Raw genomic sequence first — 126157 nt, 5'->3', positions numbered from 1 at the left:
CTTTAAAACCGTGAAGATTCCATACATTTACAGCATGCAACAGCATACAATTTTCAGGAGACCACATGAAACCAGGATAATTTGCTGAAACACTAAGCTTAGAGCACTAGATAACAATAATAAAAATAAATAGTAAAAAAGCAGGGATCAGAGTTTTGGGGCCAAGACTTGACAAGCTCCCCCATTTCACAACAATAACTATGAACAGCCTTTGTAGGAAAAAAAAAAAAAAAAAACAGAGCAGGATGAAGACAGAATTCAGAACCTCTCCAGACCATTTGTTCCAAGGAAAAACCACACCGATCAGTGAAAACCAAGACCACAATTCCAATTAGTGCGATTAAAGATTCCTGGAAGCTGAGTCTTCCATGGCACCCCCTAAAACTGCGGATGTGCAGCAAGGTCTCCAAGAACTTGGAGCGGGATAAAACAAACTCATTATACCTGCAGATGCCCCAAAAGGAGAGAATCTGCACCCCGGCCTCCACAAAAAGCCAAGTTCAGACCCCCTGGACCAAATGTGGCTACGGAGAGCCCAGGAGCAGAGTGTCCACGTGGCCCAGGCTCCCTGCACCTCTTTGCTTGCTCCCAAATCCCTGTGTTACACCTGTGTGATTCTTACATCACCTCCAGGACAGGCTGGAATCTGCTATCAGGAACCGGGACGGGACCCGGCACGGCTCAGAGCCCGGCTCTAGCTCAGGAGGGAAAAGCTGTAACAGGCAACGGCTTCCAGATAGAGAAGAGTTACTAAAATAATAACTGTATACATTGTGCAAAAGCAAGAAGTCAGAACTCTACTTTGGCTATTAAATTATCAAATTAAGAACCAACTTATCAATACACTAATAATTCAGTTGTCTTAACACTAAGTCCCCTCCCAGTTGGGGTTTATTTTCGGCACATTCATGGCTCACCAAGAAGGCTCATGTTGGGAACTAGATGAAGCACAGAAGGTTTTGGCAGGGCTGGATGGAGGGAGAGCTGGTCTGTTTTGGAGAAAAGCTTAAGCACTTTAAAGGTGGAGTTTTCCAAATGATTAATGACGGCTTCTTGATAAAACCAACTTCCCGCACTGCTAAATGACCTAATATTAGTTATCACTTGAAGGAAGCAGATCTTGAGAAATTTGTGTAAGCCAAAGTCAACAGCGAATGCTTAGGGGAGAGCTAATCCCCAAAGCAAACACGTAATTAAGTTGGTCATTAACCACATTACTGCAACAACCACGATAGGACCCAGCTAGGAGAGCTCCAGCAGAACGTGGCCCCTCCATCCCTTCCCAAGGTCCCCATCCATCCCCTGGCCCTCCCTCCCGTTTCCCTGTCGGGCCTCCCCTCCCTGCACCTTCCTCCTCTTGTGCAACAACTCCTTTGCAATTCCCTGGCACTGGAAAAATAAAGTTCCACCAACAATGCAGCTCAGGGGCTTGGCAGATTCGGGTTCCCAGTTGCATAAGCCCTGCAGATCTCCCCTCATCATCGCCTCTAAGAAAAGGGGGATGCCAGTGTTTAATTGTCCTTAAATGCTTTAACCAGACCTCAAAAATTCCCTGGAAGTCAGAACTAAAACGTCTCTTCCCAGAGAGCTTGCATTCTATTTGCCAGACGGATATATATGGAAAAACTAGGGATGCCTCTGATTTTTGAATATCTGAATACAAGCATAAAGAAGAAAAATAGATATATCTCTACATACTACATATTTAGAGTTATGGATTCATCTCCCTAGGTTTCTGCTCCTGTTCTGCACTTGCTCAGAGCGAAACACGAGCAAGAGCAGCGCATCCACCACAAACACCTTCATCAGAGGGCTGCAGAATCGATCCCTGAAGTCTGAAAGGGAATTCCACAATACAAAACCAGCCAACCTTCCTCACACGGCACCATGGCTCCAAAGGTATTAAGTAAAAGATGCAACCAGAGCGGAGCAAGCACATGTTGCAAACAGCAAATGAGAATGCTGAGCTGAGAGCAGCGCTCTAGTTTCCCACCGCAGCCCTGTGCAAGCAAAGGGTTTAAAAATCCCTTCATTTAAAAATCCCTTTGGGAAGCAGAGTCCCGTCGCTGGCTCATAAGCAGAGCAGGGATCTGAAGGCCTTTGCCATCAAGCAGCCCTTATCCAAAGGGACATCCCAGCCACGGGGTAAGCAGGAGCGCGGTGCCTGCTGCACGGCCTGCACCATCCTCTGCCTACGCGCAACAACTAAACCAATTTCTCAGTTCCTGCTTCTACTTCCCTAAGGGTTGACAAAGCATCTAGAGAAAAAAAAAAAACAATAAAAAGAAATGACCTAAGCGGGCAGAGGGGGAAGCTGCTTCTATTAATGCAGTGAAAAGTGAATGTTGAGTTAAACTCCTTCACCTGCCTCCCTAGCTTTTCGCTTTTCTGCTCCTCCCATTTCCATTAGCTACAGAAACAGGAGACACCCTTGTGGAGGTAGCGCTGCTCTTTCCCAGGAAAGATTTTAAACTTGGTCGTAGTTAACTTCTCACCATTCACCCATATCAAATAATTCACCTGGAAAAAGCAAGGAGCAGCATCTTATAGGCGCGCAGGACAGCAAAGCAGCCAGCCTGCTTACCCAAAGCCCAAGTCATCGCCCCCACTTAAAGACTTACTCAGAACCAGTTCCTAAATTCAAGAACCCAAACACATCCTTTTAGTCACTGGGAAAAGGGGAACAAGCCACGTCTGTCCCCATCCCGGCACTGACTCGGTTACTGTTCTCGTCTAACAAAAGAATTGCACTTTTGTTCCCTGAAACAGAGGCTGCGCCACCAAAAGTAACGAGTTCTGAACTCAAAACAGCAAATTATTCCTCGCACTCGCACTCCTCTGCCCGTCACCACGGAGTTTCACCCCCCACCCAGCCTTTCCGCATTTAAAACTCGAGTTGCACTCTGCAGATACCACCTTTTGCTGGATATTCATGTGGTTTTGAAGTCTATGGGATTAAGCGACTTGAAGACAGAAATAAATTATAGCTCCATCTGGCTAATGAGTCACCCTGAGCTTAGCCCCAGCACGTTAGCAGCACAGCTTCTATAAATGCCTAGATCAAGACGCGTGTAATCCCCCCGGATCTGTGCCTCTCAAAAGCAACAGCAAAGGGGGAAAAATACATATAGCAAGGCGATTTGGGGTTCTTATTTTCCTCTATCCAAAGCCATTTAGGAGCAAGGATTTTAGCTCCTTTAGTGAGGGTGTTTTCCCTGGATTTCTCTTACCCATCGGCACGAAGCTGAGCAGCGCAGCAAGGGATTTATCCCAGGAAAGGGCTCCGGCCTCCACGCAGGGTCCTCGTGCTGCGCCACGAGTCGCTTGAGCAGCAAAGCGACCCAACAGCCCTGGCATGTGACCGTCACTGGGAAGGCAGCAAAACGCCTCGGAGGAGCGTCCGGATCGAGCAAATTCCTCAAAAAGATAACACTTCTATGAATCTGTGCGCAATTAGCAACACCCTCCCTATTAGCCAGCTGCAAAGGCAACCTTGAAAACGGCTTCGCTCCCAAACTTATCTTCCCGTGTAGCTCCTCGGGGAGGGAACGTCCAGCGATTTGGGCTGTGGGAGAGGGGATAACCCGCAACAGCCGCAGGTGCAAAGCGGAATTCAGCCAGTGAAAATTTCACAAAGTGAAATTCACACCGGCTCATCATCCGGGTAGGGGGAACGAGCAGCGCCGAGGGCAGCTCGGCCGCCAGCGTCGACCCCGCGGCCATGCAGGGAAGAGGGAAAAGGAAGGAGGGCTGCAGGAACACCTAGAGACAGCTCCTCTAAAGTCAGTCCTGCTGCATTATTAGGGGAAAAAACTGCAAAATTGGAATAACTTAGGCTTTTTTATTCTAATGCAGTCTTATAGCCTTGCCAAGAACAAGGGGTGTCCTTCGAGCAGAGCTAAGTCATCCTGCCCATCTCCACTCCAATGGCAAAGTATAGCCTGCTTTTACCCCTATACTCTTTAAACTTGACTTTTAGAGCAAAGTTTACATGCTCTGTTTATACAAGTCCTTTTCAGAAGCGCGAATTGAAGGGAAGCAAAATAAAGGGCAGCTCAAATCCCGAGTTTTCCACTTAAACACCTGTGCCGACAGCACGATTTACACAGTAACAGCAGAAAGCCTTCAACACTCCAAATACAGACCCATCTGCTCCTATATTAAAGCTGTTGTTATCTGCCAAGGAGACGTGCTCAGGTCGAGCCCAGCAGCACTCGCAGCCCCTATGAGCCCTCACTGGCCACAGGAAAAGGCGGCTCATCCCAAACCCCCGCGCTCCATCACACCGGCACGACCGAGCCGCCGGCCTTCGCGTGCCCCTAGGTAAATATTTCCCATTCCAAGCATGCCGCTGCTCCCACCATCTGCCAGGCTCCGTCTCCTCTCGGTTGCTCTACGGTAGTTAACGCAGACGGGCTATTTCTTAAATTCCAGTAAACGAGCAGCTCAGCAAAGCCTCTACTCGCTTTAATAGATAATTTTGGAGCTGACACGCAACAGAAAGGCGATAGCACCATCAACACCCTCCTCAAGGCCTCTTGTTTTTGCGGGGGACGAGTAAGCAGGTGCACTAGTTTCTGGGGGCAGGTTTAAGCGTGCAGCTTTTTTGGTGATTGTCCTCCCTTTCCTGTTCCCTTTGCAAGCACAGGCTAAATCCAACCTCTGCTCTTCATTCAGCACCATTTCCGTACAGACGCTCCTGGAAAACCGCACTTCTCAAAATACGAGGGTAAAAAACGTGCAGGGACTCAGATTTCCAAACTGCCACAGAGGAACGGGCAGCAGCAAAGTTTGAAGAGGTTCAATACAGACGCTGCTGTTCTCAGCTCGAGGTTCTGCTCCCACCCCAAACCAAGGTCACTAAGATAGCAGGAAAGGCCATAGTATCCCCAGCCCCATGCCGAGCGCGACTTGCCCGCAGGAGGCCCCAGGACGGACGCGGGAGCGTCAGCAGCGCCGCTGAGGCGAGGGCGGAGCGGCTCCGCGCGCCCCATGAGGCGGCAAACCCAGCACGGCGGGCGCCTCTGGGCCACCCTTTGGAAGAGAATCGAGTTTACGTTTCTCATAGTCTCAACACGCCCATCTGATTCAAAATAAACGGCGCTGTTCTCAGGCCAGCACTGCCCGAGCTCCGCAGGAGACCTGCGGTCTTGTCCAGGACACGACGCTGCGTCGCAGTCAACCGAACACGGGGCTGCTCCCTCGTTGGGGCTTCGCAGCTCGCACTGAAGCTGCTCTTGGCTTCTCTGTCCCACCAGCACATGGCACAGGGGCACGGCAGAGCCCAAAGGGATGCAATGGGTTTTGCAGGTATCCCGGGCTCTCCTCCCTCAGCCCAGGGACCAAGGGGAGATCCAGGGCATGCGCGTCTTGTTGTTCTGATGAGCTGTCTGGAAAGCTCAGAGAGGTTTGCACAAGCCAAACTGATGCGACAGTCCGGAGCAGGGTGGGTTCGCTCTGCACAAAAGCCATGTGCACAAGTTCAAAGCCACGATTCGCCGCAACAAAGGCCGCCGCGCACCCGCCGTGGCCCGTGTGTAAGCACAGATCCGCGGGGTAACGTTCCCTCAGAAAGCCGCCGAGGGCAGCGCTCTCGCCCGTTGCTCTTGGGGACACGATGGCTACAGAGCCCACATCACGGCTGGCTCGACCACGGCTTCTTGTACCAAGGGGGACACCTTGGGGACACACTTTTTAGCCATCCCAGGCCAAGTGCTCGCACGTCCTTTGGAAGAGGGTCACAGAGGAGCTCGGCACCCATCTTGTCCCCTTCTCAACTCGCTCATCCCCAGGCATCATCACTCCCCCGACTCGGCTCTGCCAAAACGAGCCGGCTCAGCAGTCACAACTGTAACGGTATCGGGCTCTCCTCCTCCGAGGCAGCTTAATCCTTTCCTGACACAGGAATAAGTTGTACCAGCATAAATCTGTTTATTCTGGGACATCTGCACTAGCCTGGCTGGGCTCTGCTCCTTTAACTCGATTAAACCAAGCGCTGCAAAACCCACAGCAATTAGGCTGTTGAATATCCCCTGGTCATGAACCAGGCAGAGCCTCAAATTCCTAGCAAAAAAAGATATATATATACATATATACACATATATATAAAGCTCATCTCTTGAGAAGTTTTGAGCCTGCTATATCCCTTTCATCTCCTTGCATTCAACTCGCTCCCTGGGAGATGGAGAGGAGAGCAAAGCAGGTACGGGCTGACTCTTTTCAGCACTCAAATTCCACTCATGCTTCCAAAGCAATCCACAGAGGGGGAAAAAATCTGGAATGAAACCCCTTTCCAGTGTGTACAGTAAACAAACATTGCATGTGTGTCTAAATACATGCTCCTGTGTTATGTATTTCTATTCACATATTAAAATTAAAGTAGGAGAGAAAAGCAAGAGGAAAAGGACTACAGTGCCGGGCTGGGAGGGCAGGTTTTTTTTACTTTCCAGATTGCTGTGAAAGCATGAATGGAATTTGAGCACAGAGAAGCTAATGCTCATTTACAAAGAAAGGGGAAAACAGAAACTACTCAGCCCAGGTTTTTACGTACAAAAGCTGCAGAGGGACAAGGAGAAGACCCACATGTGTTATCTACCTTTCTATCCCAGCAAGTTAACTCCATCCCATGACAGGAGCTGTTCCTTCCCGCATACTCCCACGTCACATGGGTCGCATGCTCCAGGCTCGCACAAATCAAGCCTAAGGACAACGGTTACAGGGAAGAAACCACAGGAAAATCCATCCGGTGGCTAGCAAGGACACCAGGGATAATATTTGGTTCCAGGGGCCCTATTTCTGAAGATACCACAGGCCTACGAGGCGTACCACCAGCTTTGCATTTACTGCTTGATTCTCAACGAATACCACAAGAGTGACTTTACCCAGATTTATTTTTAAACGCGGGCTTGGCGGGGAGAACAGAATTCGTCTTCTGCCAATAAAATTGGGTTTTAACCAAAGAGACCCTCTTTAGCACTAGACTTCTCAGGGACACGGCGGTTTTACTCCAGCGCGGCCCAGCCGGCCCTGCTGCAAGAGGAACAAAGGAAAAGGAAATGACTAATCAAAGCAACGCACAGCAACAGATTTCTGGGGACGTGGAAAAGGAAAAGTGCAGCGTATTTTTAACATTCCCACCAGGGGAAGGCACTTTCATTCGTACACCAACCACCACGTAGTGCCGGTTCTAGAGAGAGTTGGGAAAAGGGATGGGGGAAATAAAGCGGAGGGGACTTTCCTGGAAACCCTGCTGCCGGCCAGAGCAGGAGTTTCCACAGTTTCCAGAGAGAAGACCCAGGATGAATATGGAAAGAGAAGGATTTTCCCAGGAGAAGGACCCAGTGAGCCATAGCCCATGTATCAGCTATGCCCCACATATGTTCTTCCTCTGGACACCCTTTCCATGTGAAAAGGAGGCAGCTGGCTGGAAAACACCCCTCTTCCAAACCTCTCACCGCTGGTCCTCAGCCACAACACCTGCACCAGCCACACAAATAGACCCCCTTGTGTCTCAGTGCCACCAGCATTAGCAGGTCCTTGGCATCCAGCACTCTTGGGGGCCAGCACGGGTGCAGATTTGCTCAACACAACAGAGCAGAAACCTGTTGCAATAAGCCCAGAACTGCAACTTCCAAAGTCAAACTTAAAAATATATATCAAAAAAAGAGGTCAAAACCCATCGCCCTTGCCAGGGGATCCAAAACCAGCCTCACCATGTGCAGCTAGATGCCTGCAGCTGAGGCAGGTCTTTGGTCCAGAGCTGCAGTCCCGGTCCTCATGGTGAGATTTTCCTATTAGCTGTTCAGTCTGCTGCTCTGCACAGCTACACAAAGGGACTGCACCCCTGACAAAAGAAGTGCTTCGTTAACCTCCCCGCGATGCGACGCAGCCGTCCCATTGTGGGGAGGGCGCACAACGGGACACACCGACGGCACACGGATGCTCTCATCCCTCCAGCTCCTAGGGGAAAATCCCACCTACCTACCTAGGAACCGGGCGGCGACTGAAAGGGGAGCTGTTAACAACTCACACAGGGAAATCACAACTCTTAGGTGATGGTGCATCTATCGGAAGATCCTTTCCTGGGTCTTCTCTACCTTCCTGAAGGTGCAATCTGTGCAGCAAAATCTATCTTAAGTCCAAATAGCTGAGAGGTTTCAGGTGTATTTAAAGGGAAAGAAAGTGATTTTTGTATCAAAATTACCGTAAATGTGACACAGCCCTGCTGAATTAGAGCATCAGAAAGGAGCCCTTGAAACAGGGCTGCCATATCCCATTACCAGTCTGTACTTCTCGTAAGTCTTCTGCTCAAAAGGCAAATGAAGTCAACGGGTAAAATCTCACACACATCCCACATACAGCAGAGCAAGGGCAAGAAGGAGATGGGAAAAGTTGCCACCATTTAAACAATCCAATTTTTCACAGCAGTAATAAATTTTAGAATATGCCACAAACTTAAAACTCACCAGGGATACACGGCAGTTTCCCAAACCCAACCTTTTTTTAAAGAACAGCTTCAGTTCAGGCTAGACCACAGGAGGCCTGCAGACAAAACTCCTTTAAGATGACAGCAGCATCATAAATAGATATAACATCAACACGCATTGCACAGCTACCAAACTAGCAACGCAGAGCTAGGAGTACTGCAGCTTTCCCGGCTTCTGGAATCGGCCTCTTCTCCTGCAGCAGCTCCTGCTGATGACGGTGCATTGCCTGCAATGCTGCTGCTTCGACCGTCTGACCCAGCATGAATCTGCAGCAGCTGAAGGCTGGGCAGGTTCCCATCTCTAAGACATGCACAGCTGACACAAGTTAGAGTCTGACTAATCTGTAGCAAAATCATCCTTTAAAATTTATCCTACAGTCTGTATTTTGCACATACGAGGTCGTACTTCCATGCCCAAGCTAGCTGCCTTATACTATAGAACAAGGTACGGTTAATGCTCTTCAAAATATTAGTTAAAAGTTTCGGAAAAGCTGGGAAAACACATTTTTCTTTAAAAGCAGTCCCTATATACACAAAGCTGGCAGCGTATGCATCCCAAAGTGTAAAACGTATCATAAGCTGGAGCATTAAAGCACGACACGAGGGAATTGCTGAGCTGCGGCAACCCTTTCCCTGCTGGAAGGGCGGCTCTCCGTGCCCCACGGGACGTGTCCTGCAGCCCGGTCACCAAGGACAGCGTTAGGGGCTCACAGCAGCCCCGGCCAACACCAAGAGCACCACTGCAGGGACCTGGCTGCCCTCGGGGTGCTCCAAAGCAGGGGCAGCTCCACGCCTGCCCGTGACGTTTCCTTGCACCGAGTTCAGCTCTGTGCTTCATTTTCCAATCTGTGAAAGGCTCTTGTATGTAACAGAGATAAACTGACTGCAGAGCCAGCAGTGCAGGGACCCTTCAGGTTGGGACAGGACCTTTAAGGAGGTGCTGGGCGCTCAACAAGGGGGTTCTGCCAACCCCAAGGGCATAGTCACGTCTCAACCACCCAGGGCAGCAGGCTAAGGTCCCCTCCAGCACCAGGGAAGGGACTGCAGCTCCTCCAGAGCTGCGGATAATGCACTTGAGCCATGATGTGAAGGAGCTGTCGGTGACCGCTTCTCCCCAGGCGAAGGATGCTGAGGTTCGCTGATGGAGCGGCAGCCCTGCATCCACAGCCTGTACCTGGGTGGGTTCATCTCCCTGCCCAGCCCCAAACGCAGGACAACTCACGAAGGGGAGGGAAGGAGGAGACCCACAACATGTTGGCCTCAGAATCTCCAGAAAGTGCATCTCTAAGGACGTGCTGGATTTTTCCACCTGTGACCATAAGGACCAACCTTCTAGGCCGTTCTTAAAGGACCTAAGACATACAGTTCACTTATTAAAAATTTAACTTGGGTTCAAATCAATATCCCAACACCCGAGAGTTCTTCCTTGCCCCTCAAAAATTATTCCTGTCTAATAAAGACATACACATCTCCAACAAAAGTCAGCCTTACCAAACAGCACCTTCAACTTGGAGTTTCAGCATTCTTTAAGATCTGAACTTAAGAACATGCCAGGTTATTAAAACAAAACAAAAAAAGGGCCTAAAAAATGCTTGGCAATAGAACCTCAAAGTAATTTAGGTCATTTCTTTCATGCTTCCCTGAGTTTTCACTCACTTTGCTTTATTGTCCCACAATCTGCTCCTCCTTCAGCATGCAAAAATTTAACAAGCATTTTGTTACAACTACACAGATCCAAACTTACTTGCCCTCGATGCCAGTTATACATTTAACTATTTCTCCAGCAGTCTGCAGTGGAAATGGGGGTGGTTAAGAAATTACCCTAGAAATATGCACATCATACCTGAAACCAGGAAAATCCTTCTGTTGGCATGGAAAAAAAGCTTTAATAGCACAGACAAAAGGAAGAAACGGGAATAGGGAAAAGCAGGCTCATAATGGAAACATCTTACCCAGGATTTTTGCAAGTTTAGGTGCTTAAGTTAAGCAACACAACCCGCCAGCTAACACTTTTCATAGGGCTGAAACTGCAGACCACATTATATAAGTTGTAATTGTACCTCTGCCGCCCTCCCACTTGCAGCATTTCACATCTTACCGAATCCACATGCTGACATGCAATATAAATGTACCTATGCAGCCCTTAACTGGCCTGGGATACTACCAGCCGTTGTGCATTTTGCACGAGGCTCTAGCCCATTAAAAGCAACTTTTAAAAACCTGTTTTCACATGCACACTAAGCTGTAAAGAGGGTTACTAAATTTAGCACGCAATCCAATCCCGGCAGTGGCACATCCCAGGCTATGGATATGGAAGTGACCTTATGCGGAGGTGGTGGGTGAGGGCTGTAGGTGCTTCCCCATTCCACCCCCTGCACCCAGCGAAACCCTGCCGTGCCCTCCACAAATCCTGGCCCAGACGTGGTAGCTCCAACGATTCGGAGATGAGGGATGTTTCCCTGCTTGAAAGTGCTTCTTCCCAGAGAAGAAGGGAGTTTAGAGGGGCAGGAAAGCCCCCTACAGCCCCCCAGCACGGCTGAACTCGCTTTCTCCAATCTACAAGCGCCACTGCAAGGAGGGGAGGAAGATTCCCTGCTTTCGGGGGGAGCCTGGAAGCGACGCAAGCACCGGAGAGCCGCGGTCCCCGGATGAGCGGCTTCCCGGGCGGCATTCCCCCGCGGCCAGGCGGTGAACGGAGCCGCGCGAGGCAGCGGCGCCGCCGACCTTTTGCATCGTACGTCAGCAGCGCCTGCCCCGGCTTCTCCTCCCGCCGCACGGCGAGATAAGAACCGCCGTCCTTCACACTCGCCCGGGCAGGAGGCAGCTCCCTGCTGCAGGAAACGCAGAGGCCCTGGGAAGCGGCGAAAGCGGCACGGGCTGCGCCAGGGCAGCTGAGTCAGTGGCTTTAAATACCTCTGCCAGGGAGCGCGCGGCACCAGGGCCATGGGAAGCGCTCGCTTCCTCCGGCCGGCTTCTTTCTTTCTGTTTTCTCATTGCACATGGATTTTTCAACTGAAAACCCTGCAGCACAGGTTGAGGATACAGCAGCCATAAACGGTGGTCAGAGATTAATCCGGCGATAATAAAAGTAGCAGCTGACTGACCTCACAGGCTGCCTTATCAGTCCCTCCCAAGGCAGCAGCTCCAATGCCAGGGCTCTCCCTGCAGACCTGTACCTTGTGCAAGGGCTTAGTCATGGTCTTGCTCGAGGGCTACGCGCTTGCAAAGAGACTACGAATTCGCTCGGAATCCGCTCGGATTCTCCCATGAGCAGCCTGAGCCTCCCACTGCACCACAGCAATGAATGCAAGCAGGGCTAGCTGTGGGGAAGCACAAAAAGGGGTTAGAAGCAGCACTGCTGTTGTCTGCTGCCCTCAAAAACTTCCTTTGTGCCTGCAGACACCCAAAGACACCTTTCTGTATCACACCCAGGGACAAGATGTCCTAAAATGTCACACCCCTAAAATAAAATATCCTACTTACCGCTTTAAATCCACACGGGCAAAAGTAAATCCGAGCAGTGTAGAATGAAACCAGCATTTTTGGGGGGAAAAAAGGCTAGGGAAGGTAGGGAGGAGGGAGAAAGTCTGGGAAGCAGGAGGATAAGGAGGCCAAAATGACACCCCGTGCAGAGGCTCTATTTCCGCTGCCCTAGCGGGTGACACCGCTGAGCAAGACGCTGCGAACGCAGCCGAGGCCCTTCCCCTCTGCGGGCTACGAGAACCAACTCGGTTTTGGAAGCACCATGAATCACAGGCACAAATATAGGGGGCCTGAAAAGCCTCCAACAGCCGTTTAATTCCCAAGGCAAGCGTTATTTCCCCTGGGTCATGCAACAAGCACTCCATGAGCTGGACACCAGACAGAGGGGCTGACGGGGTTGACTGTTCGATTCATACATATAATCCCCGCCCCTCAAAAAAGGAAAAAATAACTTATTTTCAGCATAACATTAAAACTTTCTCTGACACCAGGGGGGAAAAGTGGTGAACTTTGTAGCTGCGCCTTGGCGAGGCAACGGGCTCCACTTCCCTCCCAGCGGGAATGCACCGGCTTCCCGGCACTGGGAAATGACTGCACTCGCCTGGATCTCTCCAAAGAGATTCCCAAACCCCTTACATGTTTTCACTATTTCCCCCCTGCATAGGAGAGACACACTTGTTTTACATCAGCAAACCCTCTGCAGACCTGACCGCAAGTATTCCCCGCTAGGAAAAAAATAAAATAAGGAAAATGGATCCAGACCCCCTGCTTCTCCCAACAAGATCCAAGGGGAAAGGGTGAAAACCCGCAAGCAGCAGCACCGCCTTGTTTCCCAAACCATAGTAAAGGACCCATGAAAATCCAGCCACTCGCCAATGCCACCAGGAGATGGCCCTTAGGGCCAGCGGGGGACAGTGCTACTCAACGGGACTATTCCTGCAAGGGAAATGAGAGGTTCAGCAGCACTACGGACTGCCAGGGAGTTTCTCTGGGTTGCACTGCACCTCAGTGACCTACAAACAAAGCTGAGATTTGGCTGGAAGGAAAAAAAAAAAAAAAAAGAAAAGAAATAAATATGATTCTCATAGAAAAAAATCTCCTCGGGGAGGAGAGGGGAAGCAGCGTCATCTGCTTCTGTTCAGCAAAAGAATTTAGAGCTGTCCCCTCTGATAAACAGGGTAGAGACAAAGAATTAAAAAGAAGAAAAAAAGTACAGAGTTTTACAGAAAAGAATTTGTCTGTGTTCAGTTTTATCATTTGATTTCTGCTGAGCACAGGCGCTGCACAGCTCTGCTTCTCCTCTCCTTTCCATGCCCCGCACACTGTGCAGCAAAATTAAAGGCTGAAGCTCCTAATCCACTTCTCCACACCCTGCAGCTGCAGAAACAGGAGACCATAGTCTTCACGTGTGCTAGAAATAAACCTAAGCAGCAACTTTCCAGAGCCTTCATGTGCATAGATACAACTGAAACCATTCCCTTCTCCGTTTGCTGGAATATCCAGGAGACGTATTAAAAATTTCACCTTTAGTTACATGGGAAGCATTAAAAAGGATCACGAGATTTGCATGCTTTAGCACCTCAGATTACTACGGTTTCCATGCACGTTGTTCCTTCTCCCAACGTCCAAGGTGCAATTAAGGAGCACATTGGAGCTGGCTCTGGGTACCCCCTGCACAACGGAGCTGCTGGAGCGCCCAGGGCGGCCACGCAGCCGAACGGCTGCGTTCACAGGAGACCTCCCTTCAGCCGTGTCACAGCACCCACTAATTAGTGCCTAATTCCTATATTTAGGGCCGCGCTGACCTGCGAGTGCCCCCATAAGCTCATTTATTAAGATTCACTTATTCATTCTCATATAATCTAATTAGACAGCAGCACACGGGCGGCAGCGGCGACCACGAGAGCCGCAGTTCGAGCCCGGCGAGGCTGGCACGGAGGCGCCGCCGGCTCCGTTTGGGAAAGCTCGGAGGAGCCGCAGGAATTGCGGATGCCTCCAGGACATTGGATGCGAGACAGCCACTGTCCCCTACCAGCTAAAGGCCAGTGCTTAAATCCACACGTATTCCAATATATTGCAACATCCACTCCCCACTATTGGGGAATTAAAGCCCCAGCTAGTGTAGTGTAGTAGCTAAGCACACGGTGGGAAAAGAGCCCTCGGATGAGATCCAGACACGTTCCCAAATAGGAGCCTGCTTTTTCCAGGTTGGCGCTTGTGGTCTTGACCCCATTTTATGGATTCACTTACAGAGGCTTCATTCTGGCAGTTTTCAAAGCTAAATAGCACCCTCCTTCCTCCATCCAGCTTTCCTTCAGACATGCTAACAGGAAGAAGTTTGCAACATCTGAAATATAAATAAATACTAGTTTTTTTTTTTAAAGGCATTACATGTTTATTTCTTTTGGACATCTTGTATAACAATGTGAGAAGAAACGGATTCCTGAGGCCCGTGATCCAGTAATTCTCCTATCTGTCATCTCCATAGTTTATGGACAGTCATTACCAAAAAGCGATATATCTGCTCCAGGTGACATTTAGCCCAGCAAATTCGTGGTCTAAAACAGCCACCTCAAAAATGTTGAAAAGATCAAGAGCTCTGAGGTAGCAAAAGAACAAAAAGAACAAAATGGTTGAGATATCAAAGATTGAGAATCAAAAAATATTCATTTAAATTAAAATAAAACCAGTCCAATCCCACTATTTTGCCAAGATAACTAAGTCGGGAGCTTAAGAGCAAAATGCAGGTGCATAAAATACCCTTTATATTACAAAGCTTTGGACAGAGAGATGTTGCAGGGTTTTCCCCAGAAGAAGACAATGACAATGTTGATAAGAGAACAAAAGGAGAAGACTTGAGCACTTGGACTTGTTTAACCTACCAAAACAAGAGGTAATAGGGGCATGTCGGTTCCCTAATTACATCAGGGAGGGAAAATACCTCTTCAAACCAAATCGCCAATGAAATGGCCACAAATGACCCAAGGGTGGAAATTTGGGACTGATCTGCAAATCCAAACCCCTCCAGCGGCTTTTCCACAGGGACAGCAGTGAGGAGAAAATGATCCAGAACCAAACTCCATGAGGGGCTCCCTTCTGGCCTCAGATTCTCATAAAATAGACTCATAGGAAGGTAGCTTTTCCCTCCTCATCTCTGTCCCCCAGAATGCGACAAGCAGCCGGATATCTCTTCCAAGACAGCCCAGGGGATGGAATTTGCAGCATATACTAAAGACACGTAATTGAGTATGATCAGAGAACCCAATCTGGGAGCTGGAGCACGCAGTCAATGGAGAGGCTGGCAGCACAGGAGGGCAGGATTAAGAGCAACGAAGCCGGATGCTTAAAATAAAACACACGTCCTCTCTCCCCGCCACATCCTTACACTTAATAGGCTTGGCCAAAAACTTGCTTAATCTCTACCCACAGCCTCTCGGATTCCACGAGGAGGTCCAGTTCCCGAGGAACTTTGCTAACCTGGATTTATGGCACTGAGGCTTGAGCGATGATTAGACACTTTTGAGCCATAATCATCTCGTCTCAAGCAGAAAGAGCAGATGATGCAGACGAAAAGCTGTTATGTTGCTTACCAAGCAATACCCCAACTTTACACAGGCTTGAACAGGCTCTTCCCTTTCCTTCAAGGGGTTTCAACTGCAGAGCAGCTGGAAGGCCGAGTCATCCGGAATGGTTTTTAATCCAGGCCTTTTCCCTCCACCATCACAAAACCTCTATCCACACATTTCACATTCCTTGACAACTGTCCGTGCTGGGAACTGAGAGTACCTTCTTGACACCGACTAGATCAGTAACATCAGTTATCTGGGTAATAACTCCAGCCAAACATTTGCATCTCTATCCAAGTCCAGCCTTTCCCTGCTGTAGTTACGAGTTATTTTAATCACAGCGTGTGGAAAGCGGCATCAGCATATGAGGCAAGAGGGGGGGAAAAAATGCAGCAAAGCGAGTTGCAGGGCCTGTTCACGGGCAGGAGGTACCGTGAGGCCATGGGAAAGAGGTCCACAAGGCAGAGATTCCCTTCTGGCCCAAACCAAACTCCGGGATGTCAGGGATCCACTTCGGGGGACCACAACCCACCGCTGAGCTCCTCTGCGCACTGCTTGGCAGAGGCAGCTATAGGAAATTCTCTTAGAAAACTTAAATCTGGAGCAGAAAACCACTGTACCAGCAGCAAGGGTATCGGCCAACAGTCATTTTCCACAAAGCCAGAAATACTTCAATGAAAGTTTTTCTGTTAGTGATCTCAAAATAAACGGCACAGCTTTTGCAGAAGGAAAGAGCTCTCCATTGACAAGCCTAACACACAGATGCAGACGCCCACTGCTAGAAAGCAGCACCTGGCATTGCTTAATATAAAGATATTCTGCCATTCTTAATAGCTCCCTACTTTATTAAAATAGATATCTGCCATTCTTAATGACGGCTCCCATCTAACACCACATAGGGAGGGTTTTATTCTGCAACTTGGCTGCAGTGGATGGGATAGATTTAAGTTTTTCAAGTCACACCAGGGCGACCACCCCTAAAGCAGCTCGGCCCCTAAAAGCTCCCTCATCCGTCGCTCGAAGAGGCGACGTTGCAACCTCAGCTCTTTTTCCCTGCTCGTCAGTGCTCCCGTTTTCCTCGCTGCCATCCCGGGGGATAACGGGGAGCGACGGGAAGGCACCCCCGGATGCGCTGCACGAGGGAGGCCGGGAGCGAGCGGAGCAGGAGCAGGAGGCACCGGGTTAGCGGCAGCGGAAACGCCGCCGCGTGTCACCCACACAGGTGCTGCATCAGGGGGCGTGGAGAGCCTCACAAATAGAAATATATATATATATATATATATATAAAATACGCACACTCATAAAACATACAGATAGCCCGGCGCACGCGAAGAGGCAGCTCGTGGCGCCGCTCGCGCTGGACGAACACAAAGCGAGCGGCGCCTTCCACCTGGGCGCAGCCGGCGGCCCCGCGGGCAGCGGCGCAGGGAGCGGCTCCCGGGCGGGCCGGAGCTTTCCCACTCATTCATTCCGGGTTATTTTCCCGGCTGAAGCCGCCCGGCCGGAGGGCACCGCGGCTCCCCGCCGGGACCCTCCTTCCCGCAGGGCCCCCGAGGGGCGGGCGCCGCTTCCCCCGCTCCCGAGGCGGCCGCGGGGAGGAGGACGCGGCCCGGCCGGGCGCCCGGCCTCGCCCCGCACCTGCGGGCGCCGCCGCGGCCTAGGCCCCGCCGCCGCCCCCGGCCCCGCCGGGCCGCCCCTGTCCCCGTCCCCCCGCGGTGGCCGCGCGCGGGCTGCACTCACCGGGCGGGCGCGGGGCGGCGCGGGGCCCAGGGCGAGCGGCGGAGCGGCGAGCGGGGCCGCTGGCTGCGCGGCGCCGCCTGGCAGGAAGGAGGGCAGGAGGCGGCGGGGCGGAGCGCGGCGGCGGGGGCGGCACCGGCACCCGCACGTCCGCGGCGGCGCCCGGCCCCTGCGCGGAGGGCCGCGAGCGGGGGCCGGGCCTGGGCGGCCCGCGGGGAAGCGCCCACGCGCGGGACCCGCCGCGCGGGGAGCCCCGGGCCCGTGTCCCGCCCACCCGGACACCCCCCTCACGGGCCCGTTGTCCCCCTGGCATGGAGATCGCCCCCCCCGGCAATACCCACGCGTGGGGACACCCTGCCCGGCCCCAGCTCCACACGGGGATCTCCCCCCACCAAGGATCGCCTCATGCCCGTAGGACGTTTCTTCCCTCACGCTGTGGCCTTAAACGGATTGTTACCCCACCCCCCCACACTCCCAAAAAATAAAAAGAAATGGGGAGGAAAAAAATGCCCTAGGATGGACCCGAGCACCACGCCATGGGCTCCCGCTTCCCCCCAGGGCCCTTGGCCCCATGGAGCCATCTGCTTTCACCCCCAGAAAACAGGGACCTCCTTCCACAGGGAACAGATTGCAGAGATTTGCACGGGCCTTTTTGGAAAGAAACACCCTTCAGGCCTTGCTTTTCCCCTCCTCTCCCCAGGGGTGTTCCCAAAGGGTCTCCCATAGGGACTTCGCAGGAAAGAAACTTCTGTCACTTCCATGGCCCTCAGGAAAAAAGCGCCTGCTGCCATTCCCAGCCCTGGGGCTCCGAGCCAAGGCTTTATCTGCTCCCACCAGAGGCATCGCTGAGAAATGGATGAGAAGTCACTGAGAAATCTGCTCCACCGCTTTAGGCCTTGAGGATGGATGGGGAGCCGTGCCCGTCTGTGCCTCGCGAGGAGGCATCCTCAGAGCCCTCTGCCCTTCCCAGCCCATTGCAGCAGGATCTGGATGACGTGGGCTGAGCCCCCGGCTGGAAAAGCCCCATGTAGAAGCTCCCGAGCTGCCCGCGAGTCTCACAACACCCCATATCTCCGGCTGCAGGGAGGAAATAACGCGAGCGGCCCCCGAACGCCTGGCCACGTGAGCCTGCCCCTCCCGGGAAAGGGTTTAAGTTGCTGCAGGAGCCCTAAGTCGTCGCCTTAGTCTGGATTTTGCATTCTCGGATCACAGGGAAAATGTCTTCAGACCTGTGGATCCAGAGAAGGCCTAAGAGGAAGGCAAGCTCTGTGCTTAGCCTGGCTGCAAGTCAGGGAAGCTGATTATTAATTTAGCATTTTATATCTGAATGTATGAAATCCTTCTGAACGCCAGAACGACCGTCCTGCAAGTTTCAACACCTCCCTGACTCAGCCTCTTCATGCCTACAAAAAGAAAAGGAAGAACAAATGCTGGGTTTTCTCCTTTGCCTCCTTTTATTTGAATCCAATTTTTTTACACTATCTATAAGCAGGAATTCCTACAGCGGGTAGAAAGTGAATATCAGCTAATAGATTATGCAAATATGCGCACACGCACAAAAAATTAATTGCTAAAGAAGGTCACAAAAATGACTGCAATTTGTTCTCAGGCTGGTAAAGTAGGAGTAACTGCAGTAAAAAAAGTTCAGTTACAGAGGAAGAGACATTTGATTCAAACCAACTGTAAGGGAATAAAAATACATCTGTCCAAAGCAGCATTTGTCAGAAGAAATTACTTTTGGAAGCTCTCATAAGAGGAATAAAAGTTAATAATAAAAACCAACTGAACTAAAGTAAGATATGGTGGGTGACCCATATAGAAATCCATCAGGCCACACAATCCACATACTACCACCATGCATATATATTCTTAATTAAGCTGAACTGATCAAGGCTACATTTTGCACTACTGAAAAAAATCCAGCTAATGAAGGGGGGAAAAAATAAAGAAGTAAAAAAGTGATTCTGCGTATTTATGAACCACGTTCGTTTTCCATCTCAGAGCCCCGGTATGGAAAACCAGCAAGCCTGCCCAGCTCGTGCTCCCTGGCATGGGGTATCCTCTGGGGGCTTCCTTGGTCACCCTGAATGTTCCATACGCTTGCAAGCGGATTAAAGCAAGCATTTGAACCTGGCCAGACCCCCGTGCACCTTCTGTGTTTGCTGAGCAACCTTGCTGATGTTGCAGGTCACTAACTCTCCTTGGGTCTGCACTGCATGGATTTACTCTACGTTTTCCTTCCGAAGAGCGCAGTTTGGGCTCAAGTGCAACAGCTTTAGCTGGAAGAGCTCACCATAAAGGAAAGCACATTTTCTAGGACTCTAGCAGCTCATGGAGTCTGATCTGGTGATTTAAAACCTTTGGTATCAGACGACAGTCTGGGGATCCCAGGAAAGGAGGATGGCAAAGCAGATGTCCACGCAACACCGTGTTAACCATGCCCAAACCTCAGCAACACTACGAGCACTGCTTTAAAATATCCCTCCTCTTTCTGCCTCTTCTGTAGCAGCATCACTGCAGAAGATGAGTTTGCAAGAGCTGGGTATCATTAGGAAAAGCAAATGCAGAAATACCACAGAAAGTATCGTGTCCCATAAAACACTTCTTGTGTTTTACAGGATACACGTGACTATCACAGTGGCACTTCAAATATTTCTTCCATTCATTGCTTGTAATATCAAATTGTTATTTATGCTGCTCTAAATTGGTCTACTGCGGCTTTTAAATTAATAGTCTCCTTCATCAGTACCTAAGGAATGAAATTACTTTTCTTTGCAAAAGACATGTTTTGACCACAAAATAATTCGGCAACACCCTGGCAAAGCACAGAACTGTAACTCACCCAAAAGGTAACAACAGAGATAGCAAAGACAAACAATATATAATGGAAGGAAGGAGGGGAAATACCTACATATTTTATTAATTATATATATATAGTAGTATTATATATGAATATATTTTAAAATATATTTTATAGAGAGACAAGTCAGGCAGACGTGCTCCAAGAAGCCTTCCAGGTCTGCAGGGCTGGCTCAGTGCGTTTCTCTCCTGCAGCCAAAGGACGGTGGCTGAGCTCTGCAAGGCTATTTCAGTTCCTCATACATAAAATGAGGATAATGTATCTTCTCTTAGCCTCTATACCTTATCTATTTAAATAGCAAAGTCTCTCCCTAGTGAGCTTACCAGCCACCCATGCTGCATCTAGACTTGTTAGACCTCTAAGTGTTTCCGTCATAGGATTAGTAAGTCCTAGGGGAAAGAAAGGGTTAAGAATCAACTTGGATTCTGTAGGGAAAGCAGAAAGGCACAAGAAAAGAAGGCAATTCAACTGATTTTATCCAAAGGGACAAAAGAAGGTTTAGGAGGTCTTCTATGGCATGTCAAGGCATTATTACAGTCCTACAGCGAGAAACATACCCATTAACAAATTAGGTGAGACCTAAGATGTCTGGAATAGTTGGACTCCTGAACACCTTGAAACGGGCTGTCTTTATCCAATTCATTTATTTTGGATAACTGTGAGCAATAGAGACTTGGACAAATACCTGGGGATAAATGGGAGGACTTTTTAATGTGAATACATAAAAGCTATTGGATCCGAGTGACATGATTTTGTTGCAGAAAAAAGCCCCTCCAATATAGACCCATCTGGGTTCCTAATTTTCTTGAAAGCAGTGCTCAGTACCCCAGGGCACCTTTACCTGAGCCCTGCTGAACTCTCACATCGAGGAGCTGGGTGAACGCCCACGGAAGGGAGGCCAAAATAATCAGACTACAGACAACAGGGCTTCAAAAGAAAAAAAAAAAAAAAGGCAAAACCAGTATCTTCATAATATCAGCAAGTCAGCTGCTTCGACAGCATGCAACCACTCTCCTCCCCAAAGTATGTTAAAATATTACGGATTCCTGTAATTAAACTTAGATTATATGGGGAAAAAGTAACTCTCATTCTGCTTCTGTGTGCTGAATGTGAAAGCTGTGGTCTAACAGAGCACAGTCCGCAGCACTGATAACCGAATCAATGCTACGGCAGCCAAGAGCACAAACTGCAGCGACAGCAGGAAATGCAGGCAGGGGTCTGCAGGATGCACGGGAGGACCGACCCTCACGGCAGGGATCTCGGACAGGAAAGCCGCGCTGCAGGGGCAGAGCCGGGCACGCTCCTTCCTGCCGCCCACGACGTTCACTGCGCACAAAGTGACACAAAGGCGACCGTGTTCGAAGTTAATTGTGTGCATTAAAGGTACAAAAAAATATATATATAAATAAAAATGCTACACAGCGTGGGTGGGGACAAAGCAGAGTGTCTACCTATGTCTGCCAACATTTGGGGGAGCTCTAGTTTCTCCTGAGGACCTCATTGACTCAACAGCTCCGATTTGCTTACAGTTAATTGGAGGAAGAGGTAACGAGGGCTGACTAATCGCCTCACCGCACGCCCTGCAGACTCATTCTGGTGTCAGTTAATGCAACCCGCTGATCACTCAGACAAAACTGAAGTTTTATGGCGATTTCAGAGGCTGGTTGGCACCTTCCTTTGCTCATAGTATTTGCATAAAATTCATCTCCCCCTTTGTCTGTGCCATAAACAAGTAAAACTACTTGGGCTGATGTAACCGAGCTGACAGGCAATAGCAGCTAAGTAAAAACAGTAAAGAAATCACAGTACCTGCTCCGTTTGCCTTGAAGGTACGAACATCACTGCTCGCATCTTCGATGTTACTCTGACCCCTGCAAATTAAATTAATAGAGGTCTGTTAGCACCAGCCACATGCACACACCTCTGCTTTTCTGTGCAAACACACACAGGTGCCACTACTGTGTATTTTTTTTCAGATAAGACTTAAAGGATCGGTATTTAATTGCAGCTCCAAGTTCAACATATAAGAGGTGGTGTTTGTATTAGAGCAATTTGTCACCACACTTGGAGGGAAACACTGGCGGTCAGATGATCCGTTGCACACTCACCTCATTTAAATGCAATTCAATTTAGACAGAGCATTTGGCACAAAAATTAGGAAGATGACTTAACAAAAAGCAGGGAAGGATTCCTCTGAACCAGGCGTCAGGTACGTTTGTGTGCGATGTTCATGGAGGAGCTGTCCAAGAAAGCCCACAGCCATTAATCGCAAAGTAGCAATTAAGGTGTCAGCCGATGTTTAAAGCTCTTTTTTTCTTCTGGCCCTCTTTTAAAGGCACCACATAATGAAAAATAAGAGTGGAATGAAATAGCCAACAGAAATAGCCATCTTTATGGTTCTAAGAGCTAAGCACTGACCTCACGTTGGCAGTGACCAGCATATGGGGAAGACACATGCATTTGCTAACAATATCTAGGAGTAAATTCATGTTTGCAAAGATTCCCAATACCCAACTAACATTTTCAGAAAGTGAGAGTGTCCCTGTTTAACTGGGACAAGGAGCTGGGGAGATGGGGATGGACACACGGCATGAGGTGGGAAAACAGGGAGCTGCTGCCCTCCTCCCCTTCGCCCAATAAACCTGCACCACGAGGCCAGGAGTATTAAACTGGCTTCTGAACCCAGCCCAGGTTCAAGCCACGACAACCTCACTTACATAACAGGATCACTTCCCATCTATGCAGAGGCAAGTTGGAACCAGCTACCACATCTCCTGCGCCCAATTCTCTTCTTATTTGCACCAGCATAATTTAATGATTATAATTACTCACGGTTAATAGTTAAATTATTCACTATTACTCAGCTAGTCTTGGGGGTTTCTTTTCTTCTCTGGCAAAAAATCCAAAAGCTGGCAATATGGACAAGTATCAGTCAGGTGCAGGATGGAGCATTGTGGAACGGACAATTGGGAGAGGGTGAAACACTCACGGTGACACTCAGGGGGGACTGAAGACACTGCCACCCCCCTCCTGGTGGAACTGCTCCAGCTGTACGTGCTGCTGCTACAAAACCCAGTGAAACGGAGTCATTGGAAATGCTGCATTTGCAGGTAACTTGGGCACAGTGCACTGCTCCTGGTGCTCAATCCTGCTCTTAGTTGCTCCTCCATCTCCTCCAGAGGCACAGCTCTAATGCCACCAGGAGACACAAGACACAAGACACAACTTACGCTCTTTGGAGACTTCTACAGTTATAAGAACTTTGCAGGAAGCTCAGGAGAGTGGAAAGCAGAGCTCTGTCAATCACGGGCTCTTAATTCCCAAACTGGCTCCTGAAAAAGATAAGATAAAGCCAAACGAGATTAAGCAACTTCAAAGTCAGCACCAAGGCATTCACAGAGTGCTAGATTTAGAAGGCGGCTGTTGAGAGTAATAATGAGCAAAGCAGGGGGAGCTTCCTTAGGGATTTGCTCCTTGTCCCTTCCGGCTTTTGGGAAGTCTCCAGTGATTAGTACCATCCCAGAACTAGACTGCAGCAGATATAACGTGGGGATGCGTATGCAGACACAGCTAAGAGGAGGAAACAGGAACATGAGGAGAAGCTCTCCGCAACAGCCTTCTGCAGTCAGCTCCCTGAGCAGGAACAGCGATACCCACGGCCTCTTAGGAGAGCGCACAAAGCCTCTGTGGCAGTTCCACTCATGAGCCTTCCCTTGAAAAATTAACCACCGTGCTAATTAAAGCAGCGGCTCCGCACGCCGGCTGCCGCGCCGCGGGGCGCACACAGCGGAGCTGCCCCGCGCCCGGGGGGCACCTCGGCCCCGTGCCCACCCGGGCTGCCCCAGGACAAGGTGCAGGCAGCAGCCTGAGGGGGAAAGGATGTTTTCCAAGCTAGAAGAGGGAAAGTAGTTGCCCTTGCTGATATTATTTGGCCTGGATGGTCAGAAATGGAGTAGATGACAGCTCTCACGAGTGGTCATCTGCGGCAGAGAGAAGATGATGCCTCTGATGGTTTTGGCTGAGAGGGAGCAGACGAGCCCTAACAACACACCCATAAGGTGCCACCTCTCCAGCGGCAGCCAGAAGACCTGTCCACTCAGTCAAATTAACCCTGGAGTGTTTAGCTACCTAGATAGCGCAGCCTTCTATGAAAGTCTGTAAGGCCTTTAGAGGAGTCTATTCTCCTTTCGCCTCACCTTTGAAATAGATAAGTGATATTAAACCCATTTGGCAGAGAAGGCACCAGCAAACTACACTACCAACCTGAAACTGCACAGGGTCTGCAACAGGTCTCCCTGCCTCCTGCTCATCCGCGGGACGGTGCCGCTTCCCAGGCCTTCCTCCGCTGCCGCTTCCCAGGATTTCCTCCGCTGCCGCTTCCCAGGATTTCCTCCGCTGCGCCCGCTGGCAGCTTGCTCCTGAAGGAGGAGATGCCAGAGCTCGATGTGGGCAAACATGACTGAGCAAGTAGGGCAGCTGGGAGACTGCGCTTGACGCTGCGCTCGCTGGAAGCCGCAGGATGAGTTCTGCCTGTCAGGGCTGTGAGTCACGTACGAATCAGTGCTCAAAGCCTTTCTGGGCTTGCTTGTAATATGCTCTGTTGCAGGTAGTGCTATCAGAGGGACTCACCCAGCAATTCTTTCTGGAGTCCTTCCATCCTCTCTGACCAGCTCCTCCATACAAAGTGCCCACACCAGATCTGTTCCTATCCACAGCAGAAAAAAACAGCAACAGAGACTTGTATTTTGTGTTCACCTCTAAGTGGCTTCTTTGCCACTTTGAACTCTGTATTTGACCTCTCCACCTCAGTTTTGCCAAATGCTGACAGTGGACCAGGGCCCAGGGGCTTCAAGGTAAATGTATCTCATCATCTCCACAGGGTCCTGCAGACTGCTTATATGTGGCTAGTGTTAGCTTGACATTAAAGGATTGATAAAGTGATGTGGAGCTGCTGGAGAGAGTCCAGCGCAGGGCCACAAGGATGATCAGGGGCCTGGAACATCTGCCCTATGAGGAGAGGCTGAGGGAGCTGGGCCTGTTCAGCTGGAGAAGAGAAGGCTGAGAGGGGACCTGAGCAGTGTCTAGAAGTACCTCAAGGGAGGCAGTGAGGAGGATGGGGCCGGCCTCTTTTCACTGGTGGCCACTGACAGAACTAGAGGAAATGGCCAGAAATTGAAACACCAAATGTTCCACAGGAACTTAAGGAAAAATTTCTTAACAGTGAGGGTGCCAGAGCCCTGGAACAGGCTGCCCAGAGAGATTGTGGAGTCTCCTTCTCTGGGGATCTTCCAAACCCGCTTGGACGCAGTCCTGTGCCACGTGCTCTAGGTGACCCTGCGTGTGCAGGGGGTTGGACTAGATGACCTCTAGTCGTCCCTTCCAACCTTGAGCATTCTATTCTATAATTCTATGATCCACAGCTCATAATCTACCTGTTCTTCTCATATCCCTATGACAGGATCCTTTGTAAAAGTTTTCAGACTGCCTTCTTACACTCATTCACATCCTTTCTAAAACGAACAAACAAAAAAAAAAAAGCCCAGCAACACATAAGTGATTAAGAAGTGTAGATGAGAAGAACATTTTCAAGATGTAAAGGTCTTCCAGTGCTCTTACCAAGCATCACTGGTGCAACGCACCAAAGTGGGCACCACTTTGGCAGTGTTAAGCACAAAAAGCAGCACCAGAGGGATAACGGGTGTAAGTTGAAACCCAGGCACTTCCATCTCCATGTGAGGAAGAGCTTCTTCCCTGTGAGGGTGCCAGAGCCCTGGCACAGGCTGCCCAGAGAGGCTGTGGAGGCTCCTTCTCTGGAGATCTTCCAACCCACCTGGATGCCGCCCCGTGCCCCGTGCCCTGGGTGTCCCTGCTGGAGCAGAGGGTTGGACTAGATGATCTATATCTCCCTTTCAACCCTAAGCATTCTGTGATTACACTCTATAAGTACCACAAAACCAGCCCAGCAGCCTGTGCTCAGGATGGATGGATGCTCTTAAGCCACATGTCCAACACTGCACATCTGACCCCTCACACCTCTGGGACCCGCTGCAAGGGCTGGAAGCAGCGAGAAGAGCCTGGCAGCACCTCTTCCTGCATGCATGGACCCTGGTATCTTCTTCCAAAGGGTTTCTTCAGCTCAGGCAGATGCTTGCAAGCAGATCTCACACAAAAACCCAAGGGGTTCTCTAGCAGAGCATGAGGTTTATCCAACATAGCACCAAGAGAGGGATCAGGATGTCTCCACACCTGAGTTTTCACAGCAAGGCATCACTCATGGCACCACGGCAGGGCAGGGAGAGAAGGAACAAGTCAGACAGCAAACACTGGCACCCAGTGATGAAGCGCCTGAGCCTCGTCGGCAGTGCGCGGCTCCCGAGCATCGAGCTCTCCCAGACACTTCATGGAAATCCATGCTGGGAACACGGCAGAGGTTTCACACTGATCCTCCTCACATCTGCTGGGCTGCTCACGGCACAGGAGCCTTCTGGAAAGGGAATGGGGTACATTGCACTAAGAGACAATCTTAACATGGTGGAAACAGAGAGATACCGAAGAGAAAAAAGACTCCCAGGCACTGATAGTAACAATTATAAGGAATACTTCCTCCACAATGTTAGCAGCACCAGCCCAGCTGAGAGGTCATTCCATTGCACAGCTATTGAATTTGGGGGCTTTGACCTTGCACTAGACTTGCTAAAGGCTCTGCCCCCTGGGGCCAGGTGCAACTTATTGCACTTAATGAGGCAGGTGGGAGAAATTAAGGGCATGCTACGCTTGCTCTCTAAAAGGCACCAGCAAGACACAAGGCTTTATCTTTGGCAGATCTAAGTTACAGCCCTGACTCCTTTTTTATCGGCAGCCTACAGAGGTGAGAGGGGTCAGCAGAGGGAAGGGGAGCTCACGAGCAGGCTGCGTTCATAGGCTCACATATAGTGTGAGAGGCAGCCCTGCCATTCCTAGCACTTCCCCAAGACCAAGCTGGTCCCTGCAGACAACCCTGCCACCAAAAGCGCCCAGCTCAAAGGCAGCTGGGCAAAAAACAGTGCAGTGAGGCACCACGCTGGCCTGCTGCAGCTCCACAGCCCCACACCAAGACCTCTGTGCGTGTTTTAAAGTGACTGTGAATTCCGTTCTGCTCCATGCTTACTAAATGGACTCTTTGGCCTGGATTCTGCCAAGATAATCAACACCACAACAGCCTTTCTGGGCAGAACATCCCACAGAGGCTTCCAAGAGAGCTACCTCCACCCAATTCCCCAAAATTTCCTTGCCTCCCACCTGTGCCATGTGCAGGCATAGGGGTATTTGCCCACAGGGAGAGCCCTTAGATGCCACTTGCCCCCATGCTTTGCAGCCCCATGTGGGGCAGATGGGACCCCCACACAGGCTCTCATGGCCCCAGATGAGCTGCACCTGCCCTGGGGCTGGGTAGAGGACACAGGTGATTATGGAGCTGCCCCCCCATGCTTAAAGGAGGCTGCAGCAGGCAGGGGGCAGCCCCTGTGTCCATGGACGGCACGTCCCAGCTGGAGCAGTACCTGGAGCGCTGTGACGGGCAGGTAGGGAAGCTTTAAAAAGGGAAATTAAAAAAAAAAAAAAAAAAAAAAAAAAAAAAAAGAAAGAGGGGAGGGAAAATGGGAGGTTGCGTTGGCCGGGAATCGAACCCGGGTCAACTGCTTGGAAGGCAGCTATGCTCACCACTATACCACCAACGCGGCGCTGCAGCAGTGCTCCTGCCTGCGCCTCACGTGCCTCCCCGGCTGTGGCAGCTCTGGGCAAAAATATCCCTGTTCCCCCTTTTCCCCATCTCCAGCAGCTCCCTGGTGTGAGGCTGTAGCCAAGACCCGCACCCACCCTGCAGCACTTTGCTCCTGTGCCCTCTGCTTCTCACTGATGTCCTGTTTCAAGCTGTTTTTCTGCTTGGGGAAGAGGTTTGGCTGTGCTTTTCAAATCTGTGCCCCTCCTAGGGGTGGGACGTAGGGGGTTAGACCCTAAGGGGTCTAACACAGGGAGTTCCAACTCGCCAGCTTTCCCAGCTATCACTGAGGTTTGTGTTCCAGGCTTGCTGGGTTGCTACCTGGAGCAAATGTGTGAGGTACCAGTTTGGAGGGAGGCGAGGAATAAAAGCGGGGAGAAGAGAGACCTGGGCAGTTGTTTAAAGCAGCTGGCTTTGATTTATGCCTCTGTGGGTTGCCTGGCCTCTTGTAATGGGAATGAAAACCACAGAAAGTGGCTGTTACCCCTCAAACCACCCCACCTTAGTGATCTCGGATCTCCTTTATGGAGCTGGGGGGAGATCTCCCGGCTGTGCAGCCAAGGAGCCCTTGGGTGAAGCTCCTTAACCCAGAGCCTGTGGCAGGAACACCCAGCAGGCAGCCCAATGTAACCATGGTCCTGTGCCCCTTGCACCACTGCTCAGCATCTGCCTTGCGAGAAGTGTCTTCCATGCAGTTAACCCTGTAAAGTTTGGGGGTGTTTATGTTTTTTTATTTTGCTTTCCAAAGTTATCTGGAAACCTGATGAGAAAAGACTTGCTTTCATTCTACTCTGTGCAGTTTTTCTCTTTGTTTTTCAGCTATTTAATGCTTGGGGCTTCACATACTGCTCTCCTCCCCATCAACTCCTTTCTTCAAGCTATGCCACAAGCTGTTTGCTTAGCATCTGTTTCTTGACTCTGTTACATTCTCTGCCCCTGACTACAGTATGTGAACAGTCCTGTGAGGCTCAGTGATGAGTTTGGGGGAAAGGTTGCTTTGTTTTTAGTTGCACTGTCTGCTGAGTGTCACTTGGTTTGCAAGAAGGAAAAAACAAATCCTAGTCTGCTCCTGTACAGCTAAATCTTGGCGTATTGTAGGACTTTTGGAGACTGTTTTCCTTCTCTGTTGCTAATGTGGAATATATATTTATTTACTGTTTTAAAACATTGTTAAACAAGATGCCTAGCTATTCCACAGCGTATTGTCTCTTTGCAAGCATCTGTTTATTCCTTTAAAATATGCTTCTGACTTACTAATTCCGAGTGTGCTTGGAGCCCTCTTCCAGAAAACCAAAGGGTTTTAGGGAGTGTCTAGACTTATTCAGGACCAGTTCACCCCAAGTGATCTCCTATGGGGCCCTGTGCCTAGGAGAAACAGGGTTAACTCAAGGTATTTGTCCAGCTGTTGTCATGAGATCTGTGTTAGGGCTAGGAGAGCCTCTCTGCGGGTTCTGCCACTTCACAATTTTCCAGGTGTCTGCAGCAGGACACGCTGGCAGCCCCAGGAGCAGAGCCCCACTGCATGCAGAGTGCCCATGGCCACGCTGCTATGTCCTTCTTTGGGCACTTGCCTCCTTGCTATTCAGTGCCTTTTATTTTTTTTTTTTAATTAAACAGGTGATTTTGATAGAGGAGACCATTAGCATGCAAGAACTTGCTTACAGATGTGCTGCATGTCTTGACTGCTTGAGCTGAGAAGAGATCCTGGCTCTGCAAGCCCTGTCTTGCTTAAATTAGGCCCACAGCCTCCAGCAGCCGAACGCCCGAGCTGCTTGGGGCTCTGTGAACTGCTGCCCTCTGTAGCACAGATCTACCATAACACAGATACTGTCCCTGCACACAGGGAGAGGGAATTGGAATGTAGGGAAGGAGGGTTGGAGCCAGCCAGAAAACACCAGCTGTCTGCCAGGGAAAAACTCACAAGCAGTTGTGTTACTTATACGGAAGCGTGGCAAAGGCTGTGAAGGGCAAACTGCCAACGTCGTCCTTTGAATCACCAATGAAAGCCTAGAATACTTCTCAGTTTGTGGTGTGATGTGGTCCAGGCTGCCCACAAAATGCAGTGGGAACATGTATCTTTGCTATAGAAAGGCCATGGTTCCTTGCATTTCCTCATAGCTTCCATCTCTGACCCTGCTGAATCACCACTGGAGTTGATGGGTTTGGATCATCACCTGCAACTTGGGGGCTGCTGTTCTGTTTGCTAGTTTGACTCTAGAGCCATAAAAATAAAACTGTGCTGAGGGGAAATAATCTTGAGTTTTATTTGCCAGAGACAGCCAATATGCTTGAAATCTTTACAGTATCGTTTGCTATAATGTGTATACATGTGGGTAGAGGAGAAATACCAGAACTTCCTCATTGAATGAAAGATGCATTTTAATTCAATCTCTCAGTTGAGGTAAACATTTTAACACTGAAACTTTAATGACACTTTTTTCTTAATTCAAGGATGATATCTCAACTAGTCCTCAGCTGTTTGCTCCCATGAGCCCTTATGACATAGACCTTCCAATTCAGACAACTCCAGATGCACCATTTGCTTCTCAATTTAATCAGCCTAAAGACCTCCCTCCAGACTTCTCCTCCGTGGATCTCAGCTTTCTTCCAGATATTAGCCAAGATGACCAAGAACAAAATCCCTCTGAGGAAGGTCATGAAATGCAAAAAGAGCTTGATGGACCTGTGTCAAGAAATGAGGACAGCGGTGTCTTTACGGAGGAAAGCAGTTTGGGATGGCCGGACGCAACGCAGCCATCCTCCGACACGTCTGGTGTCTGTCCCCCTCTGACCCCAATGACACCTGTGACCCCCGTGACGCCTGCATCCGAAAGCTCTGGCATAGTCCCTCAGCTACAGTAAGTAAATTAGTGCAACATAAGTAATAGTTCTGGGGACAGGACCATGATTGCTGAAGCCTTATCTCCCTAAGGCCCAGGTGTGTTCTGCTTGAAATGCCCAGCTGACTTTATTATTGTTAGAGAATGTAGGAAGAATGGATTGGGCCCAAATACACTGTGTGAGGGTTTTTTAGAACAAATGAACAGATGATACAGGAAGACAACTGCACATTATGCCAATAAATTCAATACAAAAATGGAAATGGCACAGAAAAATGGAGGAGAGCGGATGTGGTATTTGCCCAACCAGTGTGTTTATACACAATGCCTCTGGCTCCCTAAGGGCAATGTACTCTCCTGGGAAACAGGGGCTGAAGAATCTCTATGGGAGAACTGTTTGGTATGAGGGATTTCCTAATAGTGTATATATGGCTAGTTACTGCAACCTGCAGAATGAAAAGACCAAAAAGGAACCCGACTCAAAAGGGGGGCCTTTTCCTAGCAAGGAGGATCTGAGTGATCCCAGAGCTCTAAAGATGTAAATCTGCTCCTCTTTGCAGCTAAGTCTCCCCTTCTGCTCTCAAAAGGGCCAAGAAAAGATGCCTTATTACAAGATGCTGTTCTGTCTACATTAGAGCAACTACGGAGTAGCTGATATGTGTACAGTATAAGATACCCTCATCCACCTTAAGAGTGCTGCAGGAACTCTGTAACCCCTTAGTAACAGTGCAATTTAAAGCTCTAAAAGCCTTCACTGATGTATTTATTGGAAGACACACAGGCTTAGTATGCAGGGACTAATAATTTGGAACTTTGTTATATCTTCTCCTGTGAGAAACCTTAATTTTGGTATTGAATTACCCAAGTTTTGCCAAAAGTAGCTTAGTGTTGGAGTGGGAAAGAGGCAGGCAGGAAATTAGCTGATGGCAATTAATTGGACTGTGACTTCACACTAAGCTAATAATGTTGGGTTTTGGCTCTGTAAAGGCTTGCTTTTGCAGTAAGAGAATTCCTCTCTTGTTCTTCAGGAATATAGTGTCGACTGTAAACTTGGCTTGTAAACTAGATCTGAAGAACATAGCTCTGCACGCCAGAAATGCAGAGTATAACCCAAAGGTAAATCCTACGGACTTTAAGCATTACCTCCACTTCTATTTCTCAGTGCTGCTGAATTAAAGCTCATGTAAAGTTTGTATGTTTTGTCCCTTTTGTCATGGCAATGTCTTGAGCCACAGCAGAACACCACAAAAGTTCTGCAATCTGGATTTGTTAAATTTAAACAACAAAATGTGTTATTGTCCCATGTTTGTTTGTCTGTCTTTGAATAAAGCACAGGGTGATTCTTCAATGAGACATTCCCCACAAAAGATGTGACCTCTCCCACCTGTGGTCTGCTCCCCCTTGCTGAAATAGCTCAAGCAGCCCTCATCTGGGGTGGTAGGGAAGGGGAAGAGTTGCCCCAAAATTCTGGGGTGAAGGAAATTAGGGAGTCAAACTGGATTTGGAGGAAGCTGTGGTATGATGTGATACTTCTAGCAAGCAATTTGGACCATAGAAAGTGACTGAGAATGGACGCGGTGACTAAGTGACTCCAAGATGTTAAAATGTAGGGAAAGAGGTGGTGGTCTTGTGCCTGTGCTCTTGAGCCCCAACGTGCTTGAGGAATCTGGTTTGAAGGTAATAAGTAAGCATGTACTCTTGCAAATCAAATTCATGCTGTGCTGAACTTCTTGAAGGTGGTAATTTCTGGAATGATGAACTGAAATACGGTACCAACTGAATCCCCCAGACTGATTGTGAGACATTACTCTGACTTTCTAGAGGTTTGCTGCTGTGATCATGAGGATCAGGGAACCACGAACAACAGCCCTTATTTTCAGTTCAGGAAAAATGGTCTGCACAGGAGCAAAAAGGTAGGTACATTCCCTTGTCCTGCGTCTTGTACTTATAACATTATCTACCATAGAACGCCATAATAGCGAAGAAAAAATGAAGTACCAGTCCTGAAAATGTTTAGCTTTCTTCATGGTGGGAGTCAGTAATTACTGAACTGCATGCTTCTGCTCCCAATTATAGACTGAGCTAAGCAGACATTAGCAGAAAAGCTGCTAAAATGCCTAGGACTTCTTAAGAAGTTATATAAGTGTTTCTCATTGACTTTAAAGTGAGTCAGGGCATAACCTGTGTCTGTCAAGTCTCTCTTCAGTGTGCATTTACTAGTTCAACAGATCTGCCTCCAGGGAAAAATAGGAATTGGAGAAAAGGGAAGATTATTTCTATACTTGGAAGCTCTTGTCCTCAAGCTCAGTAGCTTTCCCGATTTATGGGCTCAAATGTCAATGGAATAATACATTAACTTACAGTTTAAAATATCTCTTCTCCTTAAGCTCGTTCTTATCAGTCTAAGCTTTCATGCTGAAGGTTGGGCTTGCCCTCAAAACTAGCAGAGTTGTTTCCATGTTTCTGTGCCTGGCTTCTTGTTGCAATATGGTTACTCCAGAACAAGCAGGTCGCAGATATGATTACCTAGATAGAGAGGTTGGGGCTTGTCTAAAGAGGTCTGTACTTTCTTGGCAGACTAACTCCCATAATGGGCAGAACAACCACGTAGGACCAGGAATGAAAGTGTGAAAAAAGACAGAAAATGTTAAGTTTTGGAATCTGGACCAGTTAAGACAATTGATAGTTGATTAAATTAGATGATCTGAAAGACAGAGATGGCCTCGCTTGTGTGAGACATGGAACTTAAGAGGAGGAAGGAAACTGATTGTCTCTGGAGCATTGAGATTTGACTTGAGTAGGAATATGAAGAGAATTTCCATGTGCCTTATTTGTTTTGGTGATGTTTAGTATTAAACAATCAATATACTTGGTCTCCAGCTTGTCTTTGAAGATGCCTTTTGGACCTTGCTTGATGTGGACAGTCTCATGGCACTTTTAAAAACAGTCAAAAACTCCAGGTGTTCAACATGAACAGCAACCTCAAGGTCAAAGTCATCTCTCTTTTCTAAAAAATAAAAAGAGAGGGGGAAAAAATACTTTTTCCTACATGAAGTTTGGGTGCTAATTTACAGGAGAAAGGTTTTAATAATACTCCATGTAAAGTGATTTTCATCTTCACAGCAGAAGAAAATCACTAATCAAAGCTAATTTCCCCCTCTTTGCTCCTTCAGTGAAGAGCAGTCACGGCTTGCGGCAAGGAAGTATGCACGTGTGGTGCAGAAGCTTGGGTTCCCTGCCAAGTTTCTGGATTTCAAGATACAGAACATGGTTGGGAGCTGTGACGTGAGGTTTCCCATCCGGCTGGAAGGGCTGGTTCTCACCCATCAGCAGTTCAGTAGGTAGGTCGTGGTGAGGCTTGTGGTGAGACCTGCAATGCTTGAAGCAGTGTCTTTGTAAACTGTAAACAGGATCAAACTCTGAGGCGGGGCAAACCTGGCAAAAGAATAAGTAATTGGATACTCAACAGCATGTTTTCTGCTCACCAGAACTGGCTGGGCAAATGTGAGGTGGCTATGGGTGCCACGTGTTGCAAAAAGGTTAGTAAGGTGCCTCTCTTGCAACAACTCCTGTCCCTAGTGGGACACAGGCCAAAATGATCCTCTGATAAATTGCTAGGATGACGTGCAGCAACTTGCAGTGAAACTCTCAGCTCCTGGAACAGTGATTGGCACAATGCAGCAGCAAGGGCTGTTCTAAATTGTTCTCCTGGATATTTTTACTGCTTTCTCTGTTCAGAGACACTATAACCACTAGTTTTGGGACCCATTTAGGGGGTGTACTACATAACTGTAGAATCACTTCTGGGGTAAACTGGATGTGTTAGATTTCGTTAAGATGGAGTGAGGACTTGCAAGAAACTCAGCTACTCTGATCAATTGGTTAAAGGAGACTTTTTATGGTTTTCTTTGACTTGGAACCTTCCTGTTTGGCACAATCCTTGTGCTGCTGCATACCAGCTATGTACAAGAAAAGGTGCACAAGAGCTTTCTATTAACCTGAGCAGTGAAGGTAATCAGAACTGGCTATGTCTAATTATAGCTAACCTTAGTAGGTGGGAGTGTGTTTTTTTTTCTGTTTTTTTTTTTAATTGCAGACCATATCACCAGGAAAATAACAAGTCTTGATTAAACAATTCAGGCTTATTTAAAACACTTTTTAAGCTACTTGGAAGGGCATGCACCAGGTTCTCACTGTAAATGTTTTGCTAAGCTGGCCCCTGGCATAACTCCCATTAAACTCAATGTCTATCTGCAAAGACAAGTTTTTTAAAACTTTAGGGATGAAGCCAGACTTCAGTTGCAAAATACAGAACTGGGAATACGGTGTGTTTCTGAGATACTACTTTGGTTCTTACTTGATTGGATTTTCATTACATATTAATTTAAGGTAAACCTGTGTTTGGGTGATGGAAGTGCTGTACCTTCTCCAGGACTGGTTTGTTCAAAGCTAGTTGCTGCCATCACCAAGGAAAGGATGAGGATTTTGAAGGCGGGGGGTGGAATTCCATTGCGTGCATGGTGGGGGTTTGTCTGTTTGTTTTAGCACTACATGTAACACACTGTACTTAACTTCTGGGCTGCTTTGGCTGAAAGATTACATATTTTAAATAAATATTCAGCTGTCTTCTTTCTTAGTTACAGCAGACCCTTCATAATAAGGGTTCTTTGCAGACTAAGAAAGGTTTGAGCACTGTTTGGAGGTTGCATTAATAGTTTCTGCTCTACAGTAAAGCAGATCGGAAGTAGCTTGAAAAGTCTTTAAAAGTGAGCACAGAGATTTCCTACAAGCTCCAGCAGGGTTTGCCAGGTTTCACTTCCAGATGCCTAAAGCCTAATCTACATTTCTATAGGTAGCTAGCTTAAGATCTATAATTACATTATTGTTAATGTAACTTAAGAGCTCTTCATGCAATTAACACTGAAGCGTGCTTCTATTTTAATAAACTTACCCATTTGCTTTAAACAGCTATGAACCTGAACTATTTCCTGGACTTATTTATAGGATGGTCAAACCAAGGATAGTGCTGCTCATCTTCGTGTCTGGAAAAGTTGTTCTGACTGGTAAGTTGTATCCCTCTGCACAGCTGTAAGCGCTATAATATGTGCTAAGGAAGAGTTTCAGTTGAATATTAGCTAAATTAATATCCTACCATAATAAGGCCACCTAATAAGCTTACTTATGCCTAGTGTTGCCTTTATATACTTTACTGTGTTTTCTGTGGGTAACAATTTGCATTGTTGCACTAGAATCTCATATTTTTTCAAATAGTGTTTTCAGATCTCCGTATCATTAAACTCAAATATCTTATTTGACACATATGGCTTTATGCTCTTCATAAATGCACCAAATCCCAGCAGGACGCTGACATGCTGGTAACTACTCAGTTGCTTAATTACAGATACCATAACAACAGCAGTTTAAAATCCTTTGGACAGGAAGCCAAGTTCTTAAAACACTTCACTGACAACATTTACTAGACATTATGAGAGGAAAGGGTGGAGATGTAGGAACCCATTCCAGACTGTTTGGCAAAGCACTCCTAAGTGAAAGTCTTACCGAAAAAGTATGCTCAAGAGGTATCTGTCTTTCAGTTAAATTTCTGAGCATGTGTCCCTAAACATTCTTTTGTAAAACTCAGGGGAAAAAAAATGCTTTTATTTGGATGTACTGGAAGGTAAATATTACTACTTCTTCCCAGAGAGCTTTGTGGTTCATGAAAGACAAATGAGAAAGAGCTTTCCTTAGTCAGAGATCCTCACAGTCATAAATCATGAATGAGTCCAACTAATTGAACTATGAGACACGCAGAACAAAGCCTAAATGCTGCCTCCATCTCCCAATTTCCCTCTGCCTTTTTTTATTTATTTATTTGGTTCAGTGAAATCAATTCCACTCCACAGACATCTGCAAAAGACATTTTGGGTAAACTAATGTCACCCTCTTCTGGAGCGTGTAGCTGGCCCAGAAGGATTAAGGTAAAGTAAGGCTTATCTCTGAACACTTGCCCCAACTGTAATGGAAGAAAAAATCAATCTGTCGAGTGTGGGTTTGTGTGTGTGTTGTCTTTTCCCTTCTATCAAGAAAGGTTCTTGTGGTAGCTCCAATGAATTAGTCATGACCAAGTGCGTTCTGACATATTATTGTGGAAAAGAAAAAATTCAGAAGTTCATCCCAAGTGCCACTTAGTCCAGCTATTTAGCTCATTTAAGTGCAGTGTGCTTGTAGCTAATGTTTTTCATGCTAGCATGGTCAAGTACTGTCACTGGCCAGGAATGTTCTTGTCTCCTGCAGTACAGTTGATATACAATGTCTGTATTAAAGATTTGCTTGTGGTAACAGAGATCAGGCTGGCTTAGAAATTGCAGATGACTTAACAAAGCTTTAAAACAAACAAACAAAACTCCACAGTGCCCCACAACTCCTCCCCTCCAGTTTTGAAATATGCTGCAGATCAACTTCCAGTATTGGAGAAAAAAATGCCTTTCATTCCTTATCTCCTGCTCATCACTTAACAATAACAGTTCTGCCTATTGATAGGTTAAACAGATGATGCTGTGGTTCTTCTAAGCTGCCTTTTTTATTTTTCCACAACATTCTGTACCTGCTGAGAATGGCCAACTGCTGCTTTTGTGCTATAGATGTAAACAAATCTAGTCTCATCTTAAAGGAAAATAGAAATTCTCTTCTTTAAGGCAGTGGCAGAAGTATCACAATACAAATTCTGCTTTTAAAAAGCTAATCTCTGACAGTACATTAAAGTGGCTTTTAAACTCGTCTATTTTCTAATCTCATTATTAGCTTTGAGCTGCATTCAGTTATTCTCAATGCTTAATCTGTTTCTCCTACATGACTTTACAGGAGCAAAAGAGCGTTCTGAAATCTATGAGGCATTTGAGAACATCTATCCCATTCTAAAAGGTTTCAAGAAGTCATCATAACAAAGCTCAGAAAGCAACTAAGAATACACGGGTTTGTATTGCTGTGCATGCTTTTCCTGTACCCAGCTCTAGACCTGTGGATTATTAAGCAAATCATTCTATTCTAAGCACTAAAAGGCTGATGTCTTTCTCTAGTTGGTGAAAGGGTTTTTTGTTTGGAGATTTGTTGTCTGCAATCCCCTTGAATTCAAGCAACTTGTATCAAGCTGAAGATTTAGCCAGAATGAATGCACTTTTAGTAGCAATTCATGTTAAAGTAGTACTTAAGTATATTGCTATAGAAGCCTATGTGAATCAATACTGCACCTAAAACTAGCTTTGTCAATGTCCTCAGAGCAATTCTAGTTTCTACAGCGTTGTATTTTCATGTTTAAACCTCAAAATGTATTTTTGTCTACAATATAGCTTAAAAAATCCAGCATGACTTGATTTCAGTGTTTTGAAGACTGTGATTGTAGAGGATGCTTCCCGAGTCCCTTTTCTGACCCTGCTGGCTGGATAAACTCTTGTGCAATGGTTTTGGTGCTCCCTTTTCAGCCAAGACATTCAAGGCCACTGCTAGTGCTGGAACATACCCAGAAAGGGGGAAAACTACACAATCTGTCTAGAATGTCATGACACAGATTTGATTTATGTATTTTTTTAATCAAAATGCTGCCTCTCAGATAATGGAAGTTGGATGTTGTTTGGCCCAAAAAACATGTGGGTTAGGAAGTGGCTCTAAAATGGACTTTAGCAGAATTGAAAAGTCGTAATGTTCAAGGTTTGATCACCTGGGTTTCTTAGACAGAATTCCCTGCCTCTCCTCTCCAAAACAGGGCTTTAGAGTGCCTGGGATTTGTCTTGTGTTTTCCCCCTTGTTTCCTGCTGAAGAAGGACCTAGCAGAGAACAAGCTCTCCCTGGACCACTAGAGGCTGCTGTTAGACGACTTTAAAGTAACCCAGGATAAAACCTGCCACTTTTCCGTCATTACAAATATACAATACAGACAATGGCTCAATATAGAACAGGGTTATGGTCTTATTTGGCTTAATTTTGCTGTTTTGAGTTCAATTGCAATCAGCAAGGATGGAAGTTCAACTGTTATTTCTGCAGTATGTCTCAAAAGCACTTTGTGTAACTGCTTCTGTGCTTTTCTGGGGGGTGGGAGGGAAAGCTCAAAAAACTTCATGTACTTCCTTGTGATAAACTGGTCTTAACTATGTTATCAGTTGCTTTGTCATAGTCAAACTGTGGATTTCCACATCCAAATCTACTCTAAACAGAGGCTTACTTTTCTGTTTGTTTTTAATGATGTAGACTTTCCACAGCTACGGGCTGAACTTTTATTTGCCCTAAAGCTGTAAAAGCTGATAAGCTTGAGTTACAAGGGTCCCTGTAAGTGAAAAGCAACCACCTGTTTTTATTGAGGTGTTTGGAAAAGGTTTATCTATGATGAGCCCTCTTTCAGAAAAAGAACAATATTTTCATTAAAAGCTTGTCATATAATCTTACTACTAAAGCTCATGTTCTTTGAAAATGTGGATACCACCTTAAAGATATGACCTGGTCTCTGCTTTTTCATTAAGCCTCCTGATAATGTTTACTCTGGTCATAATTTTCTTTTTTAAAAGCTAAAAGTACTTTGGTTCTACGCATTTAGTGCTGTCTAAGTGCTACAAAACACTGGTATAAGCAGTGGGATGGGAAAGGAATATGGTGTGTGGGGGGGGCCTTTTTCCTTATTTCTGTTTTGCTGACGCTGTCTTCTAATTTCTCACTGTCTTCTGACAGAACTGGCTCTGCTTCTGGCTACTGCTTAGTCATACTTGTTTGACTCCTGATTCCATGACTCCCACCCTGGGATATGCTTACAAGAATGTGTCTTCATAGATATATTTTTCTTAACAAATACTGTGTTCTTAACATTACTGCAAGTACTTGCCAAAAGCGGTTATTTTCACTCGTGTTTGTAGTCCCTGTGGTAGCAGCTGGCCACGGTGCAAAGGGCCCTTTTCGCCCTGTCACGATGGTGCTGAAGCAGATGGAGCCACAGCACAGCCCTGCTCCTCGGTTGTGCCCTACCCTGGGGAGAGATGACACAAGGGCTGTTGGTAACACCCAAACAGCAGCAAAACCCATTAACGATGACTGCAGCCTGTAGCAAGTCGGTGACCCTCTGCTCCCTGCTAAGACTGCAGCTTGTTGGAGTATTTTCTCCGTTCGGTTCAGAGAGGCTCCGGGGACTGCTGGGGGCAGCCGTTTGCACGCAACGTCCCCCAGAGTCGGGCAGAAACGGCTGCTGTTAGCGAGAGAGGGACAAACCTTGTCGGGAAGGGCCCTGGGCCCTGCTCAGCTGCCGCGCGGGGAGATGTGAGGAGAAAACAGCACAAATAGGGGCCGCGGGGCGGCCGGAGCCCGCGGGGCTGCCCTCATGGCGGCGCCGCTGCCCTCATGGCGGCGGCGGCCGTTGGTCGCCGCTACCCACAATGCCCCGGCGGGAAAACAAAGCGCCACGTGACGCGGCGAGCCCATCATGGCGGCTCCCAGCGGCTGCCGGCCGCGGGGCGGCGGCGGCGCCGGGGCGGCGGACGAGGACGCCGAGGGGCTCTACGTGGCCGTGGAGCGCTGCCCGCTCTGCAACACCACGCGCCGCCGCCTCACCTGCGCCAAGTGCGTCCAGAGCGGCGACTTCGTCTTCTTCGACGGCCGCGACGCCGAGAGGTACCCGGAGGGAGCGGGGAGGGGGGACGCGGCCCTTCCCCGCCTCGCCGCGGTGCTCGAGGGGCCGTTGGCAGCGGCCACGGGGCTGCCCTTCCCCTCCTCCACCTTCCCCTCCGGGGGGCGGCGGCCCCGGGCAGGGCCAGGGCAGCGCGTGTCCCCTCCCCCCGCCCCGAGCTTCCCGCTCCGTTTGGAATAATGCCGGGAAAGTAGGAAAATACACCCCAAAATACCCTTTAATACCCCCCGTGTCCCTTCTTGGCCGGAGAGGGGATGGATGAACTCGCAGGGGTCATGGTGCTGGCGGCAGGGGTCGGCACATGTGCTGTAAAAGCATTAAAAAAGGCTTTAAAAGCGGCTCTGGGGAGCAGGGGTGATTCCTCGAGCTAATCCTGCTCCCTCCAGGGCTTTGCACCTCTCCACGTTGGTACCTGCAGGTCGGAGGCAGGTGGGAGGTCACAGGCGGCTTCCTTAGCATGGCTTGATTCCCTAGGAAGAGGTAAAAATACATTAATAATAATACCCTCAGAAAAAGTTTGGGTGCTGCTGTTCCTCGTCCTTGCTTTGCTCAGGGGCAGGTGTCGGCACCCCGGCCGTTTTGGGGTAACCCACACACTGGGGACAGCCCCAGGCAGCGAGGGGCAAAGCAAAAAGCCATGCAGGGGCATGCTCGAAAAGCTCCTGTTCTCAGCAGCATCTGGCCAGCCAGGAGGCTTCCGAGTCACTCAACCAGAGCAGGAAGGAGTGCGAGGAAGCACCACGGTTCTTCTCTATCTGTACAACTAGCCCTGGTTGTGAGCCCTTCTCAGAGCCACGAAAACATTGTTCTGTAGTTAATCACCCACCTTGCTCCTTTCTGCAAGGGCTTAGCTCTCTAGGAAGGCAGCTAAATAAGCTTTAGGGCAATAAACAAATGGTCTCGTTCTGTGATTCAGACGCTGAGCACTGCAGCTCCTTTCCAACGGCGAGGCGGGCTCGGTTCGCGGCGTGTCCGTCGGAGCCTCGCGGCGCTGTCTCAGGAATAGCTCCAGTTTTTGGCCCATATATCTGAGCAGTGTTTGTGGTCCTTTATTTGTGGCTCGCTGGACAGCTGTTGAGAGGGATTTCACAAACTATTTTGGGAGGGTAGTAAGGAGTGTGTTATATGTGGGGGTCCTTACACCAAGCACGTTTAGCATCCTGGTGCCAGATATAAGAATAGCAAGGAAACAACTGCTCCTTTCTCGCTGCCTTGATTCTGTGCAGCAGCTTTAGGTAATTACTTGCTAAGTTACTGAAGGCTTTTCCCACCATTACCTTTTTCTTTGGATATTTGCATAACAGAATCTGTATGATTGGACAGCGGTGTGTAGTTTCACATTTAAATAACTTTGACTTTTTAAAGCATATCCAAAACACAGGACATCTAAAAATTCATGTGAGTGAGCCCTAAAGCCTTGCTGAGTTGCATCAGTGGGACTTGGAGTGAACATAAGGGATCAGCCAGCTGAGTCAACTTGCAAAACTGAGGTCCTAGTCTGCCACTTCATGGCATGGTTTTCTTGTTTTTGCCTAAAGGCCTGTGTCATAGAACCACAAACTATATATATATTTTTTTTCTGAAATAGATGGAAAACTTATGTTTGAGTTTTTTCCATGAAAAAAGATGTTTTTTAGAATTTGGAACCAGAACTTGAGTATTTTTGCCTACTCTTTTATTAACATTAAGATTCTAGCCATACATCAGGCTTAACTATCAAAATTCAGTTTAGTCTTCACTATAGAGCAACCACTGTCATTCTGTATTAACCAACCCTTAAGATGTTTCCCTACCCATTAGAAAACAGCAACCATAAAGATGTGGTTTCAGCCGAAGTACCAGAGGTAACAGCTTCTTGAAAATCTCTCTAATCTTTCCATGTGAGCTGAAGTGCAAGAAGTACGGAGTTTCCTCTTTTTTATTATTTTTCTTTTATTATTTTTGTCGCTGGATGTGGTTGCCACCTATGGGAATCACTCCAGCAATCTGTTCTTCCGGGCAGCCTCCTTGTTTTCTAAGTTTCTCCAGGCTCTGTTTCTCCTGCTATCTCAGAGCTTTCCCAGGCAAGCAGGGCAGTTCTTTGAAAAGAGGCACCATAGAGCAACTTCCTGAATTAAATAGTGTTAACATAAATGTGCTGTTTGCAACAGGAGAGCACCATGCATGCACCAAACAGCATAAATCTTGGATTTCTTGTACATGTTCCTCGAAGATGATGGGATGACTTCTTTTTGAAACTCCACTTGAAATGTTTTGTCTGCACTGTGACAGGTGCAGTAAACTGTCTTGATTTCAGGTTGCAACTGCTGTCAACATTATTTATTTGTTTACTTTAGGCCTTTTAATACTTAAGTGTATTTTATATCAGCATGATGGTTAGTACTGCCTAAGGCCAACAGGATCATGGCAAGGGCTTTTCTGTACATATCAGTTATAACCAAGGTGTGAGAAATTCAGCTTCAGAATGGGAAGTGTAGAGGGGCACTTGTGCCTGCTGATGCAGGTACATTTTTTATGTGTAACCCATTGCATCCAGTGGATACAAATCTGAATTCTTTCTTCTCAGTGGACTGTTTTACGTGCTAATTGTTATAAAAACCACAGTAAGTTTGAAGCTATGCATCTGTCTATGACAAAAATCACACCCCGTATCTGGGAGGGGGAGAAGAGAAGAAACAGAGGAGCTGTTAAGATTAATTACTGAAATACAGCTACAATTAAGCATGAGTATTCCGGAAGTCCTCCAGCAAAGTAATCACCACGATTCTCATTAGTGCTGTGTTGTATGTTCAAATCCAGGCCAGCTTCGTGAGTTTAAATTCAGCTTGGAGACTTCTTTTCTCCTTGGGAGTTTACTGCAGCCTGTCACATGCATAAATTCTCAGTGTGTGTTTTGTCAGCATTCCTGGATTGCTTCACTTTATGTGTTTGCAGATGGCAAAAGCCAAAGACAATATAATTTTGATATCTAGGCCTGTTTTATTTCTGTATGTTGCTGTTTATGATTAGGAGCAGGGGACTTTTTGTGGCATGGTGTTTTACTGTAGCCAGTAGATACGGTAATGGATTCGTCTGTTTCTATCCTCAGCTCCTTCAGCATTAATCAGTTTCTGTAGATTAGGAAGTGCTTCTTCCTGGTTACTTCTCTCTAATTATGAACATGCCAGGTGCCAGGAAATAAGCCAGGTGACCATAGGAAATCTAAAGTTAATGTGGTAAGACTGAGGATAAGGAAGTATTTAATGGATCATTTGAAATACTAAATTCTCTGCTTCATTTCTCTGATTCTCTCAGTTTACCTTTTAGGGGACTATTCATGATAGTTCATCCAAAGTCACACTTGTTTCTTGCTAAATTTAAAGGCTGAAGATATATATAGAAAAATTATTACATGATGCACTGCAATTAAAACTAGAGCTATATAAGGAAATGGAAACGTTTGCTTCAGAGAAACCTGCTGAAGAGGTTTGTAGGAGCTGTTTGACATAGCTGCTGAAGTGTGTGGTGAGTTGTAATTTCTGCAGGCTTCCACAAATATTTTTATCTTCCCTCCTCGATAAGAACATAATTTAGTCCCAAAGACTTGACGCATCATTCCACTTTTCTCTAATGTGATGGCCAAGATTTGGGTAATTGTGTTTAGTCAGACTCCCAGCCTATTAATCCAGCTTCCAAAACAAGAATTTCCAAATTCCCAGAGCTTTCCTCACGTGACTGCTGAGCTCTGTTTCTTGGCCAAGTTATTTTGGCTGTAGCCGAAGGTCAGGGGTGCCCTAGGTGCCCGTGGCCCCGGTAAACATAGAATCATAGAATAGAATCATAGAATGCTCAAGGTTGGAAGGGACCTCTCGAGGTCATCTAGTCCAACCCCCTGCACACGCAGGGTCACCTAGAGCACGTGGCACAGGGCTGCGTCCAAGCGGGTTTTAAGATCTCCAGAGAAGGAGACTCCACAACCTCTCTGGGCAGCCTGTTCCAGGGCTCTGGCACCCTCACTGGGAAGAAATTTTTCCTTAAGTTCCTGTGGAACTTTTGGTGTTTCAGTTTCCGGCCATTTCCTCTAGTTCTGTCAGTGGCCACCAGTGAAAAGAGGCCGCCCCATCCTCCTCACTGCCTCCCTTGAGGTACTTCTAGACACTGCTCAGGTCCCCTCTCAGCCTTCTCTTCTCCAGCTGAACAGGCCCAGCTCCCTCAGCCTCTCCTCATAGGGCAGATGTTCCAGGCCCCTGATCATCCTTGTAGCCCTGCGCTGGACTCTCTCCAGCAGCTCCACATCCCTCTTGTCCTGTGGAGCCCAGAACTGGACACAATACTCCAGATGTGGCCTCACCAGGGCTGAGTAGAGGGGCATGAACCTGGTGGAGCACATTTGTGTCATTTCCACAGTGACTGGCGGAGCGAGGACATGTGGGGAGGACCAACGCGTTGGCTCGAGCAGGACTCTCCTTGCGCCATGTTCCTCCGCCTCACACGTCGCCCCCGGCGCCCGCACAGCCCCTGCACGGCTGACACGTTACCTCCTAGAAGGAGAGCAGATACTCAGGGTTGACTAAGAAGGCACCAGCCAGGAGTTTTGCTGTCATTTTAATGCTGTTGTCATCTTGGAAGGGCGATGACACAACTTATCAACCTGATGTTCGTCTCCCTGCTTTTAGAGTTTTGAGTTTTACCTGTAAGCGAGCCCAGAGAGCTGAGCAGGGAGGGAGGCCCCAGGTGCCGTCCTGTCAAGGCTTTCTGTATAGCTCTTTCCAAATAAAAGCTTAAATGTCTGCGAAATAAAAGACTTGGTTGCATGTGAAATGTTAGGCCTCTGCTAAGATGCAAACACCATGAAATATTGGTATTTCTAGGCTATAAACTTTTAGAAATAGCAAGTAGTTATGGGTAACGCTGACAAATTTTGATAATACAACAAGCTGTTTTTTCCTCAGCTTAGACGTTTTGTTGCTATTCAGGTGAGAGAGAGACGCTCTAGAATTCTGCAAGGATTTTATACATCTAACTACTACTTCCAAAGCTCAGAACAACTTTTTTGAGACTTACAGAATCCCACAAACCCCTTAATTTTTTAATCATTTTAAATGACTTAACAGTGCAGTATTGTGCAAAATAATCAATGCAAACATTTAATCTCTTCCAGGTTTTCAGACAAGAAAGAAAGGCTGATGCATCTTAAAACCAAACAGAGAGAATTCCAAAAACAGTAAGTTGGATCAATAAATGAAAATAAACAATAAGAATTCTTTCAAAAAATATTCTAATGCACTGTTGTTGCACATTCATGTAATCCAGGTTGTCAGATAACTTTCAGTTATGTTTCTTCCTCTAGCGTTTTGAAGGCCATGGAAGGGAAAGAGATAACTGATCAACTGGTGAGTTATTCAAAGCTCTGCAACGTTTTAAGAGTCTCTGAATTCCTCGACCTCATAGATTAAATTTACGTTTTACCTTTGGGGCATTGTATTGCTTTACCAACAAACACATTGTAAGCAAAACTGAAATTGGATTCTACAAGCAGAGTGCTCCAAATCACCAATATGTTCCATTTATTAGATATTTTTTCAATAACTTTTTATTTTAAACTGACTTTGTAGTAAGCATTCAGTTTATTTGTGGCATTCATCCATGCACAGAGCATTATATGAACTATTTATATATTTATTGCCCTGATCCAATTAAAAACAACTTGCTACTTTTGCACTGTAGCTGCTGGCTTTGCTGTTAATCATTAGTCAGTATGTTTGAAATCATTTGTACCCTAGAAGTGCTGAACATTCTTTTTCAGAGATGGAAAATAATGTCTTGCAAGATGAGGATTGAGCAGTTGAAACAGACCATTTGCAAAGAAAATGATGAAATGACAAGACGTGAGTAATGCCTGTGCTTTTGTGATACGTAAAACCTCTGTGCCTTGAAGAGTGAAATATCTATTGAATTTGAATGTTAGTTTAAAAAATGGTGAATTTCCAAACTCTCATTTCTTGAAAAAGTTTGCAGGCAAATCAGTGAGAGATTTTAGTCATTTATGCTTGGGTTCTAATTAACGAGCAATATACATATTATTCAGCTGAAGAAAGATGTTTTGCAACAGTTTAAAAAGTAAGCGCTTAGCAGCCTATGACTTCAGCTTCATTTCTGCAGTTGGTTTTCTTCAGTGTGGCATTTCTGAACACGTCCTTTTGATGAAGAGGAGTAACAGCTCTGCAACTAGTATGAATTTCATGTAACTGACTCGTTTTAACCCATACCTTTTTAGAAATCCTAAAACCCTACCTCAGCAAGACCGTCACTGAAACACGGCGCAAGCTGGTGAGCTGCTATCACTCAGCAGCTTCAGTTTGAAACTTATTAAATATTTTACACACAGGAGAGATTTATAGTATCATCTTTCAGGAGAGAATATGCAGCGCTCCTTACAAGCTGCACAAAGGGAAGGTAGGGAGTGTGTTAAGGCTCATATTGCCTGAATTGGGAGCATTTTAATGACTTGAATTTCAGGAGGATTTGATTTTTTTTCTTTTTCATACAGAAAGTGGAAGCACAGGCACATAACTGAGATTGTTTGTAAAGGAATAGCACAGGCTTGCAGCTATAACATCAGAAAGCTTGAGGTTCAAAGTAACTTTCAGTTAATGAGGAGCATGGATAGTAACAACAAGAAATACACAATAAGAGCAAGGTGAGGGAGTGGGTGAGCCTGCTAGTAAACAGAAAAGACAACAAATAACAGTTAATATGGAAAAGTCTGAAAATAGTGCCTTCTTTGCTTCATCTTTGCCTAAAGAAAATGTTATCAGGTGTTTAACCAGATTAAATTTTACATGATGAAAGGACTACAGGCCAAGGAAAGAAAACAGCCAGTTAAGTATTATTTTGATTATGTCAGTAGGTCCTTATAAGATTAACCTTAGAGTGCTTAAGGAGCAAGCTGTAGTGGTCTGTGGGACACTTGATCTCATGAGGGAAAGAGGCTGTCCCAGGAAACAGGGTGAAAACAGCATCTCTATTCAAGGCCTGAAAGGAGAACCTTAAACTGATGGCTCAGTCATCCTAATATAAAGCTCCAATCACCCTGCAGACACCTAGAAGTTAACATAGTTAAAAATGAATATTGGTGTCTGTTAATAGATCTTGTCACAATAATGCCCTTCTCTAGGGGTAAAGTGGTCTATTAAAGGAGGAAGCAGAGAGTGCAATATATGTTGCCTTGGGACTCCCCAAAGCTGCCTCACAGTTAAGCAAAGAAATAGGCTGTGGGTGTAAACACTGCAAGGCTGACACGCATCTAGAGGGGCTGCATTCAAAGGGTGCTGATGCTTGTCAACCTGAAGAGGTGAGACAGGTGGAGCTCAGCAGGGGCTTCTCCTTGGCCCAACTTTGTTCAGGATTTTCCATAATAGCAGAATCAAGCTCAGAATCATGCAGAAAGATTGACAGAATGGTCTGTAAACAACCAAGTTTGAGTGCAGCTTGTTTAAGAAAGAGAAACATATATAAACACAAAGTGAAGAAAGCTGGTAAGAGTTGAAAGGAAGGGATAAGTGAAGTCACGAATGAAATATGAATTATCAATCTAACACAGGGATTCAGATCTCCTTTTGAGTTGTGCTAAGACAAGCATTGCATCTAATATAGAAGCACTCGTCCTGCCGTGCCTGGCATTGGAGGTGCTTCAGTGGGAGTCTGTACCCAGTGTGAGTGATTTAAGCCAGATGCAAGTCAACTGGAGAAAGAAAATATTACGAGTACTTTTCGGAGGAAAATGCTAGGAATAAAAAGCAGGAATTGGTTAAGAAAATTGATGTTTGGTTGTTTTAGAAAAGAGGAGGCTGAGGAAAAGCACCTTTTCAGTAGGTAAAAGATTATTATGAAGGGGTTACTCACTGAGTCCTCTCTTTAGCCAGTGAAGAAAGGACAAGAGGAAATTAGTGTGACTTTGAAGAATTTAGTCACCTTTTCCCAAAATCCGTCTCTGACAGAGAATCACCCTTGGATCCTGTTCTTCAGATATATCCTTTATATTTTGTGCTCTCATTTTGTGAAATCCAACTGGCTGAATATGTTGGTTAGAGCAGCTGTGGTTCTTTAGATGTTTTCTTGATTGTCTCTTTAATGGTGTAAAATGTAGCTTCTTTCAGGAGCAGATGCCACGGAGCATCCTTGCAGCTGCTCTGGTCTCACATGTGCCTTGCAATCAAAATTTGTCAGTAAAACAATGTCAGGGCCTAGTTCTTCCTGATTGCAGGAAAGGAAGTAGTCTGTCGTGGTGAAATGGATCCTGACTGACACAATTTCTGTTCCATCATAAAACCTGAAACAAGATGACTAGTTGATCAGGACTGTCATTCAACCTAGAGCATGTAAAGATTTCTAGACATGTTTTTAGAGTGAATAAGAATTATTTTTGTACGCTTTTGAAAGAGAGATGTTTAACCCGCTCCATCCAGTACCCCATGCTTGCAGAAGCTTTGCTGCAGTGACTTATTAATAGGCAAATCAGCAGGTGCTCTTGAAGGGTGTTTTTTTTTTCGTGTGGCTCATGCATGGAGTCAATTCGGGCAGCTGCTGTCAGCAGAGGATTTTCAGTGCAGGAATGTGCTTGTCATTTTGTGCTTGAGGAGGGAGGTGGTCAGTGCTCCCCTGTATTGTTGGGATCCAGGTGCTTTCAGGGCACATACATGACTGCAAAGCCCAAGTGACAGGCACTAGAAAAGTCAGTGATGCCAGGAATTGTGAATTGAGGTGCTGCCTGCATTGATTTTGGCTGCAAGCGGTGCTTTTTGGTCAAGACCATGCAGGCAGGTACATTCAAGCTATTTCAGTTACGATGGTTATCCCTGAAGCTTAATTAAACTATGAAATCTTGTCTTTTCTGCTTCAAATCCAAAAGCAGCTGCATAGAAATATGGAAAAACTAATCCCAATTTCAATCTCTTTGTAGATCTTCCAAAAGATTGTATCATTTAGCAGTTGGAAACTCTTAATAGTGAAGCAAGGTCTTTTTTTAAGCTGTTATACATCGTTTTCTGTAATTGTTAATAAAGCTTTTCTCAAGCTTGACGCAAGTACATCACAGCTCCTTTCTCCAGGCTAACATCTGCTGCTGTTTTCACAGACACAGAGGGGCTCCTGAGAATTAAAGAGGAGAACCAGAAGCATTATCGCAGGGCTCAGCGGCACCAGGAGAAGAAAGAGAAGATCCAGAGGCATAACCGCAGGCTGGGAGACCTGGTGGAGAAAAAAACCTATGACTTGAAAACCCAGCACGAGCATCTGGCAAATCTTCGCCGGACACACATCCTGGAGCTAACATCAGTCATATTTCCCATTGAAGAAGTAAAGACAAGCATGAGGTATGAAGGCTTGTCAGTTTGGTCTCGTGTTGCTTAGGTTTAGACACCCAGAAGTGAACCATGTAAGTCTAAGCTAGGTACTCTGGCTCCCTTGGCATGTATGGAGAGAAGGAGGTATTTTCCTAAAGCATCCTTTGGAAAGACAGAGCTCTGGAATAGGAGGATCTGGAGGGACTAGTATCTCCCCACTGGGCAATCTGAGCCATGTGTCCAACATTAACCTCTCCTAAAATACATAACTCATCCCAAAACTAAGAAAAATAACAGCAAATTTCTCAGGAGTGTTTGTACAAATATTTTCTTCTCTGTGAAGTCCAGTCCAATGAATCAGTACATTGCTGATGATAATTTTAAAGCTTTTAAAACCCTGTTGTTCTTTGGTGCCACAGAGATCCTGCAGATGTGTCTTCTGAGAGTGACAATGCGATGACCTCTAGCACTGTGAGCAAGCTCGCGGAAGCCAGGAGAACCACTTATCTCTCTGGACGGTGGGTGTGTGATGACCATAACGGGGACACCAGCATCGGCATCACAGGGCCTTGGATAACCCTTCCTAATAATGGAGATTATTCAGCTTATTACAACTGGGTGGAAGAGAAGAAAACTACACAAGGACCAGGTAAAGGAGCAAGCTCTCCATAGGCATCCGGGGTATCCAGAAGGTGTGTAACTTGTGGCCAGCAGAAGGCACAGGGGACTGGCAGCTCAATCCATATGTCCTCAGCTGGAGGAACCTGAGTTAGAAATAACGAAGTGCCAGGAAAGGGATCAGTCCCTTTAAAACCTTTTTTTTTGTAGAAAATGCTCATCGGAGCAATGTAACAGAGAAATAAAGTCAATTATTTACAGCTCTGACATGGTTCACATGCCATAGATTTAACAGGAGTTCCAAGAATTACTGTTTTCTCCTGCTTCTGACAGACTTAACTGTAAATGATTACTGGATTCAGGCAGTTCTCAATACTGACAAATTACATTTTCCAGAGTAGACTTCAGTAACACATTAACACACCCACTGAGGCTTCATATAAAATGAGACTTTCGTGATGCTTTTATTTCTTTTAGATATGGAACATAATAACCCTGCTTATACCATCAGTGCTGCATTGTGCTATGCAACTCAGCTCGTTAACACTTTGTCTCTCATACTTGATGTAAATCTTCCGAAGAAGCTCTGTAACAGGCAAGTAATTGCAAGCCTCTACGAAGATGAATCAGGGACCAGTTTTGACTGATCTTGATTTGGTTTTGTGAACATGTCATTATTTGGAACCGCTTTTATGGTAATGGTTGTTGGCTCATGGCTTTCTGTGCTGCTTAACTTGGGGAGGGAGGGCTAGTAGAGTTTTAGATCACAGCTAATAGTCCCTCCCTCCTTTTTACCTCCCGAGAGCCTAGAGCAAGTGCCATCATTCAAAATGACAACTTATTATAGACATATCCAGCCTCCCCAAATTGGGAATGAAATATGACTGCATGAATAGCACTTTTCATTTTATGAGACCCTACCGTGCTTTACAAAATTCCAGCCCAGTTTGGCAACTCTTAGTCATAATAGCTGCACTACATATATGATCTAATAGTAATCATTAAGAGCTGTAGAACAGAGCTTTATAATACGACAGCCATGTAATTTTCTTTGGGATAGAGGACCAATGGGAAACACAGCACTTGCCAGACGTCTGGGAGTGCATCATGCAGATGTGCAGAAACAGGGGTCTCAGTTCTACTGCTGAGATTTTTGAAGTGTTCAAAGCAGTGGTTGCCTAAGCAAGGGCATAAAAGTTGTGTGGGATCACTGTAGATTTTTGAGTGTTCATTTTTTTGCAGAAGGAAAAGGTTTGGAGCAGGATATGAACTGAAATTTAAAAGGAGGGCCAAAATGGTTTGGCTGCAACAGACCTTTCTGAGTCTGCAAGCTGTGCACATCGCTGGCCCTGCTGACACTAAATGATACCAGGGCAAGCAGGGCCTGTTGAGGTGATGCTAACAATCTTGCAAGGTGGAAAGTGCTGATCTCCCAAGCACACTAAAACTGCTGTACAATTTAAACAAGTGTTTCCTGCAAGAATATTTACTGCTTATTATGTTGGGAAGCCAGTGCACAGAATGCTGATGGCTCCTGACAGTGAATTTTCATAGTGTTTTGCTCTGTGTGTGTGTGTATGTGCTCTTTCAACAGCGAGTTCTGCGGAGAGAATCTCAGCAGACACAGGTTCACGCGGGCAGTGAAGAAGCTGAATGCTAATATCCTTCACCTTTGTTTCTCTCAGGTAGGATGAAGCACATTTGGATTCTTTAAATAACTTCTAAAATACCTGCTGTGACTTCAGGTTTCCTCCAGTAACTGAAGATGTCTTTTTCTTGTCTTCCCCTTGGTAGCATGTAAATTTAGATCTGTTGCACCCACTGCATACGCTCAGGAACCTCATGTACCTGGTCAGCCCAGACACGGAGAACTTGGGCAGGTAAGAAGAGCGGTATCGATGTGCCTGTGATTGAATTGCCTTTGGAATTATGCATTTGCCTTGTTATCTATGGGGGAAACTCTTCCCTTTTGCTGCTCCTGTGGATGAGTCCTCATCAGCAAAGCAGATATGGATGCAGTAAATCAGGGGAGGGTGGAAAATAGAGGGGTTTTAGTATGAAATTAGGCTTCAGCCATCTCTGGACACTGTACTCACACATATGACAGGCTCAGCTGAAGAGTTTGGGACGAACTTTGCCCTTGATGTTTGCTCTGTGCCCAGAAGCAGCTACTCCTTTCCTCTGGATGACAGCAGCATATGTCCCAGGCAGCCTCTCTGTGCCCCAGATGTGATTGTCACCTTGCCAATATATCGATATCTAAGAGCTCCAGTAGTATAAACCCTAACTCAAATACTGGATGAGGTTTTCTGGGAATATCTCCAATCAGTGAGCCCCACAGACAGTCCAGTCTTCAAATAATACTAATTTTTATGTAAATTAAAAATAAAGACAACTTTTCCGTTAGTTTAGTAAGCAATGCAAATAATATCTGCTACTGCAGGCTGCATGCACCAAGTCTAATATTCTTTCTTTTTTCTACAACTTAAGTATAAAGAAGCTAACAGTATTGATCTCCTCTTGGCATAGTCCAGCCACCAGTCACATGTGGTGGCTTGGACAGTCTACAAATGTTAGTTTAGTCTGACAACTGCTTTATTTCCCCCTCACACATGTTCTGACATTTACTTTTTGACCTTGTTCAAATGTACAGTTCCTGCCTTTATTTAAAAGCCTGCAGTGCCACTAAGATGAACTGCCCTCGGGTCTCTCCGAACCTTTGTTGTGTTCTCTGCCTTTATCCCAGCTAGTTTGAACCAAAGGCAAGGGGAGACTTTAAAGCCCTCTAACATAGCTCAGCTTGGGAAGAGAAGTGCTTGCTGCTGCTCGTCTGAAAACAAGGGAATTGCAGGAATTCCTGGAGAACTGTGTTCAGGAAAGTAGTTACCGTAAAGGATCTAAGTGCCCCAGTGGACTCAGTTCTGTGTTTGGCTGTAACCAAGCTTCACGTGCATCAAAAGGGTCCATCTAGCAAAAGAAGAAGTTACAAGAGAGTGTAAAACATCACTGTGGAAAATACCTGCCAGGGAGGGAAATAGTGTAGTCCTTTTCAAACACTTTTAGCTCCTTAGAGATGAGATTGAGACATGACTTGGTTTCCCCACCTTCATGGGGAGAAAATGCAGGCTACAGAGTGGCCTTAGTCTCGTGTAAGGACCACTGGAAGCGAAGAGCCTGAGCTGGATGGGAGTGAGGCCCGTGCTGGTGACACAGAGCCATTAGCTGCAAGAATGAAGGTAGAGATGCTCCATTTCCTCATGTCTCCATCAAGGCTCAGTGAGGATCAGGAATGGGATTTCATCAGGCGGGATCTCATCAGGCAGAAGTTACTGGGCTCAGGACAAGGGGAACGGGGTGGAATTTAATGGCCCTCGTTACAAAGGAGGTCACAGCAGATGATCTCATGGTCCCTTCTGGCCTTAAGCCTGATGACTCGCTGCTGATGTTGCCTTGTTAAGCAAAAGGCTTTGCCAGCAGGCAGCACTCACATTCCTTTCTGCGTTAGGGAAGAGGAGTGTTTACCTTTAATTTCCCAACTGCCTGCAAAGTTTGCAGCAACCAGCTGCCTTCACTTCACTTTAGGTGTCTGGGTTTGTAGTTGCCTGATAGTTCCCTTTATTAGCTCCCCCTTTCAGATATATGGAGTATTGCCAAGCTCTTATTGTTTGGATTTAAATTTTCTGTCCTAAATGTCTGCTTTGTCTCCTCCAAACTTTTTATCTATGGTACAATCTTGTTTCACTGAGGATCTGTAGGAGCTTTGTGGTTTGGAACGAGCTCAGCTTGCTCAGGAGAGGAACCTTTCACTGAAAATCTTTTCACTAAAAATCTGCCTTTCTCTGGCTGTGGGTCATGGATGGCTGTTTGCAGATGCTCAGTGAAGACTTCCTAGATTCCGTCTTCATGTGAGGAAGAGCTTCTTCCCTGTGAGGGTGCCAGAGCCCTGGCACAGGCTGCCCAGAGAGGCTGTGGAGGCTCCTTCTCTGGAGATCTTCCAACCCGCCTGGATGCCGCCCTGTGCCCCTGCTCTGGGTGTCCCTACTGGAGCAGGGGCTGGACTGGATGAGCCCTAGAGGTCCCTGCCACCCTCGGCCGTTGTGGCTTGTGCCCGCGAGGTCCCCGCGCTCAGTGGGGCTGCCGTGGCTCCTCCTGCCAGGCAGCGGCAGCAGAGACCTCGCGGGGCCTCCGGAGCCGCCTCAGCCCAGCCCTGCTCCCGGCGGGACTCATCCAGGAGCATCTCCAGCGCCGCAGCCTCTCCTGGTGTCCGAGCACCCTCGCAGTGAACAGACGCTTCCCCTGGCAGCGCAGCCTTTGGAACGCCGGAGCCGTTCCCTGTCCCGGCAGGATTCCCGCCACTGCAGCTGGGAGTTCCTACCGGCTGGGAGTTGCCAGCGCCAAGGGAAAGCGGCTCTCCCGGCTGGAGCCAGCTCGCGCGTCCTTGGCCGGGTGTTTCCGTGGCCCCGGCACGGTGCTCCCTGCAGCCGGGGCTTCCTCCCGGTATCCGCAGGGGGAGCGGCTGCATCCCGAGGCCTCGCGCGGTGCCGGGCCCGGCGCTCCCGCCCTCGTGTTGCCCCGGGCCTGACAGCGCTCATGTCCCCGCTCGCAGGTCCGGTCCCTTCGAGATCAGCGCCGACCTCGAAGACTCCATGGAGTTCGTGGATCCCAGCGGCACCGGCGAGACGGACGAGAGCGGCGACGAGCGCGTGAGCGACGAGGAGACGGACCTGGGCACGGATTGGGAGAACCTGCCGAGCCCCCGATTCTGCGACATCCCCTCGCAGCCGGCGGAGCTGCTGCAGAGCCAGAGCGCGCAGGCGTCGCAGCCCATCGCCAGCAGCAGCGCCGGCGGGATGATCTCCTCCGCCGCCGCCTCCGTCACCTCCTGGTTCAAGGCCTACACCGGGCACCGCTGACGCGGCGGGAGCCGCCGAGGGAACCCCTGCCTGCCAACACTGTAGGAGACCTTGCGTATTCGGTTGAGTAGTGCCTGGAACAAAGGAAAAAGGTCAGACTTTAATTTTGTAAACCCGAAAAACCTTTTTATTTACCCAAGATGACTGTGACAGTACCGTTTTGTAAATTAGTTAGCTGCGTTCTGACTGGTTGTGTCACGGCGCTCTGTGTCTCGGTTCTGTCTGCGGGGGTGAGTATCGAAGAGAAAGGACCCAGCAGCCTCCAGCTCTGCCTGCTAAAGAACAAACGGATTTGGGAGAACTCGGAGCAGGAGAAGTGCAGGAGGAGGCTGCTGCTCCAGGCTGGACAGTGGTGCAAATGCAGTTCACATTTTCTTAACTCCTTACAGGGTTTTTGTTTGTGTGTGTGTTTTAAATCTGTCTCGCCTATTGCAAAAATGCATATTTCTAAATTTATTTTTCATTCGGGGTATGAAAATTACGCATTTTTAACATGTTTTCTAATCTCCGTTGCCATATTTTTAATACAAAGAATCAGCATGGACAGGAATTCACACAGCAAATCGCTCTTGTTTTAATTTCATCGTGGATCTTAACCCAGATTCGCAGCACAAAACTGGTTTCTTTCATGCTGTTTCCACTGATCAGTAGTCTGGAAGTTTCACGTTGTGCTGCCCCAAGCACACACAGGCTCTTTGCTCAATGTCATACACCAAAGAAACACTGGACTTTCTCTTGGCCAGACCCACATTTGATGTCGCTACGGAAGGATTGCGTTGGTGCAATAATACTCGTCAGCTAGAACACCGCGTTGCCACTTTTTAACACAAAACCTCATTTCACGTTGGTTTAATGAAGTCGCTTGTTCCCCTCACTACGTGTATTTGAAACCCTCCCCTCTTTTGTGCCCGTCGGGGGCTGTTCCTTGTACCCGAGGCCGCGCAGCCGCGTTGGTCTCACGGGGGAGGCTGCGGGAGGCCGGAGCCGCCCGGCGCGCTCGGTCCCGAGGGCTCCTCCGCTCCCTCTGCCTGTCGGTCACGTTGCCCTTAACCAGGGGGTTCCTTGTGGCGCTTCCAACATTCGTGTTCCCCGGAACAGTATCCATCTCCATGGGCAGGATAAGGCAAGGCGCATCCTCCCCTGCCTCCCTCCACGAGGGGAGATTTCCGCCTCTTCCCTGTGATTTTCCAGCCCTCGGAGGCCGTGTCTCCCGGCCCCCAGTCTTTAGGGCTCCTCCGCTTGGCCCTTGGGGATGGGGATTTGGTATCAGTCATTTTTTTTTCTTTCCTTTAAGCCAAAGACCCTTAACTCCCCGCTCGCGGCGTGGATGCTGTTGGATGGGGGGCCTCCTCAGTCCTGCACCGCTTTGGTCTAAATCCAATCGTTAGGTTGGTTCATGGACAGCAGAGAGAAGAGCCCAGACCCCTCAACTCCTGCAGCCCGGCCGGGGACGACGCGGCCCCCGAAGGGCTCCGGGACGGGCCGCGGCGCCGCTCGCTCACGGCGCTTCACTCGGTTGCAGCGCTCGGGTTCTTTGCAGGTTTAGCATCCCCCAGCCCTTTTTGGCTCCCGTTTATTTTGCACTGGACCCCACCATCTAAAGACCGTGTTTTTTGTTTGTTTTTCCTCTCCTTTAGCGCATCTCAGTCACTCTTTCATTGCCGCCTTTGTGCTACCTAAGACCTGTAGAGGTCACGCCAGGATTCAGCTTTGGACTATCATTTTCTTTGCAAAAATAACAAAAACCTTTTTAAGCCATATTAACTTTGAAACCATCATGTTTTCCGAGTAATTTATTTGCAACCATGTGACGTTCTGAAAGTGCACAAAGGCAGTGCTAGGGTGTTAAAATGCTTCGGGGTAGGTCCTTTGGAGAAGCGGTTTTGTAACAGAATACAGATTGTGTTCTTTTTTTTTAAAAGTGTTTTGCACATGTGTAGCTAAGGAAAAAAAAAATGTGTTTGTCCAAAACTTGAGTGCAATTGACGGGGTTAGTTTTTCTAAGCTGTTTTTTGGGGGGAGGGAGGGAAAGAGCATCCCTAATTACAGGGGTTTGAGGACGGCCAGCGGGGAGTTTACAAGAGTTTGCATAGGGTGACGGCAGGGGTGTCAACGGGGCCGTGACGATGCCGTGAGCGCTGACCCCAGCTGCCAAGGAAGGGCCTCGTCCCGAGCGCCCGTCCCCGGGCTGGAACGCCGGTGCCTCCGGAGGGTCCCGCCGGGGGCTCCCGCGGTCGAGTCGCCTGCGGAAGCGCTGGGCCTCTCTCTGCAACTTCCCAACTAGATGTAACTAAACACAAATGTCTTTTGTTTTTCTAAATTTTATTGTATTATTGCAATAAATCTTTAACAGAATCTTTTTAAGGTTGTGCATTTATAGCTGTTACCTCTGTGGGATTTTTTTTTTTAAACCTGCTGGGGAAGCGAGTCTGCAGGTGTCCCAGGTAACCTGCAGCGCCATCATCAACGGTGAAATACACATTATGGGTTATAAAACGTGCATGGGAGGTGGCGGGGAGGGACACGTGGGCTCTGTGCTGCTGGGGGACAGGTTTTCCTGCGTTGCCAGATGGGGTTGATGACGGTGGCTGCTTCTGCGCGCCGGTTTGTTTGCCAGGTGGGTGTGAAAGGGCACAAGTGAGCATTTGAATTTGGTGCTAAAAAAAAATAAGCAGGGAGCTTCATTCAAAAGTGATTGTGGGTGCAAAGCGTGTCCTGTAACCCAGCCCTTAGCACTGGCTGCTGCCACCCGTGGAGGGAGGGATGGGAAGGGGCCCCGGGCAGGAGCAGAGCGATCCCTCCCGGAGCTCAGGCCAACATTTCCCTCCTGCTGCTTGATCCAGTGAAGGTGACCGGAGTCTCCCAGCCCCTTCCAGACAGAATGGCCTCACCAGCCCCTTATCTCCTTGGAAAACCTTTTCCTGGGCTGTGCGGGGCCTTTCTCAGCGCTGTCGCCCTCGAGTTGTGATTGCCAGGCTGGGTGGGGAGCAGGAAAGCAGCTTCTTCCCCCTCTTCCCTACGGGGATGCAGCTGGAAGCCTTCCCTCCTCGGGATGCGGCAGGATGAGGGCAGCGGCAGCAGCTCCCTCCACGGCTCTTCCCGCTGCTTCCACTTCTGCTCTCCTTCCTCCGGGCTCTTCCGCATCCCAGAACCCGTTATTCGCAGCCCAGGGCCCCAGCGCGGCTGCCCTTGGTCCAGGTTCCCCAAAGCTCCCGCCGGCTCCGGAGCCCGCGGCGCTCCAGGAAGGGAAGGGCTGGAAGGGGCGAGTGCCGCAGCAGGGAGGTTTCCGAGTTGCTCCCTTTTTTACAGGGGCGAGATTCCCACCGGGAAACGAACTCAGGATTGAAGTACAGCACAGCAGCACATTTATGCCTCAATTTACAGTATTTTTATTTTGGGGCCAAAAAAAAAAAAGTTTTACAAGAAAATTGGATAAGGCAGATCTAGAATGCACGTTTTATTACAGTAAAAAAAAAATAACCAGACAACATGGATAAGGAAGACAAGAATTTTTTTTTTTTTTTAATATTCGGACTATACAATAATATTCCTCTCTCTTTATCCACTGCTGTACTACTATAAATGTATCTGTTCTAGGCTACGTTTAAGGTTGTCCAGTTAAATTGGTCGAAGGTTCTTTAAACAAGTTGACCTTTACCTCTTTAGAGTTTCTCCCCAGAAACGTTCATATATTATACAGGATATACAGATTTTCGAAACGAGACACTTAAAAACGCACACGCACACCTCTAGCTGCAACACTGTCATAGCTGCATTGTAGTGATTACGTTGCTCAGCCAGCTGGAGACTCTGTATGTACAAGTCGTTTCTATAGTGTTATTTACAGAGATGGGCTAAAAGCTCTCTCCACTCCAAAAGGTAAAGGCTCCTGTGTGGAAGGATGTGCAGTTTCGTAGCCCTGTGAAAACACAATTATATACACTGTAAACAGCACAGGGCGTGCGAGCTCCCTCCTGGCCCCGCGCGCTAGTACTCGTCCTCCGCGTCGCCTCCCGCTCCTCGCGCCTTCTTGTGCAGCGCCCGGTTGAAGCTGTGGCAGGCGGGAACCCAGTGGTTGTCGTGCAGGCCCAGCTTGCAGCCCGGGATGCCCTTCTGCGAGCGGTGGCAGCACATCCAGTAGCCCGGGCCGTAGGGCAGCGCCTGGCAGTAGGGCTTGGGGTGCCAGCGGCACAGCGACACGTCCCCCTTCACGTACTTCTTCTTGCACTGCTTGCAGGGGTCCTCGCGGTAGCGCGGGTCGCGCACCCAGCGGGAATCGGCCGGCCGGATGTTGTAGTACTCGATGAGGAACTTGAAGTAGTAGCAAGTGCATTTGAGCGCCACCAGGCTCCGCGTGGGCAGCAGCCCGAAGATCTTCACGATGATGTGGTGCGGCAGGAAGGCCATGTACTGCTGCGGCTCCAGGAGCTGCTGGATCTTGAACCTGGTCTCCAGGAAGTCGTGCGAGACCTGCCGTTTCAGGCAGGAGGGGTCGAGTACCTGCAAAGCACCTTCTGCGGGAGGCACCGGGAGAGCAAAGGGCTCTGCGGAGAGGCCGGGGCTGCCATTGGGCTTCTCGGCTTCCGGCGCGTCCTCGTTTTGGGCTGCCGCTCCGGGCTTCTCCGGGGCTCCTTCCCGGAGCGGCTGTGGCTCTTGAGCAGCAGGTTGGTCATTCTGGAGGAAAAACAACCTCCCCGGGAGCGGATCTTCCCCCGCAGCGGCGCTCCAAAGCTTCTCCTTCCTGCACCCCTTCTCAGTCTTGGTGACCGATATGCTGATGCACAGGGCCTCCTTCCTCGCGGGGTGCAGGAGCTGCTTGGGCAGCGGGCCGGCCTCGCCGCACGCGCCGGCCGCGCTGCCGCCCCGCAAGGCGCCCGGCGCCGGCTCGGCCGCGAGCGGAGCCTCCCCGCGCGCCGCGGCGCCGCTCCCGCTCAGCGCCAGCACCGCGTGCGCCAGCCCCGCGCTCCCCGCGGGGGGAAAGGGCCGGGGAGCGGAGGCGGCGCCGTCCCACGGGCCGGCGTCGCTCGGGGGGCCGCGCTCGCCCGCGCCGCGGCCGTGCGGGGCGGCGCCGTCGCCGGCGGCCAGCAGCACGCGGCCCACGCTGCGGCGGAGGCTGTTGCTGCGCGAGAGGAGGCCGCCGCCGTCGCGCTCGCCCTGCCGCCGCAGGCACTCCGACTCCAGGCGCGCCACCATGTCCAGCACGCGCACGGGCTCGCCCTGCTCCTCGCCGCCCTTGTCGGCGGGGACGGGGACGTCGCCGCGGGGCTGCCCGCCCGCGGCCCGCGCGCACGGCTTGGCGCAGCCGGCCAGCAGGGCGCCCGCGCGCTGCTCCAGGAACGCCACCATCTCGGCCACGGACAGCGCGCGGCCCGGCCAGGCCGCGTCGGCGCCGTCGGCGGCGCCGTGCACGGAGCAGTGCTCGATGCCGCAGGCGAAGGGCTCCGGCGGGGCGCAGCGCGCGCTCGCCTCCCGCACGCGCTCCAGCTGCAGCCGGGCTTTTTTCAGATCCACCGATTTTTTCCGGCGTTTCGCCGCTCTCCCGTCGATGTCCCACGTGCTCTTGATCTTCATGGAGCCGAAGCGGCCGCCGCCGCTGCACTGCTGGGCTGCGAAGAACGCGATTTTCTCCTTGGTGTTGCCCGGCTTCACGACGGCCCACACGTCCAGCGGGCCTTCGCCCTCCTCTCCCTGGTGGATGGTGGCGGACAGGCCGCCCTTCTTCTCCCTGGCACTCGGAGCGTCTGCGGGAGCCTTCCCGTTCATATTGCACATAGTATTCGGATAAATAATTCCCAGAAGCTTTCGAGACGGAGGCACGAGGGAGGGTTTGGGGAAAGGGCTCAGTTTTGTGCAGTTGTTAGTGTATTTTTCTTCCTGTGTGGCTCTTTGATGGCTCATAGGTGGACTTCGCAGGGAATCCTGGCTTAGTTCTGGCGATCGCTCTTTCTTCTGTAACTTGAGATATGGCTTTAAGTGCATCCCAGAAACCCTAGGGAAAACAGAAAGGGAAGAAATTATAGTTGCAAGATCTGCCTGCCTAGAACGAGAGCAGCCCACACCTCCCAAGGAACCCGGAGGAAAGGAAAAGCCCTTTGGGGCTTCTCCTCACACCCTGCAACACAACCGCAACCACAAGGACAGCGGAGACCTTCCCATGGGATAAATTGGTTTCCATGCAAGTCCAGAGAACCCGCGCCCCTCTATTTTTAATTTAAGTTATATCCATAGCACAACTACAGCTACCAGTTCATCCTAGAGTTAGAGCAATCCTCTGGCCCATTCACTTCTCCATCCAGCCGCAAGGCACACGTGGGCCAAAGCACTAACCTTGGCAGCAGCTACCACTTCATTAACTCTTTTCAACAGATAAAGAATGAATAAAACCGAACAGAGAATGAGCAGTTGTGGCCACATCCATCACCAGCGATCCCATAAGGTAGGCGGTCTCCTAATACCACCCAAAATGAAATTTATCCTTTAATACAACGGCAAATTTGGCGTAGATGCCCCCAAGGGTAACTGTGTCCCTTTTCTGTGAAGAAAAGGGAAGAAAAAAAACTACAGAAGGGAAGAAAAGACCACAGAAGCATCAGTTGGGGCTGCAGAGAACCACTTTCAAGCGAGTATTTTTATGCTGCAGGATTTCATGGCTCCGAAGGGACACGTGGGCACCACAGTGGTCGGGGGCACTCGCTGCCCCCTCCTCCTCAGAGTCACTCTCCACTCAAAGCTGCACGTGCAGGACGTTGCCACGTAGGATCCGAGGATCAGGGGGCTTGGGGCTCTTCTCCCCGCACTATCACATAAGCACGTTGTGGAACTATCTATAGATGACGTTTCCATGGCAATCTTGGAATTGCTACGATAAAAAGCCTCCTTCCTGAAACGGGAATAATCCACGCTTGTTAGTTTAACACCAGCAAGTTCAATGCCACATTCCTCCTAACAACACAAACAAGAACAAGCTCAGGCGCTGAAGAGGGTTTCCCACCAGAACAGTGTTTTTTGTATTTCAGGCCTAGCATTTTTAACTGGAAACGCCGAGCCTGAACGCCTGCAAAGTTGGGAAGTTCGTAACAGCTGCACTTAACGCAGAGGATAAGTCTTTACCCGGAAAGGTGAAGCCGAGAGTCCAAGCGGACCCTTCCGCAGCCGCGATGGGAGCGGGACACGCAGCTCCCACGAGGATGGATGGGGAAAGGCCGCCGAGCAACGGGGCCGCAGCGTGTGGGGCACAGGCCTCACTGAACAGACCTACTGCTAGTTCCTGGGGAATTCTCTCTCCCCACGCCTGTGTTAATTCCAGCTCCTGTTGGAATTGGGTCACCTCCTGCTTTAGTCTGCTTCCCAAAACGCAACCGAGCTATTTCGCTTTCCTTCCGAGTTGTGTCCTAAAACTGCGATGATCTGAAAAAAAATATACATCTTAGGATGCTAAAAGAGAGGATCAGAGAGACCACTACGAGGGGGCCACTGTGTTTTGCTTCGGCCTGATGTTCTAGAGGATCCCAGTTGCCTGACCAGGCTCGGACAAGAGAGCAGCGCTGAAGAGCGCGGGTGGCCCCAGAGCACCCGGCTGCTCCCCGCGGCAAGAGGGGACACAACGAGACAGGACAAGGGGTAACAGGCACAAGCTGAAACCCAGGAGGTTCCATCTCCATGTGAGGAAGAGCTTCTTTGCTGTGAGGGTGCCAGGGCCCTGGCACAGGCTGCCCAGAGAGGCTGTGGAGGCTCCTTCTCTGCAGATCTTCCAACCCACCTGGATGCCGCCCTGTGCCCCTGCTCTGGGTGTCCCTGCTGGAGCAGGGGCTGGACTGGATGATCCCTAGAGGTCCCTGCCACCCTCAGCCGTTCTGTGGTTCTGTGACACACACTATTTCACACGGTGGAACCCCACCAGCGAGGGGCAGAAGATCAAGTTTCACCTACGCGTTTTCCGAACCGGCTGCCTGCGTTTAAGAGACTTTCTCGAGTGATTTCAGGAATCCGGCGATTCCTGAACACCCGTCACGACGAGGAACTGCCGACGAAGATGAGAGCAGGTATCGTACGAACGAGAACAGGACCGGACTGGTTGCTCCAACACGCTCAGAGGACATGTTCAGCCTGCAAAGTTGGTTCAGCTGCTCAGAGCTATTTCTGGTCCGTGGAGAAAGACAAAAGGCAGAGTTAGGCCTCACCTATTACGGATTTCTCATTTAAGGTTGTATTTCCCGCCGCGTTTCGGTTAGTCTCTGGCTAAGCCAACAACTATTTAAGGTTGAAAAGTTATAATTTACATAACAAAATTATGCCTTAGTCAGAAGTTGTCCTGCCAGAATAATTGCCTCATTTGAATTCAGCATTCAGTTCATTGCACCATTTTAATGGATCCAGAATTAAAAAAAACCTCCATTTAATGGCTTCAGAGGGCTATAAAGGAGCACTGCTAGTTCCCCCTGACCAAATGCACTGAGTGCCACCTGTCTCCAATTTTCAGGCAGCAGAGAGGAGAACTCCATTTTAAAGGGCATTTTGCAGTGGACCTTACCTGAAAGTGTTGTCTGGGAAAAGCAGCTCCCCCTGCCCTGATCCCCACTTTGCTGGGAAGTAACAAGGAGAAGTTTTTGGACAAATAACTTGGCCTCTCCCCTGCATCACATCAGCAGTGGAATTCAGTCTTTGCTGCTAGAGCTAGTTTAGAAATTGCCCTGAATGTGAAGCAGAGCCCAGGCTCAGCCTACCTCCCTTTGCAACATCTCAGTGCCTGCAAGAGGGAATCGTGGCAGCTACAGCAAGGTTTTAAATATTTAAAAACACTAAAAATAGTTTAAAAAGGTAAAGTCAGTGACAATTCCCTCAGACGCTTAACACCAGAATAACTCTGTTTGCCTTCCTCCTTTTGATAGGTTATCAAGTTATCTAATTTTATCTGCAGAAACAATAACTTTTTAGAAGTTCGCAGAGTAAACACAGGAGGCTTTTGATCCCAAAAGCACAGTTTTGAATTGCTGATAAGAGACAACTCTGCCAAGAATCAGCAGCAGGAAAACAACTAGCAGTGCTGTCTTTTAAACAGTTATCCCGTCATTAAGCCGGGGAAATAAGAGAGATGGATTTCCCAGTACTCATCTACTGTGTCTTGGGCACACAGGAAAAACAGGATACTTCAGCTTCTGGAATGAGCTTGCTGTTTGCAGAAGTTGCATCCGTGGCTTGTTTTTACACTATGCTTTTATCAAGATAGTTACTGTGCTGGAGAGATATAGAAATCTGCATTTAGAGGTATGCATGCATACCTGTTTTCCCAACCAAAACAATATCTCATAAACTGTGGTCCCGAGTTGACCAGAACCTTTCTGCATCCTTTTGCATTTGAACCTTCAAAATCACAATGGCCTAAACGTGTTTGTTTCGGTGGAAATCCCAGGGAGGAAAAACTGGCAGAAAAGATGCAGTTTTGGCTACTCTTTCCAGGAATTGCCTCCGTGCTCCAGGCTGTGGAGACGCTCCCTGCGCCCTGTGAAACACAGAGATTTCCCCAGCCAGCGAGATCAAACACACAAACCACCCCCAAGAAAAGCCCCATAAACCTGAGCATCCAAACTGCGAGCTCTCCAGGCAAGGTTTCCATCCCAAGACCAGCGTTTCCTGGGAATTTCTCTTTGGAAATGTGAGCTGCAGGCTGCGGAAGGTGCCGGTGCCGCGCCAGCCCTCGGGACACGCTAACAAGAGGCGCACGCCAAGAGAGAGAAAGGAAAAAGAAACCCAGCAGTAACAAAACCCCACATTACACATAACCTCTGGCAGGACGTTTCTCCTCCCGGGCACCCGCTGCTCCGTTTGGAGCTCAGCTGCTCCGGCAGGGATGGGGACAGCTCGGAGAACGGGAGCCGGGCGCCGCGGCCCTCAGGAGCAACAGGCGCTTGAGCAGAGCCAGCCGGGCGCTCTCTTGGAACCAAAATGCCACGTAGGTGCCTGGAACTTAATGTTGGATCCCCCACGGCCTGCCCTACCGCACGGGATGTTCGGGGAACCCGCTCGGGGGGTGACATGCGGATACAGCCACACTCAGGAGCTACAAGTCGTGGCTGGATCCCCATTTTTCACCCAGCTGAGAGGTTCAGCGACGGGTTGCAGGGCCAAGCTTTATGCACAGGCTACACACGCTCACGTGTGAGGGCTCCCACCCACTTTATCTACCCCTTAACTAAGCGCCCACACGGCCACCCCACAGCGTGACCCACGGTTGCTGTTTGCTCAAGGTGACGTGGCAAAAGCCAAGGGGCAGCCCCGGGCCAGCCCTATGTACCAGGGCACACACCGTGACACCAGGATGCAGAGGACTGGGGAAGCCCCAAGCCATGTCCCCTCCTTCCCAACCTGACCACAGGTCTTGCTGGGATGAAACAACGTGGAGGGGAAGGGCATCAACAGGAAAAAAATGGGTATTCCGGGCTCTGAGCTGCTCCAAAACCACTTTGCTCAAAGATGATGGGACAGCACGTGTGCCAGGGTGCAGCTGGGAAGGGATGAGAGGGAATCGGGTGGATAAACCTGCCCAAGGAAACACTGAGGAGGAGGAGCACAGCAAGAAGGAAAAACAAGGTGGTGGGTTTCTAGAGCTCAGATTCCTAGTATTACAGAAAGAACGATGCATTTCCTTCTGGAGACCCTACCTTCCTTAACATTCATTCTCTAATTTGTTTACTGCAACACAGCCAAGATGTTCTTGGGCACCACGGCCAACATTTCTTCACTGAGCAGCTAACGAACCAGCACGAAGTGACGCTATTCAGTCGTGGCCTTTGGAGGGACTTAATGAGAAAGTATGAAAGGCGGCGGGAATTAACCTCGGCCGGCGCTGCGACAAGGAGGCTCAAAGCTAAAAAGGAGGAATAAGCAAAAGCAGGTCTGAAGGCGAACCACGGATTTGCTTTTTCAAAACTGAAGACCTAAAGGAACCGGTTCGCAAAGGCAGCTCGACGGAGGTACAGAGGGTTTCACTGCAGACACCTCGAGCCAGGAGGCTTTTTCCAGGCATTTCCAGCACATCCCACAGTGTTGCAGAAGAAACTGCAGCTCAACATATCATTACCTCTCTCAGATCACCTGGGAAGTTTTATCTTAGAGATCCAAAAGCCTAGGAATAAACGTGAGAACTGGGGAAGTGTCAGTCCCTGGAAAGCAACAGCAAAAGGTTTGTTAGAAAGGATGGAGGGCAGATAGGGCCATAAGCAAGGTCAGGGCAAAGATCAGCACTGCTCTAGGTAGACCTCAAAACACTCAATTTTGGAGTTTGCTTTCGTTGTGAAGAGGGGTGAACCATGAGGGCAAAAGGCCAGGGGTTAATTTGAACAGGAATGGGGAAGTGACCAAAAGAAGTGGGAGAGAGGCTCATTTCAAGAAGTTTCATGAAAACTGGGAGAGAGGCTCATTTCAATTCTGGAATGTAAACTAGGCTAGATTCATAAATTACAGGCCAAGAAGCAGGAATTTTAAACCTCTGGAGAGGCAACCATATTTTAACGGGTTATGTGAATGTGTCACACATATTGAAGGTGACACCGCAAGGGAGAAGAAAAACAGGGGAGAGCTCACAGCCTCTACAGTTCCGCTAGCCGACTTGAATATAAAAGGCATTTTGGAAGCAAAGAGGATTACAGAGCCACAGAGCGGAGAGGGAAGAGTTCAATATGCAGGACTAACCTGAGGAATCCTGAGGAAAACCATCGTTCTAAAGGACACGCACGACGTCTTACTCGCGTGGGCTTTGGAAGCAAGAGTGAGCTCAGCACAACTGTGGCAGCTGCCCCGCTAGCGAGGCGAGGCAGAGGAGGAACGAGACACCAAGTAACAGAAACAAGAATTTGAAAGTGCAGATGGTGAGGCCGGGTACAAGTTTTGGAGGCACCTAAGAGGGGCGGATTAGGCGCGCACGGCACGGCAGCCGGCAGGAACGGCGATGCCAGGCGGCGTTCGGGAAGCGGCGAGAAAACGCCGGCGTTGTGCAGTGCTGCAAAACGCGGCGCGGGGAACCCTGCTGTCTGCAGAGCCCAGCAAACGGGCACAGCACAGACACGAGTGCTCCCTAAGCAAAAAACCAGCAGCGTAAGCAACGCGCAGAGGAATGTAAGCGGCACCAATGTTCGGCAGAGGAGCCAGAAGTTTCTACCTGCACGATGAGATCTGCCACGTTCAGGAACAGCTTGATCTAGGACAGGAGAGAGGCAAAACGTGGTTGTTTTGGGGCTAGACTGCAAGTTTACAAAAACGGCGTGTGTGAGATACTGTCTGGGAAAGCAAGAGGCCGGGTGACCCAGCAAGTCTTTTCCAGGGCTAAATTACTATCAGACGAACGTCACGAGTCTGCGCTGTCTACCCAACCACAGAGAGCAAAGGTTAACGTCTGCCTTAAACCCACACAGCTTCGGGAAACCAGAGAGCTGGCCGTCTTCCTCCAGATGGAGCAAGCTCAGAAGTCTTAATTTCAGAAGCAAATACATATAATTTTTTTTGAATATCTTGAGCTCAAACTGGCGTGTTCGTGCATTTGCATAAGGACAAGTTGTTCTGTGCAGTGTTCCTATAACGAGACGCAGTGAGAGGCGTTTGCTTAATTGTCGCATAAGCACAAGTGCTCAAAATCAATCGTGCATTTCTTATTAAGGGGCGGTGCAGCAGAGCGGGCAACACAGAATATAAGCTTAAACTAATCTAATTACTTACTCCACAGCAAGGCAGACCGCCACAGCGACTGCCAGCGCTTCGCTTCCTTTAAGCTGCTGGTGTAAGTTAAAGTCCACTACGACAAGTTGTCCTCCTGCTCAGTTTTTATTTCAAAGCCCTATTCCCAAATTAATTTACAGATGTTGCAAAAGAAAAAAAATATATATATAATATGTGTGTGTGTATATATATATCTATACATATACATATATATATATATATATATATATATCTCTCTCAAAGGTTTCTCCGAGCAGTGTGCCAGCTGCAGTGAATCTGTAGTTGTCACTATCCAATAAAAATGCCAGAGAACATTTCTGCCCTTAAGCCACCACAGGGTTTCTCCGGGGAAGTGAAGCGTAGCCACAAGCCAGACCTGGGCGCAACCATGCGGGCCGCCGCGCCGCTCGTACCGTTTCGCTTGCAGGAAGGGCGCAGCCGGCGCGCTGAGCGGGTCCCTGTGGAGGCCGGCTCTGCAGGAACTCCTCATGGTCCCAGGGCTCCCGCCGCGGCGCCGTCACTGCCAGTCCATGGCGGCGCGGGCTCGCGGTGCCCCGGAGCGTCGCCGCGGCCCCGCCGCCCGCGGGCTGAGGACACGGCAGGGGACGAGGGGAGCGCGGGAGTCAGCAGCGCTGGCTGGAGGCAGCCGTCTCCTTCTGGAAGAGCAAAAGGAGAACAAGAGAGGGTTACATATGTATTTTATATATATATATTCGCATTCATACTATATTCTATAGTATAGTGCCAGCCGCTCGCTAGCCCTGCGGCGCCTTGTGACACCAAGGGGACCCACAGGGCAGTCCCAAGGCTCCGCTCGCAATGCCCAGAATGAGGCTGTCCCACCGCATCCCTCCCGCGACGCGGCGGCCTCGGACGGAGGCTCCGCTGCCACCAAAGCGACGCGCGGCGGCCGCGAGGGAACAGCACCTTGGAGCTGCAACGTGACAGCAAAAGCCACAGGGAGGAAGAGCCCTGGAAACACTCGGATGGCCAAGCCCGAGGTGCCCGGAGAGAGGGTCAAAGGCACCTTGGGCCCTGCCCAGAGGGCCGGCAAGGCCACCCGAGCACGCGGAGCGTCGCGCTGCGTCCCCAGCGCACCCTAATTTAGCACAATTCAATAAGTCAACGCTCGCCCAGCACGGTTCACAACTCAACACCACCTCCAAGCACCACTTAGGCCACGCCGGCTTGGGAGCCACCCTCCGAGAAGCGGATTTCAGGGTGACTTTGCCGGCAGAGACACAGAAAGTGGTTTAGGTCCAGCAGGCTGGCTAGAGCCATTCCACATTTCCGAGTGGTGGTGAAGGAGAGGTTAACCATTTGCCTACGTTTGAGTAGGCAGGAGCCTAAAATAATATATAAAATATTATATAAACACATTCCAATCTTCGTGAAGTATGTGCTGAGCTCTACACAACACAGAAACGTGTTGGACCGAGAAGACCAAGGCGCTGCCCTGGCAAAGCCGGGGCACGAAGCACGTCCTGTGGTCCACTAATTCCCAAAACCAGGCAGCAGCAAGCAAAGCTTTCTGATTAAACACCATCTCCATTACATTAACAGCCTCCAACACCACCACCTGCAAGCATGAAACGGACACAAACAAATCAGCAACACCTATCAACATCTCTGAAGCTTTGGGTGCTGTAAAATACAGACCCCCACACATGATGCAAAACATCCATGCACAAACAGTAACACACAGGGAAAATACACACCTAGTGTTTTATGAAAATTTAAAGTCCAAAGCAAAATCGTTACGTTCTCATGAACCATCAGGAAGAGGCTCCAAAACGCTGACTTTTATCCAAGCTTTTGTCTGGCTGCTGGCTGTCCTGACAGCAGCGTTTCAGACTCAGCAGGAATTGTATCGCAGAAACATGATTATATCCACACCCAAATAAACGCAGCCGCACCATTTTTAAGAAGGCTGGATGTTGCACCTTGTGAAGAAACGGACTCAGTCTGGGGTGCAGAGTGAGACAACTTTATTTCCAAACCGACTTCTTTTTATACTTTCTTAACACAAGTGTTGCAAAGCGCACAACCAATCAGCATCTGGCCACCTGCGCGGTTGTCTGGCTTTGTTTCTTTTCTTCTGGCAAGACACGTCGCACACGAGGCAGGGGGAGGTGTTCCTCAGTCCTCGTCTTTCTCGGCTCTGTCCCCCATCTGCTGCAAAGACTGACACCCTTGTGGTTAACTATCTGCTAACAAGGTACTATTGTCTTTGAACAAGCCTCCACATCTCACCCTTCTTTATTTGTTTTTGTTTGAACAGCCATGACTTAATTAAATGATCTATCCTTAAACACATAACAAGAAACAAAGCAGGCACACTAACAATAAACGAAATATGCCAAACATCAACAGGCTGTCCTACTAGACAGGTTACAAACGGATTTACTGGACTAGATAGTATAACATGTCCTGTCAAATTTGATTGGCCAGAATTACCCATATGTAGGTTTTAGCTTGGGACAGCATCCACTGCTGTGTGGATGATGTCACGGTGGTGTGGATGATGGTGATGACTGTGTTAAAAAAGGCTTAATCCATCGAGCAGGTACCCATCTTGGCCCTGAGCCTGTAGAAACACAAGCATATCCTCTACCCCAGGTTATTAAAGAAAAAGGCCCTTCCCACTGATTTGTCTGTGGGTTTTTGATGATAACCTGGGCTTTATCCTGAACTTTGTGTTGTCTCTGTGAATCAAAATGTTGGTATATAGGGGGGCCCTCTTCTGTCCAACGATTTAAAAAATTCAACACATAGCAAGCTTTCGCTATGCGTTCCTGTGGGGATAAGCCTACACTCCCCCTTTTTTGTTTTTGTAACATATTTTTAAGGGTGCCATGTGTGCGCTCGATAATAGCTTGGCCTGTGGGTGAATGGGGGATACCTGTGATGTGTTGGATTCCCCATTGTTGAAAGAATATTTGTGTTTTTTGCGCTATATAGGCTGGACCATTGTCAGTTTTTATAGTTTTTGGCACTCCCAATATTGCAAAGGCCATAATAAAGTGTCGACATACGTCCTTGGCCTTCTCACCTGTATGTACAGAAGCATAGATACAGGATGAGAAGGTATCAACAGAAACATGTACATATTTAAATCTGCCAAATTCAGGGATATGCGTTACATCTGATTGCCAAATTTCAAGCACAGAAAGACCGCGAGGGTTTACACCGATGGATGGTACTGGTAAAATGCGCTGGCAGTCTGGGCATGACTGTATGATTTGTCTAGCTTGTTCCTGAGTCAACTGGAACGACCTCCGTAACGCTTTTGCATTTTGGTGATAAAAGTCATGCGACAAACGTGCTTGTGCAAAGCGATCTGGCAGAACTACAGCTCCTGCAAGGCTGTCTGCTTGAGCATTACCTTCGCTAATAGGTCCAGGCAGTGAGGTGTGCGAGCGTACATGTTGGATAAAGTACGGATAAATCCTTCTGTTTAATAGCCATCTAAGCTTCCAAAGAAGCGCAAAGAGGGTCTCGTTTGAAACCTCTTTTAAAAACGAATGTTCTAACCTAGAGACTAATCCTGCAACATAGGCAGAGTCTGTTATAATGTTAACTGCAGAGGGCCATCGCGTAAAGACGCGGACGACTGCAGATAATTCCACTATTTGCGGTGAACCTGTGACAACATGTATGTCGCTCTCCCAATGCCCTTCATCATTTCTCCAGACTACAACTGCACGACCTGTCCTACCCGAGCCGTCAGTAAATACTGTAAGAGCATCAGGTATTGGCGTAAGGCTCAAATGGCAAAGAGGTAATAGAGAAAGAGAGTTGAAAGACTGTATGATTTTATGTCCTGGAAAGTGAATACTTATCTGTCCTGGATAATCTGCCAAGGCACACTGAAAAACAAAAGACTGGTGAGTCAAAAAGGTTAATTGTTTTGTATCAAGTGGTAAATAAATAATATTAGGCTCTGTGCCATCTAGAAACATCAAACGCTCTCTTCCTTTTTGAATAACCATTGCAATCATATCAATAGCGGTGGTGACAGTTTTGCCAAAATTATGAGGCAGAAACACCCACTCTAAGATTATTAATGGACATGCGTCCTGTGGTATCCATTGTGCTAATAGGCCATAAGGTTGGAAGCTAGAATAAAAAACAAAAAGACTGACAGGATAATTCTGCTTTCGTCTGTGAACAGTCTGAGTGGTTAATTTGTCCACAACTTTACCAAGCGCAGCTCGCGCGGGAGGAGTGAGCTTTCTTGAGGATGTCAAACTCGTGTCTCCTTCTAAGAGCTTAAATAGAGGATGTAATTCTTCTGTGGAAATTCCTAAGGAGGGACGGATCCAATTAATAGTTCCCAAAAGTTTTTGAAGATCATTCAAAGTCCTTATGTCTGTCTTTAAGGTCAATGATTGTGGTCGAATTTGATGATCAGAAATTCTCCATCCTAAATATCGCCAAGGCGGACTTTCCTGTACTTTATCTTCCGCAATTCTTAATCCTGCAGCTGATGCTGCTCGCGTAATCTGATGCAGAGCCTCTTCTGCTGTTTCCTTTTGCTCTGCAGCAATCAATATATCGTCCATATAGTGATAGATGAGGACATTATCAAAATATTTGCGTATTGGGCTTAAAACTGCTGCCACAAATTGTTGACATAATGTAGGACTATTTTTCATGCCTTGTGGCAGAACTCTCCAATGGTATCTGCTATGCGGTTCCATAGCATTGATGGAAGGTACAGAAAATGCAAACCGAGGTGCATCTTGCGGTGCAAGTGGAATGGTAAAGAAACAGTCTTTCAAATCGATTACTATCAAAGTCCATGTTTGAGGTAACATTGCTGGAGAAGGGAGTCCAGGCTGTAAGGCTCCCATATCTTCGATGACTTCATTGATTTTTCTAAGGTCATGTAACAGCCTCCAGGAATTATTTTTCTTTTGAATTACAAAAACTGGCGTGTTCCAGGGGCTTGTAGTAGGAACTATATGACCAGCTTGCAATTGTTCATCTACTAACTTGTGTAATTGCAGCAGTTTATTTTGTGGAAGGGGCCACTGATCTACCCACACTGGCTTGTCCGTTTTCCAAATCATGGGTGGGACCTGCTGCTGGATAGTGACCCCTAAGAAAAATCCGTGCTTAACTGCATGCCCCATTGACTCAAACAGTCTCTCCCCCACAAGGTGATGGATCCAGGCAATATAAATGGCCTAATGTTTGCAGTTCTTCCTTCTGGGCCAATAATATTTATCAATCTTTTGCTTTGCATTGGAGTACTCTGCCCACCAATTCCTGAAAGCGATGTATGTGCCTTAACTAGGGGTAAACTGTTTGGCCATTGTGAGGCAGCGATGACTGTAACATCTGCTCCACTATCTAAAATTCCTTGTACATTAAATTTTATCAGTCCTGCTTGTAGCGTACAGGATATCTGCGGGCGATTCATAGTTATCTGTTGAGTCCAGAAAATTTCATGCCCTGTGGACCCAAAAGAGCCTGTGCCATGGTTAATGTTTGCAGCGTTTGGTGTCTGTGGTAAAAAGTATACTAATTGTGCTATTCGGCTTCCTGCTGGCACAGTACAGGGTGGTATCGGAGTCCATACCATTATCTTAATTTCTCCTTTGAAATCTGCGTTGATAACTGCAGGTAACACAAACAGCCCTTGTCTCGTTGTTGAAAATCGCCCAATCAATAGTGCTGCCATTCCTCGCCCCAGGGGGCCGTGGACACCAGTTGGAATTAGCACAACTGATGTATCAGTAATTAGCACTTCTATTGTGGTGGCCAGGTCCACCCCGGCGCTGCCGCCTGTGCTGGCGCACAAGCGGCGGCTGCTTCCCGGTGGGAGCCACTCCGAGGGGTGATTTGCCGTCATGGCGCGACCCCCCGCCGCGCTCCGCTTGAAGTTTCCCGAAGGGGCTAGCGGTCGACCTTCCTTATCAAATTTTGATCGACACTGATTAGCATAGTGTTGTCCTTTGTGGCAGCGCGGACATAGTCCAGGCGCTCCTTTGTTTGCTTGTGTTTTCGGACAGTATTTACGAATATGCCCAAATTGGCCACAAGCAAAACATGGCCTTTTCATAGACATTGTTGCAAATGTTTCGGCCATCAGTGAATATTCATACTGTTTGGTACCGACATTAATACATGCTTTTAGCATGTCATCAATAGTAGGATCCTTTAGTGGCCGCAAAACTCTCTGGCAATCAGGGTTAGCATTCTCAACTGCTAGTTGCTTAAAAATGTAGCTTCGTGCTTGTTCATTATCAATTTGTTTCTCCAGAGCCTCATTAAGCCGATCCAAAAACTTCATATATGGCTCATTCGCATCTTGTCTTATGCTAACAAAAGGTTGTCTTTGTTTACCACTCTCCGGAACGGCCTTAAGGGCGCGGAGAGCAAGTGCCTTAACTTGTTGCAAGCCCTCAGGGGGGATTTCTGCTTGTGCTGTTGTAGCACTGTGATCGCCCTCCCCCATTAGCACGTCCACAGTAACAGCCCGTAAAGGACCTTTTTTCGACAGCCGCTGGTTTTCCTCCCCCTGAGCTCGAGCAAGCTCTCTCATTTTCGATTCCCACATCGTGTATTGCATATCAGTCATAATGAGGCGAAACAAAGTTTTAAAATCATGGGGAGTAAAAACCGAAGAATCACAAAGAGATTGTATAAGGTGGGTGGTATATGGTGCGCCAAGGCCATGATCTGTCACCGTACGTCGCACGTCCTTAATAAGATTATACGACAAACCTTCCCAACGCGGATTCTGGTCTGGTGCACAGATAACGGGAAAGGCTTTCAGCATGCCCACATCCCCCGCCTGTTTTGCTCCTCGTTTTACTGAGGCCCATTTATCGTGAGGATCCGGGGGGTATAGGTCTGGCTCCTTTCCAGGGTCAATAGGACCCGGACCAAAAGGATCATCGTCCTGTTCATCAGGTGGCAGTACCGCAAAGGCTTTTGCAGCACGTTTTCTTTTCTGATTCTCATCAGGACACGATTGAGGTAAAGGAGGCGCGGAGGGGATGGCAGGGGCCCCGATCCCGTCATTTATGTTCGACTGCAACCCACTATGAGATTTCAATATTTCGAGTACAACTCGCCATTGTGGCAACAGGTTAGCAGCAGCCTTATCACCGCGCGTGGCACTATCCCACAGTCGGACCCCAATTTGGTCCCATCTTTCCAGATTAAAAACATTCTTACTATTCACCGAAGGATCGTCTTTAGAAGCCCATGCAAGAACCTTTTGCAGCTCTTCTTCACCTAATTTTTTTCTTTGCGGTTTCAAGTTTTTAGGAGAAGCTTCTAAATCGTCCTTTTGTTCCTTCATTAGGTATGAACCCATAGTTCCCAGCCGCTTACCTCTTTCCTTTCAAGAGGCTTTTAGTGTGCACACAAAGTAAGCTTCCTTTCAGCTTGATCCTTACGCTTCCTTTCAGCGTGATTCCCGGGAGTTCAGCTGGGCGGTGCAACCGGAGAGACAGCTAGTCTTCGAGCCCCACGTTGGGCGCCATTTGTTGCACCTTGTGAAGAAACGGACTCAGTCTGGGGTGCAGAGTGAGACAACTTTATTTCCAAACCGACTTCTTTTTATACTTTCTTAACACAAGTGTTGCAAAGCGCACAACCAATCAGCATCTGGCCACCTGCGCGGTTGTCTGGCTTTGTTTCTTTTCTTCTGGCAAGACACGTCGCACACGAGGCAGGGGGAGGTGTTCCTCAGTCCTCGTCTTTCTCGGCTCTGTCCCCCATCTGCTGCAAAGACTGACACCCTTGTGGTTAACTATCTGCTAACAAGGTACTATTGTCTTTGAACAAGCCTCCACAGCTGGACACTTTTTTTTAACTAGCTAAAAGCCTTCCCCTTCCTGCACACGTGACAGATTCCCTATGCGACGTGCAGCAAGTGCCTGGAGGAAAAATGCGCTGCAAAGAAAGTCACTAGATGTTCCTGGTGAGCCATGCTAGAGTCCTCACAGAGCCACAGAACGGCCGAGGGTGGAAGGGACCTCTAGGGATCATCCAGTCCAGCCCCTGTTCCAGCAGGGACACCCAGGGCACGGGGCAGCATCCAGGTGGGTTGGAAGATCTGCAGAGAAGGAGCCTCCACAGCCTCTCTGGGCAGCCTGTGCCAGGGCCCTGGCACCCTCACAGCAAAGAAGCTCTTCCTCACATGGAGATGGAACCTCCTGGGTTTCAAATTGTCCCCATTACCCCTTGTCTTGTCACTGGCCACCACCAAGAAGAGTTTGGCTCCATCCTCCCTATACTCCCCCCTCAGGTACTTGCACATGTTGATCAGATCCCTCTCAATCTTCTCTTCTCCAGGCTGAACAGGCCCCACTTGCTCAGTCCTTCCTCATACAATAGATACTCCAGTCCCTTCATCATCTTCACAGTCCTATGCTGGATCCTCTCTAGAAGCTCCAGGTCCCTCTTGTCCTGAGGAGCCCAGACCTGCACCCAATACTCCAGGCGCAGCCTCCTTTGCAGAGCACAATGGGAGGGTAAAACATGATAAAAAGCAGAGGAAAAAAATGCAGGAATGAGGGAGCTCAAGCAGGAAAGCCAGCAGGAAAATTTGTTGGGCTGGGGCAGGCGTAACCCCTCGTGCCGCTTCCCCTCCTCTCGCTGCTCGTGCGCGGAAAAGAGCTGAAATAGTCTATTAAAGTCAGCAAGCTCCTGGCAAACTCCTGCTGGGCAAGCAGTAAAAAGCGGTGCTTGTGAGCCTAGAAATCAGCATCTGGGCGAGCACCACTGCACGCTCCTTAACCGGGGTGGCTCCTTATCAGAGGGCACATCAGCTCACGGGTTAGCGCTGCAGAGCCGAGCGCAGCTCGAAAGCCAAAACACGCATAGCCAAATAAGCAAAACAGAAGAGGAAACCTAAAAGCCAGCCCTGTTGTTTTGCTTTTTTTTTTGCAACCACACCCAAGCAGATGCCTCTGTGCACAAGAAGGGGGAAGGAGTCAGATGTTGGCAGCGGGAAGCAGCGCGCACGCCGAGCGGCTCGCTGAGCCGTCCGACCCGCTGCCCTCGTCGAGCCGCGGCCACGCTGCGAGGAAAACAGATCTGTCAGCCCGGGGGGAAGGTCCCTTCACCTCCGAGCCGTGCGCTGCAGCCTGTGGAAGGTGCAGGTGTGGAGGCGGTTAATGCTTTGGAAAGGGATGGCGTTTTTTTGTTTTTTTATTCGGTGAATATATCCGTTCTAAACGGCAGAAGCATTAACCTATGAATAGAAGAGCTCGAAGGATGGGCTCATCCTGGCAGAAAATTTGCTTTTCTTAGCGAGGAGGCAGCAGCCTAATCTCGTTGTGAACACATCGCACTGTTGGCAGAAGTGGCGCAGTCCCTGCAGTTGCATTTTCACTGCAAGTTACTGCACTACTGCCAAATCCTAATGGATAAGGTGCAAGGGTCTAAACCATGAGCATCCCATCCCAAAGGGCCCCCTTGCCTGCCTTAACACCCCACCTGGAGCCGTTATCCACTGGACTCTCCCAGAAAGCCCCTGCCTGCCGTGCTGAGCCTCAGAGCTCAGGATTCACCATAACCAGGGAGCCCCAGGAGCTGCCAGACCGGATCAGGAGCGAGATCATTCAGCAGGTCCGTGCACCCCGTCTCTTAATTAGAGGCCTGGAGATAGATGCAGTTCTGAACAGTATCGCGTGCGTAAAACAGCAGCTCAGCTTTTGCCTTGCAGGAAAACACAGCAAGAAACTGAGTTTTTGCAAGATGGTCTCAAAGTTGTATTTACTCTTCGTAAAACATTTCTTTTTAAATCACACTTTAAAAGCAGACTCAATCTGAGCCTTACTACCTGCTTAAATCCAGTCCAAGTATCCAAGTGTCCACTGCAAAATCCCGAGGAAAGCGAAGCCACCGGAGCCAGCGGCAGCCAGGAGCTGCGCGCTTGGAACGAGGGCTCAACCAAACGGCTCCTTCCTTCCAGCAGGTGCAGAAGGAAGAAATTTTTTTTTCCTTTCAGCTTATTCAAGCGGTTCATTTCAGAGACTATCTCGTTCCAAGTTCAAAAACAAAACCACACCACTGCAAGGACCTAAAAAGAGCAAGGAAACTTGGAGGAAAGCCACACAAAAGGAGTTAAGGGAAAAAAAAAAACAGGCTAATATCTACATTTTAGACACTACTTTTCCACACTTGGTTCGTTAGCTACATTTTGCTTCCTTGTTCACCAAATTAGTTTGAAGCAAAATAAGAGAAAAAAAGCATGTTTTAACTAAAACAAGGAATTTTAGAGTGAGTTTAACTTTAGATTCCCCTCCAACTGCAGGGGTCTGAGTTTAACTGCAGATTCCCCTCTAGACATGAAACTAGAGTCTAGCAGAGAAACCGTATCCACCTCAGAACCACTACGAGATGTAAAGATTAGCACCCACAAACAGGTTAGAGTCTTTAGGTCACGTCGAGCTTTGCAGAGCCGCTTTTTAACTTCTAACCAGAAAGCAGAAAGGAGCTGCCTGAACAGGGCTGTTGTGGGAGAGGCACAGCCGAACACCACGTGGTCCTCTCTGATGCTCAGCAGGTCGAGTTTTGTGCAGAATTCGCATTATCTAACCCCAAAGCGTCCTGCCGCATTGCACTCCGGCTGAAACGAGAGGATGCAGCTTCCCGTCCCCTATTGATTTGCCATAAAACCTGTTGCCTTCCTGGTGCTGGGAATCCGAGCAGACTGAGCGGCATGGAGCTGATCTTGGCACTGTCTCCTCCAGCTCATTTCCCAATCAAATTCACCCCAGTCCTCCTTGAAGCTCCCTCAAACTTTCCCTGCATCCTGCTCCCCAGATAACACAGTAATTGAGTAAGAGGTTACTTAACTGAAGTCTGGAAGACGTGGAGGGATCTACATAAATTCAAGGTCAGGGATCCACAGTAGATGGAGGGTGTCCTGAACCCCCGTTTTCAGTCGTGCCAAGAAAGGTCTCTATCCCAAAGCACTTGCAGATTCTTTCAAGGCGATGGAAAATAAAGGCTTCCAAGCGCACAAACGCGGCGTTTCGGACAAGGGGGACACAGGGGACTCGCACAGGACATGTGGCTGCTCAGGGCCCTCAAACAGCTGCTGCTTGTGAAATGCTTATTCTAACGAAGCGCTACAGGGAGAACCTGTCTTCCCTTCCCAGATCATGTCAATATGGAACAAAAGGTTTCAAATTTGTCTTTGTCGCTCTTGTGTCTTCTCTCCTTTAGGTGTGGCTGCTGTGGGAATGACTCAAGAAATCCCCTCGCCTTCAAAAAAAAGAAAACCTCAAAACGGCAAAGGAAAAGATAAGCTCTGCGGCACCTCGTTAACCCAACTTTTAATAAGGGAACTAATCACAAAACGTTTCCCTCCAACAATTCCTGAAAGGTTTCAGCTCTCTTGCACAATTTGTTAAGGCATCGTGTGTTGCTCAACCGCGGAGGAGCCCAGAGCTGCTCGGTGGATTGAGCGGACACCGAGAGCAATGCAGGGGGTATTTGCCAACGCCGCCGGTGACAGACACGCACGGACCCACAGCACTTGGCTTTCCAGAAAGCTGCCACCTACCTAGGTGCTCGCTGGCACTGAGGGATCCATCGCGTGCCCGCAATGATGAACTGGAGGTGGCTCAACACGACCGGCCCCGTTACCGCCACTGCTCTCCTGGGTTTCTAGGTGTGGGTGAGACACTCGCGGCAGCACTTTGCATTGGAGGCCACATGAGCCAGGAGCCACGTCTGAATTATTCAGCGTCTAAAACGCGTCTGGTTTTGCTGTGTCGGTGCTGCAGCACCGAAAGCTCAGCTGCAAGGCTATGTTCTCAGGGCGAGGGGAAAGAGAAAGCTTCCAGAAGGCTTCCTATTATAGAAGCAATAGGATCAGGCCCAGAAATAGTAGACGAGTATTGAGGGAGCTCTGGAGACGCCGTGCCCTCCTTTCACGAGGCAGAAGTCTCAGTAGGTTGCTCCTGTACACGCAAAGAACATCAGAAGCTGCAGCAGGATGCCCAAGTGCCATTAAATGGGAGTTTGGGGACAAACAAGAGATGCAAAAACCCAGGCAGACTAGATGAAAGCGGGACCAACCCGCAGGCTGAGAGAGAGCCAGTCCGCCCCACTTTAGAGAAGAAGAAAAAAAAAATTATTAAAAAAAAAAAATCAGAGAAAGGAGGAACCCTATCTTCTTCAAGAACACAATGTCAGTTTCTCAAGGAGATTCTCATTACCAGAGCAGTGACGTGGCAGATTAAGATTGTCAGCAGCGATTTCATCACCCCGCTCTGCTGTTGGACGCTGGGGCTCCTGGCCGGAGCGGTCCCCTTGACTCATCCTGGCGCGGTGCTCGCTGCTCCAGCTGATAAACGGAGCACCGGGAGGCCCGGCCGACGGGACACGCTCGCGCGGGGCCAGCGAGAGCTTGGAGCTCGGGGGGCTCCAGGCCCCGGAGACGATGCCGGGCGAGCGAGAGGCCTCCCTGCACCGCGGCCGGAGGGATCCGTGCTCCTCTACGTCCTCCCTTGGATGCCAAACTGCTGCTCGAGCAGAAGATCACACACACACACCTAACTTCTATTCCTATCTACCCAGTTCCTTCTTTTTTTAGGACTTTGTTAGTAAGGAAGGCGACGCAGAAGGTGGAGCGAGTGCTTAAATATCAAAGCCGACGACCTAGCACTAATTCAGCAAATTAAATGTGGCCACAGCTGCTTTGTGCAAGGCCAGGCCTGGGGACAAGAGCGCACACACGGATTGCCCCACTTCGGATCACAGGTCCAGCCCTAAAGAGCTCCGCAGACTCAAGGGCCATTGATTTCCATGGAAAGCCTTTAACCAAAAGTTAATGTCATGGATCTCTCTGTCACACACCACTACAAATACTGGCCTCCAAAATCCCACTCAGCAACTGGAAGTTTTGCTACAGCAACACAAATTCCAGATTAAACGCTAACAGCAGTCAAGTAAAAAGCTATTAAAAGTTACCTTGCCAAGAGCTAATAGCACTTCCGCAATTTCACATTTTTCTAGTGTACACCTGATTTAACCTCTTTTCACATCCTAATTTTTTTTTTGCAACTTTTTGCACCAATATTTCCCATGATCTGTCATTAAATTCTAAATCTTTTCATAGTTTTACTTAAGTTATGAGACTGCCAATGCCCCAACTTCATGCTTTCATGATAAAAACTGTTTTTAGTCTTTCAAGAATAATGGGCAATGGTCAAACTCTGAAATTTCAAGCTTTTATGTCAGGTTTACTCACTACAAACTTCGTCAGATACCAATTTTGGGACAGATCATACATAATAGGAAGGTCTGATGTTTTTGCCTGTAAGCTGTTACAAACCAAGGCATGACAACAACTGCTGAGGCCCCAAAAAATCTAGTTAATTCTAAAGGAAGCAGCCTACCAGCTCCTCAGACAGAACATCCATCATGAACATCTTCAAACAAGCAAAAACCCCAAAACACACCCATTTTGGATTCACTTCTCATTGCTCTCTTATTTAAATCCAAAGAGGAAGCTACTGCCAGCTCAAGGAAAAAAATGTATTATTTGGTGTCACGTCCTCACACAGCCTGCGTGGCCACTAGAGAGGAAGGAAAATGCTTTACTGATATATAAATTGGTTTGGATGTACAGCTGGTCATACGATACGAACCATATGCTTTAAAATTTGGGAGGGCTGTGCAAACCCAGCACTAGGTACTGGGGTTGCGGGCAGACGGGCTCCGCAGCTGCATGATCTTAGCAGCAACCTGCAGCACCGCGTCCACACTCAGCACCAGGGCAGAAACAGCAGGTGGATGAAATTTTGGAAAGAGAGGTTTGCCATGTTTTTAATGGTGAATCCCACCCTACCTCGCCCCAAAAGAGCCTTCAGACTGGGTTTCACTGAAGAATTCAAGCGGCTTCAACCTGGAGTAATCTGAGAAACTGCAGAGCACAGGGCAAACCCCCGCGTTGCGGTGCCGGATTCTGCTGGAGGGTCTGCAGGAGCGTTGGGGATGCGGGTGACCAGGGACATCTTAACTAAACCTCTCCAGACGGAGACGTCAGGCAGCTGATAGGATCTGCTAAAACCTTTCCCAGCCAAAGTATCTGCTTGTTTTTATACAAGCTTTTTAAGAGAAGAACATGCACGGAACATCTTCTGCTGAACAAACCCGGCTGCAGATAAGGTGGCTTTTTTGGCTGGCAAGCAGCAGTAGCGACCGGTGTTGAACGTGGTATCTTTTTGCATGAGTGTTTCAGAAGAGCGCTGTAAGATCTAAGTTAATTTTGAACCCGTGGATCTTTGAAAGTGTAGCCAGAAAAAGATCTAAAGATATTTTTCCATTAATAGCCCTAAAAGTTACTTGAAACAAAGCAGTCAAGTATTTTTTAGAGCATCACAGTTAAAGATATGCCTAGCAACTAAGTTATATTTTCAGAAGATCCAACCATGGCACGAGTCTTGCTGTAGCTCATTCTTTAAAGACAAGACAAAAAACAGCATTTAAATTTCAGTAAAGTCTGGGTTCTGCACGCTCAAGTACTTTCTTCACTGAGAAGTTTTGATCAAGATTTTTCCCATTTAAGCTCCAAAATTTAGTAACTTCTGCAACAATACCTCTACACCAAGCATTCTTCTGCTGCAACTCCTCATAGGTCATGACCATTTCCAAAGCATCAATTTTCAGAAAAGTTTGTCTGAGAAAAGAGAGTCAGATCTGTTTTTCTGTCACACAGCTTTCAGGCTTAACAACGGAAAAATAGCTTTCAAGTCAGTTAAGGAAAGTATAATACTATGTGTATAATATACATATCATCTAACTCCATATCCCATCTCCAATATAATCAATATTCTCTTTTTAAGGTTTCCCTCTCTAGGACAAAACAGTGAAAACATAAATGAAAAAGAAACTAAGCAGAGGAAACTAAGCAGAGCACCGATACCCCAAAACGCTTGTTAAGCGGCGTGGTTTAAATGAACGGGATTTCAAGCTAGGGATCATTATTTTAGTAGGAAAATCCTCTGCTCTTTTAGCTTTCCCACTGGCACAGGCAGTGGGTACACACTGGGCAAGGGGGGACAAGTGACACTCGCTGCTAAAGCCCCCTCTCGAAAGCCCAATTTGCCAGCCTGAAAGCTAAATTCCTAGAGCAAAAATCAAGCTGCCCCGGCCCAATTTCTCACCCTTTAGCATCACTTGCTAATATCCTTCGAGCCTGCAGGAAATGCTTTCAAACAGCTCCCTCAAGGAAACAAGTTTCAGGCCTTTTGCTTTTCCACGCGGAGCCATCTCTGCACTATTTCATAGCTCTGATAATTGGACCACTGACTAACCTCCAACTGGGAATAACTGTTTTTATCATCACTATTAAAAACAGTCCCTCACACTGTTAGGAATCTGCAAACTCACTGCAGCCACATCCCACCCTGCCGCCTCTCAAAACACTACAGAGCCACAAAACTATGTGCCGAGATCGGAGCGATCCCGGCGCCCAACAACTGCAACTGCTTCCTAAAGGACAGGCAACCACGGCAGCATCCTCAGGAATTTTAGAGGGACACTCGACACGGTATCTTAGAAGGCCTCAGTGAACTTTTAATTCTCATTTTTTTCCCAGTCCTGTAGGGAAAACTAAATTATTTTTAGAAATGCAGCATGGTAAAAAGCCTCATGTATTCACCTATTTTTGTAGTTTCTCTTTTATCGCTTGTTTGCTTTTAAGCAGAGACACCCATCTGCAGTTTCCATTTCCTAACCTTAAATTATCTCGGTTTTTGCACATTAGCCGGAAGAGCAATTGACTGCTCCCCGGCAAGGAGCGAGATGCAAAAAAATAAACACAGGAAGGAAGAATAGCGGGTTAAAAAAACAAATAAACCAGGTTTTAATCATCTAAAGGTACAGCTGCCAAATAGAGAGCAAGGAGGTTGTGCATCATAACAAGGGGAAAATCCCCCCAAGTGTTTTCACAGCGAATTAATCTGTTAGTAAGAGCAAAGTACGATTTTTGTTGGTTTTTTGTGAATGCAACTTTTAACAACCTGGAAACAACCGCTGCCCTTCGTACTTTGGTACACGCCACCCGCGTCCGCGTTATCACACTTCCAGTCATTGCAATTCACAACACACCCTGTGAGCAACCTCTCCCTCTTTTTTATGCACTTTCTGTCATCGTTTCCTTCTTGGGGCACGGCACCCCTCGCCGGGTATCACTTTATACAACCGTTAAGATTGCCTTTTTTACTGCCGTTAAGAAGCACCAAATACTCACGATTTTTTTTTACATCTATCTTTGTGCAAACTCGCCGGTGCTTTTATTTCTCACTTCTGCCTCAGCGAGATGCCGCCGTACAGGGTTTATCAAAGACAAGCACCTCACAGCACCAAAAAGCAGCTTTCCAGGATGCTGGGTTTCATATCCAGCTCCCTCCGCCAGCTCCACTGAGAGAGCAAATGACACCAAGGGCAAAGCTTTTCCCCACCAAAAACATGTGCTGCTTTTCCGAGGTTCTCCGGACTTCCTCTCCCGTATCACAAAGCCGCTCTTTTGAGCGGGACTTCCCGACAGTCCTTCCCTGCTAACTTGGCTGCTCGCTGCAGAGGGAATCACTAAATCCTGCAGAGCTTCCAGGCCTTTCAGCTTCAGACTCGGCACCAAATTCGAGCCTCCTGATTTAGTGAGGGGGTCACTCGCCTCCCTCCCTGCCTCTTTTTTAACAGTCTGCAGCTTCCTGCCCGGGGCGGCAACCAAACCTCTGCGAGAAGCGCCGCTTTTGTTAAATATCCTCAGTTCCTGGGATACTAACCACTTCAATAACACTGCTGCTTCCAAACCGTGCACTTCAGCGGCTTCATTCTGCAGTGTGCGGAGACGAGTGAAAATCTCTTCAGCACAAAGGAGCTTGGGTTGGTTATTTACGGAATCCCACAGAATTTCGAGTTAACATTCAGCCTTGGTGCAACCAACTGTCTGCTTAAACACACAGCTCGATGTCACCCCTCAAAACCTCACTGTTAAACCTAAAGTTTAACACTGTTAAACCTCTTTTTCCTCCCTTTTTTTTTTATCCTTAAGGGTGCACCAGCTGCCAACTGGAAGTGGGAATGCTTCATTTAGCACACGCACTTGTTAAACTGCTCCCAGCATGCAAATAAAAACCCACATTGTGCAAAAGTCATTCAGCCTCCCCATCCCTCGATATGAGCACTGGAACCGTGGCCAGGAAAGAGAAGCTTGGAACAACATGCAAATACTCGAGTGCCTGATTCCCAATATTCACAGGCCAAACTGAGGGCTGTAACAGTCAGGCAGGTCATGCCAAGGGGTGACCATGCTGAGAGCCCGTTGCACCCGATGGGTGGGAAAACTACCATGACTGTCTTGCCCCACTCCAGCACCCTTTTATTTGTAGTTATTGCTGCAAACTGCCTTTTTTTTTCCTATTATTTTTCTCCAGACAATGGTTGTGTTATTATAGGTACCTTCATGCTGTGCCAAAGCACATACACACAGCAATTGAGAACAATCAGCCTTGTTTTCATGGGAGCAAAGGTTGCAGCCAAACGAAATGGGTGGAGAGCACATTAAACAATCTTGGAATCTGCTAATAGGATATAGGAAAATGTGACCAGAATGCAGATGCAGAGCTCCCCTTTTCACCTCACAATGTTATGGATAAAATAAAAGCGTTGGAAAAACCAATTAAATGGTTTGAACACTATTAAGCCGGTAGAAGGGCTGTCAATATGCACACAAGACTACCAAGTTCTTAGAAAAATAATAAGAAAGAAGTGACGTTTTAAAAGTCTGAAGCCAAAAAAGCAAGTTTCCCCACCCAAGAACACCACCTGTTTATAAGACACAGGATACCTGCAAGATGTCTGCTTATCCACTGTAAAGGGAAGCTCAGCACACGGAAGGGTCCTGCCTTAGAGCCGGGAGCAGATCCAGCTCTGCCTGCCCAGGAGGGCATTTCTCCTCCTGAAGCACCTTGCTTGGTCAGCTGGAACCCACGCGTCCCTCGCTCGCGTTTGCGCCGTGCATTAGTCAGCTTTCTCCTTCACAAACCTGATCGTGCCTCTGCATGATCATACGCTGAAGTCATGTCCTTGAGCCTGTGACATCAGTCTGTTGCCATAGCAATGCACGGGGCAGTCCAAAATTCAGTATTATGGCATCACTGCGGGATCAGGCAGCAGAGCAAGCCAACACCTAGCGCTGGCTAATGCAGCACAAAGAGTTAAGGCATATTTAAACATAAGTGTCGAAGCAGCCTATCGTGACAGTGCTCCTAAATACACCTAGAAACCTCTCGACAAGAGAGACGATCCAGAAGTTCATTAGCTTTAAGACAAACAGACAAGTCATGGTGAATCACCAAAAAGAAGGGCAGCCTGTTTCCAGAGATGGCCACCAAGCACGAAGAAATCTTAGCTCAGCTCTCTGAATAGAAACGACCATCTGTTCCCGAGGCAGCACCAGACCCGCCAACGGAGACCGTTCCCCGAGAAGCGGGATGGCCCCGGAGCACCCCGGTCGCGTGCTGGGCCGCACACAGATTTTCTGGAAATCAGCAACTGGAGTGTCACGCGACTGTCACTCTTTTGGAACACATGGCATTACATAAGACACAGAGCCAGCTTCAAGCTCTGCGCATGAAACGGAGCCCAATGCAGTATTAACCCATCCTGGAACAAAGTTAGGTATTAGTTAAAAAAGGGTGGTACCTTGCAAGAGCTGTTATTCCATGTAGGGTTAGACATTACAGTTCTGTAGGTTCCTTGCACACTCAGGAGAATGGCATTTCTGAAGAGGAAAAGGGAAGAAAAAAGCAAATTAGTTACAAGTTAATGGTGTTACAACCACTCACCAGCTCTCAAGACCAAAGGGATTTCCTGCTCTAATGCATAGAAGGGCAAGGAGCACAGATCATTTATCCCATGGGAAAAGGGCACATGGAAAGCAATGCGTACACTGCTACTTAGACCTGTTGGAAAGGCAGCTTGGTAACCATAAAAAGGCAGACTGGTGGATTTCCACATTTCGTGCACCCAAAATGCAGTCGTCACCATCAATGACACCACCTGCCAGGCACACGTTAGGTGCCATCTCGCTAAGGGGAGCATCCCCTTTCCTGTGGCCTGGGTTGCTCCTTAGGAACCCGAAGTAGGGCAGAAATGCGCAGAGCTACCGCAGCGCAACGTGCAGCCATGAGATCGAGCTCGTGAGCTCCAGGAGCTGGAACGGAGGACGCGCTCACGCAGCTCCCACCACGCACGGTGAGCGGCAGCACGGGCAGCTCCTGGCCTGGCCCACCTACCCGTGGACTAAGTCAGGTGAGGACAGACATGTACATCCCCTGCAAAATCCACGGCCAAGACTTGCTCTTCTAAGGCCAAGCCCAACTCAAGGGGGTCTTCGGCAAGGAGGGACCATGCGGAGGCTCCCCAGCTGCAGCTGGAGGTGGCCGTCCTGCCACAAGAAGCCCCACTGGGCGGCTAGGAAGGAGCCACGTTGGCATCACAAGACTTGGGGCCACAGGGACACAACGCTCTCTGTAGCCACGCTCAGCCTTCTTCCTTGCTTCCCCCTCTGTTCACGCCAAACACAAGTTTCCCAGGGTCGGGACACTTCTCCATAACACCCAACGCCCATCGCCTCGCTGCTACCGCGGCCGCTGCCCTCGTGCTCAGCCGGCTCCAGGCCACCTCCTTGTGCCTTCTCCCCTTGCTCCGGCGCCCACGAGCGGGCAGCGCTGCCTCCACAGCCGGCCTTTCCGAAGGGAGCCCTGGGCACGCGCGGCTGCGCGGCGCAGCCCTCGGCCTCTCCTCACCCCTCCGCCCAGCTCCTCGCTGGGACCCGGCGTTATCTAACACCGAACACGGGCCTCGGGGCTGGGAACCGCCGCACGCCTCCGTGGTGTTGTAAAAATAAATTCCACAACCTGTTGGAGCCTGAAGAGCCCGGGCTTGACTCAGGCCCGAGCTACACCGGTTTGCAGGCGACCGGTACAACCACCTTCCCCGAGCGAGAGCAGCTTATGCAACGGGCTCGCAAACGCCCCGGCTCGCGGCTCCGCCGGCCCCACGCGGCGGCCCAGGGGTAGATACCCCAGATCCCGCAGCCCGGGAGCGAGGGCACGGAAGCACCACGGGGATTTCAGCCACGGACCCCTAGAGAAGGGCCCCGGCAGGGCTGAGGCCCCGGGGAGCCGGTAATTCCGTGAAAGCAGAAACCAGCCTTGTGGCTTCTCGGAGACTACGAAAGACGCTATCTTATCGGCCAGCTCAGCAGGAAAGCGGGCCGGGTGTTGCTGTAAGCAGCGTGTGCCCTCCCCGTAGGCACGCGGGCCGTCCTCCGCGGGCAGGAGACGGGTTTCGGACATCCCTCCTCATCGCTACCCTGCTGCGCGCCCGCACACGCGTCCGCTCCTGCCTCCGGCGCCCAGAGCAACCTGTTCCCAAGGACACGCAGGAAAGGGACGGGCCGTCTGCCCAAGCTGCCTGCAGCCCGGAACCCCAACCCCGGCTCCAGATAGTATTTCTCCCCTCATAAAAGAAACAGATCACTTTTTAATTAAAAGAGAAAGTTGCTTTCCATCAAGGACGCATCCACTGCATGGCATCACGTACAAGCCGGTTTGCAAAGCACGTCTGGATCTCAATTTTAAAGTCATTTGATAAATACAACTTGATAAGGGACCTCATGGTCTCTAATTCTCTACAATTCCCCATCATTTCACCTTAAGTTATTCCAAGTGCCGCAGTCAGACCCACACTGAGCTAGATGACCAGCCCTATTGGTCACTTGACAACCAACGCAACCAGGTCCAGACCTGCTAAACTGCCAAAAAAAAAAAAAAGAGAAAAAAAGCACCCTTTCAGAAACATCAGCTCCAAAACCAACATTTTTATCAGGACTCGGACGAAAGCACAAAAACACTTTTGTGATAATTCTCGCTTGCATCATCTGTTGCATCCACGGCGGTTTCCGCACTGCAGACCCCAAATCACGCAATCCAAGCGCAGGTCCTCGACGCAGCCACGTGGACCACGGCGACGGCTGCTCTCCAGCAGCAGACGCGCTGCCGGGGCCTCTTTCGGCTGCTTTACTGCCCTAGGCAGGGCCTAACACAGACAGAGCACTGAATTACTATGCAGTTCTACGGAAAACACAGGCTTAACACGAACCAGCTTTATCTAACCCCTTTGGGACACTGTGTTTGCAGCACTTGAGGACAAAGTTAAACACATCTCCACCTGGCAAATCACTCGAGGAACCTTCCACAGAAGCTGCTACATAAGGGAGTGCAGTATTTTAGGGGGCTTTTGCCAGATGCCCCAGAGACACACCACTAACACGCAAAGCGTGCGGAAACATCACGATGGCTGCAAGAAACCACGTCCTGGCTGACATTCCCATAAGGGAATTAGTTTCACCGCGGGGAAAGAGCACTTAAGTTTTGCTTCGAGTGCTGCAGCCACAGCGCTTATCTGCTGCAAGAGCAGACTGCGGGGCTGCTCGGGCGATTATCGAGAAGCTGCAAAGGGAAGGTTTGCAATTAGCCCCATCTCCTCCTCCTCGAGGAAAAAGCACAGACATTATCACTTCTCCCCCCAGCTCTGCTACACTCATCACATAAACTACCTACAGAGCAAGGCAGAGCTGTCGCTCACAAGCTGCTAACAAGTCTGGCTTGGCCCCGGCTGGGAGACCGCAGGAGTTATTCTCAGCATCTCCCGAGAAGAAAGTCACTGCTTTATTTAAGGGGATGTTTTCTCAGGTACCCACACGCATGCATATATTAAGGGTAACATGCCTGCATTTTGCTGCTCCAGCGAAAGCACCCCGGCTTTCAGAGAAGGAAGCTTTTCAGGAGCTCTTCCTATCAGTTTCTACTGAAACCAAACCGACCACGCGCACGTCTTGTCTTACACCCGCACCCTGTTTGGGGCTGGCGACCCAGCTCTGCAAACGCTGCCTGGTTTTATCTGAGCAATTTGCAGCCCGTCCACCCTCCAAGAGCTGCTCCTTCTGCTCGCCAAGCGGGATGCGTGGCTATTTCCATAAGCGAGGCTTATCCCTGGCCGGACTCCAAGCCTAACTGCCCCTCGGAATAAACGCCTGCTTGAAACTGCGGCTCGGGAGCCGCGCGGAGAGCGCCCTGCGCTGCAGAGCTGCTCGGTGCGTCCCCAAACCGCTTGGCTTGCGCTCATTAACGCCACCGCCTCGTTGGTAGCCCAGGGAAGCCTCTGCAGCCACGAGCACCCGCTTCTCCGCTTACCTTCTGTGCATCTCTACGCTTTTTCAAATGCAAAGTGGCCTGGTAGACTTCTCCATGCAATTTTTTAGCTTTATTTTTTCTTCCTGTAGAGCCACCCCATGAAAACTTTTCTGTTTTACCCTGACAAAATACAAGGGGGACGGCAGGCGGTTCCCCCACTTCTTGCCAATCACCCTGAAGCCTCTAGCTGATCTCTGTGGAATCAGTTTTAATAGTCACCCAAGCTGTTAAATGCACAACACAGCAATCAGTAGGAGAACTGGTTTTGTCTCATGTCAGTGACCGCCGCTGCATGAAGAGCAGAGTCCCATGCGAACCGCTCTGAGCTCCGGCTGAGTCCATTCACTGTAATTCAGCATTAAAAGAGAATTCCCAGGAACTTGTGCCAAAACTACATCCACAACGTTTGCCGAAGAGTCCCATTCAACACAAGTCATTACACATTTTACTAGGACCACATCTGCAGGCCTAACACACCTGAGAAAAATTCCTGAACATCCCAAGAGAAACACAGCCTTTCTGTTCTCTAATGCCACCAAAGCTGCACTCCTTATGGTCTGTAGTTCCCTGACAGCCACAATTTCAAAAGGGGCAGATTTACTTTTTAGCAGATTTTATATCCATAAACAAGCATGCTTTACATCTTTTAATTCATGTGTTTATTGAAATACAGGTTACTTCATATTAAAAAGTGACAGTAGGGTGTTATCCTCCCTTAAAACGAATAATTAAAAGAAAAAAGGCAAAGCAGCTCTCCCACATGCAGAGTGCTCAGTTGTGCCCATGCCTCCTCTCCCCATCACGGGGCACATGCGGGTGCTCCTAAGTGTAAATAAAGGCAAAAATTCCGGGGAGCCGGGTGGCCACAAGCCCCAGTTCAAGCACTCACAGCGCGAGGGAGGCCAAATCCAGGACCCAGACCTCAATAAGAGCTTTATAAACCAAAAGGGAACAGCAGATAACCCAGAAGAGACTGTCGGGGCACCAGGAACACACAGCCCGGTCCAGCACTAGCGGTGGTCGCTTGGTACAAACCGTGTCCGGTTGGAACCCCCGTGCCCAAACCCTTCAAATCCAGCCCCGTGCCCGGCACGTCGCAGAAAGTCGTGCACGAGGCTTCGAAGATTAGATGCAACCGAGAATTATTTCACCTACCCAGATGCAGAGGGGAAGTTTCCTTCCAAATTGCCTTCGATGCTAGCAGAAATTTTGGAAGCAATGAAAGGTCCAGGGAGGCTCTTACGTTGCTTGCTGGGCAGCAGGGTGGCAATACCCAAGCCTATGTGCCCTCACGCAAGCATGAGCTGAACGTTAAGAAAACAAATAAATAAAATTAAAAATCAGTGTTTTTAGCTTGCAAGCAAAAAAATAAATAACTAAACAAACATAGCAGCGTGTACAAAGGAATCCCTAGAGTGACTTATGAACAAGATTTTGTGCTCGGCTTGCTGCCAGTTAGAGGGAGGAATTAAAGAGCCAAGCAATATAACCCAGTTCATCCCAAAAGAAACAACATTAAGTGATCGGCAAAATCACGGGGAGGAGGCAGAAGGGGAAGGACCCGGGGCTGCAAATTTCAGAAGGCAAAAGAGGAACGGCACCGGGACAGAAAGCAGGACAGCACCACGATGCGGGACGTAAATCCTGGCTGGCGTGTCCAAGGGAAGGTCAGCCGGTGCGTAGGCATTCCAATAAAATGCACAAGTGGTTTTTGCTACAACATTGCAAACATTTTAATGATTTACAGATTATAGCCCTTGATTAGCAACTAGAAAACCGGAAAAAGGAGGAGGTCACACGAACGAAAGAAAACCAAGTGGAAAAGGCACTGTTAGACACCTTAAGGAGGTGAAAAATGCGTCAGAAACAGCCTTTTTGTAAGAGGGGAGATTTAGTAGCTACCTTGAATTATGCCTTTATAGTCCAACTCCTTGGAGCTTAAGAATTCACACCACGAGCTGAGATGACCCTGAAGCTTTTAGCAGAATCATGACCAAACTTGACATGCCACCCTTTCCCCAAGGTTTCCTTTTTAAAAGCATTTAGACCCAAAATATCGAACGCTCTCTTCCCACGCAGCAAAGAGCAGTTGAAACCTAGGTTTTAATTTTACTGTGCTAGCATTCATTTTAAGAGATTCTGTTTCCAACACTTATTTTTGTCAGAATGACAGCAGAAATTTCTGCATGTTCGGATCCAGGCTGAAAGTTACCGGAAAAGACAGCAAGATTCTGCTTAATTACGTAAGTCGCTGCAAGGAAGAAAAATTACTGAACTTCGCTAAATCAAAGCTTGTAAAATACTGAAGCACAAAATGAGCTGGAAGTAGCTTAGAGATGTTGGGAATGTTTGAAGTTGAAAAAAAAAATCTAAATTAAATAGTTGTTGTTAAGATTCGCCAAAAAATGCTAATTCTCCAAGTTCATGCACAGCAATTAGCACAGCAATAGGCAGGTCCCAAATAAAGGAGGGAAGTCAGTCCCCCTCTTACTCTCCCAGCAGGCAGAATTAGCGAGGTATTAAGTTATTTTTGCATAAAAACATTATCCTGAATATCAATTCTTCAACTATGCACACACGGTATTAAGAACAAGCCAAAAACAACCTGGATGTTTCTTTTCCATTGCTAAAGGCAGGATACTAAAGGCAGAGAGGGGGTTGCATCCTTAAAACTGCAGTTTTTGAAATCGATTGACTATCTACCAACAACTCAGCTGAAACAAGTTCCCTCAAAGTACATTGCTGCTCATAGCCCAGGCAGGTTTCTTCAAAGAAAAATATCTGCCTCGACTAAAAATAAATCCTCTTGATGTGCTAATCGGCGGAACATGCAAAAGAAGTCACCCAAACAGCAAGCTTTAAGAACACGCTCCAGCCGAAAGTCTCGAGTTTTCACCCACTGTTCCTCCAAAACCAGGTTTGCAGCTGCGTTTATCTCATATTGTCAATAATTAAATCCAGTTTTTACGTTCTTATTATTGATCTGCCACTTACTTTATGCTTAAAAGCCCCGCAATGGCTGACAACTCGTCCGTAGCACCGCGCTGCCGGCTCATCCGTGTCCTTGACCAAGATATCCAACCTCCTTCCACGTCCTGAATTTACCCTCTGGAAATGCGCGAGCCCAACGCTGGCCCAGGAGAGCCGAGCGCTCTCAAAGACGTTGAGAAGGACCCGGGTGCCTTTCTCGGCTGTAGATCTGCCTTAACCTCAGGATTTCTATCGTGCGTCTCCCATATATGCCCATAAAGATACACACATGACAACCGTGTCAGGGCTTCCACCTACCAATGACCAACATCATGCAACAAACACGAGCAGACAAGCCTCATGGGTCAAGCAAAATCACAGTTCCTGCGCTCAAGGCGAAGGGGAACGTCGGCTTCTTCCTTTGCACCAGGGGCAGCAGCTTCCAAACAGGAAAAAAAAGGGAGGTGGTAAAGTAAGTGAAAAAACAAGCTCCGGACCTGACACCTCAGGCTTGTTTGTAGCTCCATGCAGCCCAGGAAAGGTTTCCAGAACCTCCATAAGCTCCAAAAGAACGCAAAACCACCAAGTATTGAAAGAACAGAGCAGGGGAAAGGAAAGGGTAAGTCCTTAAGTGTTTGCAAACCAAAGGACACGGGGGATTGAATAGCTATTTATCAAAATTCTGCAATATTAAAGTAAATGGACTGAAGGCACCAGAAATCCTGCCCAAAACTAAGCAAGGCTTCTCATAAAAATATACTTTTGTGGCCAAATGAAATACTGAGTTCAAGTAAGAATGTAAAACTTTGTACTGACCACACATCCCCCACAAACACATGCACAAACTGCGGAAATTTCGTTTATCTCAAGGCGATCAAGAGAAAATCACTTAGAAATCAAAGTGAAAAAAAGGCTGCAAAAGCGAAAGCCTAGCGTGAACAAATAATATCCGAGAAATAAAAAGGAGATTCTCCAAGTCAGGGAAAGGATGAAAACAGTTCTGAATAATTTACGTTGCCTAGCCCAGTTCCTGCCAAAACAGTTCTATAAATCCCATGGCAGCTCAGATCATTTCCACTCTTAGAACCCAAAAAGCTAGATAGAACATTAGCAACATTAATTGCGTGATATGACCTGAATGATGCAAGAACAAGTAGTTAAATGAACCACAACATCTGCTGAATTTTTAATCATTAGTTGTTTTGCTGCAAGCCAGGAGGACATCGCACATTAGCTTCCAAGCACTGTGGAGAATGGCATTTTAGGACAGCAAGACTTCTATCTGGCAGAAATTCAGCTTCCCTGCTACCTAAATGCATTACTTTGCTCTCAACTGCAGGCATTGCAGCTTCTTAAGCAGGATTTTATTATTTTTTTTAATCCCATGAAAAAGAGCACTATTTTCTGCACGCCAACATAACAAGCAACCATTTCTGAATGATTACAAAAAATAAAACTGGCATTTTCTTAATAACCACGCATGTGTATCTCTGCAGTGTATTTTTACTCTTAAAACATAGGGAAGAGGGTTGAACACCAGATGTACAGGAAAGGGATCTATATAAACGTTGTCATCGCTGTGCTGCAGCGGAGCTGCAACCCATTTAGACGCACTTGAACTATATTTAATCCATCTACCTTGGATGCTCGCTGCAATGACACTGCAGAAACCTAGATTTTTGCCGTGAACTAGGTGCCCAAATCAGCACCACTGATGCGAGGCACAGGAGGCCACCCTAAAGCCAGTCCTGCTGCCCAAATTAACTAGACTAAAACCACCTACCCTGCCTACACTGGCAAAGACACCTCCAGTCCTGCTGCAGGCGTAAAACAGAGGCAGCGGGATTAAAAAGAGATCCAGGAGATAGTCCCCAGCCACAACAGAGGAAAAAGAAAAAGGAAAATTTATTTGGGAAATAAACACATACCAATTCCACATTAATACCCAAAATCTGCACTAGGGGCAGTTATCCTGATGCAGTCCTTATTTTGTTTTACAGGGCAATACTCACACATGAAAAAACATATTTTGAAGACAGCCACGCTAAGTTTAACACACACTGACTTTGCTTAGTAAGCTAATAAGAGTCAAAACAGCTTAAAGAAACAGCATCATTAAAAGCTGGTAGAAAATGCAAGAAAAACAAAACCCCAGCTGGCCACACATACCGATGCAGCATTCCTGTGCCCTCTCCACTGCACAGCTTGCAGCGCTGCCGAGCTGGTTTCTAATCAGCAACTTCCCCCTAAACGAATATCTCCCTCAAAAGCTCAAATCCAAGCAGAGGAACGCCTAGCAATAAGCCCACTGACCAAAACACCCACACAACAGCCAAGAAAAGCAAGAGGCAGGAACAAGAACTACGCACACTTCCAAAGCTTAACTATCTTCTAGTCAGAGGCTTAGGCCCAATCCTACTTTTTATTTTATTTTTTTTCCTTACAGATTGAAGCACCAGCTGCAAGAGGAGCTTTTATCATCCCTGGGAGAAGGTATCAAACCTGCAGGTGCTCGATCAAAGGTCCCGTCTTGGTGAACGGGCACCCTCGCTGCTATCGACACCGGCCAGGGTCTCGCCGGCCCAGCGAAGGGACGCGCAAAGACGCTTCATTCACCTACGAGAAAATTACTTGCAGCTTGCCCAAGCATCCACGTGCAATCCTGATCTAAATAGGGAGGAAAAAAGAGTTTTAGGGAGCATTTAGCAAAACATAAAGCTTCCTCTTCGACCTTTGCCTGGCTCTCCAATTAAGCAGGAAAGAAACGACTTAGTCACAGGGAGCTGGCCGGCAGATTTTGAGACACTGGTGTTAAATCAAACCCACAACTTTTCACACCTATTAAAACGGGACTTAGCTGCGCAGAGCCGGGGGGGATCCCACTTCACGCCCCGCAATTAACAGGCCCCGTCTTTGTGCCCAGGTGGCTCCCCGATGTCCCCGCACGTCCCCATCCCGCAGCGAATTTACGGTTTTACCACCTAAAAGGCGCGTGGGGCCCGTGGCCGCCGCGCGAGTCAATGAGGCCCTTTCACGGCGGCCGCGGGGCCGGCGATGCCAGGCGCTGCCGTCCCCTCCCCGCGGGACCCCGGGCGCAGCGGTGCCAGCCCCTGCGCTGGGGACGGGGCACTTGTTTAAAAATAAACAAAATGAAACAAAAACATTTTTTAAAAAAGGAATTAAAAAGCTGAGGAAAAAGGGCTTCCAGGTAGGCTTTCAAGGGCAAAATCGCAACTCCGGCGCGATGCAAGTGGCATCGCACGGCGAATTCGTCCGCTCGCCCAGGCGCCTGCAGGATTTCAACGGTCAGGGCCGCGCTGCTAAACGCCTGCTCAAACGGCTTGAAAAGAGAAGAAAACTAGAGATTTGTGGGTTTTTTTCCCCCCTTCTCTTTCTGGTATCAGAGCCGTCCTCACACTAAGTGGTAACAACACAAACCACCCCCAGGTGTTTACGGGTGCAGACTCTGGGCTTCCAACACAGGCGCCTGCCTCCGCGATATTTGCTATTTTGTGTATTTTTTTGCATATATTTATGATTTTTCCCCCCACTCGGGGCGCCGCAGCCTCGCGCCGAGGACACGCGGGGAGCGGGCGGCCCCGAGGCCGCTCACGGCCCACGCGGGATGCGTGGGGGGGGACACCCCACGCCACGGCCCGGGGGTCCCATCCCCTTCTCCACGAAGCCCGGGAGAAGGAAGGGGATTGGGGGCCTCCCCCGCAGCCGTCGCGCTGTTTCTGCCCCACGCCGCGACCCACGCCGCCTCCGGGGGGCCGCATTAAATCAACCGAGGCCCGGGACGTGCCGTGGCGCAGTGGCAGGAGCCGCGGCGAAAAGACAGCGATTTGGGCAAATACTTTGGGTTTTTGTTGTTGTTTTTTTCCCTCTTTTTTTTTTTCCTGGAGGGGAGCCCTGCGCGAGGCCCCTGAGGAGGTTGCCCCCAGCCCGGACCACGCGCGTGGGCGGCCGCCCCCCGTGTCCTCCCCACAGAGGGGCCGCGCCGCCCGCCCCGCGCAGCGCCGCGGAACGGAGCGGAGCCCCCGCGGGCGGCCCGCGCCGAGCAGGCCCCGCCGCCGCCGCCGCCACGGCCGCAACCGCCGCCGCGGCCCCAGCCGCCGCCATGGCCGGCGCGGCCTCGCCCGCCCTCAGCCCCGGCCCCACGCGCGGCCCCGCGGCGCTGCCTACCCGGTGCGGGGCGCGGAGCTGCGCGGAGCCGCCTGCGCGGGCTCGGCCGGATCCCCCCTGCGCCCGGCGGCGGCGGCGGGAGGGGCCGCGGCGGCCTCGCCAATCCGCGCCCGGGGCGGGGACCGGCGGCGCCGGGGAGGCCGCGCTCGCCGCGTCGCTCCCTCGTGGAGCCGCGGTGCAAAACAGCGGAGAAGCCGCGGGCGGCAGCAGCCTCGCGGCTCAGCGCGGGCCTGGACGCGCCGAGGCCGCGGGACGGGGGTGTCGCCGCGGCACGGTGGCCTCCCCTGGCGTCCGCGGCCCTTGGGTCACCCCCTTGGGGCCTGCCCTGTCCCCAGGAGGGTTGGAGGCACCGCGGGATGGATGGGGCCACCCTGACCACAGCAAACGGAGCCCGGCTCCTGTGACAGGCAGGAGAGCTGTGGGGACAACCCGTGCTCTCCGTTGGGGACAACCCGTGCTCTCCATCACGGAGCTCCACGAGGCCATATCCAGACCCTCGTGGGACTAAAAGGCAGCCGGACTGTGTCAGCACAGGCCCTGTGCCACCATGTGGGGTCAGCGAGCCCGGCCTGGCGCTCATGTGGCGTCTCGCGTGGCCCACGACCATTTCCCCGAGTCTCCAGAGCCCCGCTTGGTCGTGGTCACCACAGTGAGGGGACATGGAGGTGACGTGGCTTGGCGAAGGTCACGTATCGGATCAGGACCGAAAGCAGCACCCAGGGCTCCCATCACTCCTATGCTGACTCCTCCGAGCAGGAACAAAACCCCAGAGGAATAAAGAGATTTTGCTATCAGCGACCCAGGAGGTTGTCATGTTCAAGGGGAAAAATTACCCACACGTTGGGTTTAGGATTGCAGTGATGCTTTTGGTACATGTATTTATTCTATATTTTTTTTCTTTTTTTACTAGCTTGGCATCCTAGTTCCGTCACTGCTACGCACAAGGACAAGATATCAACAGCTGACCTAAAGGCAAATACGTGTCTTGCAATATTAGATAAAGGCCCCACAACGGTACAGCCCAAATCTTTTGTTTTAAGTTGATAAAGACAGCGAAATGTCATCTGCTGCTAAGTGACTTCTAATGATTAAATAACCTCTCTCCCTCCCCTCTCCCCAGGACGCTTAGCGATAATATAGGAAAGATTTTGTACGTTGTTTAGCTTACATGGCCATCTGGCACTTTTGCCTTTCAGTAGCCTTGAACATTGGAAAAACAACAGATTAAAAAATGTCCAATCTTATCAGCGAGCTGGAGAAGTTCAACTCTGTCAGAGTACATAGGATTAACCAAGTCGCTATAGCTCTTTTATGGTCTTCATTAATGCCCGTGTTCCTCAAAGCTTTTCCATTGTGGTCCACTCTCAGCCAGGCTATTCCTTATCTCCTTTGTATGTGTTTTAGCTGTGAAACACCTTAGCTCCAGCCTCCGGAGTAGAGGCACGGCTTCTGGGCAATGGGGAGAAGCATGCTGAGAAAAGATACAGGCTCTTTTAACCCCAAATAAAAACTACAACTTAAAGTCTTGTCTGAGCTAGGGAAAAAGATGCTCTTCAAGTGAAAACTCAAAGGTCCTGGTCTAACCTGAGCCTACTTGACACCGGTGAAGTACTGCAGTGATTCCATTTGATGCAGTTTATTGCATCCACGAATCAGGGTGTTAGAGCAGACACCCAAGGAAGGGAAGGTTTCCTCCACCAAATGTATATTCAGAAAGGCTAATAATTTTGAAGCACATTTTGCAGATAGTTTCCCCTACACACTCTATCTCACTCTCAAATAGGGTGCATTTATGCAGGGGTAGGGAGAATTACCCATAAAATGAGCAATATCCCATGCGAAAGATTTAAAAGAGCAGGAAGAGCAAGTGAGCAGATTTCCACATAATGTATCTCCTTGGTACAAAAAGTATCCGTAACGACGGTTATACTGATAAATTCAGATGGGTTTCAAAGCTCCAGCAGCTACGATAAAGACGTAATATCATATTATCATCAGGAGTGTGTGGAAAGGACACACTTAATCTTTCAGGCATGTATAACATCTCCAAGGGATAATGCCTTTACAAAGTCATGCTGCCTGTTTATCTATTTTAACTGGTAATATGTTCATTCCTCTTAATAATAAAATCTGTAGCAATCATATTTTGGGCTGGAAAAATAGCATTTTATAATATGCTTTCTTTCAAAGTGACATTGAAGCACTTGGAAATCAGGGCACTATTCACGTTCCTCAAGACCCTTGTGGTGACCCAAATAGCATTATCGGAAGGTGTAATTGCAGGGTGCTAAGTAAACCTGTAGTAAAGTAAGTAAAAAGCGTTAAGTTGGGTTACTGGCCAGCACTGAAGCCAGTCCTGCTCTGCTACCACTGATGTGGTTATTTGAACCGCATAGATTAAAGCCGAGGAATTACCTCATCACCTTGCTAAATTCACCATCGACATCCATGCAAGTGAAAATCAGCAAATCTTTCAGGCCATGCACTTGGAGGTGTTTTAATATGCAGATTCCAGCACAGAATAAAAAAAAAAAGGATTTGGGGGATTTGGGGTTGGAAAGTAGACACTCCTAAACTATTATTTTTTTTCCTAGTGGTTCAGCAAGGCCCCAAAATGGACTATATCCTGCTGTCCTAATGCAGATCTGTTGAGTGTCCTGAAATTGGCCTGTTTTGCAGAAAAGAGAGAGAGCACCAAAAACAGCAAACACGCTGAACCTCCTTGCAGTGGGCTTAGTGGGCAGATCTCTACAGGCCGCTCTAGTCCTGCAGGTCCAAACAAATCTTCTAATGTCACACCATAAGTTAACGATCTCAGTATAAATTGGGATTTTCCAACTTGTCACATCTGTGCTGTACCCCCTGGGCATTTACGCAGGGGGGCAGAGGGGGACATTTCTCCAACCACGCTAGTTTGTGATGCCTTGCACCAGTTTTACATGATGCTGAATAGTCCTTTTTATTATTATTTGGGGGGGTCACTTTCTTCTTTCATTTGGGAATAAGGCTGCTTGCAAAGCTGCCTTGCCCTCCTCTCCTCCTTCCTTGACGAGCGATGGACTTCCTGTTTGGCAATAGACTTTTTTTTTAATTTTTATTTTCCTTTTTTCTTTTCTTTTCTTTTTTTTTTTGACACGCTGTCTCCATTTTTGCAGTGCCACCAAGTGGCCGCCTTTTGCACTGTATATGTTATATAGATATTTGCAGATTATATACAGAAAAAGATATAAAGCAATCTTCCCGCGCAGGAGAAGCGCATGGGTCACAGGCCACCTCGGCAAAGGAGACCCCGGCGGATGGGTGACAAGAGGACAGAGGGGACAGCCGCGTTTGCGCACGTGTGCGCTAAGGCTTTTGTCCCTGCCGCGCCGCCGTAGAGCGGGGAGCGGCGCCGCCGGGGAAAGCCCGGACAAACTGCAAGTGGAATGGGAGGGGCGAGCTGCTGAGAGCAGCCAATGAGGATCGAGCGCGGAGCTGATGGAGGCCAATAAACAACGCGTCAATCAACGGTCCGTTTGGAGCGGCCCAATGAGAAGCCGCGGGTGGGCCGGGGCTGGCCAATGAGCGTGGTCGGGTGAGATTTGAAAGTGAGCGGCGGCGGGCGGCGCGCAGGGGCGGGCGTCGCCTGAGGAGAGCGGAGCGGTCGGGGGGCCGCGCAGGTACGGAGCGGCCCGGGGAGGGGGTGGCGGCAGGAACTACCCGAAACCGCCCCAAAATAAGGCCCGAACCCCGTGGAAAGCCCTTGGGAGCAGCGCCCTAAAAGGGAGAATGGCGGGGGGATCTCGGCTGATCCTGGTGCAACCACTGGCTCCGTCCCGAGCAACCGCCTCGCCCCATCCCTGAACGTGCCCGGTTCTTCCTTTGAAAACACTCGCGTTGCTGCTGTTCTGCAAGTACTAGTACTAGTAACTAGTCACTTAAGTGTTTTTTTTTTCTTTTTTTTTCCCTCGTATAAACGCTATTCCTTTGACTCTCGTATTTACACTTAAATTTTTAAATTTAATTCTTCTGGACTGCTTTCTGCGAGCAAAGTGCTCCCCAGAAGCTGCGTCTTTAAAAGGAAAGGTCCAAAATACCCAAAAGTGTTTACAGAAAGAGCCTTAAGCCCTGTGCTTGTCGTTGTTTTTTAATGAGCTCAGAGACACCCTGGGTAATCTCTTGTGTAATATTGTTTTTCTTGGCTTGGGGTGATTAAATGATGCCCACTATAAAAAAGTGTCTCTGATTGTTTTAATTGCCTTTCTCTTTAAATTTCAGTTGAATTCATCTAGAGAATTACTGTGAAAGGTAGATCACTGCCTTGAGGATTGTACGGGGCAGAAGGACTTAGGTGGGTTTTTACTGTAATAGCCAAGAAAATACTGTTGAACATACTGAACAGCTCAAAAGGGAGAGGAACATCCTGTAAATGTGTTAATGACCTTCTAATTTTTTTCTTAATATCCATAACACCGTGGGAACTTGTGCCAGGATCAGTGCAATGATCATAGATGGAATTCCTCTGGAATTAACCTTCCTTTATCACCTGTATGTAAAGCAGACAGCTGTGACCTACGAAGTAGAGTCTGGGTACTCTGGTCATTTGCAATCACTGTTGATTAGCTGGTGATTAATGAACGGGCAAAAGCTGGAATGTGTTAATGGATGCCAAATAAGATGTTTGACATTCACAAATCAGGTGACACTGGCGTGTACCTGCTCCTCCAGAACTGCATGGAGGACATCCAGTCTCTGACTCGAGTGCCTTAAGCTGAGTTTTGCTTTTATTTCCGTTTGGTAACTTTCATTTCCAATGCTCCTTTTCCCTCCAGCATTGAATATATCGAAAAAAGCAGCACAATATTCCCTTTTCCATTTCTCAATCAAGCATTACCTCCAATCTCTCTTCAAGCACCTCCAGCTGGTTGTGAGTGCACTGCTGGTGCTGGGTGAGTCCTTGGTAATGAAAACAGCCTTGGAGTTGGCTGTATCCCATTCTGGGGTCACTCAGATTATGTCCTTCCTTGATGTTTCTATAAATATATGCAGCTTAAGAATGTGTTGCTGTTTAATTCTACATCCTTTATGTTTATTCTAGTACTCCTTCCCTCTCCCCCAGCATTTAGAATATCCAGTGTTATCTCTGCTCTTTTGCTTAGCCTCAGATGGTGGTGTTTTTTGACCAGCAGCAGACAATGCTTTTTTTTTTGCCTTTAAGAAATCCTGTGCATCCATATTCAAGGCTGATCTCCTCAACCTAGTTTTTTTCATTGCTTCCTTCAGTTTCTGCAAAACTTGCTCTTTGAACGCAAGAATCTCAGTAACTAACCTATAGCTGGCTGTTTAGTTTAGCTATGTTACTATTACTTGTTCTAAACCTGTTTTCTGTAAGTAAGAAAAGATGATATTTCAAGAAGAGCTTGGCTGAAGTGACAGATAAGATCAATTATGAGAACAGAGTGTTGATCCTGTCCTCTTTACCCTTGACCAGACAGGCTTCATTGGGATGCAGTAAAAGGAGCTTTATACTGGGCTGCAGCATGTACAGGCCAACTAGTGTTTGCACTGACTATTTTGCAGGTTAAAAAAGTGGAGAAAAATCCTCTGAAACAAATATAACTATTGCAGTTGCATCCTGGAAGCTCAGTTAGGAAAAAGTGCCGATAGTCTGCAAGACAAAAATGTCCTGCCATCAGATAGGCTGCAAACTGAATGCTCGGTGGCCATGCTGCTTCCAAGTATTGTCCTGTGACCTTGTCATTTACTTGCTTGTCCCTTAACACGAAAAACATGTGTTGCAAACAGGCTAGCCAGCCAATCCCAGGCAGTGACAAAGCCTGCCTGACTCATTCTGTGCCAGACTTGTTGACTATTTGACTAACAGGTCACTTATGTATATAAAATAAGGAAACAATAACGAAGAATCACTACTACAGTAATGATTTGTGTTCTCTGGTGCACATACCCAACTGAAGGCTATCTCTGTTAATAAATGCATCCTCTATTGAAAATGGAAAAAAGAACATGACATTTTTTTCCTAATCATTTTGATTTTTATGCAGGATACCCAAGATGGCAGCTACTTCGCAGTTTGCCAGTCGGTACAAAAAGGATTTGAGTACCGAAACCCTCAGAACGAAAGTTGCACGCAGGAAGTCAATGCTTCAAAAGGAGAATAGGCACAAGCTGTTTGAAAAGGGCAGACAGTTTGGACTGGCAGATGTCAATATTCAGCCATCAAAAGACAAGAAGATTTCTCAGCTGAATGAGACAAGTGAAATGTGCTCTCAAGAGAACAACAATGTAAAGCAGAGTAAGTAATGGGTTGTTTTCAAGCTTTTATGTTTTTTAATTGTTAAAGATTTCACTAAACAGATTTGGTAATATAACCACAGAACCCTAACTGTGCTTTGCATATTAATTTGAAGAAATGTTTTAAGATTAAAAGCAATAACTACCAATACTTCTGAACTTCGAAGTGAACCAAGACAATAAAGTTCCTTTGCTATTCCAGTTGTGTGGATGAGGTTTTGCTCTGATTTGCCTGGAGCAGGCAAAGAAGGAATGAGTTTTTGCTATTAATAATCAATGGAAAGTGTCTTAATGATGGCTTTGTTCAGGAAGTGAATAATCCTGACCTCTAACTGAACTCTCTTCCTAATATATTACTGCATCTGTCATGTGCTTAAAGTATGTAGTGCATATTATTTTTTAGAGGTTGACAATTCTTGATACCTTGTTTCCTTCCAGAAAACAGGATCTGAATCTTGCCTCTCCAGCTTGTCTGGGTACTTCTGGCCTAAGGAATTAGGTTAATCTTTAAGCAGGCTATTAACAAATTTCTTCAGAAATGTTTTCACCTTTACTATTTTGAAAGGTGGAAATCACTGGAGAAAAGAGTAATATTGCTTTGTAATCATGTCGAATACAAAAAATACTAGAAATCACAACTTGGTTATCTTCAATACATTTTAACTTAGCGTAGGCTTTTCAGATGGATGTGTAATTCAAGTTGGTGTTGTTTGAAGGATTTATTCTTTCTCATAACTCCTGCCTTATTTGTTCTCCTCAACCTGAGGCAGATTTTACTGCCCCCCAATTTCTTGCTCACCTAAACTTCAACTTTCAATAGTTATCATGTGTTTTGATGGAGATACTTGTACAAATAATTAAATATGCTTACAACATAAATTCTAATACTGCAACCATGTAGATACAGTCTTTACTCTACAAAATAAATCTGAACTTACAGTATCTCTGGGATCCAGATTTAAGGAGTTATATTTGTAAGCTGGGTTTTTATCTTTGAATACCCTTTTTCCAGTGACAAGGGTTAAAACAATGCAGAGCATCTAAGGTTTTGGCAAGCTGATAGTGCATGCATTTGTGTTAAAGACTTTAATGGAAATTTTTAAGCACAGACTCCAGGTACTTTTTCACTTAGTATATTACATGTTACTTCTGTATCTTGGAGAAGTGCTTTGTAGTTTTCTAACTTTTTCAATATAGTTTGCTGAAAAATGTATTTGAGAGTATAAAATGTCACTCTCCACCCTTGCTGCAGAACAGCTCACAGATGCAGCCATGAAGAGAAATATTGAACGCAAGGAAATGCTCCAACGCTATAAGGAGGAAAAAGAACTTAGAAAGCTTAAAGAACAAAGAGAGAAAGCAAAAAAGGGTGTATTTAAAGTTGGACTATACAGACCTACTGCACCTGGTTTTCTTTCACTTGTGCCTCAAGAGCCTGTGACAGTCAAACCAAAAGAGAAGGTAATAAATATTTAAATACCTAAAATGAGTATATGAAACATGATAACTTAATTTCATATAACAAGTTTGTATATAAATAACTAAAACATTTCTAGAAAACATATTTATAAATAATTCAGTAAGGAAGATACTATGTTGATCCAGTTTAAGGTGAATTATGGGTCAGCTTAATGCTCATAGGGGAGTAATTTGATTCAATAAAGAAAAGCAAAAGAGGAAATAACATTGTGATATGTTAAATTTTCTTTGTGTGTATGTGTTCTCAGTTCATGCTCATGCACAAATGAAACAGTGGTATTATTTCAGAATCAATTTAAACTCTATAAGTGATGGGTGGAGTGCAAAGAATATATTCACTCTTCTTTGGGAATGTTTCCAGGCAGCTCCTACTGTCTCTGGGAGGATTACTCGATCAAAGGCCAAGAATCAAGCAGAAAAAACGGTGACATCAACTGCATCTAAGGCTACTATGGTTAGTCTCATGTATTCTTCAGTGAATAAATTGGGAGGAAAGGATGTAATTGTCCTTCAGACCACAACTTGGGGTTGTTTGCTTGCATGTTGAGCACTCTGAGCAAGCTCTCCTAGTGAGAAAGGACAGTTAAGCTCTCAGTGAGCCGATAGATCTTGTACTGGGTTGAGCATTGTGCTGAACTGAACTACAGAGCTTAATAAGGTTACTACAAATACAGAAGAGTTTACTGATCTTCCAGACTGCCTTTTCAGTGCAAAGTGTTGTAGTCAGCAAGGATTGTAACTAAGATTAGAGCTCAGGTGAGACTGAAGTTGTCCTTTATTTGAGATGCCTTTATTTTGGGGGTTTGAAGCTTAGGAACAGAGTTGCTGGTGCCAAATTTGACCAGGCCCATTGAGTAATGAAATTAGGCTACTTTACTTTTGGAAATAAGACACTTCATAAAATACAAACTTTTCTTGTAGGTTTGTGCCAATGGGCGTAGTGCTTGCCCTACACAAGCAGGACGTAAACAGATGGGCACAGACAAAGCAGCTGAAAAAGAGAAAGGTATGAATGCAGAATAATCCCTGCATGCGAGTCTGAAATGATGCTCTAATGCTTTGCTGTTGAGTCCAATATCTGTCAGATTAAGGGAGGGATGTGGAAAACAAGCAAGAACTTCTAGTATGACCGTGTTTCTGTGAAGGGCAGCAGCTGACAGACTATAAAGTGTGCTGCTCTAGATACTAGTGCTGCTTACTGGTTATGCACACCAGCAGAGGGAAAAGAAGAAAAGCCATAGCTGGAATTGCCTGATTGCTGCTTGCCTGCACAGCTGGGACTGCACAACTTCTTGTCTGTTGTCTCCGAGAAGAATATCACAAGGAATAGCTGCTGCTGCTGTAGAAGAGCAACTTTATCTGGAAAGCTTTAGGAGCTGATATAAATAAAATATGATATTTTCCTGGCTTTGAGTAGTCTGACAAATAGGAAGTTGATTGAATGAAGTGTAAATGCATTCAGGGAAGCCTGTTTTCTATCTCTCTGGCAAAGCTGCTCTTGTAAACTATTAGCTATTGTCTAATTAGCAGGAAGCACTCAGCCTACAAATCCCTTGCCATTATTATTTTGACATCTTTCTCTTTCCTTGTTTGTTTATTGAGATCTTTCCAATTGAGACTCCTTTAAACCTGATTGTCTCAAAATAGTGTTTGGAAATCGGTAATGTTAGTGCTCTTGTCTTTGTTGTAACTTCCTAAGATTACATGTTGCTTTTATTGTCTTGGAGCAGAATTGAAAGTTTTGATTATGACTATCCTGCCTGAAAGTTTTCTGACTTGTTTGTTTGAATGTTTGTTTCTTTTTGTTATTCATCTATCTCCAGAGTATGCTGGAAGTAAATAAGTGATAGGCTCTGCCCAAGAACTGTTTAAAACAAGATTGTGTGGGTGCACATCAAATAACCAAAAGAAAACTGCTGAATAATGAAAACGAAGCACAGAAAAGCTTTAAAGGCTCAGTCTGAGATAGTTTTGTGTCTCCAAATGAAGCTAATTGTGTAACTTGACATTGAAATGACTTCAGAAAAGAACAGGTTAAGCAATTAACTGATAGAGCACATCAACATATAAGGCAGAAAGCAGGAGTCTGGACTTCTGATATGCACAAACACAACTGGCAGAAGTCACATTTGGGATTGGATGTTTAAATGATGAATACAGTCATCTCTTTACATTAAAAACAGCCCCTGTCTAACCTGTCTAACAACGGGACTTTCTATGTAGTGGTTCCATACACTTTTTAAACCAGCAATCCATGCCATGTTTGATTTAAAAAAAAAAAAAAAAAAACCTTTGATCAGAACTTCTCTCTGATAGCAGGCACAGTGATGTGCATCTAAACTATGTGAAATACTCATGCCAACATAATATATTCAGTGGTTTAGAATGAAGTGACTTTCACATTGCTAACTTAACTAAATCAACAACAGTGAAACTTCAAATAAATTTCAGCCATGCCTTTAGTGAATTTTGAAAAGGTCCATTTTCAGTGTTTGCTATAACAATCAGAGCACTTCTTTTACCAAAAGATCATCTGCTAGACTTGATAATATTTTTGCTGAATCAAGGATATGTATTTATATCCTAGATGAAAACATTGTGTGAATAAACCAAATGTTAGTTATTTACATAGTACTTTTTTTTCCAGCTGGTCAAGCTGCATTTCTATGAGGCTAGAATTACAATAAAAACACAAATAGCATTTACCAGTAACCAAGTGGAGCTACTAGATTTCATGTAGGAATAGAAAGGGAGGGAATGAAATTATGAGCTTCTGTTATTTTTGTGCCATAAATACTATTCTTGAAAAAAATTAGAAACAGCAGCAGAATACAAAGTTGAAAATGACTAAGGTAGGTAATATAGCATGAAAGAACATGAGTCATATTTTAAAAACTGTCAGGGATAATTCATCTTATTTAAAAATGTTGCTAAATTACATTAAAATCAGACCTTACAATACATTCGTAGTATGACAACGGTATCAATTTGCTACAAATATATTCTATTTAAGTTCCTAGCTGTACAAATAACTGACAATTTCCTAGTCTAGAAAGCTTTATCTGTAAAACAGGAGAAACAGTGACTTTGTCTAAGACTGCAGAGAATGGAGTTCCTTATGCTGTGTACATGGCACCTAGTACAGTGATATTTTTATCAGGGCCCTGGCAGAACTGTTCTACCATAAAAACAGCCTTCAGTCAAGATCTGCCTGTGTGATGTCTTGATGCTGAGTCTGACATCTGCCCGTGTTTAGCCCTGTTTGCGTTGTGCTGACAAAAACAAGCTATTGATTCCCACAAATCAATTCAGCTGATAAATACTAATTCACTCTTCTGATTTCTATGAAATTTTCAGTGATATTATTGAATGCGTTTCCTTAGCATGCTTTGAAATCTCTGGAAATAATATTTCTTAGTGTTACAGACCAAAGTCCAGCCAGCAGAAAATACAAGAATCACTAGAGCTTCCGCAGCTAGACAAATGCTGAAAAAAACTGCTGCCACTGGTAAGTGAGGCAGTAAATCTTAGTTCTGTCCTAATAAGTAACTACTCAACACAGTGTGCTGAAAAGACAATACTCTGGCTATTCCTGACAAATAAACAGTGGAAACAGGTTATTTGTTTGTGCTGCCATTATGCTCCTTATCAGATGATATACTAAGAGATCTCTGTCTTAGGATCTTGCTTGCATCTTGGGGCTCTTGTGATTTAAAGATATACATCAGCTTGTTCTGAAATGTCTTTGCATGCTGCATTCTGTGTAGCTATCTCTTGGAGTAGTTAAATACTGCATGTAAATCATGCCAAACTGTCATGTAAGAGAAGGACTAGATGCTCTATCCGTGAGAATCTTATCTGCGATCTTTACTGTAATCCTGAAACCAACATCGGATAATTTCCGCCCCCCAAATTCCTCAATGACGAGCATCAATATTCATGTGGTAATCATAGCCTGAAAGACTATAAACAGAACTGGGTAAAGATTTGCCAGTTTGTTGTTTCACTGGTTTAGAATGCTTAATAGAGTTATGAAATGTGTCTCTGCAAGACAAGAGAACCTGTGTTCTTTGGGTCATGAATTTCTTCTCATGCATGTTTTTCTGTTTACCAGAACAGGGAAATGAAATTGGTACTGAAAGGGAATTCTTTAGTATATATTCTTTTCCTCAAGATATTCTGCAGATTTTTTTGCGTTGTCTTTTATTATATATGACAAAAGTAAAACCCTAGACTTGAAAGTAAAACCGTTGTAATTATTTCAATCCACCAACTGTCCTCTGAGCTGAAACTGATTTGGCCATAACTCTTCAGTTTTAAGGAAATAAGATACTTTTTTTCTTAATTTGTGGTGCACACCTTAGAACGGAGCTATATAATTTTCTGTATTTAAGTGTCTAGCTGCTCATACAGGCATGAAGTTGTTATATGGCGACTTCTCATGAATAATGACTTAGTGAATCTGATTTCCTTTCTTTGTTAAATATCATTTAATGGGGCATTTAAATCTAGGACAGATTTTCTTTTGCATGAACTGCATTTGGACGTTTGCCCTCTAGCCATCTCCTTTTCGAAAAAAATCCCCTCGCAGTTGCTCCTTGTCTTTAAATATTAGCTTTTTAAGGCATTTTTTTGGTGAAAGATTGCCTTAGATGCCTTTTTGACCTTTTGGAGTTTCTTTCATTCTAGGAAACCAGCCACAGCGAAAGACAGCAAATGTAGGAAAGCAGAAGGCAGCCAAACCTGACATCACAGAGGTAGGGAGTTTTATGTTTGAAATGGAAAAGCAATAGAACAGATTTAATAACAGTTGAGCAGTTCAATTTACAGTTGAATAACAAACTATTTTCTGCATCTAAAGTAGATTTTGCTGTTTGGAGTAATTTGCCTGTTGGATTTCTTTTTTGTTTTCAGGTTAGTAATATTACCTCCTAGAGGTTGAGAGCTCTGGTTCCAGTTAAACTCTAAAAGCCAAATACAAGCAATGTCATTCTCATAGCAATACTCAAAATCAATCATTGTTGCTTGATCATTGTTGTTTCATTAATACGAACATTTTCAGGTAAAAAGGAAGGTTGTACAATCTTCTTAATGCAAAGAAAATATACAAAACTTCAGAGCTTGCCAATCAGTGTTAGCTCTTCATAAGAACCTACAGGTTACAGTTAACGTGTTTAAATGTACATGTGCTTTTTGTGCATGAGTAATCTGTGCTTCAGCAAAGGGTAACAAGGGGCACGGGTGGTTATACATGTCTATGGGTCCATCAGCATATGCCATTCATGAACAAAAGATGACAAACCTGTTGTATTAAATTAAACTCAGTGAGCTTCACTGACATCAGTTGGATGTTATACTGCTAAAGACCTTTTGAAATGCTGTGTTTAGGAGAACTTTTTAAGCAAAATTTTAAAGTACAGCTAAATTGTTATTGCGTAGAAATTTGACTTGAGTTAGGCTCCAGTGGACAATAAATAGGAAAATCCCCAGTAAGCCAAGCCAGATTTTAGAAAGAAGCTGTATGGATTTATATTTTCATGTATTTTCAGATTTGATATGTTTATAGGGATGAGTATGTTACTGATTCTCAAGTTTGGACTGATTTAACTGAGAGATAATCTTATGGTTGCAGATGATTGCAATATGAGAATTCGTGGTAGTCCTCCAATGCAGTTATCCAAAGAACTATGTATACAATTATGCATTGATAGCCCTGTGCAATAAGCATCAATGCCTTCTCTTGTTCCTTGCATTTCAGTCTTTCTTCTCTCCTACTTTTTCCCCTCCACTTCCCATCCCTTTCCAAAAAAATGCAAGTATTCTCTACTATTGTATTAAACTGTACCGTATACATGCACCCCAACAGTGACAGGAGGTAAAGTGCTGAAGTGCAGGCTCTTATGTCTTGGCTCAGATAAAAATACCTCTTCACTGGCAGAAAAGCCATTTTGGTGAACGCTTGCTTTAACCTCAGTCATCTATTCACAAGAAGTGTATTAAATTTTAGATTTAAGGCTCACATGGCAAGCAAGATCTTCCCAATTATTACAAGATTTCCAATGGATTGTAAATATGTATTTTTTTGAAAGACAATTTAAGCTGTTTTGGTTGATTCAATCTATTTTTTAATATCACTATCTTAAAAATGCATTCTCTGTGACTGTCTAATCACTCATCTCAGGAATGCAGACTCAATTTGTTAACTTTCTCTGCTCTTTGAACTAAGTACTGTTGCCCTAACTGCACTTGTGCTCTCCTTGCGTGGAGCTGCGTTCCTCACCTAGCAGCATATTTTAGCTTGTTCTTCAGTCTTTGGTTTGCAGTATGTGTGTAAACTGATTATTCAATAGTCCTGGTTGGATTTGGTGCCTGCTACCCTGTTTTTGAGTTTATCACCCAAAGCATTTTGGTCCTAATGCTGACAGAAAGTATTTACTTCACTATAATCACTGCTTCAGTACGCTAGGTGTTCAGCTGCTTCAGCCCCTTCAGCACCTTCTCATCACATTCCTCACAGTCAAGTGTTACTCCTGCTGCTAGGGTGAATTGCAAGAGCCAAATCCAACAAGGCCTATTGATAAATCAAGACTTCTACACTTGTATTCTGTTCTACTTTCTAGAAATTGTTCCCTTTGAAAGCTTTCTAACAGTCCTGTTAGAATTCAGACCATGCTTGTAGTAGACATCAGAGTCATCTAATATTGTAGAGCTCACTTTGTCTTTCTGTGCTGTTTAGGTATTTTCTTTTAAGCAGGAAGTAGATCAAAGCGCTCAGCTGGATCCAGTGATAGAAGATTCTGTATTTGATCCTAAACACTCAGCATCAGTAGATCTTCAACAGGAAGAGACCTCAGTGGAAAAGAAAAATGCTTTGCTGACAAATAGCTTTTCTCCAGGGAGACCCAGAACACGTTCTTTTGCACCTCAGAATTTTGTGTTTCAGCCACTAAGTGGATTAGCAACATACAAGGTCACACCCATGACGCCTTCTAGGGCAAATGCATTTTTGACGCCTGATGCTTCCTGGGATTTTACAGAAACTTCAGTGTAAGATTTTTTTTTTTCTTCTAATGGCCTAAAATGCAAGGAAATCTTCCTATGATGCTACATAAACCATCTGTAGAAGGCTTTATTGGAACAAATAGTTCTGATGTTGAAATACTTGATAATTGCTATCTTTGCTCAATCAAATGTGGACATAATATAACAGCAAAGAAAGCTCTAAACCATAATTCTGTCTATGCCATATGCCAAACAGCTGCTCTAAATGGCATATATCATGGACTGTGCCATATATAAATACTTGCACGCTGACATACTCCTCTTAAAAGGAGTAGCTTCAACTTGTCTAGTGTTGAATGCAAGAGAATTGAACTCTTAACTGTGCAATTTTGTGTAGTGTTGACCATATTTGATATTGATTTCTCAGTGTGTCTTATCATGTTCTTGTTTCCAGAAACACAGCTGAAAAATCCAGAGAAACTAAAGTACAGGAACCTAATTTTAAAAGTTTAGTTGTACTTGCTGATAAAAGTATTCAAGAAGACCAAAACACTACAAGTCTGAAAGCAGAAAAAGGTATAAAGTTCATATTTAGTTATCATTCTGTGTTTTCACTTTTACCAGATTCTCAGCTAACATCTATCTATTACATTTTTCAGCATGCAATTTAGATGAGAACACTTCCATTCAGAGGTCAAATGGAACAATCCCTGTTTCTACAGATACAACAGCCCTTGGAACAAAATCAGATGACTTAAGAGAACAGGAGCATGATGTGCCCTATTTCAGGTTTGTTGATTTACTTGCACCTTCTTTCTCCTGATTTTAAAGCCCTTAATGTGACTAACAAGACATCATGAAAACATTAGCTTATAATAGTTGATGTCTGTCAGGAGGGATCTGCATAGACAGTCATTCCTGACTCCCTTTTGGAACTGTTAGCGCAAGTAAAGAACATATCAATGCATAGACAGTCATTCCTGACTCCCTTTTGGAACTGTTAGTGCAAGTAAAGAACATATCAATTTCTTGAGTCTAGCACCTTATCCTGAGGAAAACAAGTTTGAAAACAGTAATGTGGAAATTATGTGTCAGCCAGCCTGAAGACTTAAGCAACTTAATGGCATCTACTCAATGACAGTGTACCTTCTCTGAAAGCAAGAGATAGTAATTGATACTGACAGTTATGACAGTGGTAACAGCAGTTAGAATATCCTTATTTTTTGTTTCCACTATCTCTTTATTTTTAGAAACATTCTTCAGTCTGAAACTGAGAGGCTGATGTCTCACTGCCTCCAGTGGGATGGGAAATTGGAGCTGGACATTCCAGAGGATGGTAAGACCAACCTTGCAATAGCCACTAAGGAGAAGTTGACTGAAGTGCTTATGTCTGTGAGAATTGAGGGAGCCTTATTAATACTTAAAGGTTTACAGAGATAGTTAACTATTTTGAAAGAGTCAAGTTTAGAAGGGTTCAATTAATAGGTATGCTCCATATGTGTTGTATTGCAGGCCTGAAGTTGGTTCTAGTAGTAAGCAAATTCCAGATGCTTCAGATCTTTGCATCAATTGTGAATTGCTGGATTATTCCAAGATTTACTTTCTTTATTGTTTTATTCTTACTGTCAGCTAAAGATCTCATTCGCACAACAATTGGCCAGACGAGACTTCTCATAGCAGAAAGGTTTAAACAGTTTGAAGGGCTGGTGGATAACTGTGAATTTAAACGGGGGGAAAAAGAAACAACATGTACAGACTTGGATGGATTTTGGGACATGGTTAATTTTCAGGTATGTACTTGCATGTTAATCTACAGAGATTGTCTAAAATAGGTTTATTCACATGCAATGGATTGAAACTGTTTTTTCCTTCGAATGTTCAGATCCTGATATTTTCTATATTAAAAAAAATAGGTCTTTGATATTTTCTTATAAAGGAGAGAACTGAACTAGCTAGCATATTATGATTAGTATTTAGTGCATCAGGTCATGTCCTTGTGCTTTCTCCTAGTTTGTGCCTTGGTTTTCTTTGGCATAAATGGTGTGCAGCTAAGAACTCTGTTTTTGAAGTGAGGAGCTGGTCAGGCAGTGCCTGCTTGGCTGGTGTTATGGTCTGCTTCTGTACCTAAGGAAAATGAATGCGTAACTATACATATATGTTATTATACTGTATATGATGTAATATGCTTAAACTTTATGATTAAACTTATCCGATTTTATAAAATGCTATCCTGCTGTGAATCTGGTGTAAGCCTTGCATTCTCAACGTGGATTTTTCTGGGATTTCCAATAGATTGAAGATGTGAATAAAAAATTTGATAATCTGAAGAAGCTTCAAGAAAATGAGTGGCAACCACTTGATGTCCCAAGCAAAGAAATTATCAAGGTATAAAGAACTCCTGAAGTGTCTTATGGCATCAAAGTGCAATGATGTGTAGAGGTATCTGTATACAACAGTTTCTTCTAAAGCCTTGCTCATCTGGCATTCTTTAGATGTTAATGAAAATGTCTAAAAATTCAGTAAAATTCCCTTCAGGGTGCACCCTTTTCCCTTGCACTTGTGTGAGTTGGTGGTGGTGATTTTAGCTGTCTCTTCCTGCTAGGAAAATTCATACTAAGTTTATAGTGACTCCCTTGGGAATGCAAGAGTAAACAAAGTCAGTTATATTTAAAATAGAAATTTACTCTTAAGATATTAAAAAAAAAAAAAAAGCTTCCCATGATCCAGTGAAAAAGCAGTTCTACAGAGGAATTTGGCAGTGACTGACAGTTTTAAGCAATAAGTGCTAAATTAATATTGGTGCCCAGTAGAGCATTAGTTGCATAGGTAGAGATAAGCGTCTAATTCTCTAAGCACACGTGGGTCTAACATTATCCAAAATAAAATAACTTACATTAGCGCTTATTTTGCAATAAGCAATAGCTTATCTACTTTGGATTATATAATTATTTCTAATGACAGAACATAGTCTTATGACGTAAACCCGGTCCTGTTCCTTGAGGCTGCTCAGCTAATCATAAAAATGATACACAGGTTTATAAGGAACTCTAGGCAGAGAAAGCTGGTTGGAATTTAGTCCATGTAAACTTGCCATGAATATCAGAACCTCTGCATGGTAGAAAACAATGTATTGGAAAAACTGGTTTCCATGAGAAAATGCAGAGTAACTGGTGTCCATTTTGTAGTTACTTTTACCTCCCTGCCACTAGGAGTCTCTAGATCCCACTGTCCCCACTGTTTCAAGGGAAGAATATTAGCTGGAGTATTTCTGAACTGCAGCCTTTCCATGAAAATTCCTTAGCATTGTCATCACAAACGGGCCCTTGCAGCTGGCTGACAGTACAAAACAAGCTGGAGATGAGCAGAGATCTTGTCTCCAATGTGTTATGGTCTCTTGCTGGCTCGTGTGCTGCCAGCAACTGCAGCAGCTGTGTAGATGTTAGGGACCGAAGCTTCCAGATGTGACTAGACTTTCTTACAATTTCAGAAAAAGACTGTTCCAAATGGAGTATCCAAACCAAAGGTGGGAGCGGCTGGAAGAGCTGCAGCCCGGAACCGTCTCGCTGCTATAAAAGCTGCAATGAGGGCTAAAATGAAGCATGAGGGACCTGCTGGTTGTACACCCCCGGAGAGGCCACCTGAAGTGGAAAAAGTGATTTTTGAAGGAGGGTTTTTTAGAGTTGAAAGCCCTGTGAAATCCTTTCCAGGTAGGTGAGATTTAATTGTGATTTCTGTGACCTGAAATGACTGAAGAGACTTGAACAGACTCATCGAGGAGGAATTATGCTGTTTATACTGGATACTGTTTCCCTCCAGTATTGGGCAGAATTAATGTGAAGTCAATGGTAACTGTGTCAGGGAACCAAGTGAACTGTTCTATCTGGGGTACTAATTTGGCAACATGATGTATCAGTTCAGATGGAAATGTGAAAACAGCGGGTACTTGATTGTTCAGTGTGTGGTTAGATACAAAGTTTTAATCTGAGTATTCCCTGACTTTGCTCACAACCTGTTCATCGAGATCAATGTAGGTTAATATCCTTTATTTAATGGCAGAGGAAGTACTGTCTTTAAAGCTGCAGATAGAATATGCTGGTCTCTGTTTATTGAAATATTACTATTTCAGTCTGCTAGAAAAGCAAGTTTTCTTGAGCACACACTCATATAACTTTAATTTCAGCATCTTATCGCAATCTGTGGGGCCAGTATTTTCAGCAATCCTTGATTCTTAGTCATTCCTCTTCCCTCCCATTTCTGCTTCTTAATCTGACTTTGAATTTCCCAGATTGTTTTTTTATAGAGATTTTTTTTCTGTATCACAAGACTAGTAACTTTTTTTAGTACATTTGCCATTTGTACAAAACAGCTGCCAAAAAGGTTCAAACAGCATTGGCTTTAAGCACTGTCAGATGACTTATTATAAGAAGCAATTATATATCCATTTCTTTATTATTTGTGTTTTCCAATGTGAATGGTTGAAATTAATAAAAGAAATTTCACTGCGTTTCCTACGAACAGCAATTCTCACTATTTCAATTTTATTCTAAAGGAATAGTCATTACTATATTGCTTACTTTGATTTAATGTAGTTTTGTAACATACTGATGTATTCCTGTCCTTTTTATTCAATTTTGCTGCCAGTGTATGTAAGATTTCAGGTTATCATTTGTATACAACAATTTTAATAGAAGGAACTGGGCAATGTTTCTAGCTAGAACCCTAACAAGCAATCTTCTATAAACTGCAATATTAATGAAACATTAAACCATCTCTTTCAGGCTTGCTTACAAAGACACCTTGTAGGTCTTCCCAGCGAACTCCTGGAAAACTAGCAACTCCAAGATCATCCAGCAGAGCTCTGCTTCCCAGGAAGTCTTTGGCTGTGCATAACCCTGAGGATACAACTGCAAAACAAAGGACACCAGTACTCAAAGACATTCATGCAGCACAAAATTTAAAAATGCACCAATTTTCTACTAGCAAAGCTCTCCCGAGTGGTTTTCTTGAACAAAGGTAGGCATGTTAAGGCAGCTTTCAATTGACTTTTTACTACAACTAATATTTCTTTCAATTAAGACTATAATGTTCATTAAATGTTACCTTACAATATGGTAGGGATAAAGATTGCTAAATCTTCGTTCTTTGTCTTCTCAAGTAAATGTTAGAACCTCGCTTCTTAAGTAATTCTGTAATTTCAATGCTGGAGCAGTTTATTTTTTACCCATAAAATCTAATAGGGCTGCCCAATGGCAAGCAAGGAAGCCTAACTGCAGAACTAATGATGAAATCAGTTGGCCTAAATCAAAACCTGTAGAAAACTAAGATTAAAAACACTTCTGTTTCTTTCAGCACTGCTGTCATCACAGAACACTGTCCTACAGCTGGCACAGCAGAGGGAACTAGTGTAAGTCATGTATAGTTCATGCATGTGCTCTAAATCTATTTCTGTTAACTAAAAACATCCATCGCTTCATCAAAATCTAAGACATGAACAACTTATCTATCCAAACTAGACTGTGAGCTGCTGTGTGCCACAAGTGTCACTGCAAAAACAGTTCCTGTGGTCTGCAGCAGCATCTTTACACAATATTTCACATTCCTGCAGCAATTCTAAACACCTGGAAAGATCTGCTGAGACAAACTCCCCTTGTCACTTACCTAAGGTCATTTTGCTGCTCTATTTGAAATTTGTAAACTAAAATTAATTTTTATGCAAATATGGAAAAATAGACAACTTCTGTGTTCTTCTCTTGCGCTGAGCTGAACTCTTGTCAGGAACTGCCTTCAAACTTTCTTGCTCATCTCTTCAGGATAAGAGTGTCCAATCCAAGTTTCTAGTTTAACAGTTCTTTTTATTAGCCCCAGACACTTGAATTTTTGGTTGAGTCCTCATCAGGTTGTTTTCTCTATTCCTCAGGCTGGTGTTTTGGGCTGCAGTTCTTGGTCCTCCTCTTCCTCTTTGGGAGCTGTCTCTGGAGCTGCTGTTGGCCCCTGTGTGACACACGCAGGCAGCAGTGCTCCTTTGAGTCCAGTGCCTCTATTCCTGGTGTGAGCTTTTTTCAAAATGCCTTGGCTTTGAGGACCATGGCTGAAAGCAGCAGCACCTGACTCTCTAGGTTTTCATCCTGTCATAGGTGGGCTTTGGGCTGTTGTACTGTTTATAGTGGGGTGGTGTTAGTAATACAAGTGCCAGAGTTCAGAAATCTGTGCCCTGAAATGTCAGGACTTTGTGACATGCCTATTTTTGAGGACTTGTAGCCATTAGAAACAGGCATGTGGCCTATCAGAGGATACTGTGATGGTGAAGGGCAATGTTTTGGAGATCAGTAATAACCCGTTAGTACCTTTTGTTAGAAATGTAGCATCTCAATTTTTATTTGCTACCTCTTGAATGCATTTGGCACTGCAGCACCCTTTGTGGGGCCTGCCAGCACCCCAGCAGCTGCCGTATTCCTGCCAGCGACTGCCAAATGGATTATACTGCTTTTCCTTTTCACCTACTCTATTTAGAAACAGAGAGATGTCATCTTAGGTTGTATCAGCCTCATATACATATATGTTTCTGAATGACGTTCTCTTCCTTGGCATCCAACTTGGCTACACTAATAGGTCATCTTTATTTTGAGTCTAATATTAAAAAAAAAAATCTTATTCAACTGATTTGCTTTTTCCTTTTACTTCATTCTTTCCCTGCTGTATGAGATGTTTCTTGTTCAATAACCCTCCCTGGGGAAAACTGAGAATGTTTTCACATTTGGTATTAGCTATAGATTTTTCTTGAGGTAAAGTCTCATTGGGAGAACACTTACCATCCTCAGTGCTTTAAGCATTTTGGTTAAGCTCAAAATCTTCGAGGTGGAAGAACTTCCTTTATACTCTTTGAGATTTTTGAGCTTAAGGTCTTTGAGAAAAGTTTACATGAAATAGATCTCACCTTTGTCCTTCTGCATCAATAGCTGACAAACTTTACTGAAGGCAAAACAGAAAACAAGAAAGCTTCTTCGTGTCTTATGTACTGCCTTGTGTCCTCCTTGCTTCATTGACGCTCTTCTTTTTACTCTCTGGGAAACAAGTGCAGCTGCTGCTGACATCCTTAGCCTCACAAAGAGCTAGGAACAGTTGAATTCCTGTTTTTCAGATGATGGAAAACTGTGACAGTGAATTAAAAGTAACAGATGGCACAGAAGAGATGGAAACATCTGCTGAAGAACAAGATATTGTCATGCGCAGCCCAGAGAAGGGCACCTGCACCGAGATGAGCCCGGCTCAGTCTGGAGAACTACAAATACCAGAGCCTAAACCAGGTACTTATCCTAAAGCTCTTTAGTTTATGTGGTGCTGCTGGGGCCTCATGTTTACTTTCCCAATGTTACAGTATTCTAGGTGTTAATATTTGAAAAACCTGTCACTTGTGTGGCTTTGTTAATCTAGTTATGTTTGTAGGTAGGACAACTTAGCATTAGCTAGTGTGACACACATGCTGTGTCAGTTTAGCAAAAATGCCCCTCAGATTTTTTCCTGTGTAGTTTCCTTCCCCAGTAGAGTAATGCAGGAAGTAAATGCAAAGAGTTTTGTTTTGCTTTAGTAACTGCAAAGAAGTTTCACCTTTTTACCAGCATTAGCAGCAACGGACTAATTCTGAAAAACATTGAAAAATGTTTATTTTTCAGATGCTTTGTGTAGTGATTTGATGTGCGCTGATAGAAATCCTTTTGACATGGTAAGCTGCCCATTATGTTTGACTAACTCCTTTCCCTTGTAGTACTGTTAACCTTGCCTTCAGAATTAATCATTACATGGGAAGAATTAAATGCTGTAAGATGATGTTATCAAGCCAGTCCATAAAACTTAAGCTAATAAACATAGCCTGTGATTCTTGCCTCCCTGTCCTGGCTTAGGAACTGTTCCTTATTGTGTTTTGATCGTAGGATGAATTGAGACATTTATAACAAACCATGTCTCATTCTCATCAGATTGTTCCTTTAAATCATATTCTTTGTGGATTTTCATGTAAATATTTATTAGCGTAATTTAGATGTCTGACATGACTGGTCTTTTGCATCCACTTTCCTAATGGAGTTTCCCTGGTCTGTTGCATCTCTTGATTTTATAGCTTTAGCTTTGAGAGCTAGAAAATTCAACAGGAAAAAGGTGTGCAAAGACTTTCAAAACCATTTTATGAATTTGGGTATCCAGTTTCCTCAGTCATATATGAAAAATCCTTTTCATATGGATTACTTCTTCATGTACTGAATGCCTTTAGAAGGCACCATCTCCTCATTTCATATTCTATGACTGGAAATAAGCTTGTAACATTTCTGCTAGAAAGTCATGGTACAGATGTAGATGTTTTGCTTTGAACTGTACCTTTTGCTTTGGAAAAGGGTTCCACTAGCAGCTCTTGTTGCACAAAAGCAAGCATATTTTTTCATCTACTAAACTGCTAAAGGTTTAAGGAACATTTTTTGGAGCTGCCTGACAAATTTTGCTTTGCCTTAATCTTGCTTATTCTGAGACTAATGTGTCCAAAATCTTGAATAAGATGCAACAGAATTGCTTGATTTTGTTCCTTTGTCAAAAGTGGTTTCTGCTATTTTTATCCTGTGATTCCTCTGCGGTCTCTCGAGTATACAGGCATCTACCATGCATAATTACTATTGGTTTGGTGTCACACAGGGAAAGGGGAATTTGCTATCTGCTTATCTTGTCTTCTTGTAGTGCTGTGTTTTTCAGACTGATAACTGTTACTCGAACACTCACTTCACACTTTAATCCCCCGCACAGCCTGTGATGGAGGATGCTCTTCCCTTCACTCCACTCAAGAGCAAAGCCCAGAAGTTTGCAGCAGCTGAAACACTCAGTGACTTGATTGTGTTTTCTCCCCTTTCTCCTTCTGGGCAAAAATGAAGAGCGACTTGAAGCTCAAAATGTGTAAATTGTTCTAATGAAGAAAAAAAAAAAAAACAGAAGGGGGAAGCCTGAGCTGCATTCTCAAGTGAATATCTGTAGTATTTTATTAATGGAACTTATTAAAATATTTTATAATGTTTTATAGTGCAGGCTATACTATGCACTGTGGTTACTGCTGTATAGAAAGAGCAGTATGTTTGCTGGTTATGCTGCTGTCTGTCATGATTGCATACTCTGACTGCAACCTGAAATATTTTTTTTTACTTTTGTATAGTCTCCTGTAACTCCTGCCTACTTCTAGCTGTAAAATTCCTTAGGCTTTTCTCTCTCCTGACCTTTCTGGCCTCATGAATTATTTTCATAAGCGAAGGCTGCTGGGCTGCCTCCACCTGTGGCCTCTCTGACAGGAGGGCACCTGGAGAGGGTAAGAACAGCCCTGGTACCTACCCAAAGAGCCCTTCCCTCTTCTCCTGCCACCACAGGGCACCGCTTCACCCTCGGGCTCTAGTATTTGCTGCTTTAGCTGTGCTTCATCGGCAGCTCTGACGAGGTTTGCTGCATGCATCGTTTTCACATTGAAGTGGTTATAACCACTTCATAATGTTTTCCCTGCCGTATATTAAATAGGGTGTGTGGGTATGGTTTTCTATTATTTTTGGTTCTCGGCAGGTACCTATGACCTTAAGTACCTTCAAACCAATTCCCGTTTGCTCTCTTCTCTTGGATGAAGATCCCTTAACCCCTTTGAAACCTTGACACGTTACTGTCAGCCTCTTCCTGCAGCTTTTCCCTTAGGCATTCTCTCATCTGGACTAACCCATTCATGTATAGGGAACATGCAAGTTACTAAATATAAAGAATAAGTTAAAGTACCTTCAGCTGTCACAATTTTAAGAAATACCTGACTAGATGGCTGCTTGCACTGAAGGTCTTGATGTAATGCACATTGTTCCCCCAGCCTGCAGCTGAAGGCAATGCAGACCCCTCAGTCCATAATCCTGCAGTGGGGGGCACTCGTGGGAGCAAAGGTTTAACCTGGAAGCTGTGTACATATTACTCCAAAATAAAACCGAGCGTTACTGTACTGGAATCGGCTGCCTTAGCCAGGGCCCTTGTCTAGACTTTTGCCTCTACAGGAACTGCGAACACTGTGCTCCTTGTAACGTGACAGCTCTGCATGTGAATGGAGCCCCTGTTACATAAAGGGGCGAGATGAGTCAAAGATCCTCCTTATTGCACCACTCCTGTTTTGCAGCCACGACTGGATCAACACGGAGAGGAACCTCCTTCAGTTGCTGCTCTGAGTCATGGGCCGAGCTCGTAACCCTCCTCCCCGCCCTCAAGGCGGTGGCGGCAGCGCTGAGGCGAGGGCGGCGCGAGGCCTCCCACAGGGCAGCGCCCACATGGCGCCCGCACCACAACGGGCCTTTAAAGGCAACGAGGGTAATAACTAACTAAGAGCAGGGCATTTTTACAGTTTTGAACCCAATCCTGAAGTACTTCAGCCTGGTCAGGATCAGAGGCTGCTCTGGTTCTCAGTGTCTCCTAGTGGACAATGTCAGTGAGGTGACACTGCTCTGAACAACACCTGCCCCCTTCCCTCCTGCCCCACTGCTCTCATGGGGCCTGAACTGAGCTCCTTCCCATCTCTGCTCCCCTTCCTTCCCTGTCCAGGGACTCACAGGACTCTGCTGAGCAGTGGAACTGAGGCTACAACCATCAGCTGTTGTCTGCTACCAGGTCCATTCCCTCTACTTGTCCTAGCACCACTAGTCCTACACCCCAGCCCGCCTTTCCCCCCTGCTTCTCCTCACAAACCAGAATGTCCCTTACCTGCTACCCGCTATGGCCAAGTGTCTCATTCTCTGCCACAAAAGTTGACACTTTCACTTGTGAGCTTGGAGAATTTTTTTGCTATCTTACAGAAAACAAATTTACTCCAGAGTATATTTTGATTACATGTAGTAAAAGTATTCCAGTGGGAAGGCACTTCTGTTACAGCCTTATTAAAAGTGCTACAGTTAGGGTGAAAGCAAGGAGGCCACCTTGGCTACATCACGGTGGGCACGATGCTCGTGAGAGTGACGTCCTCGGCTATATCATGGTGGGCATGACGCTGGTGAGAGTGATGTCCCCGGCAATGCAGAGCTTGGTGATCTCGTTCAGCCTCCTCTCGCGGTGGTTGTACTGCAGCAAGTGAGCGTCGTTGACCGCCACCTTGAAGTGATCCACCTCGCAGAGCACCTGGAGCTGGGGCAAAAGCATCATATGGGCCAAAGCTCAGTGCTCGGCTGGTGGTTGTAGAAGTTTTCAGTCCCCAAAGCTGCTGTGGGGCTGCTGCCAGCCCAGTCCAGCCTGGGGGCATGAGCTGCTACAGCAATGGTCACTGCAAAAACACGGGTGGTCTTTCCCTCCCCAGAAAGCCTCGTCTACTCCTTTTCACTGCCAATTTAGCCAAGTGTCTCCCTGTGGCTACCCCAGGTTTCTGGCTGGTGGTTTCACATGTCGAGAGCTGCGTTCTGCCACACACAGCCCTCTTCTGCAGGGACAGGGAGGAGGAGACGCGGTCTGTGAAGGGCAGTCCCCACGGACCCAGCGCACCTGAGGGTGACCTACGCGAGCAGGAGCTAAGGTACCTTATGGGAATCTGCTTAGGCTGTGTGAAGGGGGAGAATTTAATAATCAATGGTGAGAAATTACGGAAGTTGCATTATGGAAATCTCAGGCATCTTCCTGCTAAGTGGAAACTGATTTATGAGGAAAAGTACCAAGGCACCTAAAGCTGGTGCTCATCTCATTACACAGCCCTGGCCAAACGACCCCTCCAGCACACAGCGCTGGCTCATTAACAACGCTGCGTTGGTGCTGCCAGGATGGAGCTGCAGGTGGATTCTGGAGCTACTGCTCAGCAGATGTGTGGCCAAGAGGCCACCCAAGGCCTCCAGGCCCCAGCCCGGTGGCCGGCGTTGGGGCTGGTACTTCTTTGAGCCCAGCATCTGCAAAGCTGGGCAGGGGCAGCCCTGGGGCAAGCGAGGAAGAGGAGGGGCTGAAGGTCGCGGTAATAAACTGCATTTACAGCTGGGCGGAGAGGCAGCTCCTCTCAGACAAGATAAGGGTGTGTGCGGCGGCCTCGCCGAGCCGGCGCCTCCGGCACAGACAGGGCCTCAGGGCCTCCCTTTCCCCCTACCTTGAAGGGCTTTCCAGCCTCGAAGGGGAATCTCGGCGCGTCTCGCTCCTCCTTCCCCCAGGTGTCATGGAACTTGGAGTTACGGACGATGACCTTCTTGCTGCCATCGCGGAAGCGGGGGTTGAAGTGGAAGGCGACGTCGGGCCCCCTCTTGAAGTCCAGGGAGAACCTGAAGGGCCAGAGTGTCAGCCCCACGTCAGCGTTAGCCCCGTGTTAGCTCCGTGTCAGCCCAGCGTTAGCCCCACATCAGCTCCGCATTAACCCCTGTTAGCCCCATGTCAGCCCTGTGTTAGACATGTGTCAGCCCTGTGTCAGTCCTATGTCAGTCCCATGTCAGCCCCGCGTTAGCCCCACATTAGCCCCATGTCAGCTCAGTGTCAGCAGTGCACCAGTTCTGCATCAGCCCTGTGCTCAGGGTTTTTTTTTGGGTACCTGTTCGGTTTCGGGTTCACGGTGCCCGTGATGGTGATGAGCATCCGCGGCATGAGGCCGCCCGGCAGCGGCAGGTCGAAGGGGACGCTCTACGGAAAGAGCCACTGTCAGCGGGAGAGCGACGGCCCAAGCGGCCCCACGGCCCCAGAGCCGCCCGCGGACGGAGCCGTTACCATCGGCACGGCCGGCGCTCCATGCGGAGGAGGGGGCCCAAATCCAGGGCCGCTCGGTGGCTGCGGCGGAGCGGGAAAGGGCCCCGGCGCTCCAGGGAAGGCTCCAGGGTACGGTCCAGCTCCAGGGAAGGCTCCAGGGTACGGTCCAGGTCCTGGTCCTGCCGGCGCTCCGGCATACGGCCCTGGTGGCCTCGGATGGGGCCCGGGTGGCCCAGGGAAGCCCGGGTAGGCTCCGGGGGGCGGCGGGTGGCTGCCCCAGGCGGCGGGGGCGGCCGGCCAGCCCTGGGCCGGCGGGGCGCTGGTGTTCAGGTTGTTCCCGTCTGGCAGGGCGTCCGCGAGCTGCACGGACAGGGGCACACGGAGGAGAAGCGTCAGCGAGGAGAAGGGACAGAGCAAGAGCGCGGCTGGGAAACGGGAGCCGGATAATTCAGCATGGATGGAAAGAGCCCAGGGGCGAGAGAGACGGATGGGACATGGGTGCTCGTCTAGTGAGAAACAGGGAAAAGGCCGTTTCCAGCAGCTCTGGGTTCGTTTGGGAGTGGGATGCTCTGGTCCAAAGTCCCTGCTGGTTCTGGAGGCTCTGGGACAGGGTCACTTGGCCACGGAGCTGCCGGAGCAGCCTGTGGGCTTGGGAGGGATTTCCAGGAAGTGCCGGTCGCCCATGGCAGACCTGGCTCAGGTGGAGAGTCGGGCAGGTTGGCGAGGACGGGGTCTGCGCGTGCAGGGATCCTCTAACGCGGTAACAGGGCCCGGGTTTAAAAATATAATAATTATTACAGTAATGACAAAATAACCGTACTTACAGAGAAACTGTCTGCCATCTTCCTAAGAGTGAGAAAACAGAGGGCAGTGAGTCTGCCCGGGCACCCGCGGAGCCAGAGCTCCTTCCTCCCCACCCGGCAGCACCTGCGGGCCAGACATGGCACCGGGACATGGCACACGGGATACGGGACACGGGACACGGGACACGGACATGGCACCAGGGCATGGCACACGGGACATGGCACACAGGATACGGGACACGGCATGGGGACATGACATACGGGACACGGGACACGGCACCGGGACATGGCACACGGGACATGGGACACGGCACACGGCACACGGGACACGGACACGGGACATGGACACGGCACCGGGACGCGGACACGGCCCCGATTCCCCTCGCTCGCTCCGGCGCCTCCCGGAGCGCTGGCCCCGCTCGGAGCGGGCAGCGCGCGGGGGCTCCTCGGGTCGATGCCACAGCAGGACCCCCCCCCCGTCCCCCGCTCCCCGCCCGCCCCAACCGAAGTCCCCGATTCCCTCCCCGGCGGCTCCCGAGCTCGTGG

General features: G+C 47.3%; 5 protein-coding genes and 1 non-coding gene across 8 annotated transcripts; 3 read left to right on the top strand and 3 right to left on the bottom strand.

Moving 5' to 3' along the window:
* Positions 1 to 27639: 27639 nt before the first annotated feature.
* Positions 27640 to 37803, top strand: TBPL2 (TATA-box binding protein like 2). The gene is made up of 7 exons (XM_010211895.2): positions 27640 to 27690; positions 30339 to 30745; positions 31756 to 31843; positions 32549 to 32640; positions 33901 to 34068; positions 35696 to 35790; positions 37589 to 37803. The coding sequence occupies exons 1-7, from the start codon at positions 27640 to 27642 to the stop codon at positions 37666 to 37668; spliced, it is 981 nt and encodes a 326-aa protein (XP_010210197.1). The 3' UTR covers positions 37669 to 37803.
* Positions 27775 to 27846, bottom strand: TRNAG-UCC (transfer RNA glycine (anticodon UCC)). The gene has a single exon. It is a non-coding gene; the product is annotated as a tRNA-Gly (tRNA).
* Positions 37804 to 40183: 2380 nt separating the features above from the next.
* On the top strand, positions 40184 to 55242 carry ATG14 (autophagy related 14). Its single transcript, XM_088538630.1, has 10 exons — positions 40184 to 40372; positions 45529 to 45591; positions 45718 to 45760; positions 46174 to 46255; positions 49504 to 49741; positions 50131 to 50360; positions 50807 to 50924; positions 51924 to 52014; positions 52124 to 52209; positions 54936 to 55242. The coding sequence occupies exons 1-10, from the start codon at positions 40185 to 40187 to the stop codon at positions 55240 to 55242; spliced, it is 1446 nt and encodes a 481-aa protein (XP_088394756.1). The 5' UTR covers position 40184.
* Positions 55243 to 58679: 3437 nt separating this feature from the next.
* On the bottom strand, positions 58680 to 97443 carry FBXO34 (F-box protein 34). Of its 3 annotated transcripts, none has more exons than XM_088539067.1 (4): positions 97356 to 97443; positions 86644 to 86722; positions 68364 to 68537; positions 58680 to 61231 (listed from the first exon to the last, which is right to left on the bottom strand). In XM_088539067.1, exons 3-4 carry the CDS (start codon positions 68438 to 68440, stop codon positions 59230 to 59232), a joined length of 2079 nt encoding a protein of 692 aa, XP_088395193.1. In that variant the 5' UTR covers positions 68441 to 68537; positions 86644 to 86722; positions 97356 to 97443; the 3' UTR covers positions 58680 to 59229. The 3 variants fall into 3 exon arrangements, with proteins under 3 accessions (XP_088395193.1, XP_088395200.1, XP_088395207.1); XM_088539074.1 differs by lacking the exon at positions 97356 to 97443 and adding an exon at positions 95340 to 95446; XM_088539081.1 differs by lacking the exon at positions 86644 to 86722 and having other exon boundaries at positions 97356 to 97404.
* A 4217-nt stretch (positions 97444 to 101660) lies between these two features.
* Positions 101661 to 121066, top strand: DLGAP5 (DLG associated protein 5). The gene is made up of 19 exons (XM_010225753.2): positions 101661 to 101685; positions 103397 to 103647; positions 104899 to 105107; positions 105487 to 105579; positions 106047 to 106131; positions 108544 to 108633; positions 109815 to 109882; positions 111862 to 112172; positions 112582 to 112703; positions 112787 to 112916; positions 113378 to 113463; positions 113757 to 113917; positions 114420 to 114512; positions 115615 to 115834; positions 116906 to 117140; positions 117477 to 117531; positions 119266 to 119431; positions 119798 to 119847; positions 120912 to 121066. Exons 2-19 carry the CDS (start codon positions 103407 to 103409, stop codon positions 121032 to 121034), a joined length of 2538 nt encoding a protein of 845 aa, XP_010224055.2. The 5' UTR covers positions 101661 to 101685; positions 103397 to 103406; the 3' UTR covers positions 121035 to 121066.
* Positions 121067 to 123131: 2065 nt separating this feature from the next.
* Positions 123132 to 125650, bottom strand: LGALS3 (galectin 3). Its single transcript, XM_088538622.1, has 5 exons — positions 125633 to 125650; positions 124830 to 125168; positions 124657 to 124745; positions 124225 to 124393; positions 123132 to 123287 (listed from the first exon to the last, which is right to left on the bottom strand). Exons 1-5 carry the CDS (start codon positions 125648 to 125650, stop codon positions 123132 to 123134), a joined length of 771 nt encoding a protein of 256 aa, XP_088394748.1.
* Positions 125651 to 126157: the final 507 nt, after the last annotated feature.

This window comes from Tinamus guttatus, unplaced genomic scaffold (genome assembly GCF_059628265.1).
Source record: "Tinamus guttatus ecotype Peru unplaced genomic scaffold, ASM5962826v1 Tinamus_guttatus_pri_ptg000048l, whole genome shotgun sequence".
Lineage (NCBI taxonomy): Eukaryota > Metazoa > Chordata > Aves > Tinamiformes > Tinamidae > Tinamus > Tinamus guttatus.
The sequence above is the reverse complement of the archived record's forward strand: the minus strand, read 5'-3'. Positions and strand labels throughout refer to the sequence as shown.

Excerpts from the sequence above, each read along its gene's own strand:
- TBPL2 (XM_010211895.2), top strand. The coding sequence starts at position 27,640 with ATGGACGGCACGTCCCAGCTGGAGCAGTACCTGGAGCGCTGTGACGGG. Across the intron at positions 31,844-32,548 it reads ATGCAGAGTATAACCCAAAG|AGGTTTGCTGCTGTGATCAT; the intron begins GTAAATCCTACG and ends CTGACTTTCTAG. Across the intron at positions 35,791-37,588 it reads TGGAAAAGTTGTTCTGACTG|GAGCAAAAGAGCGTTCTGAA; the intron begins GTAAGTTGTATC and ends ATGACTTTACAG.
- ATG14 (XM_088538630.1), top strand. The coding sequence starts at position 40,185 with ATGGCGGCTCCCAGCGGCTGCCGGCCGCGGGGCGGCGGCGGCGCCGGG. Across the intron at positions 50,361-50,806 it reads GAAAACTACACAAGGACCAG|ATATGGAACATAATAACCCT; the intron begins GTAAAGGAGCAA and ends TATTTCTTTTAG. Across the intron at positions 52,015-52,123 it reads TTCACCTTTGTTTCTCTCAG|CATGTAAATTTAGATCTGTT; the intron begins GTAGGATGAAGC and ends TCCCCTTGGTAG.
- FBXO34 (XM_088539067.1), bottom strand. The coding sequence starts at position 68,440 with ATGAGGAGTTCCTGCAGAGCCGGCCTCCACAGGGACCCGCTCAGCGCG. Across the intron at positions 61,232-68,363 it reads CCCTTCCTGCAAGCGAAACG|GGTTTCTGGGATGCACTTAA; the intron begins GTACGAGCGGCG and ends TGTTTTCCCTAG.
- DLGAP5 (XM_010225753.2), top strand. The coding sequence starts at position 103,407 with ATGGCAGCTACTTCGCAGTTTGCCAGTCGGTACAAAAAGGATTTGAGT. Across the intron at positions 103,648-104,898 it reads GAACAACAATGTAAAGCAGA|AACAGCTCACAGATGCAGCC; the intron begins GTAAGTAATGGG and ends CCCTTGCTGCAG. Across the intron at positions 106,132-108,543 it reads AGCAGCTGAAAAAGAGAAAG|TGTTACAGACCAAAGTCCAG; the intron begins GTATGAATGCAG and ends AATATTTCTTAG.
- LGALS3 (XM_088538622.1), bottom strand. Across the intron at positions 124,746-124,829 it reads GAGCGCCGGCCGTGCCGATG|AGCGTCCCCTTCGACCTGCC; the intron begins GTAACGGCTCCG and ends CTCTTTCCGTAG. Across the intron at positions 124,394-124,656 it reads GTGAACCCGAAACCGAACAG|GTTCTCCCTGGACTTCAAGA; the intron begins GTACCCAAAAAA and ends CTGGCCCTTCAG.